The 144,179-nt window shown below is 46.3% G+C and overlaps 2 protein-coding genes and 1 long non-coding RNA gene across 6 annotated transcripts in view; all 3 read right to left on the bottom strand.

Annotated features, from left to right (window-relative positions):
- LOC131915886 (uncharacterized) overlaps window positions 1-7,389 on the bottom strand; it is a 9,624-nt gene extending 2,235 nt beyond the window's left edge. For 2 of the 3 annotated variants that reach the window (XR_009380459.1, XR_009380460.1), the window contains exons 1-2: window positions 7,228-7,389; window positions 3,650-3,867 (exon numbers count right to left, since the gene is read on the bottom strand). This is a non-coding gene — a long non-coding RNA (uncharacterized LOC131915886). Of the gene's footprint in view, window positions 1-1,628; window positions 1,690-3,649; window positions 3,868-7,227 lie in introns of those variants that run through there. The other variant, XR_009380461.1, reaches the window with a different exon arrangement.
- Window positions 7,390-40,056: 32,667 nt separating this feature from the next.
- On the bottom strand, window positions 40,057-83,658 carry LOC131916728 (meiosis-specific with OB domain-containing protein). Of its 2 annotated transcripts, none has more exons than XM_059270217.1 (14): window positions 83,427-83,658; window positions 71,390-71,467; window positions 68,253-68,310; window positions 66,510-66,641; window positions 64,828-64,900; window positions 60,981-61,176; window positions 59,173-59,273; window positions 58,175-58,227; window positions 57,991-58,086; window positions 55,611-55,709; window positions 53,536-53,689; window positions 44,387-44,570; window positions 43,009-43,095; window positions 40,057-40,402 (listed from the first exon to the last, which is right to left on the bottom strand). In XM_059270217.1, the coding sequence occupies exons 2-14, from the start codon at window positions 71,456-71,458 to the stop codon at window positions 40,292-40,294; spliced, it is 1,413 nt and encodes a 470-aa protein (XP_059126200.1). In that variant the 5' UTR covers window positions 71,459-71,467; window positions 83,427-83,658; the 3' UTR covers window positions 40,057-40,291. The 2 variants fall into 2 exon arrangements, with proteins under 2 accessions (XP_059126200.1, XP_059126199.1); XM_059270216.1 differs by lacking the exon at window positions 83,427-83,658 and adding an exon at window positions 83,224-83,348.
- Window positions 83,659-129,757: 46,099 nt separating this feature from the next.
- On the bottom strand, window positions 129,758-135,622 carry Hs3st6 (heparan sulfate-glucosamine 3-sulfotransferase 6). Its single transcript, XM_059269198.1, has 2 exons — window positions 135,210-135,622; window positions 129,758-130,508 (listed from the first exon to the last, which is right to left on the bottom strand). Exons 1-2 carry the CDS (start codon window positions 135,620-135,622, stop codon window positions 129,893-129,895), a joined length of 1,029 nt encoding a protein of 342 aa, XP_059125181.1. The 3' UTR covers window positions 129,758-129,892.
- Between the last annotated feature and the right edge of the window lie 8,557 nt (window positions 135,623-144,179).

Here is a 144,179-nt window from a genome sequence, read left to right as displayed (position 1 = left end):
TAAAGGTGTGCACCACCACCACCACCACCACCACCACCACCACCACCACCACCACCGCCTCCTGTCTCCACCCACCTTATATTCCTGTCTCCACCTCCCTAGTGCTGTGATTAAAGGTGTGCACCACCACCACCGCCTGGCTCTGTTTCTCTTTTAGACTGGTTCAATCTCATGTAGCCCAGGATGGCCTTGAACTCCTGATCTTCCTGCTTCCTCCTCCCAAGTGCTGGGATTAAAGGTGTGTGCCACCACTGCCTGGCCTCTATGGTTAACTAGAGGCTAGCTCCACCCTCTGATCTCTAGGCCAACTTTGTCAGAACACAAACAAAATATCACACAACAGTGGATAAAGGAGTCCTCAGGTCAGGTTTGGTGAGAAAGAAGTAAAATCATCTCTCTCTGATTTTCTTACTCTTTTGGGAAATCTCTCTTTCTTCAGAGCAGAGGTGGTGAACCATTGTTTTAAGCTGGGACATCTCCACTTAGATACATGGGCAGGAAAGTGTTGAGAAGGAGCACACAGCATCTTCATTCAGAATCACGAGTACAGACAAACCTAGACTGTATTTGGTTCATTTGTGGAAACACTTGGAGAGTTAAAATCCCTCCTTTTCTGTTAGCCTCCTTGCTTTTCCCTACCAAATGTGTGCTTCTGATTACAGAATCAGCCTTCTTGGAACTCAGAGTAGTTGCCCATTGAAATCCTGAATAGGTATCAATGGTGTGGTAAACCTATTTCAATTTTCAAAATTCTACAAAATGAAATGCATACATCTGCCAGATTTCATTCCTCTGAGTACCCTTTGGGTTACATCCTGCTGGTAGTGGAATTTGATTATATAAAGAACAAATAGGACATTTTGTTATGATTTCCTTGGCTTGTTTCCAGGTTATGGAAGAATCCCTTTTTAAACCCTTACTATTTATAAGATGTTTTTTATGAAACTCTGAGGCCTCCAGCATATTTCCTATCAATAGTTGGTCAGTCTCATCATTTCCTTGTGCTAAAGGGCCTGGCAGACCCATATGGGATCAGATGTGAGTTATATATAAGGGATGATTCCTATTCCTGATTATTTCTTGTAACTGAATAAATAACAAAGTTAATTCTGATTCATCAGGGATAAATTCAGTGGTTTCTATGTGTAAAACCACTCTTTTGGCATACTGAGAGTGAGTGACTATGTTGAGAGGTTCCGAAAGATCCATTAATACCATCAGAATGGCATATAATTCTGATTTTTGGATAGAATTATAAGGACTTTGAACCATTTTACTTAAATTTTCTGATTTGTAACCTAACTTTCCTTGTTTGTTTGCATCTGTATAAAATGTAGGGGCTCCAGATATTTGTGTTTCCCATACAATACAAGGCAGGATCCAATTAGCTCTCTTTATAAGTTTAATTCTATAGCTTTGGGGATAATCTCTCTCTTTGTTGTTAATCTTTCCAAAAAAAATTACTGCAAGCTCTTTGCCAAGATTCACTTTCTGCCTATAATTTGTCAATTTCATCCTTAGTTAAAGGATTACAATTTCTGCTGGGTCTATTACTGATAATTGATGAAGTCTCAAATTTCCTTTTAAAACCAAGTCAGACATCTTTTCTACATAGGTTTTATTTTTCACTCTGTTTATTTGATAGAAATATCCATTCCAATATAATATCTTCCCTCTGCATTAAAATTCCTGTAAGAGAATGGTTAGAGGGTAAAATAACCAAAATGCAATCAAGCTTTGGATCCACACAATCCACATGTGCATCCTGTATTTTCTTTTCCACCAAAGCCAATTATTTCTCAGCTTCAGCTGATAATTCTCTTGGACTATTTAAGTCCTTAAGGGAATTCCAGATTGTAGAGAGCCCACTGGCTGAATTACCTTGTCAATTGCTTTTAGATTGTTACCATCCTCTACTTACCAGATTTCTTTTTAATAACAAATACAGGAGAATTCCAAGGGCTGGTTGATTCTTCAATATGCTGAGCATTTAACTGTTCTTGTACCAGCTGTTCTAAGGCCTGTAGCTTCTCTTTTGTTACAGGACATTGCTGAACCCATACAGGCTTGTCTGTTAACCATTTTAAAGGTAGGCTATTGGTGTCTTTGAAAGATCAGCAGCTGTTGTGCCCTGTTCTTGTACAGTCTGGATGGTCAGTGACTGTTCTTTATAATGCCTTCTAATATTTTCTTTCCTACTTCTTCAATTCTGTCCCAAGCATTCAAGGCTGCCATTCGCATAAAATTAGGGTGTGGTCATCCTATAAAGATTGTCTTTGTATATCAGCATAATCACCCTCTCCAAGAAGTTGATCTTGGGAAATTTCCATACCTCTAGCCCTACATCAATGGTCTTAGGCTCTCCCTGGATCCCCCTCTGGGGCTGCTACCACACTAGGTAGCTGCCTTGAAACCCGCTTGGGCTTCTACTGTTCTATGTAGTTGGCAGAGTTGGTGAATCAATTAAGATTTCTTATAGGGAGAAATTAGTTAAAAGAATTTTTTCCCCTACATTAAAAAATGGGAAACATTTTGACAATGGAGGGTGTTTGGTCTCTGTTTGATAACACATTAGGTGATCTGAAAATGGAACAATTAAGTGAGAGGATAATTAATGTTGATGTAATGTCAATTACATTTTATATATCATTTGTTTGATCATTTCTGCTTTATCATTAAAAAAGTTGGTTAATGTGAGTGCCATGATAAAAATTTTATAAAAACTTGTTAAAACAGATTATAGAGAAATTCAGACCCAGACAGAGGAATTTAAATGTGAAACAATCTCAACATTGCATTATACAGTTATAGAGAAATAGCTTAAGGCTTTCAAACAGCCAACCTTAGTCTATCCAGTAACCATACAGGAATTGCCAAATGCTCAAAGCTGTGTATGAGCTGGTTGGACTCCTGTGCAAATGTTACATTTGAGGAGATTCAAAGAAGCTATAGTGTCATATGGTATGCATTTTCCATTTGTGAAGCAAATGTTAAACTTGTAGTCAACTTGTAATAGAATTATCCCTCAAGACTGGAAAGATTTGGTTACAGCAGTCTTAGAGTTCTGGTCCCCACTTACAATGGAGGACCTCATGGAAAGACGAGGCTAAGACCATTGAACAATGATGTAGGGCTAGAGGTATGGAAATTTCCCAAGATCAACTTCTTGGAGAGGGTGATTATGCTGATATACAAAGACAATCTTTATAGGATGACCACACCCTAATTTTATGCGAATGGCAGCCTTGAATGCTTGGGACAGAATTGAAGAATTAGGAAAGAAAAATATTAGAAGACATTATAAAGAAGTCACTGACCATCCAGACTGTACAAGAACAGGGCACAACAGCTGCTGATCTTTCAAAGACACCAACAGCCTACCTTTAAAATGGTTAACAGACAAGCCTGTATGGGTTCAGCAATGGCCTGTAACAAAAGAGAAGCTACAGGCCTTAGAACAGCTGGTACAAGAACAGAATCCTTCCTCTAACTCCTTCCAGATCAACCATCAGCTACCTACCTGCCAGCTTTGTTCCTGCTAAAATAAAATAAAACTGACAGATTGGAGCTGTACATGTAGTGCAGGCATGTGTCCACCCACTGGAGCACAGGAAACTTAACAGAATCCACACCCTTAGAGACAACTGACCCCTTCAGCAGAAACCATCAACTCTCCACCCCTCCTCAGCTGGTGATGAGGGCACATGAGCCCCTCGACCCTCTGTGCTGGAATGTGACGGGCTTGATCTTGTTCGGGTCTTATAGAGGCAGCCACAGATGCTGGGAGTTCGTCAGTGCAGCGGTCTGCTCTTGTCCAGAACACACTGTCTCACTCTGGTCCTCTCTGCTCTTCTTTCATGGTGTTCCCTGATCAAGGGGAAGAGGGTGATACAGATGTCCCATTAGTGACTGAGCACTCCATTGGCATTTGCTCTCTGCTTTTTGAACAACTGTGAGTTTCTCTGTTAACCACTCTACACTGCTCAAAGAAACTGACGAGGTCAGAGAGCTGCACTAATCTATGGGAGTAAACAGGAATATGGAGACATTTTCACACCCAGTTCATTTAGCATAATAATAGTAGGTACTCCCATGGGACCAGTGAGCTCCCCATCCATGTGGTTGGGCTCATGGACAGATTCACAGTACTTTTTAAAAGTTGAATGAATTTTCACTGGTAAATAATAACAAAAATTATGCACATGAATATCCTGATATTATGGAAAAATAAAAGGAGGCTATTCATGACACAGTGATTTGGCCACCATGAGATCCAGCAATCACCCTCCTGGGTAGAGATCCAGAGGACACAACCAGTGTGTCAGAGGTTTGCTCACAGGCTCAGAGCAGTGCCATTCACAATAGCCAAGAACTGGAAACCACCAAGTGCCTGTCAGCTGGTGAACAGGAAGGATGTGGAACAGACACAGTGGTAAACTCCTCAGCCATCTCCACCTCCAGTTACAAAGTTAGATGTACTGAACAGGAAAGACATGGGACAGACACAGTGGGAACTCCTCAGCCATCTCCACCTCCAGTTACAAAGTTAGACGTACTGCTTCTTTACAGCGAACACTGACCATGGTCTATGCATGAGTAGCAGCAACCTGTGGCTTACATTGTGCTTTCTAGTGATGTCACTCATTCTGTTCATCATTATGATGAACATGCTGCTTCGTGTGACAGTTTTAATGCAGATGTGCAGTGTGGGATCCGAGTTCTATATGAGCTGGGATAGGGCAGTGGAAGATCTGAATTCCCACCAGGAAACACTGGACAGCTAGGCTCCCCCTAATTCTACTGTCAGAGACTTGAAACTGCAGATCCTGGGAGAGACTAGGCTGGCTGAAAACTGACCCAAACTTCAGCTACTGAGAAGTAAATTTATAGGGGTCATTAAACCTGAACCACACACGTAAGTGTGAGTTTCAACATAGAATTAAGACACCAGTGTGCCCTTTGATGTTGGTGCAGGTGACTTGACAATTACTCCACTTTAAATTCTCATTCCAGGATTTTAACCAGGTTTGGCCAAAATTTGTCCTTGCATCCGTCACGAGAAGGTGATACTTTGAGGAGAGGGAACAACTTATCATAATAATGAATGATATGGGTCTCTCTGTGCCCAAATATATCCATACATAACCTGTGTTCCATGTCAGATGGCCAGCTACAGCCACAATGAGCCTGTGCAGGAGACAGCACATGGCCAGACTCGGGACACAACAATGGCGACTCCTTCACCTGCTGTAAAAGCCTGTCCTTCCCTCAGGCACTCTGACTTCCCACAATCTCCAAATGACACCCACAAGGTCCACATGCTCATGAGTCATGTTACATGGGAACCTATCTGAATGCAAAAACACAGTGCAACTCTCCTAAAACATCCTCATGCCAGAAGCTGGACACTTGGTCTCCAGAGGGAGAGCCAGGCTAATTCAGGCAAGGTTTAAAGCTTCTCACACTTATCCACTGAACTTTCCACATTCTGAATAACTACAGAGAATGCACAGTGGACCCATGGCCATGTGTGCTCAGTAATCCCCAGTGTTGGATGTCAGTCATGCTTTACACCCACCACCCCGTCATGAGAAACACTGGAAATCTGGTGGTTGAGACTGCAGCTCCTGCACAGGGGAAGCATGGACTTGACAGAGTCCCAGGAAAGAGCAGGTAACAGAACGAATTCCCCACACTGCATAAACTGCAAGTGCATGTGGACAGTGGCTTGAGACATATCTAGACAGGATGATTATTCACAAACACAGTTATTCAGGTGGAAGGTCCACTGAGGATAGGACAAGTGAAAGCATGTGCTCCCAGGATTCTCACACCTCATTCTGGGCTCTGCAATTCATTCTACTGTGGCTCGTGAATGCTGTGTATTTATTCACTGTTGATTGACATATTTTGTACTGTTCCCTCTAAAACTAAGGGCCAGTGCCTTGCAGGCTAACACTCAGCTAATAACCCACCACCCACCACAAAAGATTAGTGGTGCAGAGGGAAAATGGGAAACGAGGTATGGTCACGTTTGGAGCCAGATGCAAGGGACAGAAGATGGCACCCTGCAGCTGAGTGCCAGCGATAAACCGTGATGCCTATGGAGAATCTGAGATGCTGAGACACAGGGTGAGTTCAGACATTTGAGATGAGGAGGCAGCACTGTCAACTGTGTGCCTCCTCTCAAGGATGCAGTGACCTCAGAAGAGATGGAGGGCTGCCACAAGACGCATGGAAGTGATTCCCATGGAGGTGTCTCTGAAACACTTTCAGCTACTTCCCCAAATCTATGTGTTTCCAAGGATGCTTGACATAGTTTGGGAGAGAATAAGGATGGGCCAAGCTGGGAGGTAACTGAGGCCAGGATGCCCTTTGGGATTCTCAGAATGAAGTGAGGTGAGGCCTCTGTGACCTCACAGGTAAATCTCTGCTGCAGAAACATCAGTGTTCTTTGCCTGAGGGCAACACAGAGTCCACCAAGGAGGGCTGGGATTTGAAGCAGGTCCAACTGTCTGGGTAAGTTTGGGCTGTTTTCTGGGATGGATGCTACCTGAAATTCATCGTGTGAGTGACTCAGTGTGGGACACTTCTTCATTGAGGCCTTAAATGGGGAGAATGAAACATAGTGAGGTCATTGAAATGTTCCTGCCTGAGGACAGTTCATCCTAAGAACTAGAAAGATCAGGGGTCAGACATCTTATAGCAGTGGGACTGGTCCCTCAAGACCACAGGGAGAGAACCCCCTCGTCTCACCGGGGAGAGAGGCCTTAAGATGAAGCTGCACAGGTGTCTCTAGACCAGAACTCAGCACCCAGCATAGGTAACGAAGAAGGATCCATTCCTGTTTGAATGGCCACATTAGACCAGCATGCACAGCTTCTCCAGGGAAGGTAGGAAAAGCACGTGGGGAACGGCCATCTGCTCGTCCCTGAGGACTCCAGTCCCTGCAGTAGCAATGTTTTCATTTGTACTCAGTTATCACAATGGAAAGAAATATCTATGTCACTATCAGAGGAAACACCATGAAAGCACTCCACCCTCTAATTCTGTGATTATGGACATTTGCACTATGTATGTGTGCTCTGTCTGCAGGTCCATGTCATATGTGTGAAAGTACTTATAGAGGACACTGAATGCTATCATGTATCTTCCCTACCAATATACACATTGCTATCTGAGACAGGGTAACTTTATGTTCAGGCTTTGTTAATAAGATGAACTCACCACAGGGAAAGCCTTCCACAGTGCTGGGGCGGAGTGCTCAGCACAGTTTGGGAAAGCATGGCTGTTCCTCATGCTGCACTCAGGCACAGAGGAATAAGCTGGACAGAGGTGTGGTCAAGCCTCTGTTACCTCACATAATAGCTCATTGCCAAGGTAAAGGCTGTGGTGTTGATGTGAGGGAAGTCAGTGTCTGCTGGGGTGGGCCAAGATTCAGAAAGAGTTGCTTGCAGGTATGCAGTGAGGTTTGGGCTTTGTGGTGGGAAAAATACATACAGGATCCCTGGGATGAAGGCCTAATTAAACAGTGTGTTATACTGAAAAGTGGGAGGGTGTGATGTGTGAGGCACAATGTGGTCCTTGAGGCTACCTTTAACAGGACCTGTGCTATAGCAGTAGGAAAAAGTTACAGTATCAGTGGAATGTGTGCCAAGAAATTGTCCAAATAAGGACTCAGAGAGATGACACCCACAACTCATCTGACGATGAGACCCAGGGATGGCCACACCCGGCCTGTACTGCAGACTGGTACAGGGTGAAGTTCTGCTGTTGTGCTGTTCTCCAGTGAGTGACACTCTCAGAAGTCATCGACTACCATTGCCCAGTCAGGTATAGAAATTTCATGACATCCTCCTTTCTGGGCAATCCTACTTCAAGCTGGGTTTAATGGGTGAAGGAACAGGTTGCAGGACAAATTTATCAATCAGTTTGGTACCCAGGGCCCAGAAGATGGCACACTCCAAGTTTCATGATAAGAGAAGCTTGCTGATAACTAGAGCATCAGAAACGATAAACCAAGAATTACATTTTGCACATTGGGACTGAGTATGCATACCTCATCCCCAATGGACTTGCTCTTCCCAGGGGTAAAGTTTCCTAGAGAAAGAGGAGGCATGGGTCTGAGCTTCTTCCCATGAAATGGTCATAAAAGATGCCTTCAGATACTTCCCATAAGTAATAGCCCAAAATGTACCCATGTGCCTGGACAGCCTTTGAGATTTCCCTAACAGTGATGCCTGGCCTCTGTGACCTCACATGAGGGTCACTGTCATGGTTAAAGGTGTGCCCTATATCTAAGGGCAGCAGAGTCAGAGTAGGCAGGGATTTGAACCAAGGAGAATATGGGCAGGGATGCATTTCAGGTGAGTGACTGCAGAAAATTCTTTAGGTGAAAAAGTGATCTCACACCAGTGTATGTAGTAGGCAGGGGGATTTCTGGAAAGGGGTTTTGAAGGCACAATTCAGTGTCTGAGGGGTTTTGATGGAGAAGACACATGTGATCTTCAGAAGAATTGCAATTCAAGGACCAGAAAGAGATCCTCACAGAGCCTGGCCATGCATGACATACAGGGACAAGACACCACATCCAAATCAGGAAGAATCTGCACAGCCTCCAATAGCAAGGCACAGAGGACTACCCTCTATTGTAACTCCCTGTGATATTCCTTTGTGGGAGGGTACCATAGGAAGAAAATGCAGCATGATGTCTTGATGGGACTCTCTTGTGGGCCTGACAACTTAGAAGCACCAAACATTGCATTATGAGTTCATGGGCAGTCTTCACCACATGGCCAGTGAGCTGTGCAACAAAAAGGTCTTTTCTAACTTTCTTTCTTCCCTATATACTTCATCTTTCTATTTGTATAATGTAAATTTGTATCATCTGGATAATGGGTTATAGATGTCTGTGTCTGTGAATGTTTCCCTGAGGACAGGTCAATGACATGCCATAAAACAACACCAATATTATCCTCTATAATTTCCCACAAGTCTATTTATTGTTTTGTTTTTTCTCTTTCTTTTGAGAAAGATGACCATATACGAACACAAATGTAAAAGTGTGTTTTGACCTCCAAGAACTCAGAATGATCCACTACATCAGCTGTAAAGAAACTGGTATGTTTGACCCTGGAGATGGCCAGACTCTCAATGGTAAGATATGTAGGCATGTCACTGTGGATCAAATGAAACTAAAAAAAGAGTGTGAGTAGGCCTGAGCCTGACCCTGCAAGGCCGAGCAGAATTCAAAAAGCCATGTGGTGCTGAGATGATTCCTAACCATGAAGTATACTGCTCTATTTGGCCCGGGTACAAAATGAGGAGAGATGTCGGCCTGGACCTATCCTTAAACGAGAAGAGTCCAAAGCTGACCCGTCCCGCGGGCCACGTTATTTGATGAGACCCGAGGAGGCACCTCCTGTAAGATCAATGGGGGTGAGAGAGAAAGGAGACCAGGCGCGTAAAGGAAGACAAAGTCAGTCTGAGTTGCATCAAGGTCTCGTTTATTGCAAGGGGAATCAGGCTTATATATGCTAGGAGCTAGGAGAAGTCGATAGGGGTATGGAAAGTTACTAGGAGGAAGTTAGGGTAAGGTAGGGTTCAGGAAAAGGTCTCTTTGTTCCAAGGCCTGATCAACGGACCATACAGCAAACCATTATGTTTCAGGGAGTAGATCAAAAGGTACATACTGTGGTCTTGTTGAAAAATGGTTGCTATTGAAACTGTTAACGGAAGATTGGGTACACAGCTTTTTCCCATGAGAATCAGTTAGGCTACTTGGCTCCTGACAATTCCCCCTTCTTTCTATAAAATGGCCAAAGCAGGCTTTGGTCATAAATTGAGAGGGCCCCTGTCTTAGGCTATATGGGGTGCAGTCCTGTCTGGCAACGTGCCATGTTGAGCTGGTCTCTGGCGACCTCTGTACGTTGTGCTCCCAGCACAGGCCCCATACTATTCCCGTCATTGAGTACCCTCTAGCTTTTAGTTATAGGGGTTTTTAGGTTCGTAGGCCACTGAACCTGAGCCTTTCACCTGTTTCAATAGTTTCCTCTCAAGTTTCTGTCCGATGGTAGTGTACTGAAACAGTTTTTGATAGGGCTGAATCGATCTGATTTTTGATGAATTGTGTTAGTCGTTGAAAAGCCCAAGGACCAAAGGTGAGGAGGAGAAGGAAAATGATCAAGGGGGCCAAGAGGGTGGGGATCAGAGTAGAAAGCCAAGGGGACCCCTTTAGCCAGCCCTCAAACCAATTGTTTTGATTTTCAAAATCACGTTTTCTTTGTGCTAATCTTTCTCTTAGTTTCTCCATTGATTCTCTAACTACCCCAGTGTGATCGGCATAAAAGCAGCATTCTTCCTTCAAGGCTGCACATAATCCCCCCTCCTTTAAAAATAGTAAATCCAGACCTCTTCTGTTTTGTAACACAACCTCAGAGAGTGAGGTTAAAGACTTCTCTAGGGCAGAAATGGATCTTTCTATGGCCTCTAGGTCAGTAGTCATAGCCATTTGTAACTGCATAAGGTGGTTGCTCTGCACAAGGGCAGTAGTTCCTGTACCAATTCCTGCAGCAATGCCTCCAACACCTAACAATAGGGCAATAGTCATAGACACAGGTTCTCGAGTGTATCTGCCTCTCTGCTCAAAGAATTCCATCACTGAGCTTTCTTGATGATAAGTGACACGAGGCCATAATTGGACCATCACACAAAATTCATGGGAATCATCAAATATCTGAGCAGATATGCAAGGGGTCAATCCTGTGTTACAGGCCCAGTAGGACCCGTTGGGTGCTTCGAGATAATAGCTCCCTTTATAGGGTGTCAGAGTTTGTTTACAGAGGTGACTATGGGTTGATGGAATCTTACCCAAACAAGAACCTTGTCCGGAGACTTCAGGGAGTGTTAGTTTATGTGGCTTAGTCTGACACCTATTGCTCGGGGAAGTGAGGTTATTGGCAGTAGACTGAAAGGCAATTCCTTCATAATAAGGGGGACTGGAGGTAAGGCAGAGCCAGCAACCCAAGGTTCTGTTTGGATTTGTGGCATTTAGGGCCAGATAAGCTCCCTGGACCAAATTAAACAATCTATCTCCTGTTCCTCCAAAAGGAGTAAGGAGAGTGCCATTACTGGAGTCTAGGATGGTAGTCACGGTTCTTGTATGGTAGAGAAAGGGACGAGGATGAGGTGAGGGGGAAGGAGGTGATGGCACCTTTTCATGATTGGAGGGAACTTTTTGGTCAGAGAGAACTACATCGGGTCCTACCGACTTTGGGTACAGGTTTTCTATTGTTAGCAAGATCTTGAAAATGACTCCTTTATCTGTGCCATCAAGATACCAGCGGAGTCCCCATGTTTTTCCTGAGGGCCATTCTCGATTCGCCCTACCCTGAGGGGTGAAGGTTATGTTTAAAGGTAATGATAGCCCGGGATTATAGGCTGTCCCAGTATAGGGGCTAAAGCAAAAATGTCTATTCGTGCTAGGCTTACTGTATCCCCTTGTAACTGAAATAAGGTCCCAAGATGAAGTTGGTTCCCAGTAAGCTGCCCCTGAAGTTTCACAACCCCATCGAGCACAAAAGAAGGTCTCGAATCCCCCACATCTAGCAGCCGTGGCTCGGCTTCTACCATCCTTAGGGCAGACATAAAAGTCAGATTGTGCTAACCTACAATGAGCTGTAGGACTAACACAGCCTGGGGCAGTCATCACGGCAGGGTCATTATCATGGAATGTCCCACAAGGGCTTGTCCAAGTGGTTTTAGGACTGTGAGGAAATTGATTGCAGTTTGGAATCGTTTGAACCCCTGTACCATTTAACTGGTGTTGGCCAATAGTAGGTATATCCCAAGAATCCAATCCTGCAGCCAGCTGACAGAAGTCAGGAGTGAGTGATGGCCACCAGGAATAGGGAGCATGGTTTGCAGTAACCTTCCAGACCTCCTCCCCCGTTACTGTGAAAATTCGCCAGGTAAGCTTTTTAATAGCATGGGGGCTTTCCTTGGAGATGCAGGAGAGGGGAAGGGGGAAGAGTAGTAAGCAAACGATGAAGCAGGGGTTGGTTTTCCAAGGCTCGCGATGAACAGGTCCTGCTATTGAGATGTCCGTGGCTCCCTTTATTTTCCAAGCCGGAGGCATTTCTGAAAGAAAAAGAGAGAATTTTGTCTCAGGGTTGTGTCCTGGACATAACAGTTATTTTTTCCTTAGTCTAGGGAGGCAATCTGTGCAGAGTAAGGCTTAATCAGTCTTTCTGGTAGCCAATGAGCCCCATTTTCCTTGGAGTCATAAATACATGCAGACCCCTTTCCCCAGATTATAACTGGATCAGGACCGCCCCATTTTCCAGTTATTGGATCTTTCCAAAGGGCCTGCGCATATCCTTGTTTAGTTTCTGGGTGCCAGCGTTGCTCAGCCGCAGATTTTCCAAAAGCGTCCAATGTCAGAAAATTTAATACGAATAGGGCGTGAGAAAGCAGAGCTTTGTGGTTTCCCTTAAGGGGAAATAGTATCTCTTGTGAGCTGAGTTTATTAAGAGTATTTTTTAAAGTTTGGTGAGCTCTCTCCACGATACCTTGGCCTTGAGGGTTATAGGATATTCCAGTGATGTGTTTAATTCCTAATTGTAAACAAAATTGTCTGAATTTGCTACTAGTATATCCTGGACCATTATCAGTTTTTATACATTTCGGCTGACCCAGCACTGTGAAGACATGTAACATATGATTGATAACATCTTTGGTGGCTTCTCCACTATGAGCAGAGGCACAAATAAATCCACTGAAGGTATCTACAGTAACATGTATAAACTTTAATTTGCCAAAAGAAGGAACATGGGTGACATCCATCTGCCATATTTGTCCAGGTATAAGCCCTCTGGGGTTTACTCCATAATGAGGTTCAGGTAAGAGCATCAGGCAATTTTTGCAGCTTTTTACAATTTCCCTAGCCTGTTCTCTAGTAATTGAGAACCTTAGTCTCAAAGTTTGAGCATTGAGAGGATGAAGGCAGTGCGCCTCACGAGCAGCTGCTACCTGATCATGTTCCAAGTGAGAAATCAAGATAGAACGTGTAGCAGAATTGGCAAGTTCATTTCCCTGAGCTAGGGGTCCAGGTAGGCCTGTGTGGGCACGAATATGGCCAACATAAAAGGGTAGCGATCTTTGTCGGATTAATTTTTGTAATTCAGAAAACATTTGGAAGGTGGGAGTAATGGGTTGGATTATTGGGACCATTTTTAAAGCCTGTAAAGCCCCTACCACATATCTACTGTCTGAATACAAATTAAAGGAGCAATCTTCAAAATCTTTAAAGACAGCAAGGGCAGCATATAGCTCCACCAGCTGAGCGGACTTAAAAGGGGTTGTCATAACATTCTTTTGGCCATTGAGGACATACGCAGCTTTACCATTGCTTGACCCATCTATGAAAAGCACAGGGGAGTCCGGGATGGGCTCCATTCGGGTATTTTTAAGAAAAACAAAAGAAGTAAGGGAGAAGAATTGTAGGAGTTTGTTACTGGGCATCTGTGTGTCAAGTTTCCCTTCATAGGTGCAGACAAGGATGGCCCAGTCAGGACTACGGGTGCATAACCATTCAAGTTGCTCTTTATCATATGGCATAACAATAATATCAGGGTCATGCCCAAAGTATCAAGTGGAGGCTTTTATTCCTAACATTATCGATTGGCAAACCAGGGAAGGATAAGTAGGAAGGATTTTTCTTTTAGTAACAGGAAGATGTACCCACAGTAAAGGTACGGACTCTTGCCAAAGCAGGCCTGTAGGGGCAAAATCTGTAGAAAAAATGAACAAATACAATGGGAGAGTCGGGTCAAAATATCCTGTGTGTTGTTGAGTGATGGCCGTTTCAACCTTTTGTAATACCCTCTCTGCCTCCACTGTAAGGTATCTAGGGGATTGAGGGTTGGAGTCTCCTTTGAGGATATCTTCAAGGGGGCGTATTTCTCCCTTGGTTATTTTTAAATAGGGTCACAGCCAATTGATATCCCCTAAAAGCTTTTGAAAATCATTGAGACAACGAAGTTTATCTTTTTTAATCTGGATTTTTTGTGTATAGAGGAGGTCCGGGTGTAACTCGAACCCTAAAAACAGGAAGGGGTATTGGGTTTGTATCTTCTCTGGAGCTATATGAAATCCTCGGTCCTGAAGTGTGATAATTATCTTTTGAGCTACATTTTGTGTTTTTTCTACAGATTTCCCTGCTATTAACAAATCATCCATATAATGTATAATATATAGACTTCAGGGTATTGGACCCTCACTGGATCGATAGACTAAGCTACATACTTTTGACATAGCGTAGGGGAATTGGCCATTCCTTGGGAGTCATTGCTAGGAGGTAGGGAGCTTGGAGTCTCTGTTTGCTATAGTAAGCTTTTCATCAAATAATGTAAATGCCATATTCATCAGATCTTTGACAGGTTTGAGGACCATTATCTATTAAATGTATCTGAGCCAAACAAATCTAGGGCCAATCTTGAAAATATCTTTAAGTTTGGTAACAATAACCAGGCCAATTTGTTCTCTTATAGATATATTAGTCAAATATACCTCTCAGTTTTTTTGTTTAAATAGAACAGTTTATGCTTTAAACTAGTATCTGAATAGCCAGATGACTAGTATTAACTTGTATTCCTTAACACAAAGGACATGGAAACTCAGACATTCAAAACCAAACATACATGTGGCCACATTTTTCATTCATACCTGTAGACTAGACAGACATTTTTACAACTATGACCCTTTGGAGTCTCAATGTAACAGCAGAATAGCAAGACAAAGAAGTCTGAAACATGTTTCATTTTTTTTTTATATATCTCAAGTCATTTTTTTAAATCATTATATAAGCCTTTTTATCCTCAGACCTTTATACCTTGTTTTTACGTATTCTAATAACTTGCATTTTATATATTTTTTAAACATTTTTTTTTATCTTAACCAACAATAATTTGAAACCAATTTTCTTAAGTGATGGCAAGTATTTGTAACCCATTGAACTCAAATGACCAAAACCCATGTAAATTTTTATTTTTCCTGTGGAAACAAAAGCATAATTTTCCCAGTATCTTGAACTGGTAATTTAACATTACTTTTTAAGCAATACCAGGACAGAGAAGGGTTAACAAGAGAAGCTGCTGGCTGGCAGAAGAGACCTTAAAGTTATCATAGTAAAGGGAGGGAGGGGGAGCAGAGGGCATAGAGCGTGTCCTTGGCTGCCAGTGTTCCTGAAAAAAAGTTTTTGTTAACTCTTCTGACTAAAGTCAGATTCTCTGTTCAGTGTTCACACAGTTTTTGTCAATTGTAGGCAGTCCCCATTGTCCTGTCCAAAGTTCCCATCTTTGCCCGCCTGTACCGAGAGCACGCGCCCCCACCCTCGTGAGAGCAGCCAGCTGGCTGCAGTCCTGATAGCAAGAGAGCTAGGGAGGGATGGAGGTAGCCTTTGTTATGCCTCTCTCTCCTCCTCTTCCTCTAGAAAAATAAGGGAGGTTAGTAGACAAAAACAAATAACATTTACACAGACAATCCAAGAACCGGAACATCAGCACTGAGATGACGGCCTCATTCACAGCCAGCAAGCCCCTCTTGCAGTATGCAAGCCCCACCTGGCAGGGGCTACCTGTTTATCTCAGTTCAATCGGGGAGTGGGGGTGGGGAACTCAGTTCCCTCTATTGTGGCTCACACATCCTTCCAGTAGGCTAGGCAAAGGTCTATTGGAGAAGAAGGGAACTGTCCCATAGCATCCGTCACAGTCAAGTCAACAATGAGAACAATTAACACATTACACACAAGACCAAGGGCACACGAAAAAACTTTGTCCCAACGAGACAACCAACAAAGCTCCAAGAACAATGACAGCCTGATGTGCTCTGGGGGGGGGAGGTTTTGACCCTCCAGGCTCAATCACACCAAAAACAATCCAGACTGGAGGATCTCTGTCCTTAATTAAACAGACATCAGGGGCTTCCACATCCCTGTCAGTCAGACATGCACCTTTTTTCTTGGAAGAGAAGGAGAGAGTAAAGTAACAATGATCACAACAAAACATACAAAAAACCCACAAAATGGCTCTGACAAATTCCCGGGACAAAATACAAAGTGGCCCTTCCTCCCACCATGGGGGAAGATACCCAAAGATGCTCCTAAACCAAATGGTCACCTCTGAGGTGGCCTTAGGGCTCTGGGACGTCTCCCTTCACCGCCAGGTTCACTGTCCGGACACGTCTGCCCCAGTGAGAACCTTCAAAGTACAAGTCGAGCCTGCAAAGTACAAAACAAAAGTAACAAGACAGAGAGACACAGACAAGACAGAGAGCGCTCTTACCGGTAGATGTCAATAAACCTCTGGACACTTGGGTGTCAGGCAGGGGGAGTTTGAGAGAAAATCCTCTGCAAGGGCTAGTAAATGTGAAGCACGCCCATCTCCCTCTGCTTCCTTTAGAAAATCTCTAATCACACCATAAAAACTAAAAAAGGCATCGGGGACATTTTCCCCGTCTCTGATTAATTTGTTAATATCTTTTCCAACCTTGTTCCAAGTCAAAGGGTGAATTCCTGGTCCATTAATCACTAACCAGGGACATTTCTCCTCCACATATTGGAAGAATTTTATTAAATCCTTTTTCTTAACTCTTAGTCCTCTCTCCCGAAGATTACCTTTCATCTCCTTTAGAAAAACAGCCTCTTTAGATAAATTTTTACCCATTGATCGATAGGACGACACATTTACCTCAAGACTCTCCAGCGTTGCACGAGTGATGCGGTCCGGGCGTCTCTACCCTAATCCTCTCCGGGGCCCCTTCTGTTATCCGACGTCCGGTAGGTCACCGAACCTCGAGCCCCACGTTGGGCGCCACTTGACCCGTCGCGCGGGCCACGTTATTTGATGAGACCCGAGGAGGCACCTCCTGTAAGATCAATGGGGGTGAGAGAGAAAGGAGACCAGGCGCGTAAAGGAAGACAAAGTCAGTCTGAGTTGCGTCAAGGTCTCGTTTATTGCAAGGGGAATCAGGCTTATATATGCTAGGAGCTAGGAGAAGTCGATAGGGGTATGGAAAGTTACTAGGAGGAAGTTAGGGTAAGGTAGGGTTCAGGAAAAGGTCTCTTTGTTCCAAGGCCTGATCAACGGACCATACAGCAAACCATTATGTTTCAGGGAGTAGATCAAAAGGTACATACTGTGGTCTTGTTGAAAAATGGTTGCTATTGAAACTGTTAACGGAAGATTGGGTACACAGCTTTTTCCCATGAGAATCAGTTAGACTACTTGGCTCCTGACACAAAGCCAAAGAAGAAAAAACGTGGACCTTTCAAACTTAAAGAGGCCTGGGCCCTGAAAAAAGATATGGGCCTGGACTTATCCCAGAACCAGAAGAGGCCTGGGCCCTAACTAGAAGATGTGGGCCTGGGCCTATCCCTGTTCCTGAAGAGGCCTGGGCCAAACCAGAAGAGATGTGGGCCTGGGCCTGCCTACCCCTGAACCTGAAGAGGCCTGGGCCCAACAAGAAGAGATGTGGGCCTGGGCCTACCCCTGACCCTGAAGAGGCCTGGGCCGAAACAAAAGAAGATGTGGGCCTGGGCCTACCTCTGACCCTGAAGAGGCCTGGGCCCAACAAGAAGAGATGATGGCCTGGGCCTACCCCTGACCCTGAAGAGGCCTGGCCCCAACAAGAAGAGATGTGGGCCTGGGCCTATCCCTGTACCTGAAGAGACCTGGGCCCAAACCAGAAGAGATATGGGCCTTGGCCTACTCCTGACCCTGAAGAGGCCTGGGCCCTGAAAGGAGAGATGTGGGCCTGGGCCTATCCCTGACCCTGAAGAGGCCTGGGCCCTACACAAAGAGATGTGGGCCTGGGCCTATCCCTGACCCTGAAGAGGCCTGGGCCCAACAAGAAGAGATGTGGGCCTAAGCCAATCCATGACTCTGAAGAGTCCTGGGCCCAAACAACAGGAGATGTGGGTCTGGGCCTATCCCTGACCCTGAAGAGGCCTGGGCCCTACAAGAAGAGATGTGGGCCTGGGCCTATCCCTGACCTGAAGAGGCCTGGGCCCTACAAGAAGAGATGTGGGCCTGGGCCTATCCCTGACCTGAAGAGGCCTGGGCCCTACAAGAAGAGATGTGGGCCTGGGCCTATCCCTGACCTGAAGAGGCCTGGGCCCTACAAGAAGAGATGTGGGCCTGGGCCTACCCCACCCTGATGAGGCCTGGGCCCTGACAAGAAGAGATGTGGGCCTGGGCCTATCCCTGACCTGAAGAGGCCTGGGCCCTACAAGAAGAGATGTGGGCCTGGGCCTATCCCTGTTCCTGAAGAGGCCTGGGCCCAAACAACAGGAGATGTGGGCCTGGGCCCACCCCTGACCCTGAAGAGGCCTGGGCCAAAGAAGAAGAGACGATGGCCTGGGCCTACCCCTGTTCCTGAAGAGGCCTTGGCCAAACCAGAAGAGATGTGGGCCTGGGCCTATCCCTGACCCTGAAGAGGCCTGGGCCCTGACCAGAAGTGATGTGGGCCTGGGCCTATCCCTGTTCCTGAAAAGGCCTGGGCCCAAGCAACAGGAGATGTGGGCCTGGGCCTATCCCTGTTCCTGAAGAGGCCTGGGCCAAACCAGAAGAGATGTGGGTCTGGGCCTATCCCTGACCCTGAAGAGGCCTGGGCCCAACAAGAAGAGATGTGGGCCTGGGCCTATCCATGAGGCTGAAGAGGCCTGGGCCCTACAAGAAGGGATGTGGGCCTGGGCCTATCCCTGTTCCTGAAGAGACCTGGGCCCAACCAGAAGAGATGTGGGCCTGGGCCTATCCATGACCCTGAAGAGGCTTGGGCCCAACAAGAAAAATGTGGGCCTGGGCCTATCCCTGACCCTGAAGAGGCCTGGGCCAAAGAAGAAGAGACGATGGCCTGGGCCTACCCCTGACCCTGAAGAGGCCTGGGCCCTGACAAGAAGATGTGGGCCTGGGCCTATCCCTGACCCTGAAGTGGCTTGGCCCCAACAAGAAGAGATGTGGGCCTGGGCCTATCCCTGACCTGAAGTGGCCTGGGCCCAACAAGAAGAGATGTGGGCCTGGGCCTATCCCTGACCTGAAGAGGCCTGGGCCCTACAAGAAGAGATGTGGGCCTGGGCCTATCCCTGACCTGAAGAGGCCTGGGCCCTTCAAGAAAAGATGTGGGCCTGGGCCTACCCCTGACCCTGATGAGGCCTGGGCCCTGACAGAAAGAGATGTGGGCCTGGGCCTATCCCTGACCTGAAGAGGCCTAGGCCCTACAAGAAGAGATGTGGGCCTGGGCCTATCCCTGTTCCTGAAGAGGCCTGGGCCAAACGAGAAGAGATGTGGGCCTGGGCCTATCCCTGTTCCTGAAGAGGCCTGGGCCCAAACAACAGGAGATGTGGGCCTGGGCCTATCCCTGACCCTGAAGAGGCCTGGGCCAAAGAAGTAGAGACGATGGCCTGGGCCTACACCTGACCCTGAAGTGGCCTGGGCCCAACAACAGGAGATGTGGGCCTGGGCCTACTCATGACCCTGAAGTGGCCTGGCCCCTACAAGAAGAGATGTGGGCCTGGGCCTATCCATGACCTGAAGAGGCCTGGGCCCTAAGAAGAGATGTGGGCCTGGGCCTACACCTGACCCTGATGAGGCCTGGGCCCTGACAAGAAGAGATGTGGGCCTGGGCCTATCCCTGACCCTGAAGAGGCCTGGGCCCTAAAAGAAGAGATGTGGGCCTGGGCCTATCCCTGTTTCTGAAGAGGCCTGGGCCCAAACAACAGGAGATGTGGGCCTGGGCCTATCCCTGTTCCTGAAGAGGCCTGGGCCCAAACAACAGAAGATGTGGGCCTGGGCCTATCCCTGTTCCTGAAGAGGCCTGGGCCCAAACAACAGGAGATGTGGGCCTGGGCCTATCCCTGACCCTGAAGAGGCCTGGGCCAAAGAAGTAGAGACGATGGCCTGGGCCTACCCCTGACCTGAAGAGGCCTGGGCCCTACAAGAAGAGATGTGGGCCTGGGCCTATCCCTGACCTGAAGAGGCCTGGGCCCAACAAGAAGAGATGTGGGCCTGGGCCTATCCCTGACCCTGAAGTGGCCTGGGCCCTGACAAGAAGATGTGGGCCTGGGCCTATCCCTGACCTGAAGAGGCCTGGGCCCTACAAGAAGAGATGTGGCCTGGGCCTATCCCTGTTCCTGAAGAGGCCAGGGCCCAACCAGAAGAGAAGTGGGCCTGGGCCTATCCCTGACCCTGAAGAGGCCTGGGCCAAACCAGAAGAGATGTGGGCCTGGGCCTATCCCTGACCCTGAAGAGGCCTGGGTCCAACAGAAAAATGTGGGGCTGGGCCTATCCCTGACCCTGAAGAGGCCTGGCCCCAACAAGAAGAGATGTGGGCCTGGGCCTATCCCTGATTCTGAAGAGGCCTGGGCCAAATCAGAAGAGAGGTGGGCCTGGGCCTACCCCTGACCCTGAAGTGGCCTGGGCCCAACAACAGGAGATGTGGGCCTGGGCCTACTCATGACCCTGAAGTGGCCTGGCTCCTACAAGAAGAGATGTGGGCCTGGGCCTATCCCTGACCTGAAGAGGCCTGGGCCTTACAAGAAGAGATGTGGGCCTGGGCCTATCCCTGTTCCTGTAGAGGCCTGGGCCAAACCAGAAGAGATGTGGGCCTGGGCCTATCCCTGTTCCTGAAGAGGCCTGGGCCCAAACAACAGGAGATGTGGGCCTGGGCCTACCCCTGACCCTGAAGAGGCCTGGGATCAAGAAGAAGAGATGTGAAAAAAAAAAAAAATTTAAAAAAAAAAAAAAAAAAGAAGAAGAAGAGATGTGGGCCTGGGCCTATCCCTGTTCCTGAAGAGGCCTGGGCCAAAGAAGAAGAGACGATGGCCTGGGCCTACCCCTGACCCTGAAGAGGCCTGGGCCCTGACAAGAAGATGTGGGCCTGGGCCTATCCCTGACCTGAAGTAGCCTGGGCCCAACAAGAAGAGATGTGGGCCTGGGCCTACCCCTGACCTGAAGAGGCCTGGGCCCTACAAGAAGAGATGTGGGCCTGGGCCTATCCCTGACCCTGAAGTGGCCTGGGCCCTGACAAGAAGAGATGTGGGCCTGGGCCTATCCCTGACCCTGAAGAGGCCTGGGCCAAAGAAGAAGAGACGATGTCCTGGGCCTATCCCTGACCCTAAAGAGGCCTGGGCCCTGACAAGAAGATGTGGGCCTGGGCCTATCCCTGTCCTGAAGAGGCCTGGGCCCAAACAACAGGAGATGTGGGCCTGGGCCTACTCATGACCCTGAAGTGGCCTGGCCCCTACAAGAAGAGATGTGGGCCTGGGCCTATCCATGACCTGAAGTGGCCTGGGCCCAACAAGAAGAGATGTGGGCCTGGGCCTATCCCTGTTCCTGAAGAGGCCTGGGCCCTGACAAGAAGATGTGGGCCTGGGCCTATCCCTGACCCTGAAGAGGCCTGGGCCCAACAAGAAGAGATGTGGGCCTGGGCCTATCCCTGACCCTGAAGAGGCCTGGGCCCTGACAAAAAGAGATGTGGGCCTGGGCCTATCCCTGTTCCTGAAAAGGCCTGGGCCCAAGCAACAGGAGATGTGGGCCTGGGCCTATCCCTGACCCTGAAGAGGCCTGGCCCCTACAAGAAGAGATGTGGGCCTGGGCCTATCCCTGTTCCTGTAGAGGCCTGGGCCAAACCAGAAGAGATGTGGGCCTGGGCCTATCCCTGACCCTGAAGAGGCCTGGGCCCTGACCAGAAGTGATGTGGGCCTGGGCCTACCCCTGACCCTGAAGAGGCCTGGGCCAAAGAAGAAGAGAAGAAGGCCTGGGCCTACCCCTGACCCTGAAGAGGCCTGGGCCCTGACAAAAAGAGATGTGGGCCTGGGCCTATCCCTGTTCCTGAAGAGGCCTGGGCCCAAACAACAGGAGATGTGGGCCTGGGCCTATCCCTGTTCCTGAAGAGGCCTGGGCCAAACCAGAAGAGACGTGGGTCTGGGCCTATACATGACCCTGAAGAGGCCTGGGCCCAACAGAAAAATGTGGGGCTGGACCTATCCATGACCCTGAAGAGGCTTGGGCCCAACAAGAAAAATGTGGGCCTGGGCCTATCCCTGACCCTGAAGAGGCCTGGGCCAAAGAAGAAGAGACGATGGCCTGGGCCTACCACTGACCCTGAAGAGGCCTGGGCCCTGACAAGAAGATGTGGGCCTGGGCCTATCCCTGACCTGAAGTGGCCTGGGCCCAACAAGAAGAGATGTGGGCCTGGGCCTATCCCTGTTCCTGAAGAGGCCTGGGCCCTGACAAGAAGATGTGGGCCTGGGCCTATCCCTGACCCTGAAGAGGCCTGGGCCCAACAAGAAGAGATGTGGGCCTGGGCCTATCCCTGACCCTGAAGAGGCCTGGGCCCTGACAAAAAGAGATGTGGGCCTGGGCCTATCCCTGTTCCTGAAAAGGCCTGGGCCCAAGCAACAGGAGATGTGGGCCTGGGCCTATCCCTGTTCCTGAAGAGGCCTGGGCCAAACCAGAAGAGATGTGGGTCTGGGCCTATCCCTGACACTGAAGAGGCCTGGGCCCAACAAGAAGAGATGTGGGCCTGGGCCTATCCATGAGGCTGAAGAGGCCTGGGCCCTACAAGAAGGTATGTGGGCCTGGGCCTATCCCTGTTCCTGAAGAGACCTGGGCCCAACCAGAAGAGATGTGGGCCTGGGCCTATCCATGACCCTGAAGAGGCTTGGGCCCAACCAGAAAAATGTGGGCCTGGGCCTATCCCTGACCCTGAAGAGGCCTGGGCCAAAGAAGAAGAGACGATGGCCTGGGCCTACCCCTGACCCTGAAGAGGCCTGGGCCCTGACAAGAAGATGTGGGCCTGGGCCTATCCCTGACCCTGAAGAGGCCTGGGCCCAACAAGAGAGATGTGGGCCTGGGCCTATCCCTGACCCTGAAGAGGCCTGGGCCCTGACAAAAAGAGATGTGGGCCTGGGCCTATCCCTGACCTGAAGAGGCCTGGGCCCTACAAGAAGAGATGTGGGCCTGGGCCTATCCCTGACCTGAAGAGGCCTGGGCCCTTCAAGAAAAGATGTGGGCCTGGGCCTACCCCTGACCCTGATGAGGCCTGGGCCCTACAAGAAGAGATGTGGGCCTGGGCCTATCCCTGACCTGAAGAGGCCTGGGCCCTACAAGAAGAGATGTGGGCCTGGGCCTATCCCTGTTCCTGAAGAGGCCTGGGCCCAAACAACAGGAGATGTGGGCCTGGGCCTATCCCTGTTCCTGAAGAGGCCTGGGCCCAAACAACAGGAGATTTGGGCCTGGGCCTATCCCTGACCCTGAAGAGGCCTGGGCCAAAGAAGTAGAGACGATGGCCTGGGCCTACACCTGACCCTGAAGTGGCCTGGGCCCAACAACAGGAGATGTGGGCCTGGGCCTACTCATGACCCTGAAGTGGCCTGGCCCCTACAAGAAGAGATGTGGGCCTGGGCCTATCCATGACCTGAAGAGGCCTGGGCCCAAACAACAGAAGATGTGGGCCTGGGCCTACCCCTGACCCTGATGAGGCCTGGGCCCTGACAAGAAGAGATGTGGGCCTGGGCCTATCCCTGACCCTGAAGAGGCCTGGGCCCTAAAAGAAGAGATGTGGGCCTGGGCCTATCCCTGTTCCTGAAGAGGCCTGGGCCCAAACAACAGAAGATGTGGGCCTGGGCCTATCCCTGTTCCTGAAGAGGCCTGAGCCCAAACAACAGGAGATGTGGGCCTGGGCCTATCCCTGTTCCTGAAGAGGCCTGGGCCCAAACAACAGGAGATGTGGGCCTGGGCCTATCCCTGACCCTGAAGAGGCCTGGGCCAAAGAAGTAGAGACGATGGCCAGGGCCTACCCCTGACCTGAAGAGGCCTGGGCCCTACAAGAAGAGATGTGGGCCTGGGCCTATCCCTGACCTGAAGAGGCCTGGGCCCTACAAGAAGAGATGTGGGCCTGGGCCTATCCCTGTTCCTGAAGAGGCCTGGGCCCAACCAGAAGAGAAGTGGGCCTGGGCCTATCCCTGACCCTGAAGAGGCCTGGGCCAAACCAGAAGAGATGTGGGCCTGGGCCTATCCCTGACCCTGAAGAGGCCTGGGTCCAACAGAAAAATGTGGGGCTGGGCCTATCCCTGACCCTGAAGAGGCCTGGCCCCAACAAGAAGAGATGTGGGCCTGGGCCTACCCCTGACCCTGAAGAGGCCTGGGCCAAAGAAGTAGAGACGATGGCCTGGGCCTACACCTGACCCTGAAGTGGCCTGGGCCCAACAACAGGAGATGTGGGCCTGGGCCTACTCATGACCCTGAAGTGGCCTGGCCCCTACAAGAAGAGATGTGGGCCTGGGCCTATCCCTGTTCCTGTAGAGGCCTGGGCCAAACCAGAAGAGATGTGGGCCTGGGCCTATCCCTGTTCCTGAAGAGGCCTGGGCCCAAACAACAGGAGATGTGGGCCTGGGCCTACCCCTGACCCTGAAGAGGCCTGGGCCCTGACAAGAAGATGTGGGCCTGGGCCTATCCCTGACCTGAAGTAGCCTGGGCCCAACAAGAAGAGATGTGGGCCTGGGCCTACCCCTGACCTGAAGAGGCCTGGGCCCTACAAGAAGAGATGTGGGCCTGGCCCTATCCCTGACCTGAAGAGGCCTGGGCCCTACAAGAAGAGATGTGGGCCTGGGCCTATCCCTGACCCTGAAGTGGCCTGGGCCCTGACAAGAAGAGATGTGGGCCTGGGCCTATCCCTGACCCTGAAGAGGCCTGGGCCAAAGAAGAAGAGACGATGTCCTGGGCCTATCCTTGACCCTAAAGAGGCCTGGGCCCTGACAAGAAGATGTGGGCCTGGGCCTATCCCTGACCTGAAGAGGCCTGGGCCCAACAAGAAGAGATGTGGGCCTGGGCCTACCCATGACCCTGAAGAGGCCTGGCCCCAACAAGAAGAGATGTGGGCCTGGGCCTATCCCTGACCTGAAGAGGCCTGGGCCCTACAAGAAGAGATGTGGGCCTCAGCCTATCCCTGACCTGAAGAGGCCTGGGCCCTACAAGAAGAGATGTGGCCTGGGCCTATCCCTGTTCCTGAAGAGGCCTGGGCCCAACCAGAAGAGAAGTGGGCCTGGGCCTACCCCTGACCCTGAAGAGGCCTGGGCCCAACAAGAAGAGATGTGGGCCTGGGCCTATCCCTGACCCTGAAGAGGCCTGGGCCCAACCAGAAGAGATGTGGGCCTGGGCCTACCCCTGACCATGAAGAGGCTTGGGCCCAACAAGAAAAATGTGGGCCTGGGACTACCGCTGACCCTGAAGAGGCCTGGGCCAAAGAAGAAGAGACGATGGCCTGGGCCTACTCCTGACCCTGAAGTGGCCTGGCCCTAACAAGAAGAGATGTGTGCCTGGGCCTATCCCTGACCCTGAAGAGGCCTTGGTCCAACAGAAAAATGTGGGGCTGGGCCTATCCCTGATTCTGAAGAGCCCTGGGCCAAATCAGAAGAGAGGTGGGCCTGGGCCTACCCCTGACCCTGAAGAGGCCTGGGCCCAACAAGGAGAGATGTGTGCCTGGGCCTATCCCTGTTCCTGAAGAGGCCTGGGCCCAAACAACAGAAGATGTGGGCCTGGGCCTATCCCTGTTCCTGAAGAGGCCTGGGCCCTACAAGAAGAGATGTGGGCCTGGGCCTATCCCTGACCCTGAAGAGGCCTGGGCCCTACAAGAAGAGATGTGGGCCTGGGCCTATCCCTGACCCTGAAGAGGCCTTGGTCCAACAGAAAAATGTGGGGCTGGGCCTATCCCTGATTCTGAAGAGGCCTGGGCCAAATCAGAAGAGAGGTGGGCCTGGGCCTACCCCTGACCCTGAAGAGGCCTGGGCCAAAGAAGTAGAGACGATGGCCTGGGCCTACACCTGACCCTGAAGTGGCCTGGGCCCAACAACAGGAGATGTGGGCCTGGGCCTACTCATGACCCTGAAGTGGCCTGGCCCCTACAAGAAGAGATGTGGGCCTGGGCCTATCCCTGACCTGAAGAGGCCTGGGCCCTACAAGAAGAGATGTGGGCCTGGGCCTATCCCTGACCTGAAGAGGCCTGGGCCCAAACAACAGGAGATGTGGGCCTGGGCCTATCCCTGTTCCTGAAGAGGCCTGGGCCCAAATAACAGGAGATGTGGGCCTGGGCCTATCCCCGACCTGAAGAGGCCTGGGCCCAAACAACAGGAGATGTGGGCCTGGGCCTATCCCTGACCCTGAAGACGCCTGGGCCCAAACAACAGGAGATGTGGGCCTGGGCCTATCCCTGTTCCTGAAGTGGCCTGGGCCAAACCAGAAGAGATGTGGGCCTGGGCCTATCCATGACCCTGAAGAGGCCTGGGCCCAACAAGAAGAGATATCGGCCTGGGCCTATCCCTGATGCTGAAGAGGCCTGGGCCCTACAAGAAGAGATGTGGGCCTGGGCCTATCCCTGACTCTGAAGAGGCCTGGACCCTGACCAGAAGTGATGTGGGCCTGGGCCTACCCCTGACCCTGAAGAGGCCTGGGCCAAAGAAGAAGAGAAGAAGGCCTGGGCCTACCCCTGACCCTGAAGAGGCCTGGGCCCTGACAAAAAGAGATGTGGGCCTGGGCCTATCCCTGTTCCTGAAGAGGCCTGGGCCAAACCAGAAGAGATGTGGGTCTGGGCCTATCCATGACCCTGAAGAGGCCTGGGCCCAACAGAAAAATGTGGGGCTGGACCTATCCCTGACCCTGAAGAGGCCTGGCCCCAACAAGAAGAGATGTGGGCCTGGGCCTATCCATGACCCTGAAGAGGCTTGGGCCCAACAAGAAAAATGTGGGCCTGGGCCTATCCCTGACCTGAAGAGGCCTGGGCCCTACAAGAAGAGATGTGGGCCTGGGCCTATCCCTGACCCTGATGAGGCCTGGGCCCTACAAGAAGAGATGTGGGCCTGGGCCTATCCCTGTTCCTGAAGAGGCCTGGGCCCAAACAACAGAAGATGTGGGCCTGGGCCTATCCCTGTTCCTGAAGAGGCCTGGGCCCAAACAACAGGAGATGTGGGCCTGGGCCTATCCCTGTCCTGAAGAGGCCTGGGCCCAAACAACAGGAGATGTGGGCCTGGGCCTATCCCTGACCTGAAGAGGCCTGGGCCCAAACAACAGGAGATGTGGGGCTGGGCCTACCCCTGACCCTGAAGAGGCCTGGGCCAAAGAAGTAGAGACGATGGCCTGGGCCTACACCTGACCCTGAAGTGGCCTGGGCCCAACAAGAGGAGATGTGGGCCTGGGCCTACTCATGACCCTGAAGTGGCCTGGCCCCTACAAGAAGAGATGTGGGCCTGGGCCTATCCATGACCTGAAGAGGCCTGGGCCCAAACAACAGGAGATGTGGGCCTGGGCCTATCCCTGTCCCTGAAGAGGCCTGGGCCCAAACAACAGGAGATGTGGGCCTTGGCCTATCCCTGACCCTGAAGAGGCCTGGGCCCTACAAGAAGAGATGTGGGCCTGTGCCTATCCATGAGGCTGAAGAGGCCTGGGCCCAAACAACAGGAGATGTGGGCCTGGGCCTATCCCTGACCCTGAAGAGGCCTGGGATCAAGAAGAAGAGATGTGGGCCTGGGCCTACCCTGACCCTGAAGAGGCCTGGGATCAAGAAGAAGAGATGTGAAAAAAAAAAAAAAAAATTAAAAAAAAAAAAAAAAAAAAAAAGAAGAGATGTGGGCCTGGGCCTATCCCTGTTCCTGAAGAGGCCTGGGCCCTGACAAGAAGAGATGTGGGCCTGGGCCTATCCCTGTTCCTGAAGAGGCCTGGGCCCAAACAACAGGAGATGTGGGCCTGGGCCTATCCCTGACCTGAAGAGGCCTGGGCCCTAAGAGAAGAGATGTGGGCCTGGGCCTATCCCTGACCTGAAGAGACCTGGGCCCAAACAACAGGAGATGTGGTCCTGGGCCTATCCCTGACCTGAAGAGGCCTGGGCCCTACAAGAAGAGATGTGGGCCTGGGCCTATCCCTGTTCCTGAAGAGGCCTGGGCCCTACAAGAAGAGATATGGGCCTGGGCCTATCCCTGTTCCTGAAGAGCCTGGGCCCAAACAACAGGAGATGTGGGCCTGGGCCTATCCCTGTTCCTGAGGAGGCCTGGGCCCGACAAGAAGAGAAGTGGGCCTGGGCCTATCCATGACGCTGAAGAGGCCTCGGCCCAAAAAACAGGAGATGTGGGCCTTGACCTAACCCTGACCCTGAAGAGGCCTGGGCCCTACAAAAAAATATGTGGGCCTGGGCCTATCCCTGACCCTGAAGAGGCCTGGGCCATGACAAGAAGAGATGTGGGACTGGGCCTATCCCTGACCTGAAGAGGCCTGGGCCCAACAAGAAGAGAAGTGGGCCTGGGCCTATCCATGACCCTGAAGAGGCCTGGGCCCAAAAAACAGGAGATGTGGGCCTGGGCCGACCCCTGACCCTGAAGAGGCCTGGGACCTACAAGAAGATATGTGGGCCTGGGCCTATCCCTACCCTGAAGAGGCCTGGGCCCAAAAAGAAGAGAGGTGGGCCTGGGCCTACCCCTGACCCTGAGGAGGCTTGGGCCAAAGAAGAAGAGACGATGGCCTGGGCCTACTCCTGACCCTCAAGAGGTCTGGGCCCTACAAGAAGAGATGTGGGCCTGGGACGACCCCTGACCCTGAAGAGGCCTGGGCCCAACAAGAAGAGAAGTGGGCCTGGGCCTATCCATAACGCTGAAGAGGCCTGGGCCCAACAAGAAGAGATGTGGGCCTGGGCCTATCCATGACCCTCAAGAGGCCTGGGCCTACCCCTGACCCTGAAGTGGCCTGGGCCCAACAAGAAGAGATGTGGGCTTGGGCCTACCCCTGACCCTGAAGAGGCCTGGGCCCAACAAGATGAGAGGTGGGCCTGGGCCTATCCCTGTTCCTGAAGAGGCCTGGGCCCTGACAAGAAGAGATGTGGGCCTGGGCCTATCCCTGACGCTGAAGAGGCCTGGGCCTAAACAACAGGAGATGTGGGCCTGGGCCTATCCCTGTTCCTGAGGAGGCCTGGGCCCTACAAGAAGAGATGTGGGCCTGGGCCTATCCCTGACCTGAAGAGGCCTGGGCCCTACAAGAAGAGATGTGGGCCTGGGCCTATCCCTGACCTGAAGAGGCCTGGGCCCTACAAGAAGAGATGTGGGTCTGGGCCTATCCCTGACCTGAAGAGGCCTGGGCCCTACAAGAAGAGATGTGGGACTGGGCCTATCCCCGACCCTGAAGAAGCCTGGGCCCAAGCAACAGGAGATGTGGGCCTGGGTCTATCCCTGTTCCTGAAGAGGCCTGGGCACAAACAACAGGAGATGTGGGCCTGGGCCTATCCCTGTTCCTGAAGAGGCCTGGGCCAAACCAGAAGAGATGTGGGCCTGGGCCTATCCATGACCCTGAAGAGGCCTGGGCCCAACAAGAAGATATGTGGGCCTGGGCCTATCCATGACCCTGAAGAGGCCTGGGTCCAACAGAAAAATGTGGGGCTGGGCCTACCCCTGACCCTGAAGAGGCCTGGGCCCAACAAGAAGAAATGTGGGCCTGGGCCTATCCATGAGGCTGAAGAGGCCTGGGCCCAAACAACAGGAGATGTGGGCCTGGGCCTATCACTGACCTGAAGAGGCCTAGGCCCTACAAGAAGAGATGTGGGCCTGGGCCTATCCCTGTTCCTGAAGAGGCCTGGGCCCAAACAACAGGAGATGTGGGCCTGGGCCTATCCCTGTTCCTGAAGAGGCCTGGGCCCAACAGAAAAATGTGGGGCTGGGCCTATCCCTGACCCTGAAGAGGCCTGGCCCCAACAAGAAGAGATGTGGGCCTGGGCCTACCCATGACCCTGAAGAGGCCTAGCCCCAACAAGAAGAGATGTTGTCCTGGGCCTATCCTTGATGCTGAAGAGGCCTAGGCCCTACAAGATGAGATGTGGGCCTGGGCCTATCCCTGACCTGAAGAGGCCTGGGCCCAACAAGAAGAGATGTGGGCCTCGGCCTATCCCCGACCTGAAGAGGCTTGGGCCCAACAAGAAAAATGTGGGGCTGGGCCTATCCATGACCCTGAAGTGGCCTGGCCCCAACAAGAAGAGATGTGAGCCTGGGCCTATCCCTGTTCCTGAAGAGGCCTGGGCCCAAACAACAGGAGATGTGGGCCTGGGCCTATTCCTGACCCTGAAGAGGCCTGGTCCCTACAAGAAGAGATGTGGGCCTGGGCCTATCCCTGACCTGAAGAGGCCTGGGCCAAAGAAGTAGAGACGATGGCCTGGGCCTACACCTGACCCTGAAGTGGCCTGGGCCCAACAACAGGAGATGTGGGCCTGGGCCTACTCATGACCCTGAAGTGGCCTGGCCCCTACAAGAAGAAATGTGGCCTGGGCCTATCCCTGACCTGAAGAGGCCTGGGCCTTACAAGAAGAGATGTGGGCCTGGGCCTATCCCTGACCTGAAGAGGCCTGGGCCCAAACAACAGGAGATGTGGGCCTGGGCCTATCCCTGTCCTGAAGAGGCCTGGGCCCAAACAACAGGAGATGTGGGCCTGTGTCTATCCCTGACCTGAAGAGGCCTGGGCCCTAACAAGAAGAGATGTGGGCCTGGGCCTATCCCTGTTCCTGAAGAGACCTGGGCCCAACCAGAAGAGAGGTGGGCCTGGGCCTATCCATGAGGCTGAAGAGGCCTGGGCCCAAACAACAGGAGATGTGGGCCTGGGCCTACCCCTGACCCTGAAGAGGCCTGGCCCCAACAAGAAGAGATGTGGGCCTGGGCCTATCCCTGTTCCTGAAGAGGCCTGGGACCAAGCAACAGGAGATGTGGGCCTGGGCCTATCCCTGTTCCTGAAGAGGCCTGGTCCCTACAAGAAGAGATGTGGGCCTGGGCGTACCCCTGACTCTGAAGAGGCCTGGCCCCAACAAGAAGAGATGTGGGCCTGGGCCTATCCCTGACCTGAAGTAGCCTGGGCCAACAAGACGAGATGTGGGCCTGGGCCTAACCCTGACCCTGAAGAGGCCTGGGCCCAACAAGAAGAGATGTGGGCCTGGGCCTATCACTGTTCCTGAAGAGGCCTGGACCCAACCAGAAGAGAGGTGGGCCGGGGCCTATCCATGACCCTGAAGAGGCCTGGGCCCAACAAGAAAAATGTGGGGCTGGGCCTACCCCTGACCCTGAAGAGGCCTGGGCCAAAGAAGAAGAGACGATGGCCTGGGCCTACCCCTGACCCTGAAGAGGCCTGGGCCCTGACAAGAAGATGTGGGCCTGGGCCTATCCATGACCCTGAAGTGGCCTGGCCCCAACAAGAAGAGATGGGGGCCTGGGCCTATCCCTGACCTGAAGAGGCCTGGGCCCTACAAGAAGAGATGTGGGCCTGGGCCTATCCCTGACCTGAAGAGGCCTGGGCCCTACAAGAAGAGATGGGGGCCTGGGCCTATCCCTGACCTGAAGAGGCCTGGGCCCTACAAGAAGAGATGTGGACCTGGGCCTACCCCTGACCCTGAAGAGGCCTGGGCCCTACAAGAAGAGATGTGGGCCTGGGCCTATCCCTGACCTGAAGAGGCCTGGGTCCTACAAGAAGAAGAGATGTGGCCTGGGCCTATCCCTGTTCCTGAAGAGGCCTGGGCCCAAACAACAGGAGATGTGGGCCTGGGCCTATCCCTGTTCCTGAAGAAGCCTGGGCCCTGACAAGAAGAGATGTGGGCCTGGGCCTATTCCTGACCCTGAAGAGGCCTGGGCCCAACAAGAAGAGATGTGGGCCTGGGCCTATCTCTGACCCTGAAGTAGCCTGGGCCCAACAAGAAGAGATGTGAGCCTGGGCCTATCCATGACCCTGAAGAGGCCTGGGCCCTGACAAGTAGAGATGTGGGCCTGGGCCTACCCCTGACCCTGAAGAGGCCTGGGCCAAAGAAGAAGACATGATGGCCCGGGCCTATCCCTGACCCTGAAGAGGCCTGGGCCCTGACAAGAAGAGATGTGGGCCTGGGCCTATCCCTGACCCTGAAGCGGCCTGGGCCCAAACCAGAAGAGATGTGGGCCTGGGCCTACCCCTGACCCTGAAGAGGCCTGGGCCCAACAAGGAGAGATGTGGGACTGGGCCTATGCATGACCCTGAAGAGGCCTGGGCCCAAACAAAAGGAGATGTGGGCCTGGGCCTACTCTTGACCCTGAAGAGGCCTGGGCCCAACAAGAAGAGGTGTGGGCCTGGGCCTATCCCTGACCCTGAAGAGGCCTGGGCCCAACAAGAAGAGGTGTGGGCCTGGGCCTATCCCTGATTCTGAAGAGGCCTGGGCCCTAACAAGAAGAGATGTGGGCCTGGGCCTATCCATGACCTGAAGAGGCCTGGGCCCAAACAACAGGAGATGTGGGACTGGGCCTATCCCTGACCATGAAGAGGCCTGGGCCCAACAAGAAGAGATGTGGGCCTGGGCCTATCCCTGACCCTGAAGAGGCCTGGTCCAAACAAGAAGTGGTGTGGGCCTGGGCCTATCCATGATCCTGAACAGGCCTGGGCCCTAACAAGAATAGATGTGGGCCTGGGCCTCCCACTATTCCTCAAGAAGCCAGGGCCTTAACAAGGAGAAATATGGGCCTGGGCCTATCCCTGATCATGATGTGGCCTTCGCCCAAACAAGAAGAGATGTGGGCCTGGGCTTTACCCTGATTCTGAAGAGGCCTGGGCCCTAACAAGAAGAGATGTGGGCCTGGGCCTATCCCTGATCCTGAAGAGGCCTGGGCCCTACAAGAAGAGATGTGGGCCTGGGCCTATCCATGACCCTGAAGAGGCCTGGGCCCTGACAAGTAGAGATGTGGGCCTGGGCCTACCCCTGACCCTGAAGAGGCCTGGGCCAAAGAAGAAGACATGATGGCCCGGGCCTATCCCTGACCCTGAAGAGGCCTGGGCCCTGACAAGAAGAGATGTGGGCCTGGGCCTATCCCTGACCCTGAAGCGGCCTGGGCCCAAACCAGAAGAGATGTGGGCCTGGGCCTACCCCTGACCCTGAAGAGGCCTGGGCCCAACAAGGAGAGATGTGGGACTGGGCCTATGCATGACCCTGAAGAGGCCTGGGCCCAAACAAAAGGAGATGTGGGCCTGGGCCTACTCTTGACCCTGAAGAGGCCTGGGCCCAACAAGAAGAGGTGTGGGCCTGGGCCTATCCCTGACCCTGAAGAGGCCTGGGCCCAACAAGAAGAGGTGTGGGCCTGGGCCTATCCCTGATTCTGAAGAGGCCTGGGCCCTAACAAGAAGAGATGTGGGCCTGGGCCTATCCATGACCTGAAGAGGCCTGGGCCCAAACAACAGGAGATGTGGGACTGGGCCTATCCCTGACCATGAAGAGGCCTGGGCCCAACAAGAAGAGATGTGGGCCTGGGCCTATCCCTGACCCTGAAGAGGCCTGGTCCAAACAAGAAGTGGTGTGGGCCTGGGCCTATCCATGATCCTGAACAGGCCTGGGCCCTAACAAGAATAGATGTGGGCCTGGGCCTCCCACTATTCCTCAAGAAGCCAGGGCCTTAACAAGGAGAAATATGGGCCTGGGCCTATCCCTGATCATGATGTGGCCTTCGCCCAAACAAGAAGAGATGTGGGCCTGGGCTTTACCCTGATTCTGAAGAGGCCTGGGCCCTAACAAGAAGAGATGTGGGCCTGGGCCTATCCCTGATCCTGAAGAGGCCTGGGCCCTACAAGAAGAGATGTGGGCCTGGGCCTATCCCTGACCCTGAAGAGGCCTGGTCCAAACAAGAAGTGGTGTGGGCCTGGGCCTTCCCTGACCCTGAAGATTCCTGGGCCAAAACAAGAAGACATATGGGTCCGGGCCTATCCCTGATCTTGAAGAGGACTTAGTCCTAGCTAGAAGATATGTGGGCTTGGGCCTACCCCTGAATCGGCCTAGTCCCTAACAAGAGGAGATGTGGTCCTGGGCCTACCCCTGATCCTGAAGCGGCCTAGTCCCTAACAAGAAGAGATGTCAGCCTACTCTTGAACCTGAAGAGCAGCAGGAGCAATAATAACAGCACCAGCAATAACAACATCAACAGTAGCATCAGCAGCAGCACCAGCAGCAACAATAACAACAAACAGCAGCAGCAGCAACAACATAGATCTAAAGCCTTTGTTCATCAGCCTTATTGCACATGTGTTACCCTAACATTGTGTGTATACTTTTCAATAAATATAAGGTTATCTACAACAATGGCTGATCCGATACGTTTATTTTGACTCTTTCCCTATAGTAATAACATTGAGCTATGGAAGAGCAGGCTGTGATGGTTACTCACAAACAGGAAGTTAGGTAGCTCCCCGTACACAGCACATATGTGTGCTCAGCCCTCATCCTCAAGATCGGAGCACCTCTGTCCATGGTCTTGATCTTGGCCATTTGTAGGAGTCTCTTAAAAAAATTAAATAAAGGTTAGTGATCATTTAGGCAGGAGCCCTCACCTAGTTATAAATCACTGGGATAAAATTTGTAAATTAGAGGGACAGCTCCCAACCCCATCCAGTGAGGAAATCAGATTAGCACCCATTGCTACAGAGGTGCTGATGAAGGTCTGGGGGGCAGAGGAGTGAGAGAAGGCTCATTGTGGATCACAGGATACCAGGCATTGGAAATTGTCTTCCAGTGAGACTCCACAGGAAGATGAATGGACCCCCACTGATATCCTCTGCATGGTGCCACAGCACAGTCACGGACAGATTCACGTCCAAGGAACAGTAAAGTGTGCTCTGCTCCTTCACTTAGAGAACTAGAGGGTGGCGGGTTGCAACTCTGAGCTTGCTCCTGTTGATCCTGGGAGGTCTAGGTGGCAGATTTGTTGGTGTGTTCCATGTTGATACTCAGACACAGGGAGGGTGTCTCGTAGAAATGACGTGGAAACTGCACCCATGAAAACACAAAATATGGGAGCCAAAATGAGACAGAAACGAGGGGAATACCATTGGACGCGCTTTTACGGGTAGGAGGGGAAACTCATGGGGACTCTTCCCGAGACGAGGAGCTATAGGGAAGAAAGCATTGCCGATGGAGGGGAATCAGTTGTCCAGGGATGAATCCCCTACCTGGTTATCCAGTACCTGGTATTCAGACCTGTAACACACACGCGAGCATCACTGAACAGGCGCAGCCTACGGGAGGTTTAAATCTTAGCATTTTCTGTAAACATCTGCCAACGATGGAAACATGCCATCATCATTCTGAGGGAGAGAGAAGGAATATCTCACCCAGCCAGTCTTCCATTAAATAGTTACATTTATAATTTGAAAAATGAAATAAAACCACACCATTGCACTATCCTTCTTGCTCGAATTGTTGCCATTTTCCTTCTCTCACCACCACTGCCCAGCTTTTGTCTGTTTTTTTATTTTGTTTTGTTTTTTGAGACAGGGTTTCTCTGTAGCCCTGGCTGCCCTGGAACTCTGTAAACCAGGCTGGCCTCGAACTCAACAAAGATCCACCTGCCTCTGCCTCCCAAATGCCGAGATTAAAGGCATGCAACCGCTCAGTTCAACAAAATATTATATACCTATTTTTAAAAGTAATTATAAGTGTCAAATATTTTAGGAAAAAATCCATACAACAAAAATATTACCAAGTGATAAGGACTCAACAATAGTTGGTATTTTTTGTTCAAAGACTAAGCACATAAGGATATGTACTTTGCAAGAATTAACCTGAGTTTTCCCAATTGCCATGAGAATTTGTAATTAAGAACCAGAAAACAAGAAGCTTAGAACAGGAGGCCTGGGAACGGCAGGTGGAGCTTGAACCTACAGCCACAGAGCCTGCCCACTCAGCTACCTCTGTTTGAGCTTTTATGTCCCATCTGGGAAATGGGCAAAATAATTCCCCTCATACATATGAGATGATACCAGTAAAATGCTATTTAGAAGTTACATAAGAAAGATTCAGAACTAGGCAATGGTAGCTCATGCTTTTGATCCCAGACCTGGGGAGACAGAGGTAGGTGGTTCTCTGTGCATTTGAGGCCAGCCTGGTCTACAGAGCAAGTTCTAGGGTAGCCAGGACTACACAGAGAAACCCCATCTTGAAAGAAAAAAAAAGACTCAGTAATGTTAGGTAGCTGTTAATATTATAGCAATTTATGGGACTGGAGAGATGGCTCAGTGGTTAACAGCACTGGCTGCTCAGGCAGAAGACAAAGTTCGGTTCCCAGCATCCATATGTCAGCCCACAACTGTCTGTAACTCCAGTTCCAGGGGATCTAATACCCTCTTCTGCCCTCTGCAGGCACCAGGCATGTGGGACACAGACATACGTGCTGGTAAAACACTCATACACATAAACAATAAAATATTAAAAATCAAAAAATATAGCAATTTATGAACTGGGCATGGTGGTGCATGCCTATAGTCCTAGTATATGGGAATTGGAGGCAGGAGGATCAGGAGTTCAAGGCCAGCCTAAGATGCATAGTGAATTTGAAGCCAGCTTGATCTACAAAACAGCAACAAGAAAAAAGCACACACAGAGAGTAGCAATTTAATACCTAGAAATGTATCTAGGCAATGATTAAGTACATGTATAAATGTTTCACTGTTCTTTATAACATTAAGTAGAAAACAACTTCTCTTTTGTTGTTTTGTTTTGAGATAAGGTCTTTCTGTGCAGCTTTGGCTGTCCTAAACTCAATTATGAGAGCAGGCTGACCTCAAACGCACAGAAATCCTCTGGCCTCTGCCTCCCAAGTGCTGGGATTGAAGGTTTGCACTATCACACCCCACTAATAAGCACACACTTTACAAATAGGTCACACTATAATGTGCTTCACACTTAATTTATTTTAGGGATACTTAATTTATAATAAACATTTTCTTAAGTCACTAAATATTCACAAACATTTATTTTTGAAGACTGAACAATACATGTTTTATTAATTGATCAATTAATTCATTTTTCCCAGCCCAATCACAGTTTCCCCTCCCTCCTCTCCTCCCAGTCCCTCCCTTCAGCTCCCCCCACATCCACTCTCTCTCTCCCTTCCCTTCAGAAAAGTGCAGCCCTCCCATGTGTATCAGCCAGTCATGGCACGTCAAGTTGCAGTAAGACTGGATGAGGCAACCCATCAGGAGGAAAGGGTCCCAAGAGCAGGCAACAGAGTCAGAGACAGTCCCCGCTCTGTCTGCCGAGAGTCCACAAGAGGACCAAGCCTTATATTCTTAATGGTTATATTTCATTATATGAGTATAGGACAGTGAGTATAATCAATCTAATACCATTGCACACTTAAGATGATTTCTAATAGGGATGTGGGGTACATGCCTTCAGTCTAAGGACTGGGGAAAAAGAGACAGGCATATCTCCAAAAAATTGTATGTTTATAGTTATAATATTATAATTTATAAATGATATACTCTATTTAATATGGATGGAAAGATAGAAGACAGTATGCAGGAAAGACATACAAAAGTGTTATTTGTCAGCACAGGCATGTTCAGAGAAGCAAAGTTCCTAACAGCTCAAAGGTTAAAGAAACTCAAATGTCACCAGCAGATGAATAGACAAAGAAAGTCCAGCCAAAGGAATGTTTCTCAGCTCTACGGAAGAATGACACACGTTACAGCATGGGTGAACCTGAAATCGTTACACTAAGTGAGAGCAGCCAGTCACACTGACAAATCCTGTGGGACCCACGCAGGGGAGGTACCCAGACCAGCCTAATTCACAGGGATGAGATGTAAATCAGAGGTTACCTGAGCTATAGGGAGAGGATAAGGGTGGACTGTCTAATGGATGAAGTTGCAGTATGGAAGGAAGTAAACAATTCTGGAAGGGTAGTGAGCACACAACATTATAAACATACTAATGACACTAAATGGTATATGTAAAAATGGTTAAGATTATGAATTTTATGCTATATATGTTTTATCAGAATATAAAACAAAAATACATTTAAAAACATGATTCACAAGCTAAAAAGTGTGAGAGATTATAGCTAGCCTGTTCTGTTATCTATTACTTTCTATGAAAAATATAAAACTTGATTAAAAAATTAGTTGTGAAATAGCCCAGGGTTCCTCAGGATAAAAAATGCACACATACATAGATGGTATTTATGCCATGTATTGTGAATGCAACAAATAAACTCAACATAGCATAATCTACAAAGGAAAAGTTGTCTAATTACCTAGCATGAACCCTGTAGCTTGGAAAAACCTATTCCAGGAAAGCAGTTCCTGAGGAAGCATGGGGAGACCACAGGTGTTTGGTGTGAGGTGGGAGTACTTCTTCTTCTTTGCATGCCTGCATTTTGGCCAGTCTATAAATGAAATTTCAGATATTGGTTGATTTTGCTTTTGATCTTAGTTAAAAGGCAATTTCTGACTGTTTTTGTAAACTTAATCACATAAATGTGTAAGTTAAACTTAAGACATACCTTTGATTTGGTGTGGCTTGTCATTAGGCCCAGCAGATTTCCATACCACCAGCAAAGACCTGCACCTAGGTGACAGTTCAGAACCAAGACTGAGAGATAAGGTCACCTTGGTTGTGAGCAGGTAATTTAGAGCCCTCTGCTGGCCTCACTGGTACTCAACTGTCCCAGGGAACAGCATTGCCAGGGCACCCACCAGGAGACTGTCTCTATTATGTGGTGTAAACTAGTGGTGAGACAGCCAGGATAGCTGAGGACCATTGGCACAGGAACCAGAGCGGTGCTTACAGACCTGCCCTGGCCCAAAAGCCTCTGAGTGGGATCCAGGGAGGGGGCACCATTGTGTTTTGGGTCAAAAATGTTTGGTTGCCCCTATTGGCCTTCTGGGAAGTGACTGGATCAAGAGAGCTCTGACATCATCAGTGGATTACTCCATTCCAGGTCTGTTGGGAGGCATGTGAAACTGAGGCCACAGCAAGGCATGGTGATGCACCTTTCTAATCCTAGCACCTGGGAGGTAGAGACAGGAGCATCAAGGAACCTTCAGTACATAGTAAGTTCAACACCATTCCTATAATCTCAGTACTCAGGAGGCTGACACAAAAGGATTGTAAGTTCAAGGCCAGCCTGCCACATAGGAAAACCCTGTTGAAGAATACAGAGAAAGAGAGGAACTAGGAGATGGGACCCAGCAAAATGAAGGGATCCTTGGGGCATGTTCTTAGGACCCTTATCCTCTCTCTGCTTCCCAGTCTCTATAAGGAGAGCAGCTTTGCTCTGCCACATGCTGCCAATAACATTCAACCTCAAGTGAAAGCAATGGGCCAAGGGCTAATGTCTGGTTTATAAACCAAAGTAAATCTCTCCTCCTTTAAGTGTATTTTTTGGAATTTTATTATAGCAACAAAAGCTGACTAACAAGCCCATGCCCACTGGCAGCAATAGCAGATGTGAATCCTGCTAGGGCACCCTCACTTCTCTCCTCCCAGCCAGACTGCTCCAACTCTTCATCCTTCCTTCTTGTCACCCTGATGACTCCCCAACTTACATGATCCACATCTCCCTCCTCAAAGAGAACGGGAGAAAGCACTTGATCAGTTCCTCTTGCCTGTGTCGATCAAGTCCTTCACTACCTCATTTATTAGGACATCTGGCAACCCTCCACATGACTGCATATAGTAAAAACCACAGACAACATTAGATAAGGCACACGTACCTTCCAACACCAGCTTCACAAGAGAGTTCATGTACTCACTTTTCTGTCTGTGTTCAGTCCTGTGCAGGACAATGGGTCAGATTTGAAGTTTGCAGTTGGTGCCGAGCTAGGGTGGGTCTTACAGAGGGACCGGTTCCTGAAACAAGTAGCTCCAATCGTGTGGGGCTGAGCACTGTGCCCTGTGCTGCTTCAGAGAAGAGTAGGATGAAAAGCAGCTGCCACCCTTGTGTATTGAGAAAATTCCCTCTTCAAAGTTCCTAGTTCAAACATCACTCCTGCAGCTCCTGAAGCTGGTCTCCTCCCCAGTGACTCTAAGTGCCGAGCTTACATCAGCAAGCCTTTGCATGCACCAGGTAGCTCCAGAGCGTCATCACCAAAGCCAGGGCCAGCCCCTGCACAGTCACCCTCCTCTCCACCATCAGAGCCTTTCACTGTGCTTGTCATGTGTGCCACCACACCACAGGGAAGACAAAGAAACCATTCACACCCGGGAGGGAGATCAGCATGTTTATTACTGCACATAAGCAAATACTTTCCAGTGTGAGAGAAGACAGGCAAAGCTATTGGTCTCCCAAGTAGCTGAGCCAACTCCAGAAGTAAACAGTGACAACCTAGGAAATAATTTCACTACATTTAGGCCAAATGTAATTTTACACATAATTCTCAAACATGCCATTTTAAAGAGTTAAATTCCTATACTTTTCCAGATTTTGGAACAAAACATGGTTTTAAGTGTGTTCTTGTCCAGCCAGGTTCCTGCTTGCTTCAGTGGGATCCGCAAGCTTACAGGAGAGTATGCTAACTTTCAATCCACCCCTTGCTCTGTGTGATAAAATCAGCTGAGGAGGAAAAGAGACAGAGGGTTAGATTTAAACACTACCTTGTACACAAAGTTGAAAACCAATACCACAAAGGAAGAACTCCAAGGTTTATTGTTGTTGTTTGGTTTTGTGCTTTTCTGAAACAGGGGTTTTTTTTTGGTTTTGGTTTTGGTTTTTCGAGACAGGGTTTCTCTGTGTAGCTTTGCACCTTTCCTGGAACTCACTTGGTAGCCCAGGCTGGCCTCGAACTCACAGAGATCCGCCTGGCTCTGCCTCCCAAGTGCTGGGATTAAAGGCGTGTGCCACCACCGCCCGGCCTGAAACAGGGTTTTGCTGTGTAGCTCTGGTTGGCTTCAAACTCATGATCTTCCTACTTTGATGTCATGATTGCTAGAATTACAAGTGTACACTGCCAGCCCCAGCTTGGAATCACTTTAAGTGGCAACAATTTTTAACTGAAATATGAGAATCATAGAAAATATTTCATCTTTATAGGCAGAGTTTTATTTTGGATTTAAGACAGAGTTTCATATAGCCCAGGATGACATCAAACTCCCTATACAGTTGAGAATGAACTGGAACTTCTGGTATTTCTGCTAGGTAATACTCAGGTTACCTAGCTGGCATACTTGATCAAATTTGTCAAATAACAGTTCTTACATTTATATTTTTGCTTGTTTGAGATAGGGTTTTGTGATTTGCTATTACACGTGCTGGCCTCTAACTCCTGGCCTCAAACAATTTTCCTGCCTTACCTTCTGAAGTAGATAGAGGCTGACGCCATTGCTCCTGGCTCACAGGCTCTGGTCTCTATTGTATATTTTTGTGTACTATAATTATATCTGCCCAAGATCTTTCATGAGTCTAACTTAAATGTCTTTTAGGGTCTAGGTATATATATGGTTTGCCGGTAGAGTCTTGACTATGGGGTTCCATCACTAGTCCATATACACACAAAAGTTCATGTTTGTAATCCCAGTACTTGAAAGACTGAGGCAGGAGAATAGCCTTGAATTTGAAACCAGTCAATAGTGAGGTCCAAGCTCAGAGGGAAACCCTATCTCAAAAGAAACAAAACAAAAGTATACATTTTTTTACATGTATGGGTGTTTTGCCTGCACACATGTCTGTACATCACTTGCATGTCTGGTGCTCTCTGAGGCCGGAAGAAGATACTGGATCCCCTGCAACTGGAGGTAAAGACTGTTGTGAGCGCCATGTGGGTGCTGGGTGTCACCACTGCCCAGCTCCAAATACAATCTTTTAAACATATGTTTTGGAAGACCCAATATCATTTTATTTGAGGAAAATTTGGTGTACATGAATCAAATCTGGAAAACTTTATATGTGTTTCCATGAATCAAACAGGGCTAGAAGGATGGCTCAGTGGTTAAAAGCCCTTGATGCTCTTGCAGAAGACCCTGGTTCACTACCCAGCACCCATGTGGTGGCTAACAACCATCTGTAATTCCAGGTCCATGGGGTCAGATGCCATTTTCTGGTCTCCACAAGCGCTGTACACACATGCTACATACAGACATGTAGGCAGAACACCCATACACATAAAATAAATATAAACAAATGGTTTAAAGTGACCAAAGTCATTAGCAAGGTTATGTCTGCTCTTATGATGATAGAACAGAACATTTTGTGGGTTCATATGAATGTGGGGAGATGCAGCCTATGACTAACTTCTCTCCTGGGCCTGGGACCCATGGTTACTACAACCTGAAACCCAGGTTCTAGAAATATTGGTGAGGCTATTGCCGACTCCGTGTCTGCAATGTATTCAGATTAAGCTTGAGGCTACTAGAAAGAGACTATCTGGAAATAGTACAGCCCCTTTGCTGACATTTCTACCCCCATTCTCTGCCATTTGCAGAGGTTGTACAGATGAGAGGACATCATTGCTCTGACCACTAAGGGCATGTGTGCCCATGAACACGTTTGTCCATTTCCTCAATACTAAATTCTAATAGAATAGATATCAGCAAATACAAACTGGAGCTCAGCAACTTAGGATTACAGGAGAAAACACTGAAAAACATAGCAGGAAGGAAGGAGCCCTGGCTGTTGTCCTCTCTCTAGAGTGTCTCAGGAGTCAGTGCTGGCCTCTCACAGTTGTAGGATCACAGAACTACACAGGCTGAGTGGAGTGAACTCACATCCGGGGACTGCAGGGCTGAGGAGAGGCGACACTGGAGTTCACACCACGTCTCTGTCAGCCCAGATGCAGGACGCTGAACTGCTGTTTTACAAGCCTCACTCATCAAAGGGCAGTGCACACAGGCAGGCGCTGTGGTGTCTGTCGCCTTGTCTTGACGGTACCATTAAAGGGCATTTCTTCGCTGGCCTATTTAGTGTTATTGGTAACTCCCTTTAGTCTATGACTATTTCCACTGTTTCCATGACAGCCAAAACCTTCTGCACATCTAGAATTGAGAACTATTAATGGCAACACACTCCTGAGCTGGGGCACTACTTGATGGGGCACTTGCTTAGCATATGAAAGGCCCTTGGTTTTATCCTCAGCTCTGAAAAAAATCTTCATGAAGAAAAATCTCCCATGAAGATTGTTTTACTGCTTGAATTTATAAAATAACACTACTTTAAAATACACTCACTTTTACATAAATTTTGCTTCTTTCCAAAAGAAACTGCCACTTCAGTTTTGTTTTCTGTTCACTTGTCATTGCAAGAAACTCATTTACCTGGTGAAAAAGAAAGATCAAATAGGTGTTTCTGAAGCAGACATGGATAACTCATTTGACAACACTGTGAAGCACACTTGCCCACTAGAAATGGAATTTGACTCACAGCATTACAGCTCAGTTCCTTTGACAGGGAAGATAAAGCATGAAAAACTATCACCAGAATCACTGAAGCTGGTCAAGAGTTCAGCAGGGAAAATTCCTCCCAATAAATTGACTTAGAATTCTGAGTCAAAATTTAATGGTTAGTTTTATGATCTGTCTTTATTTTGTTTTCTTTTTCTTCTCTTATTTTTTTTTTGTTTGTTGGGATAGGATCTCATATAGCCCAGTCTGTCCTACAGACTCACTGTGTACCTAAGGATGGCCTTGAACTCATGATCCCCTTGCCTCCACCTCACAAGTGCTAGGATTACAGATATGTGCCACTATGCTCAGCTGTGACCTGGTTTTAACAAATGTGTGCCAGTCTCCATGTATCTGCTGCTGTTCTGTAGCTGCAGGACTGGGACAAAATGTGAACTGGCTATACAGATGGATAGGAGAGAGATGGCCAATACAGATTCCCAGAACAGCCAATGCATGCCTGAGCAATAACTCCAATATGTTTTACCCATTATAATTGACTACATAAAATGTCATATTTAAGCTGGGTGGTGGTGGCAGAAGCAGGCAGATCTCTGTGAGTTCGAGGCCAGCCAGGTCTACAGAATGAGTTCCAGAGCAGCCTGGGCAACACTGAGAAACTGTCTTGAAAAACCATTAAAAAAAAAAAAAAAAAAAAGCAGGACACTGTCCTAAAATGTCATATTTAGTCTCTGTTTTTCTGAATGCCTGTCATTACTCGTAATAGTCAAAATTAGTTGAAATTTTAATATATCATATATTCATTAAAATTATGTTTAGGGCTGGAGAGATGGGTCAGTGATTAAAAGCACTTGCTGCTCTTGCAGAGGACCCTAAGATCAGCTCCCAGTACCCACATGGCAGCTCACAACCATCTTTCATTCCAATTCCAGAAGGTCAGATGCCTTCTTCTGGCCTCTATGGGTACCAGGCAGGCATGTGACACACAAATATACATACAGGCAAAACCCAATACACATAAAATACAACATTTAAAAAGAAAAATTGAAAAATATGCATGCTTAAACCAAGATGGCTTTTCCTAAGATTTCTATTAATTAATTAGTTTCTATCAAATGTTCAACAAAATAATCTATAGTTTTAAGGAAGAATATTCAAGAATATTAGAAATATCTATATATATTTCTTCCTTTCTGCTATTTACCGTGCACCCCAAAGTTTCCTCCGCAATACTTCCTGTGAGACTGCAGGAATGGAGGGTCCCAGTGTGGTCAGTAAGATCAACCAGCACATCAAAACCGAGAAAAAACGACTTAAGTCTGGAAGAATCCTTGTCGCAAGTTGTACAAGTGTTGGAGGCTTCATTTACAGTATAGCCACAGCTGGAACTGAAAAGAAACAAAAGTTATTCAAAAGATAATGGTCCTCAGTGACAAATTCCATCTCTAGCAGCATGATATCTGTCTTAGTCTAATAACATTATAAAATGTTCTAAAATCCCAGAGGTTAGTATCTTTACTATGAAACTAGATACACAAAGCCATTCTGTGCCAAAACTACATAGAACATACATACACAATGACAACATGTAAATCTGGGGACTTAGATGAGATGATCATAGTGATGACTTCATTATCCTGATGGAAGAAAGGCATTATACCTTGCAAAATGTAACTTTAGAGTGCATTGGACAAAGGGTAAGAAAGATCTCTCTGTTCTTTTGTTTGTATTGGTTTGTATTGGTTGAGAGTTTTCTGTTTTGAAGACAGGGTCTCATGTAGCACAAGCCGGCTTTAAATTCATGATCTTCCTGCCTCCACTTCCCAACTGCTAGGATTACAGAGGGTACCATTACACCAGGTTCTATCTCTATATTTTATTTTATTTTTTATAGTATTTTTATTTTATAATTAACTTAATTTCACATATCAGCCACGGATTCCCCCGTCCTCCCTCCTCCCACCCCCAGCCCTTCCCCCCGCAATCCACCCCCCATTCCCACCTCCTCCAAGGCAAGGTCTCCCCTGGGGAGTCAGCCCAGCCTGGTAGACTCAGCTGAGGCAGGTTCAGTCCCCTCCTCCCTACACCAAGGCTGAGCAAAGTGTCCCAGCCTAGGCCCCTGGCTCCACTGCCTGGGGGCCTATATTTTTTTAAATAAATTTTTGTATTTATTTTACATCCCAGCCACAGTTTCCCCTCCCTCCTCTCCTCCCAGCCCCTCCCACTACCCTCCTCTGTCCCACTCCCCCTCTGTTTCTGTTCAGGAAGGGACAGGTCTCCCATGTGTATTAACAAAACATGGTATATCAAGCTGCAGTAAGACTAAACACTTCCCCATGTATTAAGGCTGGACAGGGAGACCCAGTATGAGGGATAGGTTCCCAAAAGCCAGTAAAAGAGAAAAGCCAGACAGTGGTGGCACACTTTAATCCCAACACTTGGGAGGCAGAGGCAGGTGGATCTCTGTGAGTTCAAGGCCAGCCTGGTCTACAGAGCGAGTTCCAGGACAAGCTCCAAAGCTACACAGAGAAACAACAACAAAAAAAAGAATCTGAGACAGCCACTGTTCCCATTGTTAGGAGTCCCACAAGAGGCCCAAGCTACACAACTGTAATATATATGCAGAGTACCTAGGCCAGCCCCTATAATAGCAAGATCTGAACAATCCAAACACAGCTAAAGCATAAGAAAATGACCTTAAAATGACTTTATGAAGATACAGAGGTCTTTAAAGAGGCTATGAAAAGAAAAAAAAAAAAAAAACCTTAAAGAGCTGATCTCCAGAATATATAAAGAACTCAAGAAACTAGACATCAAAATACCTAAGAGTCGAATTTAAAAAATGGGCTACAGGGGCTGGAGAGATGGCTCAGAAGTTAAGAGCACTGGCTGTTCTTCCAGAGGTCCTGAGTTCAATTCCCAGTAACCACATGGTGGCTCACAACCATCTGTAATGAGATCTGGTGCCCTCTTCTGGAGTGCAGGCAGAACACTATATACATAATAAATAAATAAATCTAAAAAAAAAAAAAATGGGCTACAGGGCTAAACAGAGAATTCTCAACAGAAGAATCTCAAATGGCCAAAAGACATTTAAGGAATTGCTCAACATCCTTAGTCATCAGGGAAATGCAAATCAAAACTCTGAGATACCATCTTACACCCATCAGAATGGCTAAGATCAAAAACATTGAAGACAGCTTATGTTGGAGAGGATGAGGATCAAGGGGAACACTCCACCACTGTTGGTGGGAATGCAAACTTGTACAGCCACTTTGGAAATCAGTATGGCTGTTTCTCAGAAAATTGGGAATTAGTCTTCCTCAAGACCCAGCTATACCACTCTTGGGCATATACCCAGGGAATGCTCAATCATACCACAAGGACACATGCTCAACTCTGTTCATAGCAGCATTATTTGTAATAGCCAGAATCTGGAAACAACCTAGATGCCCCTCAACTGAAGAATGGATAAAAAAAAAAAAATGTGGTACATATACATAATGGAGTACTACACAGCAGAGAAAAACAATGACATCATGAGGTTTGCAGGCAAATGGATGGAACTAGAAAATATCATCCTGAGTGAGGTAACCCAGACTCAGAAGGACAAACATGGTATGTACTTACTCATAAGTGGATACTACATGTAAAGCAAAGGATAACCAGACTGTAACCCACAGCTCCAGAGAGGCTAGCTAGTAAGGAGGACCCTAGGAAGGACACATGGATTGCCCAGCGATAGAGAACTGGATGAGATCTACATGAGCAAACTAGGGGTGGAGGGGTGGGGGTAATGGAGGGCAAGAGACAGGAGATGAGAGCTTAGGGGAGTGGGAGGTTCCAGCTGAAACAGGAACAGAGTGGGAGAGCAAGGAGAGAGATACCATGATAAATGAAGACACCTTGGGAATAGGGAAAAGCAGAGTGCTAGGGAGGTTCCCAGGAATCCACAAGAATGACTCCATCTTAGACCACTGGCAATAGTCGAGAGGATGCCTGAGCTGGCCTACTCTGGTGATCGGATGACTGAATACCCTAACTGTCATCATAGAACCCTCATCCAGTGACTGATGGAAGCAGATGCAGAAATCCACAGCCAGGTTCCAGGAGTCCAATCGATGAGAGAGAGGAGGGATTCTATGAGCAAGAGATATCGAGACTATGATTGGAAAAAGTACAGAGACAACTAGCCAAACTAGTGGAAACTGTGGACCAATAGCTGAGGAGCCCCCATGATACTGGACTAGGCCCTCTGGATAAGCAAGACAGTTGTTTAGCTTGAACTGTTTAGGGAAGCCCAGGCAGTGGGATCGGGACCTGCCCCTAGTGCATGAGCTGGCTTTTTGGAGCCTAGTGCCTATGGTGAGACACTTTGTGCAGCCTTGGTGCAGGGAGGAGGGGCTTCAACGTGCCTCAAGTGAATGTACCAGGCTCTGCTGATTCCCCATAGGAGACCTTGCCTTAGAGGAGGTGGGAATGGAGGGTGAATTGGGGGGGGGGGGAAGGCTGGTGGTGGGAGGAGGGAGGACAGGGGAGTCTGTGGTTGGTATGTAAAATGAATAGAAAATCTCTTAATTAAAAAAAAAAAAAAAGAAAAGCCAGGTGGCGGCGGCGCATGCCTTTAATCCCAGCACTCGGAGGCAGAGCCAGGCAGATCTCTGTGAGTTCGAGGCCAGCCTGGGCTACAGAGTGAGTTCCAGGAAAGGCACAAAGCTACACAGAGAAACCCTGTCTCGAAAAAAAAAAAAATTAATTAAAAATAAAGAAAGAAAAGAAAAGAAAAAGAAAAAAAGAAAAAAGAAAAAAATCCCTTAAAGAAATTGAAGAAAACACAAACAAAAAAAAAAAGGAAGAAATCAATAAATCCCTAGAAGAAAGCCAAGAAAACAAACAAACAGATGAAAGAAACTGTAGAAGACCTGAAAATGGAAATAGAAGCAATAAAGAAAACACAAACCAAAGGAATCCTGGGAATGGAAAATCTGGGTAAACAAACAGGAACTAGAAGAAATAGATTCATCAGTCAAAGAAAATGTTAAGTCTAAAAAATTCCTAACACAAAACATCCAGTAAATCTGGGACACTATGAAAAGACCAAACCTAAGAATAATAGAAATAAAAGAAGGAGTGTCTCTATATTTTTAACTTTGTGTGACTCTCAAGTTAATCTCAATAAAAAAAATCAGTCATAAAAATCTGTAAAGAGATTTTCACAATAACATTTTAGATATTTCTTGCCAACCATTGTTTGATGAAAATTAGTAAAGGTATTGGGCTTTAATTTTTGTTTTGTTTTGTTTTGTTTTGTTTTCATGTTCCTTATTTTCTTTTTTTTTTCTTCTTCCATTTTTTTTTCCTGTTTGACATAACTTTCTATTTTATTTTTAAAAGCCAAATAAAGTTGAATGTTATGGTCAATGAATAACTTTTTTTTTTTTTTAATGCCGAATGCCATTTATTGAAGGAGGAAGGAGGTCTTGAATACAGGCTTACAGCGCAATGGGAAAACCCTGGAGGGCAGAAGTTCACTACAGATGTTTTACAATCTTGCATCTAAGCTGTTAAGCCCATTATGCAGGATACAAAGACAAGGAACTTCCCTTAAGCATTCAGGAGGGTGAAACCCGGGAGGGAATTAGCATAGGGAGGATATCAAGGTCACGGTCAGCAAGCAAGGCAACAGTTACCTAAAATGGGCCAGTGCCTTACAGGTCCCCCTTTTACTAATAAATGATACTAATAAATGAGCTTCTGACTTAGGTTGCACGGGACGTCAGCAGGTCACCTTACCCGTCATGGAGATGCCTGCCCAGGCCACACAGGCGCTCTCTCTTAGGTTGGTGAGCGTTGGGCTTTAATTTTTATGTGAGGAAATGACTGAGGATAGAGGTCAGATATGTCATGCATTGAAATAAATTAAATACTGTCTCCATATTGCTATAAGATATGACAAGCAAAACTGTTTCTGTCAAATTATAAAACAAGTTTAGTCATCTCAATTAAAAGTTTCAAACTGAGCCAGGTGGTGGTGGCACACGCCTTTAATCCCAATACTTAGGAGGCAGAGGCAAGAGAATCTCTGAGTTCAAGGCCAGTCTGATCTACAAAGTAAGTTCCAGGACAGCGAGGACTAAACAGAGCAACCCTGTCTTGAAAAAAAAAAAAAAAGTTTCAAACTGCATGTCAGTGATAACACACACCTTTAATCCCAGTGCTATAGAGGCAGAAGCAGGTGGATCTCTGTGAGTTCAAGGCCAGCCTGATCTACAGAGGAAGTTCCAGGATAGTCAGGTCTACACAGAGAAACTCTGTCTAGAAAAAAAGTTTCAAATAATATTATCTTTTATGATGCAGATATATGATCTATTTTACTTTAAAAACCAGGGTGGTTTTTTCTATCTTTTTTGTGGTGCTGAAAATTGAACCCAGGGCCTTGCTTGTGATAGGCAACTAGGCCTAAAAGTCAGTTATCATCATTGAATCTGTCTTAGAGTTTCTATTACTGTGACAAAACACTATGAACAGAAGAAGTTGGGAAGGAAAAGGTTTTATTTAGCTTACACTTCTACATTGTAGCCTGCTGTGGAACAATCTTTTTGTACACTATGAATATGTATTACTCTTGGGCTAATAAAAAGCTGATTGGCCAATAGCTGGGCAGGAAGAGACTGAGCAAGAGAACCAGAGTAGGAGAATTCTGGGAAGAGGAAGGGCAGAGTCAGAGAGTTGACGGCAAATGCAGAGAAGCAAGATGAGAATACTGTACTAAGAAAAGGTACCAAGCTAGGTGACTAAGCATAAATAAGAATTATGGGTTAACTTAAGTGTAAGAGTTAGCTAGTAACAAGCCTGAGCTATCTTCTGAGCATTTTTATTCATATTCAGCCTCTGAGTTGGTTATTTGGGAACTGGTAGGCAGGAAAGAAACATCCAACTAATATGGCGCCCAACATGGGACCAAAATGTCAACATAAAACCTTACAAAGCTTAAAAACGGATTATAGACACACAAAAACAAAATCAAGCACAGCTTCTTGGTAGCTGCTTTTTCTTGGGTGGGCTCTGTTTGCTGGTGGTGAGCAGAGGTACAGCTCCTTTAAGAGATGGCTTCCTGGCTTGGTACTAATATAAAAACAGGCAGCTCTTTTGAGAGGCCCTGCTGCCAAACACTTAAATGGTGTTTGTGAGCAGTGGGCAGCACAATATGTGGTGGCAGTGTGGACCCAGAAACTTCTCAGAGTTGGGACAGTAAACATGGCTCCCAGAGCTGGCAGTAAACATGAGGCTAGACTCTCAGGGAACCAAGGGGGAGAAGACAGCACCAGAACACCATAATCTAAGGTACACAACAGGTTTTTGTTGTTGTTGTTTTTTGCTCATGCAGACAGAAAAGGTTACAGATACACAGTAAAGACAGATTCAGATGGAAAAAACCTCTAAATGGGTTATAGTGTTTTAAAAAAAAAAAGGCTTGGGAAAGAGAAGAGAAAGAGTATATACAGTCTTAGATTAAAAATATAGATATTGAAAATAATAAAATAAAGTCCTTAAAAGGGGGAGTAAAGTAATATAAAGGAAATAAGCCACATAAAGATGGAAAATACACAGAGTCTGAATTATGTATATTATTGTGTTGTCTTTAAAATTTTTGACTGCTGGGACCTTACATTATAGAAACTGCTAGATTAAACCAATGTATATATTTTTAACTTATCTTGATTTCAAAATTTAAGTCAAAAGATATGTCGCTTTGGGAGAGAGGTTATACTTTTGTTTCAACAGAAAACGTGAGGCTATGGATTCATTCCAGGTTAAGGAAAATAAGGTTTGATTGAGGAGGACCCCCTGAAATTCTGACTACAGACATAAAAAATAAACCTACAAAAACCACAAAATGTAGCATATCTTTTACCTGCTCAAACACATAACAAAAAAATCATCTTTAGCTGACTTGTGTACAATGCACAGTCTATACTTGTATTACTACAAATATGTATGTTACCTTTAAAAGTTTGTGTATTTTCAGAGCAAGAAAACCAGACACTAACAAAAACCAGATGGCCCAGATGATCCAACGTCCAGAACACCTTCAAGGCTGCTGACTGAGATGATCCAGTCTCAAAGAATACTACAGTCAGGACTTGACCATAATCCTGAATTTTCTCAGGGTCCCCCAAAGATTACCGGCACCCCCAATCAACAGGAAGTAGTCTAGAGAACTATGCCCACATTCCCATAAAATGGATTATAGATGTTTGTCTTTGTTTAGGGGGATTGGTTGCAAATTATTCTTGGTCATAGTAAAAAAAAAAAAAAAAAAAAAAAAAAAAAAAAAAAAACTAACCAAAGGAGTTAGATTCAAAGATCTCTTTCTAAAGGAAAAAAGGGGATAGGATATAGAAATGATAGGATAAAAGGGTAGATTATTGACTCTACTTTAATCCAAAAAACAACTATTAATCTTAAATATTTTACATTAGTATGGATTTTGTATTTTAGTTTATTGATATAAATTTATAATTAATTTTGTTATACCATATGTATATTTCTACTTTGGGGAGTATTGTGCTTATGTAGCTCATTTAAAAGTATAATATATAATTAAGAAATACAGATTATACTTAGTTATCTATAATAGTCAAAGTAATTAATAGTCAGGTATGTTTTCAAGGTCATACACAGATATATTTAGATAGATGGTCTTCAAACACTTCAAAGACCTACAGAATGTGGCATTTAATATTTTTAATAACCTAAGACTTTTCATGACAGTGAGACATGTCTGCTCCTGGAAGCACCAATCTACTTCAGAGAAGATGATAGGCATCAAAGAAACTCCATATGGAGCTTACTTTTCTTATGGCATAAGCTTGCCATTAAAGCAAGAAACTGCCCTTGCCTCAATTGCTGACAATATACTGTCCAAACTGAACTAGCAAGATGCAAGAAAGGTGATTGTCAAACTTTGCTAAGACAAGGTAGGACAGTCCTTCAGAATTCCCTGCTTCACAGGAAAGTCTGTCAGATATGCTAGGCCTGTAGCCCAGAGTTAGATGCCCCAACATTACAGAGGAACTTTGAGTGACTGTCCAGGCAGTGAGGTGTCCCTGTTGTTAGGTAACATTTCACCCTTCTGGGGTCTTTGATAGAATTGAAGACAAGAAGTTATAGTTTTCCTTAGTTACGATAAAAGGTAGATTAGGTACAAAACTTTGGACTTACAAATATAAGATAGATAATATTTTCTCAAATACAAATGGACTGGATATTTTAAATGTAATTCTTACTTAATAACTGTTCAGTTATATATATAGTTTTATTATGTTAAAAAAACCTTCCTTTTTTAATTAAACAAAAAAGGGGAAATGCCATGGAATAATCCTTCTGTACATTGTGAATATGTATTGCTCTCATTGGTTAATAAAAAGCTGACAGGCCAGTAGCTGTGCAGGAAATATAGGTGGGACAGCCAGACACAGAGGACCCTGGGAGGAGGAAGGGCAGAGTCAGGAGAGATGCCAGCCATCTGCCAAGCAAACAGGACATGTAGAAAATGAGGTAACAAGCCATAAGCCATGTGGCAAAGCATAGATAGAAATATGGGTTAATTTAAATGTAAGAGTTAGCTAGTACCAAGCCTGAGCTATTCGCTGAGCATTTATAAATAATACTAAGTCTCTGTGTGGTAATTTGGAAGAAGCTACTGAGACAGGGAGCAGGAGGTCAGGACAGAAAAATGTCTGACTACAGTAGTCCCTCACTGAAGAAAGCCAGAACAGGAACTCAGACAGGGTAAAACCTGAAGGCAGGAACTGATGCAGAAGCCATGAAGGAGTGCTGCTTACTGGCTTAATCCCCCATGGCTTACTCATCCTGCTTTCTTTTAGAACCTAGGACCGCCAGCCTAGGGATGGCACCATCCACAATGGGCTGACCCTCCCCACACTAATCACTAATTAAGAAAATGCCTGAGGTGGCTCTCTGTGAGTTTGAGGCCAGCCTGTCCACAGAGTGAGTTCCAGGACAGTCAGAGCTACATACTGAGACCCTGTCTGAGAGAGAGAGAGAGAGAGAGAGAGAGAGAGAGAATATCTGGTCTTATGGAGACATTTTCTCAATTGAGGTTCTCTCCTTTCAGATAATTCTAGTTGTGTCAAGCTGACATAAAACTATCCAACACAGAATATATTTTTGTTATGGAAACTTTTAATTATGGTTTATTTATATAAAAACTTCTTTCATAAATCATTGTTAAGGCAAAGAATAGCTTTAACTACTATAGAGTTTAACTTTGTTAACAATAGTTATTTTTTACAAACATGAATTTGTTAAAAAATAATGTCTACTTACCATCTATTTCTAACTACTTTGGTAGTTTCATCATCAATGTTCAATGTAGAAATGTAAGCATAGAGGATGCCATAGAAAGGATCAGCTTTTCCTTCATTTCTCAGAGCTTTTAATTTCAACTGTTCCACTGTATAGACATCAACTATTGTGTTTACTAAAAATAAAGATAAGTATTACATTTCTATATATGTTCTCAGATAGAGCAAAGGCTTATGTCCCAACAGAAAAGCAATGAAATACATGGAAGACATTTAAATAGCTAAGACAACAGAATAACACTCTATTAGCTATATTAAATGTGATTATATAGTGGATATGAACATCACAAAATAAGAAAAAGAATGAGAAATTAAGCCTTTATTGAATGAAGAATTTCTAATTATCAAGTGATAGCATTGATACGGTAAGAAGAGAGAAGCTATGCCAGACACTAGTAGTCTAGATCAGTACTCTAGCCCAATCATCATCAGAGAGACTTCTTCCAGCAGCTGATGGGAACAGATGCAGTACCCACACCCGAACCATAGGCAGAGCTCTGGGAACCCTGCAGAGGAGGAAACAAGGACTGTAGGAACCAGAGGGGTTGAGGAGAAGAGGAGAACATGGCCCACAGAATAAACTAAGCAGGGCTCATAGGAGCTCACAGAGACTAAAGCCTGCATGGGTCTGCACTAGGTCCTTTGCATACATGCTGGGGTTATTTAGCTTGAGGTGTTTGTGGGATTCCTAAGTCTGAGAGTGGAGGTGTGTGACTCCTTTGCCCTCTTTTGGGACCCTTTTCCTCCTACTGGATTACCTCATCCAGACTTGATATGAGTGTTTGTGCCTAGTCTTACTGCATCATGTTATGCCATTTTCAGTTGATATCACTGGGAAGCTTGCTCTTTTCTGAAAGGAAACATAGGAGCAGTCCATCTGGGGGTAAGGAAAGGTGGGGGGACAGGGAGGACTAGAGAGAGGGAGGCTGTGGTTGGGATGTATTGTGTGAGAGAAGAATAAATAAAAAGAAAAAAATTTAAAGCTAAGCCAGGCAGTGATGGTGCATACCTTTAATTCCAGCACTCACGAGGCAGAGGCAGGAGGATCTCTGTGAGTTCAAGGACAGCCTGACCTACAGAGTGAGTTCGAGGACAGCCAGGGCTGTTACACAGAGAAACGCTGTCTCAAAACAAAAAATAAAATAAAATAAAAGCTAAGAAGAGTAGGGCATGGAGACTCATCCAGAACATCTGGATTACATATATAAATATATACATATATGAGCTGAACTCAGGGTCTCATGAATACAATACTTTCTGCCAAACTCTGTGAGCAGTGCACTTGCCTGAGGAAAGAGTCATTAAGTCTCTCAAATTGGCTAATATTTTTTTTTATTTTATTTGCATTGGTGTTCTGCCTGCATGTATGTCTGTATGAGGGGTCAGATCTTGGAGTTACAGACAGTTGTTAGCTGCCATGTGGGTGCTGGGAACTGAGCCTGGGTCACCTGGAAGAACAATCAGTGCTCTCAACCACTGAGCCATCTTTTAAGCCCCAAGATTGGCCAATATTAATATAAGCTCCTCCATTAAAAAATTAAGGGCTAGAGAGACGACTCAGTGGCTAAGAGCACTACCTGCCTTTGCAGAAGACCTAGGTTCAATTCTTGATATCTACATGGTTGCTCACAACCATCTGTAACTCCAGTTCTAGGGCATTCAACAGCCTCTTATGGATTCCACAGCTACACATGATACACATACATACATGCAGATAAAACTCCTATGCATACAAAATAAATAAAAAAAATTTAAAGCCAGGTGTGGTGGCTCACACTTTTAATCCCAGCACTAGGGAGACAGAGGCAGACAGATATCAGCCTGGTATACATACATATTGAATTACAGGCCATCCAGGGTTACATAGAAAGCCCTGTCTCAGAAAAAAAAATTAAAGCAAAAGAAATCAAAAGAGGAGGTAGGAATATAACTCAATGAAACAACATTTGCTTAGAATGCATGAGTTCTGGTTTGACCCCCAACAGTGAAAAATAATCTCTCTCTCAATCTCTCTTTCTCATCTAGAAGGTCACTTACAGTTTATGGATTCTCTCAAGTAACTGTCAATTTCATCAGCCACATCTGTTTCTTTATTTTCTCTTACATAATTCAGCAGGATATTGGCTTCTGGTGTATCTTAAATTGAAAATGCATAATAAGGAAAAAGCCAAATAATTATCTTTTAAATTACTACAAAGCATCTAAAATTATCTTAAGTGTAAAACACAATACCACATAAGATCATAATCCAACAGACTTATCATTAAGCCATTAACACTGTGAGGCAAAGTGAATTAATATGGAAAGATGTTGCAGCTGTTGCTAGTGAAAATGTGGTATAAGACTCTTTTCTGTTTTGTTTTGTTTTTCAAGACAGGGTTTCTCTGTGAAGCCCTGGATATCCTGGAACTCACTCTGAAGACCAGGCTGCTTTGAACTCACAGAGATCTGCCTGCCTCTGCCTTTTGAGTACTGGGATTAAAGAAATACACCACCACCACCACCACCACTCAGACTCTTTTAAACTGAAAAATGTGAATATATTAAAGTATCTGGCGGAATAGACATGCAAAATTATTTCTAGGTGATATGATTATTGATTATTTGTATGTTCCTTTTTCATTTTCATTATTTTATTCATTTCCTGATTAAAAAAATAATTATAAGGTCCCAAAAGATGGCTCAGTGGTTAAGAGCACTTACTACTCTTGCAGAGACCCAGGTTTGGTTCCTGGAACCCATGTGGTGGCTCATCCCAGCTGTAACTCCAGTCCCAGGGGATCCAATGCCATTATCTGGCATCTGAGGACAACAACGCACATGTGGTACACATACATACACACAGGCAAAGCACTCACACATAAAATAATAATAAATCTAAAAAATAATTTTATTAATTTGTTGCTATCAGTGTGTGTGTGTGTGTGTGTGTGTGTGTGTGTGTGACATGATGGGGGACACAGCCTCCAACACAACTCTTTAGTTGCAGAATCCCACTTGAACATTCCACTATTGTGCTGATAGTGCCTAGACTCCTCTAACTCCCTCGGGCAGATGTAGGAGTTTTTTTCCTCCTGCCCCATTACATATGTCCTACCACTATTCTTTCTCAAACTGAGGGTATATTTCTCATGAACAAGGGTTGTGCTCTTTCATCATGTATACCAATGTCCAACACCACGACTATCCTTACATCCATCTGACCTTCCACTGCCTCCTGTCTTGTTCTAAAAAAGACTGAAGTTATATACATAGTTGGTGCATAAAAAGCATTCTATGAGTATTTGTGAATTAATGGGTAAATGAATGAATGTTTTAAAGTCCTACTAGAACTGCTAGACATTGAAGGGGAGCAATTGCCAAGAGAGCTGCAGCAGTCAAATCAATGGACACCTTAAAGAGCATGGCTCAGACTGTCCATAGGGAAGACAGAATTCCCTCCCACTCTAATGAATACTGTCAAGGCAGGGAAACCACAAGGAAAAAGGTAACATGTTATCTGTGATAAATACCTAAGCCATTTCTACAAGGTAAGTAGGTGTGGCCCAGGAAATTAAAATATGTCTGATTTAAAACAACCAGCCAAGTTTAAACACCTTTATAAATAGCCTGCTAAATTTACATCCTTGACAATGTAAATTCAAGAACTATGTTGTACAACATAGTGTCTATAGCTAATAATACCACATAATAGGATAGTGGGCTACATTCAATTCTTAAGAAAGATTTCTTTGTGCACACCTTCAATGCCAGCACTTGGGAGGCAGAGGCAGCAGACCTTTGTGAGTTCCAGGCCATTGAGTGCCACACAGTAAGACCTTGTCTCAAAAAAAATAAAAATTTTAATTATATGCACATATATGTGTCTGTGCAGGGTATAGCATATGTGTGTAGGTGCCCACAGAGGTCAGAAGAGAATATCACATCCCCTGGAAGTTGCAGGTGGTTGTGAGCTGCCTGATGTGGGTGCTGGGAACTAAACTCAGCAGCACATTCTCTTTACTGCTGAGCCTCAGGCTGCATTCCTAAAGAGCACTAAGAATGTATTTTGTATTTCACCACACAAAGGTGAATATTGCATCATGGTTTGGATATAAAATGGTCCCAAACCTCATTTGTTGTATGATTAATCCCAGGTTGGTGACATTATTGAGAGGTGATTAGTTCATAAGAGCCCTGACCTCATCAATGCATTCATTTATTGATGAACTCCTAGCTAAATGGCTATCAGGAGGCAGGGCCTGGTTAGAGGAAATCATTAGGGATGAGTTTCCCACTTACCTCAACCCTCCTCAGCTACCATTAAGTGAAAAGCTTTTTAAAATGTAACCTGCAGTTTGGTTCTTAAATACATTGTACAAATATTGGCTATGTTCATGACCACTTCCAAAAGAATGAAAAACAGAAAGCATCTTACCTGGATTAGTTGTGATAATGGTTTTTGAGATTACTGTTGCTGCCATGCAGTTCTGAAATTTGTTAAAATTTATTCTTACATCTGAGGCAAATATTACTGTTTGGGGGAGAAGCCATTTTTAAAGTTAATATATGAGGGATGATAAATGATAGATATTTTCAACACAATCATAAAATTATAAGACCTGTTTCTCTTGGCATCCAGCTCTGTGCAAGTAGAATGGATTCATTATCCCAACTGCATTTGTTTAAAAAGAAGTGAAACAAAGTGAATACATTAGAAAAATCTGGCTGTGACATATTTACACCTTCCCTCAAAAGAACCCCCAAAACAGAAAAAAAAAACCTGCCTTAGTGACTGGGGTTAACAATTTCCAGGTAACCAAAGAGGTTAAGACTTCATATTTTAAATTTTCTAATTTATTACTACTATGTGTATATGTGCTTACATATGTACACTCAAACCACAACATATTCGTGGAGGTCAGAGGACAACTTCATGGAGTCAGTTTTCTCCTTCTACCTTTATGTGGATTCTGGGGATCAAACTTGGGTTGCCAGGTTTGCTTGGAATGTGTCTTTACTGGCCAAGTCATCCCCGAGGCCCAAGACATCATACTTAACACTTATGCAAGAAGATGGTTTTCAGCATGTACTAATCTTTAACATCTACTCCACAAGTCCTTTATTTGCCCAGCACTTGGTTACTTAGAATTGAATAATTCAAGGCCTAAAATCTTCACAGTCAAGTCTTCTAACCATTACTGTTGTGTCTCCCAAATGGATACATAGCTCAGAGGACTTGATAGGTAATGGCACTTGCAGGTAGAGGCATCAGGAGTCATAATCTTCAAGACTTTAGAGTATAGCCTATTCTTCAGGGTACCAGTGAATCTCAAAAAGTTTGACTTGCTCCTCATCAGTAGACCCCAATAAAACAACACTATTTGTTATGAATCAGAATATTAAAACTTGTCACAGTGGAGTGCCTCTAAGTGAATCTATGCCATCTAAGGTTGCATACAGAAAAATCTCAGCCTTCAAGAAAGAAGTTCAATTTTTAAAGTGTTGCTCATCTCTTATTATTATACCTCTTGATACAACTTTTTTTTATAAAATGAAAGTTTTCTGTCTCAGTGATAAGAACAAGATGTCGCAGTTAGTGACAGATGTGGGAGATTACCATGTCATTGTGAAAGAAGGCTCTGTTTCATCGAAGAGTTTAACTTCACACCTCTGGCCTTTTCTTCGGTCTGAAGTTGTAAAGTATTTTGGCTCTCCAACCTTAGAAATTGAAGGAAATTATTGTTCCTCTCCTACAGATGTGGAGGTATTAAATATAATCAAATAGTTTCCTTTCGACCATGAAATTCTAAATATTAACAAAAAAAGAATCACTAATAAATATCTGATTATCTGAATGTACTTTCTTCCTAAACTAGGTGTACTTAGCTAACCTTGTAAATTTGGACACTTTGAAGAGAGAATACAGATAGATGTATGTGCTCAAGGGTAAATGAATAAAAATTATTGGTCAAGATACCAGGACAGCCAGGTGTGGTGGCAGACAACTATCATTCCAGCACTTGGAAAACTGAGGCAAGATTGTCATTGAGTTCAAGGCTAGCCTGAGCTACATATCAAGTTCCAAGACAGCCAGGGCTACACAGAGAGAATCTGTCTCAAAAAAAAGCCTAATTAACTAACTAAATGAATGAATAAATAAGAGAGAGGGAAGGAAAGAGAAGAGAGAAAAAGTAGAAAGAGAAGAGAGAAAGAGAAGAGAAAAACAGAAAAGAGAAAGAAAGAAGAAAGAGAAAGAGAAAGAAAGAGAGAGAGGAGTAAGCATCTCTGGTGGCCTCAAGGAAAGGCCCCAAGAATAGTCATTTGACCCATTTCTAAGCTAGACTGAGCACTGTGGGAAATATCTGAAGAAAAATGCAAAGGTTTCATGAAACAGGATCTTCAAAAGAAGGTCAGAAGAAACAAAAGGTCAGAGGATAAGATAGGTCAGCCATAACAAGGGAGTAAGTAAAATACTGACGTTGGGGTTTACAAGTCAAATGGGGAACTAACAGGCATAAAAGGGGTGATATGACATATAAAAGAGGGTGCCATGCTCATGGGGGTGAGGGGAGCTGTTTCAAGGTTTTACATGCAAATGATAACATTATTAAAGGACTTCGAGGAAACAACTAATGGTTGTCTGAAATGGCCCAGAGAGTGATTTTGCCTAAATTTCAAGATTGTCCTATAGAGTATCAGATTCTCTATCCTAAACAACAATTTTCTGCATGTGCTATATTTTTGTGAAGGTTTACTTTGGGGGGTGGGGATTGGGGGTACACGGAGCCATACTCCCAGCCCTTCAAAGTATACTTTTGAGGTCCACCTTTAAATTTTCTATAGTGCCTTTGTCTGTTCAACTCTAAACTCAGAGCTTGTCACAGTTACTGAGACAGATGCTGACGTGACAGAAGTTGTGATAACTCCTGACTTGTGTGGGCACTGTGCTCTGCTTCTCACCAGCACCTTACCACAGCAGCTCCCACTGCAGTCTACTAGGTCTTCTCCCACCCTCCTCCAGCTGAGCCACTCTGAGAACACACATACACAGGTGATTCCTTGACTTGTTTGAAGAACATTATGGCTGTTCATGTCAATAAGTTTATCCTTTTTATTTATTTATGTCTTTGTTTAACCCAGTATACAAAACTTTCATATACCTAATAGATCACTTATAAATATAATAGTGCATGCTGCAATTAGCAATCAAGTATGATTTTATTTTGTTAGTGATTCACAGATAAAATGCTGATTTCCTTATAATGAGAAATGTTATTTTCTTAATTCAACTTACTACCAAGGTAAAGAGAAAAAATTGTCCCATCTGGTGCTTACCGAATTCTAAACATAAATCAGGTGACAGAGTGCCCTGCCAAAATGCAGGGAGCTTTGCTAAGGTTTTAACTTACTGATTTTCTGACTTACCGATCTCACAGCTGCAAGCACATTAATAATCCTCCCATCAAGACTGTGTCCATTTGCAACAATGTCAGCCAAGGAGTAATAATCTCGAGATTCTTTAACAGGCAAGTGTATCAAAGAAAGTAACTTGGTATCCACTTCATAAGGGGAACAAACTTTCACCATTGAGTGATTCTCACTGAGCAAGAGTTTCCAGTTGCTAGATGAGGAAAACACAAAAAGCAGCACATTTATTGTTAATTAAAACAATACTTTGGTTCACATTAAATTATATAGCTAGGTGTGGTAGCCCACATTTGTAATCCCAGCATTTGGGAAGCAGGTCTAATTTCCAGAAGGACTAACACATGTTCAAGGCCACAAAGGTATAGGTAGGGAATTCCAGGCCAGCCTGAGTTATAAAAGCAGACCCTGTTTTAAAAAACAAAACAAAATTATATTCAGTTACTTTTTGTTGGAATTTAGAGTGCACTAAGAAAGTTATATTTCTACTATTAAATTTTTGTGAGGTTTTTATTTTATGTGTAAGAATGTTTTACCTAAATCTGTGTCTGTGAACTATGTGCATGCAGTGCCTGTAGAGTCCAGAAAAGAGTGTCAGATCCCTTGGGACTGGAGTTACAGATGGTATGAGTCACCATGTGGGTGCTGGGAATTGAACTCAAAGCCTCAGGAAGAGCTGAGCCATCTCTCCAGCCCCTATATTTTTACTCTTAAAAACATCAAATAATACTATAAAATAACAATATATTCTATATAATGTATTTTTATATCAGTCTTTAAATATTTCTTCAGTGAAATAATGTTCTTTTAATTAAGAACATATATTGAGAATTAATGTTTTTCTGTGAGTTCTAATCATACTAGTTGTAGGACCTTGCCCAAGACTTGAAGCTGCAGATTCCTTTTCTGTTAAACAGGATAAAAACTACTCTAAAGCTTAAGATTATAAAAGCCTGAGGTCTCATCTTTTTAAAGATTTATTTATTTTATGTGTGCATTTTTCCCTCTGCATGTGTGTCTGTGTATCACATGTGTGCCTTGTACCAGTAGAATTCAAAAGAGGGTATCAGATCCTCTGGAAGTGGAGTTATATAGCTGTGAGCCCCAGTGTGGGGTCTAGGAACTGAACTCGGGTCTTCTGAAAGAGCAACCAGTGCCCTTAACCACTGAGCCATCTCTCTAGCCCCATATCAAGCCGTCGACCTGGGCATAATTAACGCCATGCTCTAACCAATTGAGCTAACTGGTCAGCCATCATTATTTCTTTTATGACTCTGATTGCTTTACCTAAGTACCTGGGGTCAAGAATTCCGTTTTGCTTACTTCTGTAGTGCTATATGTGAAGTAGATTTAGAACTCTCACAGTGCAGTGGACCTAGGGTTCCCATTTCCCTGTATCAAGCTCCTTTCACAAGTCTTGACAAACCCTCCTCCACAGAACTCTGGTCCAGTCCCTCCTTCCTACTTTGCCTTAGTCATTCACACTATTACTTCTCCAAATCATTGCCCTTGTCTCCTGACTCATCTCCTCTGTGACTCACCCTCCACATTACAGTCAAATTGATCTTCCTAAACTACAGAACAGGACATTATTCCCCAGATAAAAGACTTTCTGCTCCTACTCATCCCTAAGAAGTGAATTTCATCTGAGAAGTATCTCTGCTTCTCCCTTTCCTCACCCACTCTGTATTCCACCTATGCCAGATTATTAGCTATGAAACTTCTATTATAGGTGAAAATGTGTTGAATGCCAGCAGTTTCCTATTGCCCAACCTAAAAGTTAATTATTCTGGATATTCTGGAAAATGCCAGGAGGTTTCACATTTGTTGGGTCTGCCAAGCATGTCCTTCCAACCTCCCATACATATTTAAAGAATCAATTATGTGCCTTTCTCTAATCTAGGACTGGGGAGAACAGTATACAAGATACACTCAATCATGAAGCTCATATATGTGAGCAGGGATCATAAGAACAACAAATCAAACCATCTCAGAGTGTGATCTGGACTACAGTGCTAAGAGTGGGGAGGAAAGTCTTGGCGAGTTACTGAAAGGGCTTCTATGCATGAGAGGGTCAAATGAGGTAACATTCCACGCCGGGCGGTGGTGACGCACGCCTTTAATCCCAGCACTGGGAGGCAGAGCCAGGAGGATCTCTGTGAGTTCGAGGCCAGCCTGGGCCACCAAGTGAGTTCCAGGAGAGGCACAAAGCTACACAGAGAAACCCTGTCTCGAAAAACCAAAAACCAAAACAAATGAGGTAACATTCCAGCTGAGACACTGGTAACCCAAAGAAGCAAATATTCAAGTAGATAGGAGAATGTTCTCTGCAGAGGGACAAGAAAGCTGAGCGGATCTTGGTGCAGTGAGTCCAAGTGTTCATGGAAAGGAAAATCCTCAGTGTCTGCAGAGACAAGCATGAGTGGAGGTCAGAAGAGCAGGTGTCTGTGCCATAGCCTGCCATACTCAGCCGGAATCATTTATAGAGCAGCATGGAGTTAGCTGGCACAGGATCACCTTGGAGTGAGGCCTCCTCCTGACTCCCTACCCCAGCATTATTTGGAAGGGCTGATGAGGGATGGACTGTAGGTAATGGATAATTCAGGGTACAAAATCTCTAACCCTCCCCATAGGGTCCTGCTCCGAGGGGACAGGCACACTCCTGAGCTTTCTCCTGAGTTCCAGCTGCAGCTCCCCACCCAGCCCCATTCTTGCAGGGTTCTCCCTCAATAGGCCACTTGTTTTGTTGTTGTTTTGGGATTTTTTTTTTGGTTTTTTTTTTTTAATGGTTAAATACTTTATGAATTTACTAACATTGCTGAATTACTGGTTTAAAAGTTGGGAGTTGGGGGCAAAGGCTGGAGTTGTGTGAGTCCCACTCACAGAAGCTGGACTTGAACTAAATTGCTACTCCCCTTTACCCCATCCCCACCCTCAGAACAGTCATTTGCACGTGATTCAATAGGCCACTTGTAAAGAATCTTCCTCTGAAGTTCTCCTTCCAGGAAACCTGGCCTAAGATAAAGGAGGGCATGTGAGTAGAATGAGAGCCTGATACGATATTATATATATTCCAGCATTTATCATCTCCTGTTTAGTGATTTTTTAAAGATTTATTTTTATTTGTATGTATGTGCTTTTGTCTGTGGGAGTATATTTATGTGTTTGTAGTGTCCACAGAGGCCAGAAGCGGGCATCAGCTTCCCCAGAGCTAGAAGTACAGGCTGCTGTGAGCTGCCTAATGTGACCGCAAGTCCTCTGCAAGAGCAGCAAGTGCTCTTAAGTGCTGAGCCATCTCTCCAGTCCCTCCAATTGTTTAGTTTAATTGTAACTGGAGTCTTGTTTTTACAAATCTAAGCACGATACTCCATATCTGAAAATTCTGCATTCACAAACACACACAATCATGTATCAAATATTTCAAAAAAAATAAAATACTATAACTAATATAAATAAAAATACAGTGTAACTACTCACATAGCCCTTAAAGGACATTAGGTGTTATAGGTAGAGATGATTTCAGCTATAGAGGAGGATATGTTTAAGCTGTGTGCAAGGGACTTGAGCACCCATGGATTTTGGTAGCCTCAGGAGACTTTTGATTTGGTCAAGATAAAATTAAATTTTGTGATTATAAAAATTATAAATTATGTCATTTATCTTAAGGATAAATATTCTAAGTGAGAATTCAACTCAATTTTCAAATTGAAATAGAGCAACTCCTAAAGTTTTCTGCTTTTCTACAAAATTATTAATATTAGGTAACTGAAAAAAACTTTTCTACAAAATTATTAATATTATCATTCTAGCATAAAGATTGTTGCTCTCTGGACTGGAAAGACATTACCTAGGAGTTGCAGGGCTGAACTTTTCTTCTCTTTCTGTCTCCTTTCTTTGGATCAGGGGATTTTCAATTATCACTAAAACAGAGGGCAAAGAAAGTATGGTACCATCACAAAATCATCAGAAGATTAATGAGCACTAAGTGTGCACAACAATGACACTCGCACTGTGGTTCCATCCTCCACAGGCATCTTCTCGTGTCACTATGAGAAAAGGGATCCTGGAATGTAGTCATCAATTTGGCCCCACATAACATTTCCAGGCCTTTGTGTTTTAAGTCCCAACAGAAGACCCATACTAATATTACTTTATTTTCTTGCATCCAACATTTGATTTGGTTACAACATGCCCTTCAAGAAAACAAATGTTTACTTGACCTTTACTCCACATCTAACGTCACAAACAATCCTTTATTTTATTTATCCTCACAACCGTCAACCTGTAACATTTAATAGGGAAATTCCTCTCTCTAGACATGGGTGTTATTCATTCAAGGACTTATAACTGAACTAGGCCCATGAAGTTTTCAAAGCTTTCTGTCTTCATAGTTCACACATTCGACAACATTATTCAACTCAGGAGAGACTGTCCATATCCCTGGAACACACATGGTTAAGTGCATAGAGTCCAGCACCCCTTAACTGATGTGTGTAATGTGTGTCTGGTCCTGCAGCACTGGAAAAGATGGTTTGATTACTGTGTCACTCTTCCCTCCTCTTTTCCTGACAAACAGGAGGACTGGAGCACAGGCTTTCTTATTTCTCGTCTGGGATGGAGTTGTCATCTATCAAGTGGTGAAGTTTATCCTCGTCCCCTTCCTTAACATTCCCAACAAACTAATGGGTGTTATTTCATGGGTGAGACCCAACAAAATCTTGTTCCCAAAGCTACAGTATAGATAACTATTGGCCCAGGATATGTCTATAGAAAGATATGTGACTATAATAATAATTACGGGGTTGAGGCAAGTTGGAACGTGAAATAATCAAAAGATGACAAAATATCATCTAGTAAAAGTATCACTTACCATGTACCAGGAAACATTCAGAAAGCATGCCTTCTAACACTGGCTTTTTCTGATAAGGATCAGAATAACTGAATTTTACTTTTCTGTGACTCCACTCAGCCACAAACTTACCATAAGAATAATACTGTAAGAGGAACACTTTTTAAAGTGCTGCTGGGCATGGTAGCAGAGGCCTCTGATCTCAGCACTGGGAGGCTGAGGCAAGAGAACTGCCTCTTGTTCAAAGTAAGTGACCGAGGGAGCTTCATTCTCTCTCTCTCTCCCCTCCTCTCCCCTCTCCCACCCCTGCTGGTTTTTTGAGAGAGGGTCTCATTGTGTAACAGCGGCTGGCTTGAATGTTGCTATGTAGACCAGGCTGGCCTCAAACTCATAGAGATCCACCTGCCTCTGTCTCCCAAATGCTGAGATTTAAGATGTGTACCACCATGCACAGAAAAAACTTTCTCTTAAAACCCAAACAAACGCCGGGCGGTGGTGGCGCACGCCTTTAATCCCAGCACTCGGGAGGCAGAGCCAGGCGGATCTCTGTGAGTTCAAGGCCAGCCTGGGCTACCAAGTGAGTTCCAGGAAAGGCGCAAAGCTACACAGAGAAACCCTGTCTCGAAAAACCAAAAAAAAAAAAAAAAAACCCAAACAAACAAAAACTAATGCCTACTTACCACACTCACCAACCTTAAAGCTCTCAGACAGTGGCCTGATATAATCTTCACTGCCCCAGGAGGATACATTCACAAAATGGTCTGGGGAGTCACGGATGGTGAAACTGAAAGTGTATCTTTCTGATCCAATATCTGAGGAAAAACCAATGCTTTACTATTTCAGGTAAATGTGACTTTGAACAAATGATTACCCAACAAAATAATGATGATGATGGTGATAAAATATTTAAAATGGTAGAAAATGTTATTTCCTAGATATAGTCCCTGCTTTATTTAGTTTAGTTTTTGTTTGTGAGACAGGGTAGAGCAGACTGGTCTTGGACTTTTGGTGATCTTCTTGATTACTTAATCATCCCCTAATGCAATTCTATACTACACTATGCTTTCATGCATTTCCAAGTACAGTGTAATAAACAGCCAGGGTAGCTAGATATCACTATGGCCCTTTTTCTTCCCATACCTGTGTATTCAAAAGAAAGTGACATGCAGACTTGAACAGTCCAGATGTTAGCTTAGATTTCCTGTTTTCCAACTATTATAGTCACAAAACCCTAATTGGTTATTATTTCATAGGGGAGGCCCAACAAGATTAGGAAAAGCTTTAACCAAAATCGTCATACCTAAACAGTTGTTTCAAAACAATCTGTGTGCAACTAAAGTACCACTAGAGGGCAGCAAATATATATATATATATATATATATATTTTTTTTTAACAGTGGGACTTTTTTCTGTTGCTTTTGGTAATTTAAAAAGTAATATAAGAGGGATTAGAGAGATGGCTCAGCAGTTAAGGGCTCAGTTCTCAACACCCACATCTATCAGCTCACAACCACCTGTAACTCAATTTTCAGGGGATCTGACACCTGGGTTCAGTTCCCAGGACCCACAAGGGGACTCATAATCATCTGTAACTACAATCCCAAGGCATTGGACACTCTCCTCTGGCCTCTGCAGGCACCAGGCACATGCAGACACAGCACTCAAACACATAAAACAAATTTAAAAATAAAACCTAAATCTGCTGCTGCCTTCCAAGTGCCGGGATTACAGACATTCGCCACCAAGACCAAGTTTTCTGTGCTACTGTTGTTATTCCATGTGACCATTGTCCTCTCAGCCTTGTCCCTCTGCCATCTCTACCCAATGTGGAGATGACCCACAGGTCCACTGTACACAGTGTCATTAGAAGCATCTAAATTGACCGTGCGTGGAGGCATACTTCTTTAATCCCAGCACTTGGAAGGCAGAGGCAGGAGGATCTCTATGAGTTTGAGACCAGCCTGGTCTACAGAGTGAGGTCCAGGACAGCCAGGGCTACCTATGTGGGACTGTGTCTCAGAATAAAAAAAGAATCATTTAACTTTTGTGTCTGTGGATTCCTTCTTCATGGGTGAATGTAGGAAAGATCTTAGATCACTTAGTGACTAAGACCAGTAAATCTAGTTCCAAGTTCATACTCTTAGACACCATTGTATCTGGTAATGTGAAACTACAAATTAATGAATTGATAAACTTAATTAACTATATTGCTAAAGCCTTTAAAATATAGTTGGAGAATAGCACATTAAATCATTGAAAATATTATCCGTCTTTATACATACACAGCCTTGAATTAAGTATGACCACACATGTAGAAGGCCTGGCCTTAAACACACTAGAAAATATAGCCAGTTAAACATACTTTGTAGCAGTCGTAAGCCGTACTTAATGAAAAATTAAGAAAGAGTTAAATAGAACTCAGCTTTTTCTGTCTGGAAAGCCTTTGACATCTGTTTTCCCAATAACTATACTGATTATTTTCTGAAAAACAAAAGAGTAGAGAAGACCAATATTAAACACAGATGTAGATGGTAAATTTAATTTCATGGACTTGTTATATTTTACCAGCTCTAACAAACATTTTTGACTAGGAAATATTTAAATGCATTTATTCCAGACAAACATCTAACAATCTTCATAAATATTCAATTCTCCAAGGAATAGTACAAAGTAATGAGAGAGTTAGCTGCTATTACAAATATAATCATTTACTTAATATGTTTCTACTTTATTTTCAATCACTAGAGGGAGCTATCAATCTTTACTAAATTCATCCAAACACATGTATAATGCAATTTAATTTGCCATAGTCTTCAAAGCTTTCCTTTGCATAGGGCTTCTTCTTCTTCTTCTTCTTCTTCTTCTTCTTCTTCTTCTTCTTCTTCTTCTTCTTCTTCTTCTTCATTTTCTTTTCAAGACAGAGTTTCTCTGTGTAGTCCCGGCTGTCCTGGAACTCACTATGTAGACCAGGCTGGCCTAGAACTCAGAGAGATCTGCCTGACTCTGCCTCCTGAGTGCTGGGATTAAAGGCATTGGCCACTACTGTCTGTCTGCTTAGCTTCTTATTCCTAATATGTTGGGCAATCATATAGACTGTAACAAACTTAGATATTGCCACTAACAAACTTAAATCTTAAAGTTCTAGACCTTAAATCTTGGAGATACTAGTATCTCCTCAAAAGTTTTAATGTTCTCTTCGGTGAATGCCAAAAAAAAAAAATTAAACATTATCAGGAGGTGGTGGTACATGCCTTTCATCCCAGCACTCAGGAGGCAGAGGCAGGCAAATCTGAGTTCGAGGCCAGCTTGGTCTAAAAAGTAAATGTAGGAAAGGCTAAAAAAAAAAGGCTACACAAAGAAACCCTGTCTCAGGGGAAAAGAAAGGAAGGAAGGAAAAATTAAATATTAAAAAACATGCTTTAAGAAATAAAAATAGTGTAGAAAAACAAACAAGAAATAAAAATATCTTTCTGAAAGGAAAAAAATTAAACTTTAATGAAGAATCCTAGCAACTGTTTTCAACCTTGCAATAATTTGTGGTATTTAAAATACAGTGCCCCCCCCCCCCGCACGCTGGAGAGAGAATCAGCCATGAAGTGCACATGCTGCTCTCAAAGAAGATATGAGTTCAGTTCCCACATGGTGGCTAACAACTGTCTGTGACTCCAGTTCCAGAGGATCTGATCCCCTCTTCTGACCTCCACAGGCACTGCATACATGTGGTACACAGGCATACATACAGGCAAAAACACCCATAGACTTAAAATAAAATAAAAATAAGTCAAATATACTCAAACTTTAAGATTATCACATTCCAGCTGAACAGTTGGCCATCTTATCATATTTATACACATTGGTATTATTTCTTAAATTCCATATACATGAACATCTTACTGAATTTTGTTGGAGAAACATACTAATAGAAAACTTGAATAAAACTTTCTAATTGGGGCTGGAGAGTTGGCTCAGTGGGTAAGAGCATTGGCTGGCTCAGTGGGTAAGAGCATTGGCTGTATTTCCAGAGGACCTGGGTTCAATTCCTGACACCCACATGGTATCTTACAACCATCTGTATGTAATTCCAGTTACAAAATATCCAATGTCCTCTTTTGGCATTTGTAGACACCAGGAACTCATGTGGTGCACAGACATACATGTAGGCAAAATATCCATATACATAAAAATAAATGAAAATTTAAAAAACTTTCTAACTGAAAAGATAATTAGCAAATTGTTTCAAGGAAAACTATAAAGTTTTTTACATCAATAAATTTTTCATTGCAAAGTGTTAATGTTACATATAAGTTTATCAATTTTAAGAAATCTGATTTGCAAAAGCCAGACAAACAGCATACTGCTTGGAAGTCAGACCTGATGGTTCACATCTGTAATCCCAGCATTCACAGAGGTTGAGGCAGGAAGAACAATGGAAAATTTTTTTAAGGTCAGCCTGGTGGTCGACAGAGAGAGAGAGAGAGAGAGAGAGAGAGAGAGAGAGAGAGAGAGAGGAGACAGAGAGACAGACAGACACAGACACACACAGAGAGAGAGGGGGGGGGGGAGACAGAGAGACAGACAGACACAGACACACACAGAGAGAGAGAGGGGGGGGGGGAGACAGAGAGACAGACAGACACAGAGACACACACACACACACACACACACACACACACACACACACAGCTGCTCAGGGACAAAGAATATGGTAATTTTGTAATTATTTTATAATAAATGCTTCATTTTATCAATCCAGATTTAAATATTTAAATAAGCCTCAGTATGCTAGGAATCTTTACTCCAAAATTCCACATCAAAAGTCATAAAAACAGCTAGGTGTGGTGGTGCATACCTTTAGTCCCAGCACTCTGGAAGCAGAGGCAAACAGATCTCTGTAAGTCTAGTCTGGTGTACATAGTGAGTTCCAGGCTAGCTAGGGGTACCTGGTGAGATCCTATCTCAGAAAAAAGTTCAAAGCAGCATGTTCGCAAGTACTTAAAATATAAATTTTGATAATTTTCTTAGAGAATTGCTACTGTTAAATGAAAACAGTTTAATTTTATAACGGTCAATTTGAGCATTTACTAATTTTGTTATTTTATTATTAAGATAATACAAACGACTTCATTACGTTTATTGTGTGTATGTGCATGTGTATGTGCACACACGCATGGTGAACACATGATGGGCAGAGAACAACCCGTAGGAGCCGGTTCTCTCCTTCCACCTTATGTGTTCTAGGGTCAAACTCAAGGGCCCAAGCTTAACAAAAGCATATTTGTCCACTGAGCCATCGTTTTGAGTAATTGCTAGTCATATCTATAATCCTATGTCCACTACTCTATAGACAAAAGGAAATTTAATTTACATTTAGCTGACATAAATACAGAGCTTAGGAGTATTTAATTTCTCACAATTATACCAATTCAGTGAGTATCTGTGTACTTGTCAACTATACAAACATCTGTCCAGTGAATCAGTAATGGTGGTATAATGTAAAGTTGCTACATAAAGTCTCATGAGCACATACTTGACTACCAGTATAATAGTCATGGAAACCTACCAGATTAGACATATTTGGATGCAGATCTGAAAGTGCAGTGAAGTTCTTCAATGCAAAGGAGCTTGCCATGCTTTAAATCTGTGTTTTAGAAAATATAATTTGTATGTATACATTAAATATTGAAAACAAATTGTTAAAAAGGCGGTGGTGGCACACCCCTTTATCCCAGCACTCAGGAGGCAGAGACAGGCAGATCTCTGAGAGTTGAGGCCAGCCTGGTCTACAGGACAGTCAGGGCTACACAGAGAAACCCTGTCTCATAAAACAAAAAAACAATAAACAAAACAAAAATTAAAAATCCAAAACTTAAAATTAGCTAAGGAAGCACTAGATATCCCCTGGCAAATTTTTATAAAGGTGAAATGTAACTAATTCAGATTTAACCTGTAGAAAATATGTCCAAGGCCTGGTGAGACGGTTCATTGGATAAAGCACCGCACAAGCTGACAACTGAGTTACATCTCTGGAACCCATGTAAAAAAGCCAGAAGTGGGGTTCCCATCTGCAGTCCCAACAGTCCTGTGGCCAGATGGGAGCCCAAGACAGGAAAACCACCTAAAAGCTTCCAGACTGCCCTTGAGTACTTAGCTAGGCAGAAACAAGAGAGATCCTACCTCAACGAGGTAGGAGAGACCTTCACATATGCACCCCATTCACACACACGCACACACACACACACACACACACACACACACACAGACACTGAATGGCTTGTCCGGTAGAGGGGCTTGCTCCCCAGCCTAAGAACCTGAGTTCTAGCCTCAGGACCCCATATGGTGGAAGGAGAAAGCCACTTACAGTGCAATGGGTTGTCCTCTGACCTCAGCACCTCTACTACGGAGACCACACCCCTACCTCACTACACACACAAAATTAAATGTCACCTTGAATTTATAAAAAGAAAAGGAAATACGTTCAAGCTCTGTATGGTGGCTCTTATCTTTAGCCCCACCCCTTGGAAGCCTAGAATAGGAGGATGACCATGAATTTCAGACCCACTGGGCTACACATGACGTCCAGGCCAGCCTGTGAAAGGCAGAGTGAGAACCTGTCTCAAAAACAAACAAAGCAACAACAAAAAGCCAGGCATGGACACTGGAGAGATGAGGAATCAGCAGTTCAGAGCACTTGCTGCTCAAGCAGAGGTCCTGGCTTACAAACTCCTATTACTCCAGGTCTAGAGGATATGACACCCTCTTCTGGCCTTGACAGACACCGCAAATGCACTGTGCATACACACACACACACACACACACACACACACACACACACACACACACACACAGCCAAACACTCATCCGTATAAAATAAAAAGAGATTTAAAAATCTGAGGTGGGGTGGGACTAGAGCGATGGCTCAGCAGTTGAGAACACTGACTGCTCTTCCAGAGGACCCAAGTTTGGTTCTATCACCCACATGACCACTAACAACCATCAAAAACTTCAGTTCCAGGGGTCAGATGCCTTCTTCTGGCCTCTACAAGCACTGCTCACAGGTGACGCACAGACCCACAAGTAGGCAAAACACTCATACACATAAAATAAAAATAAATCTTCAAAACAAAACAAAACAAAAAAGCTGGGCATGGTGGCACACACTTGTAAAGTAGAAGCAGGATGATCAGGAGCTCAGGCACATCCTCTATCTGATACATAGCAACTTCAAGGCCAGCCTGGGTGACATGAGATTCTGTCTCAAAAATAATAATAAGGCTGGTTGTAGAGGTGCATGCATTTAATCCCAGCACCTGGGAGGAAGAAGCAAGTGGATCTCTATGATTTTGAGGCTATCCTGGTCTGCATATTGAGCTCCAGGACAGCCAAGACTACATAGTGAGAGCCTGTCTCAAAAATAATAAGAGGACCCTGTTCAAGTTCAAAGTGTCCTTTTAGAATTTTGAATGACATAGCTAAAGCTGGGCAAGTTGGCACATTCCCATAGTTCCAGCTACTCTGGAGTCTAAGATAGGAGGCTCCCTTAAGCTCAAGAAACCAGGAGTTCAAGAACAGCCTGACAGAATCTTGGAGGCTATATATATAGAAGTGGGGACCCTAGGATGACTGTGGTTCATAATAAGTTTTGGTTTTACTCAATTACTGAGCAAGCCTCAATGAAACATTTCACTATTAAGATAAGAATTTATACTGTATCAAGCTGATAATAGAAAAATTAATTAATTAATTAATTAATTAAAAAATTTTTTAAGAAAAAAAGAACAGCCTGACAGACATACCAAAGACCTTGTCCAAGGTTTTTTAAGCTTAAGGGAGCCTCCTGACTCCAAAGTAGCTGGATGGCAGCTAAGAACACTTGTTGTTCAAAGAGCAACATGACAAACCCACATGGCAACTTACAACCATCTAGAACTCCAGTTGCAGGGGATCCAATGCCCTCTTCTGGATTCTACAAGCACCAGGCACATAATTAATGCACAGACATGCAAGCAGATAAAACACCCATACACATAAAAATATTTTAAGTATATTTTTTGTAAGTGTCCTAGTGTAGTAGTTTGAATGAAAATGGCTCTCATAGGCTCATATATTTGAATATTTGGTTCCCAGTTGGTGGACTGTTTAGGAAGGATTAGGAGGTGTGGCCTTGTTGGAGGAGGTGTGTCACTGGCAGAGGGCTTTGAGGTTTCAAAAGCTCACACTAGGCCCAATTTCAGTCTCTCTTTGACTCAACCCTCCCCTTCTCTCTCTCCTCCAACTTGTGGATCAGCTATTGTTCCAGGGCCATGCATGCCTGCCTGCTGCCATGATTCCTATCATAATGGAAATAGACTAACTCTGTAAGCAAACCCCCCATTTAAATACTTTCTTTTAGAAGTTTTCTTGGCCATGATGTCTCTCCACAGCAATAGAACAGTAATTAAGACATCTATCTAGGTTTCAATTTATCACTCACTAAAACTTTGCAAAATTTAGCAATTTTTAGTGCCATATAAACTTAGAATTTCAGGTGAATGATGAGTCAATAGCCCATCTGAAGATTTAAATATTTATTAACATCAGACCTTCCTTAAAAAGAAAACTACAAGCTAGAGAGTTGGCTCACAGTTAAGAGCATTTGCTGCCCTGCAGAGGACCTGGATTTGATTCCCAGCACGCACATGGTAGCTCACAACTATCTGTAACTCCATTTCCATGGGATTCAGTGCCCTCTTATTACTTCAGTAGTTATCAGGCACACACATATGGTGCACACACATACATCCAGTAAAATACTCCTATACATAAAAGAATAAACCTAATTTTTTTATTTAAAAAATACAGAGAAGGGGCTGGAGAGATGGCTCAGCGGTTAAGAGCACTGGCTGTTCTTCCAAGAGGTCCTGAGTTCAATTCCCATCAACCACATGGTGGCTCACAACCATCTGTAATGAGATCTGGTGCCCTCTTCTGGCCTGCAAGCATGCACGTAGGCAGAATATTGTATACATAACAAAAAATAAAATAAATAAATAAATAAATAAATAAATAAATAACAATTTAAAAAATACAGAAAAAACTTTAAACACCTCAACTCTGACATTTATTTACACTTTTGAGGAAAGTCATTTTAAACACCTTTCTAGATGCATCTAGATGCTAAGTTCCAGAGGACTGAGGTGGCATCACATATATTTTTATGTGTGTCTCTTTATCCATTTTTTTTTTTAGCCAGGGACTTCCTTCATTGCCCTGGCTAGTCTCAAACTCCTGAGTACAAGTGATCTTCCCATCTCAGCTTCCTATGTCCTGTGACTACAAATGTGCACCATCTCCCCTGACTGTACCTCAGTGCTACCCCTACACAGAAAGCACCAATAAAAAACAAATAAATGGCTGTTTGTACCTCCTATCATCATTACAAAAGGGTTTATGGGTGTTGTGTGTGTGTCTGTGTGTGTGTGTGTGTGTGTCTGTGTGTGTGTCTGTGTCTGTGTGTGTTTGTAGTGCATGCATGTGTGTGATGTGCTTACAGGTACACATGCCAGCACATGCCCTTGCAGAAGCCAGAGGCTGACTAGAGTGTCTTCCTCTATTACTCTCCACCTTTTTTGAGATGGGGTCTCTCACTCAATCTGGAGCTCACTGATGGCCAGACTACCTGGCTAGCAGCCCCTAAGATCCTCTTGTCTCCATTTACCAGTGCTGGAATGCTAGGCATGCGGCCTAGCCTCCCTTTTCACCTGCATGCTAGGATCTGAACTCAGGTCCTCAGGCTGGTACAGCAAGCACTTTACCCACAGAGCATCTCCCCAGCCCAAAGGTTTTTATTTTAGTAAAAATTGAAAAATTCAACCAAACTGATCAACTTGATTTCACTTTTTTGTTTTGATTTGAGATTATTCACGTTAAAAAACAGAGCCTCTGTGGTAGTTTAAATGAGAAATATCTCCCATAGGTTTATGTGTTCAACACTTGAACCCTAGTGTGGAGTCTTGCTGGAGGAAGTACATCACTAGGGTGGAATTTTATAGTCCCACCCTTCTTCCTATTCTCTCATTATCTACATACGTACCTACCTATCTATCTACCTACCTACCTACTTACCAATCCACCTACCTACCCTCCCATTCATCCATCCGTCTGTCTACCCATCCATCCATCGTCCATCCATCCACCCACCCACGCACCCATCCATCCATCCATCCACCCATCCATCCGTCTGTTCGTCCATATCTCTCCCTCCCTCTCTCCCTTCCCCTTCCCTACTTTTCCTTTCCCTCCCCCCTCTGCTTCCTGTGTGTGGATGTTGGAAATGTTCCTGCTCCTACTGCCTACCATGTCTTCCTCATCTTATTTATCTCTCTGTAACCATAAGCCAAAATAAACTTTCTTCAAGTCTCATTTTGGCATGATATTATACCACAGCAACAGAACAGTAACAATACATAATCCTTAACTCTATGAATGTCCTCATGCCCAGGCTTTGTTCAGTACCAGGAAGTATCCCTGACACCTGTAAGGATTTTGTATTTCAGGCACTTGTAGACTTAGGAAACCTGATTTTGCATCCCAGCACCACTATTCTGTGGTCATGTATTATGACACTACTTATGTCCTCACATTAAATGTGACTACTATCTACCTTGCAGTAAGAATTAGAAACTGTGCACAATGTGCCTGGATGTTCACAGGCTCTCAAGAAACAACATCTGTTCTTTTCAATAATATCCAATGTAGCAGGTTTTTGCAGCTCAGGCCTTCCAGTCCCAGAAGAAACAATTGGAGATTAAGAAGTGTTAAATTTCTTACATTTATGACTGGTCTTATCTAATTTATAATGCAATTTCACTTTCTGAAATTCTTGCCAAGCACATTCATTTATCCATTCATCCATTCAGCAGCTATTACATTTTTTTCTGGTTGAGTTGTACACATGCTGTGATGCACATGTGAAGCTCAGAGAACAACTTGTAGGAGCTGGTTTTCTCCTATCATGTAGGTCCCTAGAATTGAACATGGGTCATGAGGCTTGACTCAAACTATTTTTACCAGCTGGGACATCTCACTGGCCTCCTCAAAAAAGTTATTAGAGAACCCATCAAAAGCATGGTGGCACACACGTAATTCCAGCATTCAGGCTCAGGCAGAAGAATCAAGAGTTAGAGACCAACTAAGCTACATAATGAGACCCTGCACATACACACCCCACCAAAAAAATAAAAAGAGCTCTGGGACTAAAGAAATGGCTCAGTAGTCAGGAACATTTGCTGCTCTTTGCAAAGGACCTGAGTTCAGCTGCCAACTACTACAAGGCAGTTCATATGTAACTCTAGCTTTGGAAGATCTAATACTTTTCCTGACACTACAGGCACTGGGCACACACATGATGTGTAGGCAAACATACATACATATATATAAAAATAAATATTTTTATAAATGAATCCATAAAATGCCAGACACTTATGTCAGAGAAGACAAATTATTTAGTGGGTGATTGTGTGTTAAAGCACCCACTTACAAGCTGGGCCAAGGTGGCACATGCCTTTAATCCCAGCACTCAAGAGACAGAGGTAGGTGGAACTCTCAGGTCAAGTCCAGCCTGGTCTACAGAGCTAGTTCTACAACAGCCAAGGGTACACAAAGAAACCCTGTCTTGGAAACAAACAAACAAACAAACAAAACCCCCCTACATATACTAAATGGGTTCTCCCCCTTAGCAGCTGCAGGGTTTAATGGCTTATATGATATTATATCTTTGAAGCTCTTTCAGTTCCCACTATTATTATCTGAAGTATATTGATGACATACTTTAGTGTTTATCCACAAAAAAGTATCACTTACTTCACTACCTGAATGCTTTGAAAAATATAAATTTCACACAAAATAGTTAAATATGTAAGTTCAGATATTATATAATTCATTACCAACTTCTATTTATAACTATATTTCCTTTAGGTTTTTGAGAGACAGGGACTCAGGTAACTCAGGTTGGCCTTGAAATCACTATTTGAGGTCACAGTCCTGAACTCCTGATCCTCCTGCCCGAGATTAAAGGTATGTGTCACCACACTTGGCTATAATGCCTCCTCTTCTCCAACTCCAGTGCCATCTCCCCAGGACAAGGCACAATTAGTCCTCACATAAGATACCATCATAACCTGTTTTCTCTTCTTTCTTTCTTTCTTTTTCTTTCTTTCTTCCTTCCTTCCTTTCTTTCTTTCTTTTTTCTTTTTTGATTTTTTGAGACAGGGTTTCTCTGTGAAACAGTCCTGGCTGTCCTGGAACTCACTATGTAGACCAGGCTGGCCTGGAACTCACAGAGATCCACCTACCTCTGCCTCCCCAGTGCTGGGATATAAGGCATGTGCCACCACAGCCCAGCATATAACCTGTTTCCTTATTTGTTCATATGTGCATTTTGTGATAGAGATTCAGGTCAAGAATCAGATTAAGAGCTAGAGCTATAGGGTGGTCACCAGAACTACTCCCTGAACCTACTCAGGTGTCTCAGAGAGGAGCAATAAAAATATAGGGCCAGAAGTGACATCTTAAGAGCATAGCCTCAGGACCACTGATCTAGGTCCTTAGGATGGAAAGAAAGAAGTTATGGTAGTAGGACTCTGCCAGCTTAAGGTTCCAGTGGGGTAGTGCCACTGGTGACTGTTAGGAGGCTATGCCTCCACCAGAAACAGAACACTATGAGTGTCTCTGACAGAGCTTCCACCTAGGTCTCCCAAATGGCCTTTCTTGAGCTCTTGAGCCCACCTCCAGCTTTAAAGGGGTGACCGCCAGTCTGATGTGGGCCAGTTTCTCCAGGACCTTCCTGATCTTTTGTTTATGGTATGACCTGGCCCAAACCCTTCATGCCCCTCTTTCTTCCCTCCAGAGAATGTTGTATTACTTGGTCCTTTTACTCTGGTGTGAAAAGAGAGGATTCTGTTAACCCTGCTGAAAATGAAACACAGCAAGCTGCTTATTCTGAGGTGATGTCTAGCTAACAGATCATCTGAGGATGTCAGTCAGCTCTTAAGCTCAATGATTTTCTAATTTTTAGGCTATAGTCAAATTTTGAGAAATTTAGTCAGTTGGATTCAGATCTGGGCCTTAAATAAATGAACTGTGAGCAGAGGGGTTGAGTGAAAATGGGGAAGAACTTTGCTGAATTTATGAAGCTGGCGAGCCCAAATATGTTTGTGTGTGCATGCAAGTACATGTCTGTGTTTATGCCCACATGGGCTGATTGTTCTTTTCAGGGTCATAACTGTTCACCAGGCTGAAAGCTAGGTGTCACACTGATGCCCTGGAGCTACCATAGAATTTCCCACCAGAAAATCCATTCCTCTGAATTTTCTCTTTCCTAATATTTCTTTTCCTTTATCATAGTAATATGCACCTTTGATCTCAATATTTGGGAAGTAGAAGCTGGAAAACAAGGAGTTCAAGGCCAGTCTTGGATATATCAACTCCGCCAAAACACACACACACACACACACACACACACACACACACACACACACACCAAGTTCTGGCCATATATCCTAAGGTGGCATTGATTTTTTTCATTAATTAATTAATTAATTGAGAGATGGGCATGCATGTGGAGGTCAGAGGACAACTGGTGGGAGTCAGTTTTCTCCATCTACCACATGGGTCCAAGAGATTGAACTCAGTTCATCAGGCTTCACAGCAAGCATCTTTATCCACTGAGCCATCTCACTGCCCCATCTACCCAACCCCAACAACCTCAAATTTCTTATCCACTCGCTCAGCCTCTAGAATGCTGGAATCGCAGGTATGTGACACTATGTCCAACTTTTTTTTTCTTTTAACGTGCATGGGTGTTTTGCCTACATATATGTCTGTGTAACACTTGTGTGCCTAGTACCAAAGAAGACCAGAAGAGGGTGTCAGATCTCCTGGAACTAGAGTTATAGATAGTTGTGACCCACCATGTGGGTACTGGGAATTAAACCTAGGCAATCAGGAAGAGAAGCCAGTGCTCTTAACCACTGAGCCATCTCTCCAGCACATTCTGCCCAATATTCTGCTTCTATTCTTGATCCTCTCTATCTCTCTCTTCTCCACATGACAGAACAATCTTTCAAAACGTAGATCATGTCACTTCCAAGCTTTCTAAACCTTTCCAGAGCATTGAGAATAAAGTCCAAACTCCTTGCCATAGCCTCTAGTGTGCACAGCTGACAGCCTTTGCTGCCTCAACCTCTCCTCCTACCACCCTCCAGGTTCCTTGCAGTCCTCATTCCCCAGACCAGCGATGGGTGGGGTCTGGTAGAAGCAGCTCCCTCTTTCCTCCTCCCCAGTCACAACCTTCCAATCCCCCAGGACAGGCTCCTCTACATTAGCCTCAAGTAGAGGCCTTTCCTACTATCCCTCCTCTGCTCTGTCGCATTATAAGGCTGCCACATGAGATCAGAGCTGTGCCTTGGCTCTTCCTCTCTTGTAACCACAAGTGACTAGGTACTTCAGGATCTCACACATAGTTGCTACTAATTTGTAGACTAAATTAAATCAAGTCCTTAAAAAATCAGTTTGTAATTTGAAGATAATATTGTGACAGTTAACTTTTTGGGTAAATAAGAATTCTAGTTGATACTCAATACTATGTTTACAGCATTTAAGTTATAGAAACAAGTAAGGTTTATAGCCTGCTATTCCAGGCAAAGGAAGCTTCCAGGAAACTTGGAGATGACTTTTCTATGGTTTCCAATTTATTCTAAAGATTGATGCAAATATTTTGTAACAATATTTTATGACTAGGATTTATTTTTCCTGCAAGAAAATAGTTTCCTTTCTTCCAAACACTCTTAAGTTGTTTCCACCCCGGAAAACCCTCCAGTGTGGAGACAGAAGAAAGTGTTAGTAACCTTCTAAGGCAGTTTCAAAATTTCTAGTACTGATTCTTTAAAAAATTAAAATTTTGGGGGAGCTGGAGAGATGACTCAGCAGTGAAGAGCACTGACTGCTCTTCCAGAGGACCCAGGTTCAATTCCCAGCATCCACATGGCAGCTCACAACTGTCTTTAACTCCAGATCTAGGGGACCTCACACCCTCACACAGACATACATGCAGGCAAAACACCAATGCACATAAAATAAAAATAATTTTTAAACAAAAATGTAGGGGGCCAGTAATATGACTCAATGAGTAAGGGCTCTTGGTATCAAGACGGGCAACCTGAGATTAAGCACCAGAAATCACATGATGGAAGGAGAGAATCAGCTCCCAAAACTTGTTCCCTGACTTCCACACATCCACAGTGGCACCTCCATGTCTGCACACCTACATAATAAATTCTATATTATTATTATTATTATTATTATTATTATTATTATTATTGTGTGTGGTATGTGTGCACATATGTGTACAGGTATGTAACAAGAAGGCCAGAGGAAGAAGCTCACCTCTATTTTTCTTTGTCTTGTTTCTTTTTGTTTGTTTGTTTTGTTTGAAACAGGGTTTCCCTGTGTAGTCCTGGCTGTCCTGGAACTCACTTTGTAGACTAGGCTGGTCTAGAACTCACAGAAATCTGCCTGCCTCTGCCTCTCAAGTGCTGGGATTAAAGCCATGCACCACCACCACTTGCCAGCCTTATTTATTTAAAATAGAGTCTCTCATTGAAACTGAAGCCAGGGTAGCCGATGACTATTAAGCCCTGGTGATCTCTTATTTCCAACCCCCAGAAGTGTAGTCATGCCCCACTTTTATGTAGGTATTGGGATCCAAATTTATCTGCATCCTTTTGCAGTAAAGCACTCATCCATTGAACCTCTTTCCAGCCCCATTCAGTATTTTAACATGCATTTTGATTATTCCAACTGTATGTCATTCTGGAAGAGGCAAAATCCTGGATATAATAAAAAAGGCCAATGATAACCAGGGGGTGATACAGGTAGAAATAAAGGAAAATAAGTGGAACATGAGATTTCTAGGTCAGGGAAAGTAGTCTGTTTTACTCATAATACATACATACATATATAATATACATATACATGTATGTTTTACTCATAATAATACTCTATCCTAATATCCTGATGTATTCTCCAGGATCCTATGTGACATGCATACATAGGACTGTTCCATAGGTTTTTGCATGTATCCTGTCCCTATCCCCTGAGAACCTGACAGGCTCTCTTCCCCCTTAAAACCTCTCTCCTAGCAGTTATGGTGGCATATACCTGCAATCTCAGCATTTGAGAAGTGGAGGTAGGAGAATCAAAAGTTCAAGGCTAACCTGAGCTACACAGTGAATTTTGAAGCCAGCCTGGGTTCCTTGAGACCCTGTCTCAAGAAGGAATGGGGGAAAGATTTGGAAGGAAGGAAGGAAGGAAGGAAGGAAGGAAGGAAGGAAGGAAGGAAGGAAGGCAGGCAGGCAGACAATTCGGGGAGGATGAAAAAGCAGGAGAAAGAGAGAAAGATAAAGGGAAAGAGGGAAGAGAAGAAGAGAAGGAGAGAGAGAGAGAGAGAGAGAGAGAGAGAGAGAGAGAGAGAGAGAGAGAGAGAGAGAGAGAGAGAGAACATCTTCCTTCATTTTCCTCCATGGCTTGGAGTGATGTTGGTTTGTAATCCAAAACACAGGAGGTGGAGACAGGAGAATCACAAGTTCAAGGCCAGCCTGGGCTACATGTTGTCTCAAAAACAGACAACAACAAAAACTACAAAAGCTGTTTCCTCTCTTGCCTCTTGCTCCTCTCTTCTTCCTCTTGTTTCTTCCTCTTGTCTGTCTGTCTGTCTGTCTGTCTGTCTGCCTACCTCTCTCATGTCCTCACTCTGACACAGCCTTTCACCCTTCCCCAATAAACAAACCTCTTGCTCTACCTCTATTGCTCGTGGTGTATTTGCTTAATGGCAGATCTTGGCAGGACCCGCCAAAAGGTACCCACTCCGCCTTTCTTTTTTTATCCTTTCTAGTCCATTATCATCACTCCAGGAAAGATGGCAGGAGGCAAGCATGGAGCTGAGAGTTGACATCCTGATCTGCAGGCAGCAGGCAGCAAGGGAGAGCCCATTCCCAAAAACACACCTCCTCCAACTATGCCATATCCCCTAATGTTATCAGTCAGTTCCACTAATTGGGGAGCAAGCATTCAAATATATACCAAATATATATTTGGAGCAAAGGAAAGGAAGGAAGGGAGGGAGGAAGGAAGGAAGGAAGGAAGGAAGGAAAGGAGGGAAGGAAGGAAGGAAAGGAGGGAAGGAGGGAGTGAGGGAGGGAGGGAGGGAGGGAGGGAGGAAGAAAAAGAAAGAAAGAAAGAAAGAAAGAAAGAAAGAAAGAAAGAAAGAAAGAAAGAAAGAAAGAAAGACAGACTACAAAAGCCTGTCTCTGAGATTGTTGACCTGGGACCCGACAGGGTGAGGACCTGGGGAGAACGCACCTCCACATGTGAGGCACCTGACTGGACAGAACCTCACAGTATGGACCTGACCTCAAGGGACCGGGTGACCTGGGACACCGTCATCCTCAGACCCTGACAGGGAGACACCTGACAGGAAATGGACTGCCTGGAGGAGAACGGACAGGGAGGGAGCCACCGGCGGGAAGAAGAGGCACGGAGGAGGGAGTCCGACCGGCAGGCACCTGACAGGCCAGGGCCTGCGCGCTCCGCTGTGAACCTTCGGGGCCCAGGCGCTCGAGACACGCGCGGGTGTCCTCTCAGAACTGCCGCGAGGTCCCGCGCGGCCGGATGGACACCACAGCAGGCCGTCGGAGCCGCGGCTCACCGGACACTCCCGGAGGGCTGGCTGCCCCGCGGCTTCCGCCTGGCGCCGCTCACGCGCTGCGACTTCCACAGAGGGGGCCGCGCGACCCACCTGGAGTCCGTTAGAGCGAGGCCCCGCCCCCGCCGCGAGCCGGCCCCGCCCCCCGCCGCGAGCTGGTCCCGCCCCGTCACACTAGCCCCGCCCCCGCCGCGCGCTGACCCCGCCCCTGTGTTTACAGGTCTAGGCCCACCACCTCGAAGTTAAGCGTGTGTGGCTGTCACTTCCTGGGACTGGAGAGCTTCTTCCGGACTTGGGTGGCCAGGGCAATCGACCTTAGGCGCTGAGCAAGAAAAGCCAAGTTTGCGGTCACTCGGAGACAGGAGCAGTTCCCAGGGGAGTCGCTAAGGAAGCGAGCGAGGCGTTTGCCTCAGTTCTCTGGTTGGGATCTGGCCTGGAGTCCCAGGTTGTTCCGACTGAGCAGTCTTCCTAAATGTCTTATAATTGATTGCAGATGTCTCTGTGCAGGCACTAAATTACCTGAAGTGAAATTTAAAGCAGAGAGTGAACGGAAGGAAGACACAGATATAAAAACCGATAGGGTTGTGGAAGAGGAGATGGCCAGATGCTATTATTAAGGGAATTTCCTTGGTGATACTACATACCACGTACATTAAAAGGTGCACATATAATATCATGTAAAATACTCAATAGTATTTGAAAATATCACAGTATTATATAAAATAGATAGTACTATGGGGGTGGGGGACGAGAAGCATAGAGACACTGTCTCACCATGTAGCTCTGGCTGTCCAGGAATTCACTTTGTAGATCAGGCTGACCTGGAGCTCACAGAGACCCGCCTGCCTCTGCCTCCCAAGCACTAGGATTAAAGGCGTGTGTCACTACGCCTGGTTTGAAATAGATAATTCTCTTATGTTCATCTCACAGGCAGTATATCATTTCACCGGAACACCCTATGTATGTATATATACATATGTATAGAAATGTATATAAAAGCACTGTGTGTTCAGAAGTGAACTTAAGAGAACCTAATCAATGATTTGCTACCTCCTTGTGTCTTAGATGGACATAATATGGAGCCCAGAATGGTGGCCCATGCCTGCAATCCCAGCAATTCAGAGGCTGAGGTAGGTGGATCATCTGTCAAGTGTTTCAAGCCAGACTGGGCTACTCATGGAGACTTAAAAAAAAAAAAAAAAAAAAAAAAAAAAACCATGGTCTAGGCAGGCCAAATTGGACTCCCTAGACCCTGTCTCAAACAAACAAAATTACCACCATTTGAAAATTGTACTTTTAAACCAGGAGGTTGTGGCACATACCTTTAACCCCAGCACTTGGGAGGCAGAAGCAGGCAGGTCTCTCTGAATTCAAGGTCAGCCTGATCTACATAGTGAGTTCCAGGATGGCCAGAGCTACATAGTGAGACCCTGTATCAAAAAAAAAAACAAAAAAAAAAACTTACTCCTGTGATTCATTAAACGAACTTCTGTTAAGAGTACTTATTGGGTCCAGCAGTGGTGGCACACGCCTTTAATCCCAGCACTCAGGAGGCAGGGGCAGGCAGATCTCTGTGGGTTCGAGGCCAGCCTGGGCTACAGAGTGAGTTCCAGGACAGGTTCCAAAGCTACACAGAGAAACCCTGTCTCGAAAAAACTAAACAACAGAGAGAGAGAGAGAGAGAGAGAGAGAGAGAGAGAGAGAGAGAGAGAGAGAGTACTTATTGGGAAAAATAAGTTAAGATCCAATAACTAAGTCTATTAAACTTGTCATCATTCAGTATTACTTAAATTTTTGAGCTTCTCTTGTTAAAAAAAACTCTGTCAAATATTAAGCAGCCATATGTTACATATATTACAAAAAATCCATTTAAAGCTAGGCATGGTGGCATGTGCCTTCATTTGCAGTTCTAGGGAGGTAGATGTGAGTTCAAGGCCAATCTGGTCTACATAGAGAGTTCCAGGCCAGCCAGAAATACTCAGTGAGACCCTGTCTAAAATAAAATAAAATTCAGATTTAAAAACACCGTTAGGAGGTGGAGAGATGGCTCAGCAGCTAAGAGCACTTGTTGCCCTTGCAGAGGACCCAGATTTGATTCTGAGCACCCATATAGCGGCTCACAGCCATCCATAACTCTAGTTCCAGGGGATCCAAAGTTCTCTTCTGACTTCTGCAGACACATGGTGCACATACATACGGACGAAACATTTGTACACATAAAAAAATAAGTAATACAAAAACACCATTAGAGGCAGGTTTTTACAACATAATCAAAATATAGTTTGCATTTTTCTTCATTTAAACAAATTCCCAAATGATAACGGAAAGCAGAGTGAAGTACTTCTCACCACTTCAAATTTTAAGAGAGAGAAAAAACTTTAAGAGGTGTTAGTTTCCTGGGGTCAGCGAGGTGGCTCAGTGGATGAAGGCGTTTGCTGTACAAGCCTGGCAGCCTGAGTTCAACTGCAGAAGCCCACGTGGTAGAAGCCACAGCTGACTCTCACAAATTGTCCTCTGACTTCCACACACACCTGCTGTGTGTAGTTCTCTAATGTGTACACACAGATACGCAAAATACATAAATAAATGTAAAAGTTTGTTTCCCTCTTCCTTTCCAGTCTCTCTCCTTATTATTTATTTATTTATTGTTTTGTTTTGTTTTTGAAACAGGATCTCATGTAGCCCAGGCTGGCCTCAAACTCACTATGTAACTAGAATGACCTTGAACTTCTGATCCTACTGAGATGATCTACATATGCCAACTTCAATCTCTGTCTTTTCTTTACCATTTTATTTATTTATTTGTGTGGTGGGGGAAAGGGGCAGATCAGAAGACAACTTTCAGGAATCACTTATCTCCTTTTCTACCACGTAGGTCCCAGGGATGGAACTCAGGTCATCAGGCTTGGTGACAAGCATTTTGCAAGCCCAAGTCTTTGTCTTTTTGTTGTTGTTTGTTTGTTTGCTGTTTTTATTTTTTTTTTGAGACAGGGTTTCTCTGTGTAGCTCTGGCTGTCCTAGAACTCATTATGTAGACCAGGATGGCCTTGAACTCACAGAGATTCATCTGCCTCTGCCTCCCAAGTGCTGGATAAAGGGTGTGTGTCACCACTGCCCGGCTTCAAGTCTTTGTCTTTAAAAAGGACATAAAATCCTGATTTGTGTCGAAGAATGAACTAGCATTTTAAGACAATTTTAAAGAAAAAGATTTTAAAAAATGAAATTTTATACATTTTAAGGAATCTCTATGAGGGAATAATGTTTCAAATTTTTGCTTGTATTTTGGAGTATTTTAGCAAATTAACTTTTGCTGAAAGCTCTATGAGATTAAGCCCTCAGAATCAGTCTCACCAGAATACAACAGGCTTTTCATAAGATATGATATTTCAAAATACAAACCCGGAATCCTGGCATTGTTTACATTATTAATAAAATTAGGAATATCTTTTTCTTGTACCAAGAATTGGGTTTTTTAAATTTGGTTCTGAAATTCTGTTTAATTGGCTTGTTCCTAACAAAAGAATTGACCTGTCAATATATTTTGGATGTACATGAGCAAAAATAGAGACAAGGAAAGCCCAGGCCTTGCCACTCGATGTAGAAGTCAAGGGTGAGTGAGCAAAGGTCAGGGCTGAAATAGCTTCCATGTCGGGGTAAAGAAATGGTAGGCGGCTCTGTCATCACCTCCCTGGAGCATAAGGGCTGTCAGACCATCAAGGAGCATGTCACAGAAGGCAGACCGGAAAATACAGTACACATATGCATGTATACACGCATATAATAAACTTTACACATACGAACCGGTAGGAATAAGTGAACATGTATTTAATGAATTACCAAACAACCTCATAATTACAAAAATTTTATGTTGATCCCATATCTACACTATCCCTCCCAAGAGCTACAATTGCAATAGTTCAGTTATTGGCATAATTGTTCTCGTTCACCATTCCTCACTCCTTCTAGGGACCAGTCAACTTATAATTTGATTATAGGTGTGTTAGCACAGATATTTTTTATAAAGCTTTACAAATCTTTGTCTAGAGAAAGGCAACAATGTAACCTGTCAGGGGGTTGCAGTGAGATGTGGAGATCCAGTTTAGGGAGGATTGAAGCACTTTTAAGAGCTAAGGAGGAGGGAGAGAAAAGGACGCTGAGGGCAGTAGATGCTGCTGTCTCCAAAGCACTAGAAGGGAGGTCGTGAAAAACGAAGTAGCAACATAAGTCTGAGAATAAAGGGCCCAGGAACATTCTAGAAAATTTCATCCCCAGTATGGCGGTGTACACCTGTAATCACAGCAATTGGGAGTTCAAGGTAACCCTGTATACTGTCTTAGTTTTTTGTTTGTTTGTTTGTTTTTGTTTTTCAAGAGAGGGTTTCTCTGTGTAGTCCTGGCCATCCTGGTACTCACTTTGTACTCACAGGGGTCGGCCTGTCTCTGCCTCCCAAGAGCTGGGATTAAAGGTGTGCACCACCACCTGGCTTTTAGTTTGCTTTCTATTGCTGTGTAAACATTATGACCAAAAGCAACTTGGAGAGGAAAGGATTTTTTGGCTTACATTTTCTCATCACAGTCTGTGATCTGAGGAAGTCGGGGCAGGAACTTGAAGTCCTAGAACAAAAGCAGAGCATGGCTCGCTCCCCCTGGCTTGCTCAGTTTGCCTTCTTGTACACCCCAGGATCACCTGCTGAGGGATAGAACCACACACAGTGGGCTGGACCCTTCCACATCAATCATCAATCAAGAAAATACCCCACAGGCTGGCCTATGACCAATCTGATGGGAGCATTTTCTCAAATGAAGGAGGGTCCCTCTTCCCAGGTGACTCCAGCTGGTGTCAAGTTGACAGAAACAAACCGTGACGCACAAGTCTGTTACCTAGTTTGAGCTGTACAGTATCTGGGCAACATTCGATCCTGTCTCCACAAATAAGAAAAGTTCTACGAAGCCCTTCAGACTACCAACTCAGGATCCAGCAGAGTGTAGGAAGAAGAGGATCCCCACCACACCCCCAAGTCCGAATGGCTTGTGGTGATATATTGTGTACCCTAATAAAATTTACCTGAAGATCAGAGAACAGAACAAGCCACTAGATTAAACTTAGAGGCCAGACAGTGGTGGCACACCCTTTAATCCTAGCATCAGGAGGCAGAGATCTGTCTGGTTCTCTGTGAGTTCAAAGCCACCCTGAACTACTTGAGATTGACTCAGTCTAGGAGAGAAAACAGAGCCAGACAGTGGTGGCACACACCTTTGATCCCAGCACTTGAGATCTCTAGCCTTTGCTTGGGAAGTTACACGCCTTTAATCCCAGCACTAAGAAGGACGTGATATGGTGGGTGGAGAAAGGTGTATAAGGTGTGAGGAGACAGGAACTATAAAGCCTTTTTGGCTGAGGAAGCTTTTTTGGCTGGAGCTCTTTCAGGCTGAGGAGTTGGTGGGTGAGTGGTGGCTGTAGCTTGGCTGCTCTGCTTCTCTGATCTTTCAGCATTTACCCCAATATCTGGCTCTGGGTTTTTGTAATAAGACCATTTAGCAATTCGTGTGACAATAGCTCTAGCGAAAAAGGACTTGAGCCACCATCACCTGGCTTAATTTTGCTCTTTTGCCAGTAAGGAAGAATTCTTATCAAACCAGGAAGATAAACTGGAAAAACCCAAACCCCAATGGTATGTTGAGCTACAGAAAGATGAAGAGATGGCCCAGTGGTTAAGAGCACATTGAACTTGAAGAAGACCCGAGTTCCATTTCCAGGAGATCCAAGGCCTGACATCCAACAAACACATGGCATGCACTTGCGCACACACACACACACACACACACACACCACCACACACACACACACGGAAATAGAAATAAAAATAAGTATTTTAAATAAAATAAAGTAGCCCAGGCGGTGGTGGTTCACGACTTTAATCCCAACACTCAGAAGGCAGAGACAGGCAGATTTCTGTGAGCTCGAGGCCAGCCTGGTTTACAGAGTGAGTTCCAGGACAGTCAGGGCTACACAGAAAAACCCTGTCTTGAAATAAAAACAAATGAAATAAAATAAAGTAAGTAACCATTCAGGCTTGGAATATTTTAGTGACAGTATCCTGGGCTCTAGGACTGCAGTGGATTGTAGTAATCGGGTTTTGCCCCTAAATGCCTGATGCCTCTGTCTCTCAGAGTATGTTTCAGGTGGGGACAGGAGAGAGGAGAAAAGGTCCTTAAGTCAAGTGTGCTGGCGCAGGTGAGGATGTAGCTCTGTGGTAGACAGGTTGTCTAGCATTGGTGAGGACCTGGGTTTTGATCTGCAGCACTGCAAAGTAAATGAAATAGACCAAGTTAAATGTGCTTACTTTCCTAAGGAATGTGCATGCGTGTGTGTGTGTGTGTGTGTGTGTGTGTGTGTGTGTGTGTGTGTGTAAAATCGAACTTGGGTGGTAGGTGTGTGTATAAAAGTGAATATGGGGGCTGGAGAGATGGCTCAGCATTTAAGAGCACTTAACCTGGTACCCCACATGGCTACTCACTAGACTGCTAGTCCCAGGGTATCCAATGCCTTCTTCTGCCCTTATAGTATGTACATGATGGACAGAGAAACATGCAGGCAAAACACCTATACACATAAAAATAATAGAAGTTTTCAGGGGCTGGAGAGATGGCTCAGAGGTTAAGAGTACTGGCTGCTCTTCCAGAGGTCCTGAGTTCAATTCCCAGCAACCACATGGTGGCTCACAACCATCTATAATGAGATCTGGCACCCTCTTCTGACCTATAAGCATATGTGCAGACAGAGCACTGTAAATTTTAAAGAAAGTTTTGAAAAAGTGAACTCACTTAAAACATTTTTTACGTGTGTGTGTGCATGTCTGTATGTGTAATAATGTATTATGGCATGTGTGTGGACATCATGGGACAACTTGTAGGAGTTGGATTTTCTTCTTTTGCCATGTGAGTCCTGGGGATAGAACTCAGGTCACGAGGCTTGGCGGCAAGCTCCTTCACTCCCGGAACGTTTTTTACCAGCCCAAGAGGTTTTTGAAGAAGACCTGCCATAGCCACTTGAGTTTGAGAAATGGAAGGGCTTCCTCGAACCCAGAGTCCACTTTCAACAAGCTTCTAAACAGTGCGTGACAGTGTATCACTATAATGTATATCACATTGCTTGTGACTTACAAGAGCTCTCTTGAAGTCATTGTATCAGGATGAACGACATCAGTTTGGTGGTCGGGGAGTCCAAAGTTACTTCAAGTAAGAAACGAGCAGATTTGGATTCTGGAGTATAGCTCAGTGGTCGAGCACTTGTGTGCCATGCACAAAGCCACCTCCAGGAGCTTACTAAAGAAAACATGCTGGGGACTTCATGGGATCCTGAGAAACCACAGTCCTTCACATTCTTGGCAGATGCTGAAGGAAGTGAGGGAAGACTTCAACCACAAAAGGCTTCATCTTTACTGCTGAGAAAAGGACAATAGACCGTTTCTCAACATGCTTAATTCAGTGCGTGTTAATCAGGACTCGTGGCTTGACTGCTCTACCCGACAGTTTCTGAAACAAGAGAATAACTGGGGTTTCTCGGGAGCTATCATGTATGGGTGGAAAGTGCAAGTCAGCTGTATCTGTTCAAAGCTCGGGTTAGCCACTATTAGCAATGTCACTCAGGACTGAACTTCAACTTCCTCACCTGTGGAACCAAAGATTTGGGCAAACCCAGTGGGATGAAAATTAATCCAAAAGTGCACACCCCTGTGGGAATAACGGCAGTGTGCTTGCTTCTGTCTTCATCCCTTTCCTAGCCTGGAGCTTTCTGAATCATGCTCACCTCAGACCCCCCATTATTAACGTGGTACCTCGTGCCTAGCTGGAGTCTGCTGGGCACATCCGTTAACACTGTATTGTGGATGCTGACCTCTAGGCATGCTAATCTGAACAGCAGTGATAACCTGTACTCTGGAGCCTCTCACTGTAGAGTTCAGCCACCCTCTCACACCTCCTCCCAGCTGGCTGTGATTCCACCAAAGCTGCGCACGGTCTTGGGAAGTGCTGGAGTGTGTACCAGATGAAGATTAAAGGAAGTGAAGACTCAGGGCTGGAGAGATGGCTCAGAGGTCAAGAGCACTGTCCGCTCTTCCAGAGACCTGGGTTCAATTCCCAGCACCCACATGGCAGCTCACAACGGTCTATAACTCAGTTACAAAGAATCTGACACCCCTTACACAGACATATATGCAGGCAAAATAAAATGTGCATAAAATAAAAATAAATAACCAAATTTAAGAAACAAGAAACAACAAGTCAAAAAATAAAAACCAATACACATAAGATAAAAATGAATAAATCATAAAAAAATGAAGAAAGGAGGCCGGGCGATGGTGACACACGCCTTTAATCCCAGCACTCGGGAGGCAGAGCCAGGCGAATCTCTGTGAGTTCGAGGCCAGCCTGGGCTACCAAGTGAGTTCCAGGAAAGGCACAAAGCTACACAGAGAAACCCTGTCTCGAAAAACCAAAAAAAGGAAAAAAGGAAAAAAAGAAATGGAGATTCCATCTACACAGCTTTCAGGAAGTGATTACCCATCCTGGGGTGGGGCTTTTCCATGACACAACTGTTGTGAGGTCACCCACACTTCTGTAAGGAACCCCTCACCCATGCTCCTGTAAGTATCCCAACAAACTCTTTGCCTACAAAGATGGAATTAGACAGAGTCGTGACTTAGTTGCTGTTTTCCTGTCTGGGGTGAATGCTTGCTCGTGTCTCTCCAGGAAATTTAACATGACAAATTGCAGATAATTTTGGGCCATCTAGCACATGGCCAAGCTGTACAAAGAGGACAAGGACACTCCCTGCTGGAGTGTGTACGGGATGCTGTGTGCTGTGATGGCAGCCAGGCAGAAATGTGTTCTACAGCTTGGCTCCCAGGCCTTTCATTTGTTGTATGATCTTAGCAGGTCCATCGAACTTCTCTAGAGCCTTCTACTGACATAAAATACAAATAAGCAGAGTCATTTGTGTTCTGAGAAATAATGGTTGGAAAAATAGGAAAAACTACACTCCGTTGACAAGAGTACCTGAAATGGCATGTGACCCCAGACCAGTTGACATGGCTTCACCGTTCTCATCTTTCAGAGAACATTTTCCCTAATTAGAGATCCCGTTACACAAAAGAATCAGAGAACTGTCCCTGAGAACAGACAGGCTTCCCCCTGGAAGAGGGTGTCAATCTATGCTTCTGCCTCGGCTTCCCATGGAGATGATGCAGAGCCCCACAGCCTGAGCAATATTCTAACTTCTACGCCAACCAATTTTGGGAGGGTTTTTTTGCATTGATTTCCTGACTTTTTTTTTTTTTTTTGAGAAGTCTTGCTATTCAACCCAAGCTGGCCTCGACCTCGTGACCCCTCCTTCAGTCTCCTGGAGGCTGAGACTACAGATATGTCACCAGCCTTTTCCTGACACCCTAAATGTCACGTTTTTCTCTTCGCCTTCCTCCGTTATTTTGTTCATAGTTATCTACTAAAAAACAGAAAGTAGCCAGGCATGGTGGCACAGGACTTTAATCTCAGTACTCAGGAGGCAGAGGCAGGCAGACCTCTGAGTTTGAAGCCAGGCTGGTCTACACAGCGAGTTCCAGGACAGCCAGGGCTACACAGAGAAACCTTGTCTCAAAAAAAACACACAAAAAACAACAACAACAAAACCCCAGAAAGTTGGACCGGGGATGTATCTCAATTGGTAGAGCACTTGCTTAGCACGCTCAACACCTTGAGTTCAGTCCCCAGTACTGTGTAAAACTGGACATGGCAGCACATACCTGTAATCTCAGCACTCAGAAGCTAGAAGCAAGATCAGATGTTCAAGGTCATCCAAGGCCAGCCTAAGACATCAAGACCTTACCTAAAATAAATTAATTAAAAATGTAAAAACTCATCTAATTGTAGTGGTGCACGCCTTTAATCCTAGCACTTGGGAAGCAGAGCCAGGTGGATCTCTATGAGTTCGAGTTCAGCCTGGTCTACAGAGTGAGTTCCAGGACAGCCAGGGCTACACAGAGAAACCCTGTCTCAGAAAAAAAGAAAGAAAGAAAGAAAGAAAGAAAGAAAGAAAGAAAGAAAGAAAGAAAGAAAGAAGAAAGGGAGGGAGGGAGGGAGGAAGGAAGGAAGGAAGGAAGGAAGGAAGGAAGGAAGCCCCTCTATGGAGGACCTAGTAATTTGTGTTTTAGTCGATTCCATATGTATCCAGTTGACAAGTTAAGTCAGCCGTCACAGTGATTTTTCTTTCCTCTAGTACTCATGGCCCACATACAAAACCCCTGATGGCTCTCAATGCTCAATAGGCCAGGGCTGACGGGCAATCTTTTAAGATCTCACTCCACCACTCACTACTATTTAAATTTGTATTCGCTTACTTCCAGCATGACATGAGGTAGTATATGTGATAAACAGAATCATTAAAAATATTTTTAAGTACTGCTAAACCTCCCAAAACCCAAAGCAGGCCTCGTCATTAGAAAAACACAAATATAAGTTGGGTACAGTGGTACATGCTTATAATACCAGCACTTGGGAAGAGAAGGCTGAAAAGCCAGAAGTTCAAGGACATCCTTGGTTCCTTAATCTAATTTGAGGCCAATACAGGCTCCTTGAGACCCTATATCAAAAAGAAAAGGACACAGATAAATCCCACCAGAGAAGCATCTTACAAACTTCCTGGCCAGCCTTCCCCAAAAGTGTTTAGGCCGTCAAAAACAAAGGAAATCTGAATTGGTCACAACCAAGAGACGCAAGATGACTTAAGAAAAATGGGGTCCTGGGTGGGGCCCCAGCACAGGAACAGGACATTAAGGAAGTCTAAGTTAGCAATGGACTCTGTTTTGTGATAGCCAATACAAAGTTCCTCTTCTTTAAAGGTTTATTTTTATTTTTTGTGTATGTGTATGTGTGTGTGTATATGTGTGCAGATGCCACTAATGTGAGGTGCCAGAAGAGGGCACTGGATCCCCTGGAGCAGGAGTTACAGGCAGTTGTGAGCTGCCTGATTTGGGTGCTGGGAACAGAACTTTGGTCCTCTGTAAGAGTAGCAAGTGCTCTTAACCCCAGAGACATCTCTCCACCTCCTAAAACTATTAATTGGAATACATGTCAGGGTGCAAGACGTCAACAGCCAGGAGACGGGGAGTGAAGTACCCAGAAACTCTGAGACAGCTTCTCAATTTTTCTGTGACTCAAACCATTCTCTTTTTTTATGTTTTTAGGGTCTATGTTTATTACAGCAAGCTCTTCTGAACCTTTTAGTATGCGCTTGCTGTAATATAAAACTATTTCTTAAAATAGCTTCTAGTTTTAAAAATTCTATTAGGCAATTCTCATATGAACTGTATGCATAAGGCTAAAAAATTCTTATAACCTACATGTTTGCTTAAGAATGTGTAACATACAATATACTAGTGGTGATTTGTGTCTGTAATTCCAGCACATTCAAGACTGAGGCAGGAGGATTGTGGAAAATACCAAATACAGCACAATGAATTTTCACAAAGAGGACCATTTTCTGTCACTCAGCAAGGAATAGTTACCAGCACCCCAGAATCCCCTCGTGCCCCTTCCTTATCCCTTTCCCCCACCATGGTTAACCACAGTCCTGACGACTAATGCCAGGTCTTAATATTTCCTGTTTTTGAACTTGATATACATGAAACGTAGCCTACCTCGTATGACATTTTAGTAGACACTGCTATTCTTTTTTTTTTTTTTTTTTTTTTTTTTGGTTTTTCGAGACAGGGTTTCTCTGTGTAGCTTTGCGCCTTTCCTGGATCTTGCTCTGTAGACCAGGCTGGACTTGAACTCACAAAGATCCACCTGCCTCTGCCTCCCGAGTGCTGGGATTAAAGGCGTGTGCCACCACCGCCCGGCGACACTGCTATTCTTATCGCTAAGGTTTTCAATCCTTCCCAAATGCTTGCAGATGTGAGAAAATGTCATTCTTTTACACTTCACTGTGTTAGACATCCTCGGGAGAGTTTCCAAATCACTGATAGCCAGGAATCATCTACAGTTTGCTCTAACTTGGCGGGCATGCACAAGGTTGGTCATGTCTATTTAGTCTAACGAGAACTGAGAAGACAGAGGAGGGCCAGTGAGATGACCCAGCAGTGAAGGTGTTTGCCCTGTAAGCGAGTCGGGTTTCCTGGGTAACCCCCCTAACCAGTGGTGGAAAAGAGAAATGACTTCTGTGGCATGTGCGCCCACACTCGCTCACACACAATGATAATAACAGAAGAAAATAAAATTTGTTGTTGTCTCCAGGTTTCTTGAAAATATTAGAAAACAGCAGGAAAGAGTCAACTCTTTCCATGTGCTGTTTTGAAATTCATTCCAGCTGTAGGTCAGAGTGATGTGCAGGCTGAGGAGACCACCGACATCCAGAAGCTTCAAGCATTTCCTTGGTGTTAAGATTTACCTCGATCATCCAGGTAGATGATGGATCATCCAGTCCAGAGCTGAGACCTCAGGAACATAATTATCTCTCTTCTCTCCTCCTCCTGCAACTTGATGGAAATACCTCTCCCAGGTCCTCTCTGAATCCACTTCATCAGATGTGTGGCATAGCCTGCCATCTTGTCGGGGACTTTCTTGCTTGCTCTCCTTGCACAAGCACTTACTGGTGTGGAAATTGATGCAGGTGTGAATAGGACTTCTTAATGATGACCCAGGATACTTTCTTCACAGCTTTGGCGGGAAAATGGTCTATTTTAGCAGGTCCTGCTAAAAGAGCTAAATTACAATTTAAGAGATAGAAAACCAATCATGTATTTGCAAATAATTTTTCTTACATCCTTTGAGTAAGCTATTAGAATATATTCATTTTGTAGAAATAAAATTCACTATGAAAAGTACCTCACCAGTATTCTAAGTTTTGTATATATAGTATGGAAATGTGCTTCTCAATTCATGCTTCAAATCCAAGATTTAGGGGACGGAAGAGATGGCTCAAGGTTTGAGAGCACTTGCTGCTCCTGTAGACCCAAGTTCGGTTCCTAGAACCCTTGGCAGGTGCCTTGTGAAACTGTAACTCCAGACCCAGCAGAGCTGACACCATCTTCTGGACTTCACAGGCATCACATCCATGTACACATGTGGCACACACTCATACACACTCACACTCACACACACAATTTTGAAAATAGAATGTTATTTTGATGCTTGAATCTTGAGTCACGGGGTCAAAAAATGGTCTGTAGTGTGACTTCACTTATTGTTTTATAGAAAATCTCCGTTTACATCGGTTGACGCTGACTTCAAAAGGCCGTAGAGCAGCATTTCATGACTCTTCACCTTTTCAGTATCCTGGCTTATGATTTTACATGGTGCTCAGGTTGATTTGCTCGCAGTCACCCAACTCCGGAGCAGGCAGTGCTGAAGAACATAATGGGGAAGCCGTCCATTCCCTCTGTTGGCATCAGAGCGAAGAAGAAAATTAGCCGGTTCAGTCACTCACATCATAAACTTCTTTTCCTCTTCAATGGTCGTCTCAGGAGTCAAGGTCACAGCTATGACAACATTTTATTGTGGCTTGACAGATGGCTGAGTTTGCTCCGCATTACACAATCTTTCATTTCTTCAATTAAATAAGTGGAAATGGACACCACCTGGCATCCCATTTTTATGATGTCAATAAAGCTCATTATAATTGCACTGTGCTGTTGACAAATGGCCTGCTGGGGAGCCGACGGATATTTTTAGGTTACCCTCTCACAGAATGCCAGTGACAGATGACATGGTTTCAAAGGCTTTCGGCCACTGCTTAATAAAGACCTAGAATGTCATATTTTCATTCATGTTTTGCCAGCTCTCAAGTAAGTGAGATATATTTATATTTGCCTCATTCTCCTTGCATCTGTAAGGCAGTGGAGAAACTTGAAAATTAAAAACAAAACAAAACAATGTTCTAGAGGAAAAGTTGTGAACATAACATAGAAATTCACTCACAAGTTCCTTGTTTGGGCAGGGTCTCACAGAACCAATCAAACTCCCTATGTAGCCAGGATGACCTTGAACCCCTGACCCTCCTACCTCCACTTCTGGAGTGCTGGGATTACAAATGTGCATCACTAAAACTGATTTATTTGTCACTGGGGATTGAACTTGCAAAGTAGCAGAGGATGCCATTGAACTTCTGGTTATTCTGCCTCCACCTGCCGAGTGCTGAGATTACAGACATGAACAGCCACACCAGTATGGGTGATGCTGGCAATCAAACCAAGGCCTGTGTGTGCCAGGCAAACACTCTACCAACTGAACTGTGTCACCAGCCAAACTTTGCCCAGTTTTTTGAAGTAGCCGTGACCTGAATTTGCTTCAAACCCATGCTTGCTCACTAATTCATATAACTAAGAAAATCTCCACAGGGAAAAGAAGGAACAGATAAAAATGGCATAAAGAAACTGGCAAAGGGGCTGGAGAGATGGCTCAGCAGTTAAGAGTCCTGAGTTCAATTCCCAGCAACCATATGGTGGCTCACAACCATCTGTAACAAGATCTGGCGCCCTCTTCTGGTGTGCAGGTAAACATGCAGGCAGAACATTGTATACATAATAAATAAATCTTAAAAAAAAAATTTACAAACAAGCAAACAAAAGCCCAGAGAAAAGAAAACTAAAAAACTTTAAAAATGGGGTTGGGGATTTAGCTCAGTGGTAGAGCGCTTGCCTAGTAAGTGCAAGGCCCCGGGTTCGGTCCTCAGCTCTGAAAAAAAGAAAGAAAGAAAGAAAGAAAGAAAGAAAGAAAGAAAGGAAGGAAGGAAGGAAGGAAGGAAGGAAGGAAGGAAGGAAGGAAGGAAGAAAGAAAGAAAGAAAGAAAGAAAGAAAGAAAGAAACTGGCAAAGACTATAATTCCCAAGCCGGGCAGTGGTGGTGCATGCCTTTAATCCCAGCACTCAGGAGGCAGAGGCAGGAAGATCTCTGTGAGTTCAAGGCCAGCCTGGTCTACAGAGTGACTTCCAGGATGGCCAGGACTACACAGAGAAACCCTGTCTCAACCCCCCCCCCCACATGTCCCAAAGAGATTATATTAAGTGAAATGAGAAGGTCTGTAATTTAATATTATTGGGTGGCAGGAATACTAAATAATAAAAGCAGGAAATTGCAGAGTGTGAATTACAAAAAGAAAAGCCATCTAGAGAGATGGCTAAGTGGTTAAGAGCACTGGCTGCTCTTCCAGGTTACCTGGGTTGGAGTCCAAGCAACCACATGGTATCTCAAAACCGCCTGTATCCAGTACCAGGGGACCCGATACCCTCTTTTGGCCTCCTCTGGCACTGTACACATGAAGTTCACAGACACGCATGCAGGCAATACACTCATTCTCTTCATAAATAAGTTAGTAAATTTGGGGCCAGGCAAGGGGCCACAGGCCTTTGATTTCAGCACTTGAAGGCAGAGGCAAATGGATCTATGTGACTTTGAGGCCATCCTGGTCTACATGGTGAAGTCTAGGAGAGCCAGGCCTATGTAGAGAGACCCTGTCTAAAAGAGGGGGCAGAGGGGAGAGTAAATTCTCAAAAATAAATAAAAGGACAATTGAACATTTTGTTTAAAAACAAAAAGAAAATAAGCAAATTAATAAATTAAGGTATGAATTGTTTATTCCCTCATCCAACAGCTACACTTTCTAGAAATTTACCCTGAGTAATAATGACACTTTTTGTTTTTAAACAGAATCTCACTATGGAGCTCTGGCTAGCTGGGAACTCACTCTATAGACCAGGCTGGCCCAGAACTCACAGAGACCCCCCTGCTTCCACTTCCCTAGTACTGGGATTAAAGGTGTGTGCCACCATGCCTGGCAACAGGGACGTGAAAGGTAGATGAAATACGATAGCCATGCTCAGCCATGTTTAATTTTCATTCTGATGCTCTACAGTTACTGTTGGCTTCTTCACTGATTTCTGCTTTGGAATCACAGGTCTTGTGTGCCATTGAAGTGTACGAGGGCTACGAGACCTTGCAGGGGATCAAAGTTCAGTTCATGGTACCCATACAGAGGCACATAACCGGCTGTAGCTCCAGTTCCTGAGTGTCTGGTGCCCTCTTCTGGCCTCTGGGGGCATTGCATGCATGCATGTATACACAAGCAAGCAAACACAGACACACAAATAAAAACATTTTTTAAAAAAAAAAGCTATTGCCTAGGAGTACATGGCCTAGTCTCCAATAGTCATTGGCTCTGACTGACTGCTCATTAAAACTTTATTACAAGGGAGGAGCGAAAGCAAGGACCAACCAAAGGGAAGGACGGGCCAATGGTGATGGAGGAGGGCAGGCAGGCCCCCTGGTGGCCAGTGGGTCTGGGAAGTGGAGCTAATCCTGTGGGCACTGCTGACATGCTTATAAACCAACCTTTCTGATGCTAACTGCCAAGGCGCTGTTCACATTAAAGTGGTTAATGCTTAGCCGGGTGGTGGGGGCACTCACCTTCAATCCCAGCTGTGAGTTCGAGGTCAGCCTGGCCTACAGAGGGAGTTCCAGGACAGCCAGGGCTACACAGAAAAATCTTGTCACCACCCCCCAAAAGAGAGTTAATGCTAATGTTATGCAATGTGAATTTCACCTCAATTTTATTTATTTATTATTGTTTGTTTGTTTGTTTGTTTGTTTTGAGACAGGGTCTCTATACATAGTCCTAGCTGTCCTGGAATTCAATACGTAGACCAGGGTGGCCTTGAACTCACAGAGATCCACTTGCCTCTTCTCTTGAGTACTGGAATTAAGGTATGGGCCACCATGCCCAGCTCAATTTTATTTTTTAAATGGGTCAGCAAGATGTGTTGGAAGCTGGCTGAGTGGTGGCGGCACATGCCTTTAATCTCAGCACTCAAGAAGCAGAGGCAGGTGGATTTCTGCATTTGAAGCCAGCCTGGTCTATAAGAGAGTTCCAGGACAGCCAGGGCCACATAGTAAAACCCTGTCTCAAAAAAAAAAAATGATATCTCAGAGGATAAAAGCACTTGCCACCAAGCCTAATGACCTGAATTCAATCCCCGGGACCCACATAGTGGAAGGAGAGAACCAACTCTTGTAAACTGTCCTCTAACTTCTCATGCATGCTATGGCTTATGCATGAGCAGACTTGAGACACACTAGATGGATGGATGGAAGATAGATAGATAGATAGATAGATAGATAGATAGATAGATAGATACATAGGTGGGTAGATAGGTGGGTAGACAGACAGACAGACAGACGGACGGACGGACGGACAGACAGACAGACAGACAGATAGATAGATAGATAGATAGATAGATAGGTGGGTGGGTGGATAGGTGGGTGGATAGGTGGGTAGATAGACAGACAGACAGACAGATACATAGATAGATAGATAGATAGATAGATAGATAGATAGATAGATAGATAGATGGATGGATGGATGGATGGACGGACGGACGGACGGACGGACGGACGGACGGACGGACAGACAGACAGACAGACAGACAGACAGACAGACAGACAGATAGATAGATAGATAGATAGATAGATAGATAGATGTTTAAATTGCGTCAAAATAGAGGCTGGGAATAGTGCAACTTGCCTGATATCCCAGAATTTGGGAAGTAGAGACAGGAGGATCAAAAGTTCAAGGTAATCTTCAGCTACATAATGAGTTCAAGGCCAGCCTGGACCATGTGAGACTGTCTCAGAACCACAGAGGGATGGGGAGGTAAAGTCAGTAAACTGCAGTGGCCTGGGGCACTCATGGGGCAGCCACCACTCTCGGCCACGTGGGCTCTGAATAAAGTTTCCTGCTACTTTTGCAAATCTGTGTGAGTCTACTTAAGTCCTTTGAACAGGAGACCAAGAACCTGGAAACTCCCTGCCCAGACCTCTACTGGTAACAGGATGTCCAGTTGAATTTGAATTTCAGAAAAACAATGAGTCATTTTTAGCATATTTCTAGAAATTCAGGGAACATGCTTGCACTACCCCCTCCCTTTTCTTTCTTTTTTTTTTTTGAGACATGGTATCATACAGCCCAGACTGGCCTCAAAGTCCCTGTGCTGCAAAGAATGACACTGGACTCCCAATCCTCCTGCCTCCACCTCCTCAGTATTGGGATTACAGGTGTGTATTACCACACCTTAGCGACTTTTATGTGATGTTAGAGACTGAACCCAGGGCTTCACACATGCGGAACTAGCATTCTACCTAGTTACACCCCTAGTCACTGATGTTTTATTTCTTGCTCATCCGAAGTTTAACTGGGAATCTTACATTTTATCCATCGTGCAAGCTCAGGGTGTCCCCTACACAACTGGAGGCAGTCTGATCCCGTCTCTCCTCCCAGCCTCTCTTTTCACTGTCCTCTAAGGTCACCAAGCCCAGTATTCCAGGTTTCCTCTAGGAAATTAGGAACAATTCCAGTTCCTTCCTACCCCAGGGCCTTTGCACATCATATACCTCTATCTCTACATGCCTGACTCCCTCTTATCCACAAAGTCTCTGTTTATGAGTTTCCTTAGTAAATCCTTCCTAGGGGGCTGGAGAGATGGCTCAGCAGTTATGAGCACTTACTGTTCACACAGAGGACCCAGGTTCGGTTCCTTAGCCCCCAGAGGGAGGCTCACAACCATCTGTAACTCCCATCCTCTTCAGGGGCACCAGGTATGCGCATACATCCACACAGGACACTCATTCACATAAAAGAAAAATAAACAAATTTTTTTCAGGCTTTTTGAGACAGGGTTTCTCTGTGTAGCCCTGACTGTCCTGGAACTTGCTCTGTACACCAGGCTGGCCTTGAGCTCACAGAGATCCACCTGCCTCTGCCTTCCAAGTGCTGGGATTAAAGGCATGTGCCACCACTGCCTGGCAACAAATCTTTTTATAAAAAGCTCTCCCCTAGCCAATCTGTGCCTCTGAAGCAGCTTTTCACCTCCCATGATTTTGAATGCTAATCACTTTATCTCATGACATTGATCATACTCACAATCACTTGGGTTATTAATTTTTGAATTTATATATTTATCTGCTACCCTGTTTGAATAGCGACAATGGCTATTTATTTTGCTTTTCATATTCAATCTTTTTTTTTCATATTCAGTCATACAGGGCCTTGGTCTCATGTAGCCCAGGCTGGCCTTGAACTCACTATGTAGCCAAGGAGGACCTTCAACTTTTTAAGATTTATTTATTTTATTATTTTATGTGCATGAGTGTTTTGTCTGCATGTATGCCTGTGGTCCACATGCATGTCTGGAAAAGGTTATCAGATCCCCTGGGACTGGAGTTATGGGTGGTTGTGAGCCACCATGTGGGTGATAGGAATTGTTGTCTGCAAGAGTAACAAGCGCTCTTAACCACTGACCCGTCTCTCCAGGCCAATCTTTCACTAATTCAAAAACTAGGCAAGTTGAGTCTGGTGGGGGCAGTGCATTTCTGTGATCCCAGCACTTAGGAGGCTGAAGTTAGCATCATTTGTTAATTAATGGCACAGTATTGCTGTGTTACAGTGACCCTGTGGAAGATGCCACCCAAGGTCCAGGTCACAGCCTCTTCCACAGCCCTCTGGACAATGAGCTTCTGGAACCTACTCATTCATTTTCTATCCTCACTAGAGGGAAGCCTGGCTTTGCTCACAGGGTCCTGGACTGTGCTAGACATGTCTGAGATTTAGTTGTATGTGTGGTGTTTGTAAAATTAAATCATGCGTTTTTGCTGTAAGCCTTCCTATGTGACATGTTGGAAGTGTGATTAAACACCATGATAAATTACTAAAAATAAAAATTAAATCGTGTTCTAATGATATTTTTCTAGGCATCCAGAACTTTCCACAATGAATGCATGGTAAGGGAAACGCCTCAGTATCACTTCTGGCAATCCACTCCTTTGTAAAGACTGTGCTGCCAATCACACTGTTAGCTAAAAATAAGCACACCTTCCAAACTCCTCCTGGAAATTCTCTACACAGATTCTGAGTGAGAGGCTTCCCAGGCGAAGGGTTTCTCTTCACTAGGTTAAAATCAAGGCGTTGTGTACACACAGAGAAGAGAGAGGGGTTATCTGGTGAAATCAGAGCTGACAGAACGGGGACCTGACCTTCCCTGCAGTCCCTCTGGAGGGGACTGTAGCTAAAGTTTTCCTGCCTGGCCCACAGTCAGGACAAATCTCTCTCACCCACCAGTCCCACAGCCACTCAGACTCAACAAAGTAAACACAGAGACTTATATTGGTTACAAACTGTATGGCGTGGCAGGCTTCTTGCTAACTGTTCTTACATCTTAAATTAATCCATTTCTATAAATCTATACCTTGCCACATGGCTCGTGGCTTACCGACATCTTCACATGCTGGTTGTCATGGTGGCGGCTGGCAGTGTCTCTCTCACTCAGCCTTCCACTTTCCAGCTTTATTCTCCTCCTTGTCCCGCCTATACTTCCTGCCTAGCCACTGACCAATCAGTGATTTATTTATTGACCAATCAGCAACACACTTGACATACAGACCATCCCACAGCACTTCCCCCCTTTTTTTTTTTCAAAAAGGAAGGTTTTAACATTAACAAAGTAAAATTACATATAATTTGGGAATTTGGGCATAGCTTCTCTTACTACTTCCTGCTGGAGGGGGGCGCTGTATCTTATGGGGACACAAAGAAAATTTTAGGATTATGGAATAGTCCATGAGGGTGTATCGTCTGAGGCAGTTGCCTTCAAACCATTCTGGATGTTGGATCATCTGGGCCACGGTGTCATTGGAGACCTTTCAGGGGGTCTTGGCTGGTCAAACCTGATGTATCTTAATCTGGAACAAATCCATAGCCTTTGGCTTTCTGTGAAAACAAAAGAGATTCTTTTCCAAAGCAACATATCCTTATATCCAAATTTTGAAGTCAAGGTACCTTTAAAATATACATTTTGGTTTAACTCAACATCTTTTATGATCAAATGTTTTTCTGCAGTTAAAAATCCCAAAGACAACAAAATCCAGATTCTCTGTGTAATATTCATCTTCACGTGGCTTATTTTTATATTAATTTTACTGTCTCTTTAAAGACTTTATTGTTTAAAACTATGTATTTGTTTATATAACTGTATATATCACCTTTTTTGTCTCTTTCAAGCCTACGTATATTTTACACACATTGTAAACTATTACATCTGAATCTGTCTTATTGTGAACCTATTGCTTTAAACTGCAGCAGCTGTGGCTGCTGACTCCGCCCACCTCAGCCTCCCAACATGGCGGTGGTACAGTACGTTTCCCACCAGCTCTGGGAGCTATCGTGGGTCTATGCTTTTATCTAAGCAGCATATGGAGGTACACATATGCAACGTGGTCCCACCTGTTTGCATGAGATGCATATATTTTCATTTGTTTTAACTATTTAAGAAATAGTTATTGCCTGGCACAGTGGCACCTGCCTTTTAATCCCTAGGGAGGGGAGGGAAGGTGGATCTCTGTGAGTTTAAGGACATCCTGATCTACAAAGTGAGTTCCAGGACAGCCAGGGCTACACAGAGATACCCTGCTGTGAAAAAAATGTTTATTATTCCTTTAAATAGCTTAATCTTTGCCGGGTACGGTGGCACAGGCCTTTAATCCCAGACTTCAGGAAGCAAAGGTGGATCTCCATGAGTTCAAGGCAAGCCTGATCTACATAGCCAGTTCCAGGCTATCCCAAGCTATATAGTGATATCCTGTTCCAAATAAATAAATAATTTAGCCAGTTGTTGGTGGTTGGTGCATGCCTTTAATCCCAGTAGCCAAGAGACAGAGACAGACCGATCTGAATTTGAGGCCAGCCTGGTCTACAGAGCAATTTCCAGGACAGCCAGGGCTATACAGAGAAACCCTGTAACAAAACAAACAAAAAAAAAAAAAACTAAGCAATTTAAAAAGCTCAACCTTGGGGCTGAGGACACAGCCCGGTGACAGTGCTCCACTAGCTTGTGCAAAGCCCTGAGTTCGGTCTCCAGCATGACAGAAACAAAGCGCACGGACAGCTCAGGATTTGAGGTTTTGTTTGTTGTTGTTTTTTTTTTTTTTAACTTATAATTCTTCTTTTCTGGTTCTAGCACTTCCTCTTCCCAGAGATGTAGAGGTCTGGTGAGAAGCACAGAGGGAGGCTGGGAGTACACCCAGAGGAGATCACAGGTTGGCCAAATGCCCTGAGAATCACCGGTCAGAAGACATCTTTGACCTCCTCTGCAATGCATGGGATAGGCACCACAAGAAATCTGTAGTCTGTCCTTCAAAGTTATATCCCCCTTCATGATTCAGATATGCTAAAATATGTTGTACTGTTTGATTTTGTCTTGAGTCTTTTCCCAGAGATAATTTCACGTGTATTAGAGTTTGGCAAGTTCTAGGACAGCCAGGGCAACACAGAGAAACTGTGTCTTGGAAAATCTAAAAAAAAAAAAAAAGTTGTTTTTAAACACCTTTTGCACACTGCCAGGTGTAGTATAGGTGTAGTATGACCCACCTTTGAACCCTGCTTTTGGGAGGCATGGGCAAGCGAATCTTTTTGAGTTTGAGGCCAGCCTGGTCTACATAGTGAGTTCCAAGACAGCCAGAGCTACATAGTGAGTGCCACTTACTGTTTCCTTCCCCTGACCTGCTCAGCCCACCTTATAGAACCCAGGACCAGCAGCCCAGGTATGGCACCACCCACCATGGGCTGGGCCCTCCCCCATTGATCACTAAATGAGAAGATGCCTTACAGCTGGATCTCATGGAGGCATTTCCTCAACTGAGGATCCTGCCTCTGATGACTCTAGCTTGTGTCAAGTTGACACAAAACCAGCCAGTACATGAGCTTTTATTTAAAAAAAAAAAAAATCAACAGTCTACCTCCTGATGTAAAAGCCCCAATCAAAAATTACAGGAAACATGAGTCCCTCAGAAACTACTGATCCCAGGGGCTGAAGAGATGGGTTAAGCTCTGTGGTTAAGAACACAGACTGTAGCAAGTTCAAGGCTTTGGGTTCGGTCTTCAGCTCAAAAAAAAAAAAAAAAAGAACACAGACTGCTCTTGCACAGGAACTAGGCTTGATTCCCAGCACTCTAACAAGACAGTTCACAACCTTCTGTAACTCCAGTTTCAAAGGATCTGATGTTCTCTTCTGGTCTCCCCAGGAACTAGGCACAGGAATGGTCCAGACATACAGGCAGGTAAAACACTCATACACATAAAATAAAGAATTTTTCAAAACAAAAAGAAACTACTAATCCCAGAGTAATGACTCTCAATGAAAAGAAACTAGATGAAATTCTGAACCAAAAATTGAAAAGAATGCATATAAATATGTTTTTAAAAAAGGACTCAAAACTCGAATGAATTCCATAAAAACACAAACATCTGGATGAAATAAGGGAGTCAGGGAGGTGGCGGTGGTGCACACCTTTAATCCCAGCACTCAGGAGGCAGAGGCAGGCGGATCTTTGTGAGTTCAAGGCCAGCCTGGTCTACAGAGTGACTTCCAGGACAGCCAGAGCTACACACTGAGAAATCTTGTCGTGAAACCCACCCCCTACAAAAAAGCGGGGAGGGAGAGCCAACACAGGAGATGAAAATAAATTTGACAAAGAAAAAGAAATACTGAAAGAAAAACAGTGAAATGATGTAGGACATGAAAGTGTCACTAAGTCAAATAAAAAGCTCAATGGGCAGCCTCATCAATAGAATGAATGTTCAGAAGGACAGAACACAGGCTTGAAGGGGAAGGACAGGAAGAGGAACACTGGTTGAGGACAATAGTAAAGTTTTTTAAAAGTACAAAGGGAATATGCAAGATCCTTGAGAAACCACTCAAAGACCAAATCTTAGGTGTCAAAGACATAGAAAATATTTTCAATACAATCCAAGCAGAAATCCACCAAGTCTAGGGAAAGAGACACTTATCCAAATACAAGAAGCACATAAAACACTAAATAGGACCAGGAAAGAAACTTCCCATTTCATCTTATAGTTAGAACATTACATATACAGAACAAAGAAAATGTGCTAACAGCTGCAAGAGAGAAATGACAAGTCCATACAAGGACAGGCCACCAGAGCCCCAGAGCCACCAGAGGAACAGATGATTTCATAACAGATATGGAAAAAGCCAGAAGACATTCATGACGTATTTCAAGTTCCACAAGCCTCTAACTACCAACCCAGACTGTAATACTCAATTAACTGTCATAACTGATGGAGAAAGAAAAAAGCGTTTCATGATAAAATCAGACTAAAGCATTTATGACTACTAACACATTCCATAGAAGATACTGGAAGGAATTCTTTGGACTCAATAAAATAATAAACACACCTAAGAGGGCATAGGGGTAAAAAAAAAAAAAAAAGATGATAGAACAGTAGTCAAGCAAATACTACAAAATCAATCACATGATAACAGCTAATGGACACCTTTCAACATTCACTCTGAATATTAATGGTCTCAGTTCTGACATCAAAAGGCTCAGAACACCAGACTAGATTCAGACACAGGATCCATCTATTTGCAGCTTCTAGAAAGCAAACTTCAACATCACCCCATCTTAGGATGAAAGGGTGAACAAGAGGTTAAAAGAAAATGGAACCAGTGAACAAGATAAGACGGACTTCAAACCAAACCAGGTCAAAAGAGACACAGAATGCCGCTTTATGCTTATTAGGGGAGCAACATCAAGAGGACATTACAATTCTCTACATACACTCACCAAACCTGTTCCCAATTCCATAAAACAAATACTACATTAATAGACACATATTAATCCCAATGCAGTAATAGTAGGTGACTTAAATATTCTGCTTTAACCAACATACAGGTCATCCCAACAAAAAAATAAACAGAAAAACCTTAATGTTAAATAACATCACGGGTCAAACAGACTGGACAGACCTCTACAGAACATTCCATCCAAACAATGCAGAATTATACATGTTCTTCTCACAGCCCATAGGACTTTCTCTAAAACATGTCACACATTAAGACACAAAGGAAGTCTCAACGAACATAAGAAAGTTGAAATGCCTTATTGTATTCTGTCAGACCACAAAGAAATAAAACCATAAATCAACAACAAGAAAACTCACAAACCCATGGAGAATAAATAACACACTGCTGAATGAGGAATATCACTAAAGAAATCAAACCATTCCTAAAGACGAACTGTAGAACAGAAGTAAGTGATAGCCACCATGCTGTTACATGGCGGACGGGAGCCAATTCACACCAACAGGCCCTTACACTAATGTCACCGGTCCTCCGGGATGATGAGAACATGAACATCTTCTCAAATGTTTACCCCTCAGAGGGACTGCCCTGAAGATCTAATGATAACACATGTCTAACTGTGGGGACATGGAGGCCAGAGATTACACACCGAAACACACACATGGATCTCTAAGATACTTCAAAAACATGAAAGTTTACACTGGCCTCCTGCCTCCTACCTTTACTGGATCAGTTGTTCCTGAAAGGGACAGAAGCACACTGACAGTCACCCCCCAGCCACTTGCTGTGGGGGCTCAGACCCTGGTGATTTCTGCTTAGAGAGCTGCTAGGGTGGTGCTTCCCATCAGTACTCTTTCCCTGGAGTTCACCAGGTGTCTCCAGAATCCTCATCCCCGGGAACTATCTGAACACACGTGGGCTGCTAAAACAAGATGACCCAAGCCAGTGGCTTCGCATGAACAGAAATTGCTTTCTCTCAGATCTGAAGGCTATTAGTCCAAATTCAAGATCCTCTGTTTCCTGTCTGCTGGGGGCTACTTTCTGGCTCATGAAGAGAAGAGGTGTTATTTTATCACATCATTTACCTTGCTCATGAGGTTGACGCCCTCAGATTGTAAATACTCCTAAAGAACCCAGTTCATCTGGAGTTATGAGATGACAGCATATGACTTTGGGTCATTCAAGCAGCACAGGCCCATTCTTCATTCAGCAAACCTCCACTTGACAGTAACAGAATATTTTGTACCTTTCTAGATGGAGGACAAAGACTGGCCTTCTCAAACCACAGATCTGAAGGGAGCTACAGCTGCCACCACCTCCCACACTGTAGGGTCAAAAAGAGGAGCTACATACAACACACCCCAAGCCTCCTCTAACTTGCCTGGCTTCTGTCTCATATCAATGCAGGAAAACATGAAGAAGCCAGGGCTGGTTTTAGATCCTCCCACAGAAATGCTCTCTGGGAAACACTTGTATGTATAGACACCAAGATTGACCATCAGCACACAGAGGTTTCAATAGACTAGACAGATCCCCAGTATATATCTTTTAGAGTTCAATTAGATCTTTCTATAACTGCTTGCCCTGTATGAATGTGGTTGTGGTATACCTGTAATACACTTTTATGTTGTAATATGAAAAAAAACCTCTTTCATTTTCCCTTGTTCATCTGCATTCATTAGTCCAATGTCAGCCTTTGCCACACCTTCTACATACTTTAGAAGGCTGGGACCTTCTTTTTTAATTATCTCTAGAAAAAAAAACATTGTTTCTAGGAACACCTTGCCTACAATCCCTATTGAAATGACCTTGCTTGCCACAGCCAAGACATTTGACAGTTTGTCTTTTCTTAAAACCTTTCAATAGGAGGTTACTTCTCCTATTGAAGTTCATCAGAAGTATGAGATCCAGTATCAGCCATCTTTCTAATCCTCTATTGGTGCCAATCTTGCCTTTAGAGGCCTGATCACCTTTTTGCATTCAGAAATAGCATTTTTCAAAAGCCAAAGATTTGATTAGTATTTGTATGACTTCTGGATCTGATCTATTCTATTTACAGCTGGGGTTAATCTTTGTAAAAAAATCAGTGAAGGCTTCTTTGGGGCCTTGTATAATTTTAGTAAATGACTCAGAAATCTTTTCTGGTTCCTTGTCCCAAGCATTTAAGGCGCTAACTGACATAGCACCAAGGTGTGGTCATAAAATTCATATTGCCTTTGCAATTCAGCATGCTGGCCTTCACCTAGCAATTGATCTTGGGAAATATTAATACCTCTAGCCCTTTTTTATTCTTCTATGGTGGCTGTTGAGACAACTATCTAGTGTGGCAGCAGCCCGAGGAGGGGGTCCAGGAAAAGACTTGAGGAACAGGCTCTGAGCCAGGGTTGCAGTGGGAATCACCCAAGAGCTTGAGAGGGCCAAGCCATACTCTGTACCAATCAAACCAGAATTTCTGGGGTGGGAGAGGGAACCTGCTGTCTGAAAAAAAAAAACACACACACAGGGGATCTTGCGGAAGAAGCACGTGTAGCAGAAGCTGCCTGAAGGCAGAGCTGGCCAGCGGTAAGGGGCTAACTCTGGTGGCATTTGGAGCCCAAGTGCCTGTGGAGATTACTGTAGAGAGGCTGGAAGAGAAAAATTCCAGACTCGATCAGAGGGCTTGGGGAAGGAAAGGAAAACCTAGCTGGTGGGGTGGTGACTCCAGCGGGTGCAGCTCTGGCATGTATCAGTGGCTACAAAGCCACTGGCAAGCGGCTATTTCATGAATTCGTGCCCCAAAAGTTGGACACAAAATGAAGTGTTAATCTAATTAATCTTTATTAATAAAAAAATCAGGAGTCAATGCAAACTTGTACAACCACTTTGGAAATCAATATGGCGCTTTCTTAGAAAATTGGGAATCAATCTCCCCCAAGACCCAACTATTCCACTCTTGGGCATATACCCAAGGCATGCTCAATTATACTATAAGGGCACTTGCTCAGATATGTTCATATCAGCATTGTTTGTAATAGCCAGAACCTGGAAACAATCTAGATGCCCTTCAACTGAAGAATGGATAAAGAAAATGTGGTACGTATACACAATGGAATACTACTCAGCAGAGAAAAACAATGACATCATGAGGTTTGCAGACAAATGGATGGATCTAGAAAAAATCATCCTGAGTGAGGTAACCCAGACTCAGAAAGACAAACATGGTGTGTAATCACTCATAGGAGGATAGTAGATGTAAAACAAAGATGACTAGACTCCAACTCACAACTCCAGGGAGGCTACCTAGAAAATAGGACTCCAAGAAAGACACAGGGATTGCCCAATGACAGAGAAATGGATGAGATCTACATGAACAACCTGGACGTGAATGGGGGAAATGAAGGGCAAGGGTTGGGGGAAAGAGAGCTTAGGGGAGCGGGAGATCCCAGCTGGATCAAGAACAGAGAGGGAGAACAAGGAATAAGAGACCATGATAAATGAAGACCACATGAGAATAGGAAGAAGCAAAGTGCTAAGAGAGGTCCACAGAAATCCACAAAGATACCTCCACAATAGACTACTGGCAATGGTCGAGAGACAGCCTGAACTGACCTACTCTGGTGATGGCCAAACACCCTAATTGTCGTGCTAGAAACCTCATCCAATGACTGAGGGAACAGGATGCAGAGATCCATGGCCAGGCCCCAAGTAGAGCTCCAGGAGTCCAATTGGCGAGAAAGAGGAGGGTTTGTATGAGCAAGAATTGTTGAAACCAAGATTAGAAAAAGCACAGGGACAAATAGCCAAACGAATGGAAACGCATGAACTATGAACCAATAGCTGAGGAGCCCCCAACTAGATCAGGCCCTCTGGATAAATGAGACAGTTGATTAGCTTGATCTGTTAGGGAGGCATCCAGGCAATGGGACCGGGACCTGTCCTCAGTGCATGAGCTGGCTGTTTGGAACCTGGGGCTTATACAGGGACACTTGGCTCAGCCTGGGAGGAGGGGACTGGACCTGCCTGGACTGAATCTACCAGGTTAAACTCAATCCCCAGGGGAGTCTTTGCCCTGGAGGAGATGGAAATGGGGGGTGGGCTGGGGGGAAAGGGGGGCGCTGCGGGAGGGGGAAGAACAAGGGAATCCGTGGCTGATATGTAAAATTAAATTAAATTATAAAGTAAAAAAGGAAGTTAAAAAAAGTCAGGAGTCAAATATTGGGGTTAAGAACCTGAAAGATCAGAGAGCTGGGAGCAGCTGCCAGTAGCTTCCTACCTCTCTGTTTCTCTGTCCAAAAGCGCCTAAATCCTCTCTCCACCCCACCTTATCACCTCCTGTCTCCTCTCTGTACAAAACTCCAGACCTCTATGGTTAACTAGTGGCTAGCTCTGCCCTCTGACTCCAAACAAACTTTATTTGGTTTTTGTTTGTTTGTTTGTTTGTTTGGTTTTGGTTTTTTGAGACAGGGTTTCTCTGTGTAACAGTCCTGGCTGTCCTGGAGCTCATTTTGTAGATCAGGCTGGCCTCAAACTCACTGAGATCCACCTGCCTTTGCCTCCCAAGTGCTGGGATTAAAGGCGTGCACAACCACCGCCTGGCCAAACTTTATTTGTAAGAACACAAACAAAGTATCACACAACAAGTGAGACACTAGCTCAGAGTAAAAACAACAAAGATAGATAGATAGATAGATAGATAGATAGATAGATAGATAGATAGATAGATAGATAGAAATCCTCTTTTACACAAGAACCAGCTTATCCTTTGATCAGTTGATGAAAATGTTATGAGAAGCCTCAAACCTGAAAATTAGCTAAAAATGTCCCTGAACTCCTGATCTTCCTGCCTCTACCCCAAAGTGCCGGTATTGCACGGCCAGGGATGCTGCACATCTTCCAGTGTGTAGAGGACACCTAGTAGCCTTGTTAGAAGGCTGATTCTGATCCTGCAACCTCGGAGAAGCCTGAGGGCCTGAGTGCAACACACTTCCAGTTGGGGGAGACGCCATCAGCAGAGAGCTCTTGTTGCACGTAGGCAGGCCTCCCGGGACCGTTTTCTCCAAGTTACACCAAAAGGATTCCAGTTGTGGGGTGCAGGAACACGGAGCTTGCCCCTCCCTGCCTCTTCTCCTCCTGGGCTCAGCCTCCTCCTCACTCCTCCAGTGAGCCCTCCTTGACCCCAGCCTTCTGCCCTCCTACGACTCTCAGTAAAAGGCTCAGAGCAAGGGCTGCAGTGGGAATCACTCAAGAGCTTGAGAGGGCCAAGCCACACCCTATACCAATCAAACCAGAATTTCTGGGGTGGGATCCAATACAGGCTTCTTAAAAAACAGGTCACAGGTGTGCATTATACAAAATGTCTGTAGCGTCTTGCCAGCCTCAAATGGCTCCTCAGCCCTGTTGGTAAATGCTACACCATGTTGAATGCTTCCCAGTGTTACTTAGAAAGCACCCAGAAAACCGTAACTTGTTCCTATAATCCCAACACTCAGGGGGCTAAGGCAGGAGGATGGAGAGTTCAAGGCCAGCCTGGCTTATATATTATGATCCTATCTCAGCCCCTCCCCCTAAAAAAGAGCAAAGTCAATCCAGGTATGATGGCTCACTACACTCCTACAATTCTAGCACTTGGGAGACCAAGGCAAGAGAATTGTCATGACTTGAAGCCAGTCTGGGCTAAATAGCAAGACTTTGTCTAAAAATCATTTTTTTTAACATTTATGTAGTGTGTGTGTGTGTGTGTGTGTGTGTGTGTGTGTGTGTGTGTGTGTAGAGGTCAGAGGAGTTTTTGTGGGAGTTGGTTCTCTTATTTACTACATAGGTCCTGGGGAATCAAACCTCAGGTCAGACTTGGCAGCAAATGTCCTTGCCTTCTACGCCATCTCAATGGCCCCAACAACAACAAAGTATTTCTTAAACAAGGAGCCAGAGGGATGGCTTAGCAGTTAAGAGCATCTCTGAGTTTGAGGCCAGCCTGGTCTATAGAGTGAGATCCAGGACAGCCAGGGCTACACAGAGAAACCCTGTCTTGAAAACAAACAAACAAACAAATGAACAAAAAAAGAAAAAAAAAAACATCTTTTATTAAAAAGGGAGAAAGGACTAAAAATATGGGCTCTTTTGACCAAGTGGTATTTCCAAGAGTCTATTTGGTTTATATTGCCTTAGATAAATAGGGCCAGGTAGAACTTGTGTTTATATTTCTCTCCTCTCTCTCCTTTTTTTGTTTTTTTGTTTTGTTTTGTTTTGTTTTTTTGTTTTTCAAGACAAGGTTTCTCTGTATAGCCCTGGCTGTCCTAGAACTCGCTTTTGTAGACCAGGCTGGCCTTGAACTCAGAGATTCACCTGCATCTGCCTCCCAAGTGCTGGGATTAAAGGAGTGTGCCACTACACCCAGCTTCTATTTAATTTCTTACCCTATTTGGTGTTTCTTTTGAGTTTTAAAAAAATAGATGTCTCATGTTTGTTTTCTTTAAAATAAAAAGGGAGAAGGTAAAAACAGGGGTTGATGAGGTGGCTCTCCACATAAAGGTCTCTGAACCCAAGCCTTACTAGACATGAGCTCAATGCTTCGGGCCCACATGATAGAAAGGGACACCTAACTCCTACAAGTTATCCTCTGTCTTCCACAAGTTGAGGCACGCTCTCACCGCCCTCCTTGCCCAATGAACTCACATACACACATGAACACAGGCACAAACACACAGACACATACACGTAAACATGCAAATACGTATATACATGCACACACATTCATGTGTACACATACACACACAATTCAACTCTCAGTCAGGCCCTGCCATAGGCTCTGGAGATAAATGGCACAGACTAATGATCTCTGTCCCGTTGCCTCATGTTGCTCCCCTCAGGCAGTGAGGCAGAGGAACAAACTTCACCCTGCAAGATCCAACACCCCCTGAACCTGACTGTTAGAACAACTTGGGAATTGGGCTCAGTTGCCCACTTAGTCACAGACTAAGAGATGGAAAGATGCCATGGATGGGCAAAACAAGCCTCACAGCAGTGGGTCCTGCCTCCCCCCACACATGGAACCCAGCCGTGGGAGAACAGTATTGCTTCATCGCTGGGCTGTGCCTCTGGGGTTGTATTTCTGTTTGCACTGTTTTCTTAAGTCATTTTATGTGCCAGCGGAGCATCAGAACAAAGCAGTACTAGCAGCAAAAGGTCTGCCCTGGGTTCCCTTCGCATAAGACCCAGGTGTGTATGGCAGAGCAAAGGCCACAGGAGGGGGGGCTGCAAAGGCCCGGAGACTGACATTTCATAAAGGTCCCCAAAGGTGTAGAAAACAGGACCTGAGGGGCACAGATAGCAGAAATGATTGTCACCAATCAATGGGACATATGTTTCTGCTGGGCGACGGCTGTCTGCAGTGTTCGTTATAATTGGTTCCCAGCCAGCCCTGCCTCCTCTCTTAATTGCATACATTCCTTTTGACAGAAGTGACATTGGTGGCAGCCATGTGGGCTTGGAGACCAGGGTACCTTCTAAAGTCACACTTGTGACCAGAGCCCAAGGGTCATTTCTCTCTCTTATCCAGGGCCACGTGGATGGGGGAGGGGCTTGTGGACCTGCATACACCACCGTGTCACCTGAACACGGCCATTTAGACTTCTTGGGTCTCCCATACCACGGTCTCTTTAGAAAGACTTGGCCTGAGCCAGGCATGTGAGACGGGTCTATAATCCCAGCACAGGGCAGGCTAAAGCAGAAAGAATACCAATGTAAGGGCAACCAGGGCTGCAGAGTATGTTCAGGATGGCCTGGGACAACTAAGCAAGACCCTGTCTCAAGATAAAAACTAACCGGATGACGGGGGAATGTGGCTCAGGGGTAGAGTGCTTGCCTAGGTTAAATCTCTGGTCCTGCAGAGGAAGGGAAGGAGGGAGGGAGGGAGGACTTTGAAGGTTCTCTGTGATGCAAGTTCGATCATGCAGCTGAGGCCACTCCAAGAACTTACAGAATTCACACCAAACCCTCAGCCCACTGGTGAACACTGAGCTCATGAATGAAGGTTTAAAAAGAAACAGAGCACGTGCGTTGCAGTGAAGCACAGCCCCACCTCGACCAGCTGTCAATTACAAAGCTTGAGAAATGGTGCCCTTTAGCAGTGACCATGCTCCAGCGGACACACAGGGACACCAGCTGTGGGAGCAGCAGCTGGTGAGGGATCAAGAGAAAGAGAATCCTGTGCAGAGACTCGAACCTGTGCTCTGAGCACTGGGGAGGCTGAGGCAGAAGAATCCCTGCCAGCCTAGGCTTCAGAGTGCAAGCCTGTCTCAAGAAAGAGAAAGAAGACAGAAGACGTCTGGAGAAGGAAGCAGGGAGTGCAGGACCAATCTACAGCAGCAATTGGACTTAGAACAATCTGTCCAGCGCTTCCCCAAATCTAACATTCCTCTGAATCACTGCTGGTCTCTTGACTAAGACTGACTACAAGATTCCTTCTTAAGAAAAAGTTGTATTGTGTTTTGTTTTGTTCTTGAGAGAATCTTACCATGTAACTCTGGTTGGCCTGGAATTGGCTGTGAAGACCAGACTGGCCACATTCACAGAGATTCCACCTGCCTCTGCCGGCTGGAATTAAATTACCACCGCACTTGGCCATGTATGTATATATGTATATATACATATACGTGTGTGTATATTTACATATATATGTAAAGAGGGGAGCTGGAGAGATGCTCAGCTGTTAAGAGTACATAGTGCCTTTGTAAAGGACCCAAGGACAGTTCCCAGTATTCACATTCAGCTGCTCACAGATGCTTGTGACTCCAGCTCCACGGTATTCAACGCCCTCTGCTGGTCTCTGTAGACACCTGCATGCATGTGGCATATACTCACACAGACACATACTTATAAATAAAACAATGTTTTAAATCATAAAGTGTAACAAAAAAGAGAAGAGCTCAGCTTTCCCCCTCCTCACAGCTGGCTGCTAGGCTCCAGGCAGCTGCTCTGGAGACCCTGGCTGTCGCTTGTCTTTCCCACATTTCATCCCTGTAACTGTTCAATCAATAGCTACATCTTCATAGTGAATAATTGTGTCTGTGGCATTTTAATGGTCTCCTGTTTTGGAGTTGTCAGGAGCGTTTTTGTCAGCAGAACAAACCCATTGATTTCCTGCCCATCCACTCAGGGCACAAAAGGACAGCTCCCCTGCAAGCCTGGACTCAGGGATCAGAATCGGAAAAACCACTCCTGGGCCCCAGGCTCTCCCCTTGGCATTGCTGTCCCCAGCAAGGCTGTTTAAATGTTCCCTCTTTATCACACATTTCCATTGGAGCTTAGCTACTAAGAGAAAAGGGAAAACCCCTTTCAGTCCAAAAGATCTTGGGGGCTGGGAGAACGGCTCCACGGCTGAAGTGCTTGTTTGCCACACAGACCTGTGTCGGACCACAGCACCCACATAAAAGCAGGGTGCAGTAGTGCACAGCCGGAATCCCACCACTGGAGGGGGGACACAAGAGGATCCCTAGAACAGTCTTGCTGAACTGGTCAGTTCAATACATATGGTGAGTTCGTATCTCAAAATATAAGGTGGGTGGGGCAGGGAGCTGCCTCCATGAATAAAGGTGCTGTTACCAAGCCTGATGACCTGAGTTCCATCCCCAGAACCCACAGGGATGAAGGACAGAACCAACTCCTGAAGCTTGCCCTCTGACCTCCACAAGCATGCTGTGGCATTTGAGAACACACACACACACACACACACACACACACACACACACACATTAACCTGTGGCCTCAGTGTGCACATATGTGCATGCTCACCTGCTCACTCTCAAAGGATCCTCCTCCTAGGAACTAGAGATCAAACCCAGGGCCTCGCACATGTTTCTGAACAGTAACTTAGAGAGTCACAACAGCTTTCTTTGCTGCAGCTATTGCAACCTGAGTAGGAGCAGCAGAGGGGCATTGTCACAGACAGAGCAAGACTATGCGGCAGGCTACAAGCTGGCAAGAAAACTCAGCCAATGCTTTCTCCTGTGCCCCAGAGCCCTGGGACGATTAATGCAGGGCTTCCCCTGACCATCCATGAACTGTACATACCTTCCAACTGTGTATTTCCATCTTTGCACAGAACATTGCATGTCCTTAATTACTCTTCAAATAGAGCCTGTGTGTGTGTGTGTGTGTGTGTGTGTGTGTGTGTGTGTGTGCATGCTGTGTAGGGGAGCATAAACAGTGCCTGCGCCCAGGGGAGGGGGGAACAAACAGAACAAGCAAAGTGGGCAAAACACACTCTTCCAAAAGTCAGCTTTCCATCAACAGCAGCCCTGAGCCCCAAGGGCCCTGGCAGCAGCTGGCTGGGCCAACCACAAATATTTGCACAGGTGAACTCCATGTAGAAAAGACAGCCAGCTGCAGCACTGGGGAAAGAAAGGAACAGCCCTGCTCAGCTCCAGGCTCTGGCAGCTGAGGTAGACAGACACAGCTCCATGCTCATCCACGGATGCCGCGCCCATCCCGGGGTGCCCTGCAAACCAGCTAGGGAAAGTGTGGTCCTACTGTACAGCTCTTAGGAGATTATCGTGGCTCCGTAGGACTCACCATCATGTGCTCCAGGGATATCCAAAACCAGAGAGGCCCAGAATGGCCTCCTTACCAGCACCCCTCCCTAATCTGCATCTGAGATAGGGTCAGCAGCCGGGCAACCGTGTAAATCCAACGGGGCATGGATCCTTCTTGTTTCTGAGCAAGGCTTCCAAAGCATTTGTATCCTGAAGGATACAGGAGCACCTCCAGGAGCACCTCAGGAGCACCTCCAGGAGCATCTACAGGAACACCTCCAGGATCATCTACAGGAGCACCTCCAGGAGCATCTACAGGAGCACCTATAGGAGCACCTACAGGAGCAACTCAGGATCATCTACAGGAGCACTCCAGGAGCACCTCAGGAGCACCTCAGGATCATCTACAGGAGCACTCCAGGAGCACCTCAGGAGCACCTACAGGAGCATCTACAGGAGCACCTACAGGAGCATCTACAGGAGCACCTATAGGAGCATCTACAGGAGCACCTCCAGGAGCACCTATAGGAGCACCTCAGGATCATCTACAGGAGCACCTCCAGGAGTACCTCAGGAGCACCTACAGGAGCATCTACAGGAGCACCTACAGGAGCATCTACAGGAGCACCTACAGGAGCATCTACAGGAGCACCTACAGGAGCACCTACAGGAGCATCTACAGGAGCACCTACAGGCCTGCTGGTGCCCTCTGTTCCCCAGAGCCATGCCCCTAGACTCTGCTGCCCTGCAGTGCCCTCTCTGGACCAGGAGTCATGCAACTAGTACCTGCTGTATATCTCATCTGTCCAGAACAGGGAGTCCACCCTCACCCGTAAGTGAATGAGAGGTGACTAGGACAGGGCTCCATGCCACTAAATCCATCTGACAGCCCGTGGGGATCTTGCTGTTGCCCCTCCCGCCATGGGACATCTGGAGGCACCATTAGTTGTCATTTTGGAGAGTGCTGCTGGTCTCCATCAGGTAGCAGCTGAGGAAACCGTTAAACATCCTTCACTGTGCAGGTCAGCCCCAAACACTCACTGTGCCTAAGGTGAGATGCCCGCACTGGACCCATGGGCTAACCCCAGTGTTACCCACCTTCTCCAAGGACCTTTCCCTTAGAGCCCAGGGCAACACTCTCCCAACCACCCTCCTGTGTCAGTTCGCAGCTGGCTGCCCCACCGAAGTATCTGACTCTCAACGGGGCGGGGGTGTCCAGGGACGTTGTATCTTCCTTTCTAGAAACCTCTGCTGTGTGCCTTCTCTCCTCGGATTAGTGACGATAGTTTCATGGACCGATCCTTGCCACTTGGTGATGCTCCCAAGAAAAAACCTCCAGAAAGACTGCCTTTCCTCAGTGTCCAAGTGATGTGGCTCCACTTCTGACTGGACACCTTATCTGGTCGTCTGAATGGCCTCAGCTGAACACAGCAGAAGCAGAGCCAGTCCCTTCTGCCACTGTGCCCCCGTCCCCAGTCTAAGCCTTCCACAGCTTCCCTGGTGTGGGAAACAGTCCTCACCTCCTAACAAGAGCCCTGGAGACTTAAACCAGTAAAAGTAGGTCTTTTGTTTTATTTACTTTGCAAAATTTATCTGGTTAGTTTTATGTCAACTTGACACAAGCTAGAGTCATTTGAAAGACTGGAACTGGAAAAAAAAATGCCCCCATAAGATCTGCCTGTAGGCAAGTCTGTGGTGCATTTTATTGATTAATGATGGATTGGGGGAGAGGGTTCAACCTACTATAGGCAGTGCCATCTCTGGGCAGGTGATCCTGGGTTGCTGCCCAGCCTTAGCACAAGGGAGGTGCTTGGTCTTACTGCAACTTGATATGGTTGATATCCATGGGAGGCGCGCCCCTTCCTGAATAGAAATGATTGGGGGGCGCAGATGGGAGGTAGAGGGGAGGTAGAGGGGAGAGACTGGGAGGAGGAAACTGAAGTTGGGGTGTAAAACAAATAAAGGAAAACGAAAAGAAAGCAGGCTGAGTAAGCTACGGAGAGCAAGCCACAGGCGGCACCCTCCATGGCCTCTCTTTGGTTCCTGACTCCAGATTCCCACTGAGTTCCCGCCCTGACTTCCCTCAATAAAGGACTGTGACCTGTAAGGGGAAATAAACCCTTTCCTCTCCAAGTTGCTTTTGGTCAGAATGTTTTATCACAGGAATAGAAAGCAAACTAAGCCAGGCGGTGGTGGTGCACCCCTTTAATCCCAGCACTCAGGAGGCAGAGGCTGGCAGATCTCTGAATTTGAGGCCAGCCTGGTCTACAAAGTTCCAGAACAGCCAGAACTATTACACAGCAAAGAAACTCTGTCTCAAAAAAACCAAAAAAAAAAAAAAAAAAAAAAAAGGAAGAAAAAGAGAAAGGAAGAAAGGAAGGAAAAGAGAAAAAAGCAAGCCCACTAGGACACCTGCCTAGCATGTACAAGGCCCTCGGTTCCATCACTAGCGACACAAACGGGAAAAGGCATGAGGTCATACCAGGTATGTCACAGGAGTAGAACTATCCCCAGAAATATTGCTGTGGCAATATATACTTTATGCCACCCTCCAAGGATGCAGCCACCCTCTGCCAGCCCATGGGGACATCACACCAGAGTAAGGGCACTGTCTGTGGGTTGGTTTGTTCTGTTATTTGTTGAGGTAACTCAGACTGGCCTTGAACTTTCTTTTCTGTGCTAGGATTGAACTCAGGGCCTTGCACATGCTAGTCAAGCAGCTCTACTAGGGAGCTACATCCCTTACCCTGACTTTGAACTCTTCATCTTCTGCCTCAGTTTCTAAGAGCTGACTTTACAGGCATACACCTCCACACCCAGCTGAGGCATGGTTTTTCTTATCTCTAGCATTGTTTCACTTTGCCCCCCTACCTTCCAGCCAGGAAGGGTGTTTCAGAGGCCTCCTCCATACATGCCCACACAGACACCCTTCAGGTCTCCTCCTGGTCAATCGACCCTCATCTTAAATAATTTATGTTCACAATAGGTCAGAGAAGAGACATTGGCTTCCAACAGGAAGTCATACTGAACCTATGATGTTTAATAAAAACAGTATTGCACCTCCATCTGGGGTCTTGCCCAGTGGAGCACCAGCTTTCCCAGTCAGTGTTGGAGGAAGTATACAGGGCAGGTGACCTGGAAGCCTTGTCCACTATATAAGACCATGGGCAAAAGCTACTGGTATAAAAGGATTCACCACCCAAGACTTTCCAGATTCCTCTCCACATCTCATCACTGAAGAATTGCTCCTTTTTCCAGAACATTCTTCCTGGCTGGCTTATCCTACTGTTTTAGTTTTCTATGCTGCTTAACAAATGACCAGAAATTCAGCAGTTTTTTGTTTGTTTGTTTGTTTGTTTGTTTAAAAAAAAAAAGCACCCATTTATTCTGGTTTGCTGAGAGTCATGAGTTGTTTTCTGCCTCAGGTTTCACAAGGCCAGGAGTTGATCAAGGTTATGGTGACTATGAGGCTGTGGGTCTCTTCAAATTCACTCAGTTGAGGGAAGAATTTAATTCCTTGCGTTATAGGCCCAGAGTCCCTTTGTACTTGATAGCTGGTAGTCCTGAGCCTCTTCCGGCTCTTAGAAGCTGCTGGTGACCCCCACAGTCCTCACTCAGCTGATTGCTTCCTGCCGGGCCAGCAGATCTGTCTCTACCACCATCAGCCCCTTTTCATTTATTTTTATACAGGCAATAGTCACATTACATAAAATGAACCACTCAAGATGGAACAACTCAGTGGCATTTAGTATGATCCCACTAGTACTCAAGCATTACTCCTGTACGTCCCAGAACATTTTCATCACCCCAAAACGGAGACTCCCTTGGAAGAACACACCTTGTCAGTTAGGCCTGCCTGGGAGCCGCTCCCTTATGAGGAATTCAAAATCTGTAGATCAACAGTCAAATCACACGAGTGGCAGCCACCAAGTGAGAGCAGTCACCCACATTCAGGGGCAGAGTATTTTACAGAGGCCATCTTACCTCCTACATCTATGCCCTTGAGAGCTTGACCCAAGGGATGCTCCCTCCCTCTGCTCCACAAGGGCCCATATGTGTGCGTGCTGCGGGCAGATAACCCTAAGTATAACAGTTTCTGGTGACTGCATCCCTTCTCACCCTCAGGTTACTCCTCTGTAATTAAAGGTACTAGCACAGCTACTTGACATAAAGAACACTGAGTGAGCATTTGTGTAGCACCAACATTTTCAAAGCATTCAAGTGTAAAACCGTCACCACTACCATTACCACCATCACCATTATGACCACATCACCATGATCACTGTCTTCATCAATAAACATCATCACCTCCTCCCTGGATTTGTTCCTTCCTCTCCTTTCTGACCCCTGGGGTTGATTTCTGCAGATACCATGAGGATCTTATAAACTCAAGTTTGGTCCCGTGTCTTGCCTACCACACCCCTATCTCCCTGTCTCTCTTCTCTGTCACCCCCATGCAAGACTTAGCTATCAAAGAAACATGAGGGCCTCCTGTCACTCCTGCTGAAGTCCCCTCCCCCTTTCCAATTCAAGTCCAGACAGTGAGACCAAGGGGCCAGACAGTCTCCCGGATGCTACTCCCCCCACCAGAACCGTTGTGGTTGGCAGAATCCCCCCCTGCTGTGCAGCCACGGAGCTCCTCTGTGAGGGACAGGCTTTCCCTGCTGCAGTCAGAGCCTTTGTCTCAGGATCAGCTTCCCATCAGATATCCTGTCCTCCCTCATAGAAGACGGAAGAGGGATGATAGGATCTGACCGTGGGAGGCTGTCAAGTCAGGCCAGCTCTCTCTTCCAGTGAGGGGCCCGGTGCAGAGCTCTGGGAGCAGAGAGACAGCGAGAACAAGATCTCTGATTGTTCTCAATTGCCTGACTGGAGATCTCGTTTTCCCCTTAATCAGAAGGCTCGTGTATGAAATGCTTCTGGCAACAGTTTTGCATTAACTGTTTTGGTTGACTGACTGTTTTTGTGCGGCTCTTCCAGCCAAAAGCACGCACAATGTGGCTCAGATTAGGCAGTATGAAAGGAATTCTTGGCCTCAAAGCCAGGAGTTTGGCTTTAAACTGGAGATGGGTCCTTGCCTTATGTCCCAGAAGCCTCAGCAAAAGATTGTTACTGGGCATCACATTCAGATAGGTCCATCAGTTCTGAAAAGCCAGTGCCAAATGTCCCCTGGCAGCAGGCTCTGGAGCAGGGCCTGATGGCCTACAGGTGATACATGTACCTGAGGGTCTTCACAGCCTCATTGGGCTGTGGCTCATCAAATCTCCCTGCTGGCAGAAACAGCCCAAATCCCCAAAGCCAGGCCTTCAGCTGCGTTCCTGGGTAGGCCCTGCCCACAGCCCATCTGGAGATTCAGCATGTGGCCAAACTCTGCCCAGGGTGTGGTCCTGCCTCTGAACCCCAGCAGACTGGCCAGCCTCCAGAGCCATCAAGAGCCCTGTCTAGCCTTACCATCCTCAGTCCACTAGGACTCTGAGCAAATCTTTCACCCAAACTGGCTTGTTCTGGTTCTCTCATGGGTCTGCTGCTGAAGGAGGAGGTAAGACAGTTTTAGAGGTAAGGTGTGTCCAGATAAACCACTGTTCTTGGAGGTGCTATAGCACCCGCCCGTGGGTCTAGCACCATGCCAACACAGAGCAACAGCAGGCTGGGACCCAGGATGAACCAGAACACAATTTGCATCTGAGGCAAGTCCCAAGACAGGACTGTGGTTACACGGTTTGTAAAGGGGCTGGTCTTCAGTGGGAAGGGAGGGCCCTTGCCTGAAGCCTGAAAAGAAAAGCCCATGCTCTGGTTCTCTTAGGTTCTGCTCTGGTCTTGTTTAGGGTTTGTTTGTTCACCTCTTGAGACTGTGTCTCAAGTATCCTAGGCTAGCCTCAAACTATTTATGTAGCTGAGAATTCCTCTTTTTTTGTTTGTTTGGGGTTTTTTTTTGTTTTTGTTTTTGTTTTTTTGAGACAGGTTTCTCTGTGTATCCCTGGCTATCCTGGAACTCATTCTGTAGACCAGGCTGGCCTTGAACTCAGAGATCTGCCTGACTCTGCCTCTCAAGCCCTGGAATTAAAGGCATGTGCCACCACCAGCTGGCAACCTTGAACTCTTGATCCTGCTGCATCCATCTCCCAAGTGCTGGGACTGTAGGTGAGTGCCACCATGACACACTGGAAAGAAGGGTAGGGGTGGAGAGAGGGGAGGTGACTTGGTCTGCCATCCAGCATTCAGGATCACCAGGAACCAAGAGGACCGGCATGTCCGGATCTCGGGTCTTCAGGGCTCCCATCTCAGCCCCGCCCCAGGGGCAGGTCATAGGTAGGCATGGCGGTTACCAGAAGCCTCACTAGGGGTAGTACTTCCAGATCAAAGCTGGAACAGCTACCCACTACACCATGTCTCTCCCTTCTTCACACAGAGGCACGCGCCATGTGTAGCCATTTACCTCTCACACACCTGAAGCTCTCTCCTCTTCCACTTCTGGACAAGACGGAATGACAAGGACTGGATTGACCTTTCTGCTTAAAGCAAGCAAAAAGCAAAGTGAGTGAAAAGGTGAAAGAACCTTCCTCCTGCCACGCCCTTCTGAAAATCTGAGCTGTGCCCTGGTGGTGCATGCCTTTAATCCCGGCACTCAGGAGGCAGAGGCCAGGGGTCTCGGTCAGTTTGAGGCCAGCCTGGTCTACAGAGTGAGTTCCAGGACATCAAGGGCTATATAGAGACCCTGTCTCATAAAATAAAACAAACTAACAAAAAATTCTGAGCTGCTATCAGAAAATGCTGCCCACATTCAGGGTGGGTCTTCTCGAATCAGCTAACACTGTGACCCTTTAATATTGTGATGCTCCCCCACCATAAAATTATTTTCATTGCTACTTCATAACTGTAATTTTGCTACTGTGATGAATCATAATGTAAATATCTTAGGGGACCCCTGTGAAAGGATCATCAGAGTCGAGACCCACAGGCTGAGAGCCAGTGAAATCAGGCGATCAGAACAATTCTCCAGGTGGGGCTCCCGACTCTGGTGGTTCTAATCTATGGCAAGCTGACATCAAAACCATCACACTGCTCAAAGCTGCAGCAGGACTGTGCTTTTATCTCACCTCCTAGTGCCCACTTGGTGTCATCCAATTTGTGAAGAACCTTCCAGAAGTGGGGAGTCCTGCAGGTTCATTGTGATGACTAAGGAGAATTCCATTTTGTACTGGGCACCCACTCTAAATTCCTAAAAGATAAGCTCTGGGCAACCCGGACTCCTTACCCCTTCCTCAGAATTGTAAAACTGCTTGCTCCAGCTTTTATAAACCTGCTTATTGCTATGTAACAGGGAGTGAGAGAGACAGCGCCCCATTAGCCGAGGGGAGCGAAGCGGTTTCTCACTCTGCTGCATATTCCAGAAAAACAAGATAGTTGTGCCTCCACCTTTAAAAAATCCTTCCTCAAGCTCCTCCCGAGTGGCACATCTCCGATTTGGTTTTAAGGCTGTCGTCCTGCTAGCAGCAATAATAAACTCAGGTAATTGTAATTTGGATGAGTCTTCTCCCCGTGGATTCAAGATGGCAGCCTAGTCCCAGTCCCTCCCCACACAGCTTCAGGACTTGCACTGAAAACTGCAAGGGCAGCTGCGTAAACTAAAGCATCAGAGGCCTTCACACTGACCCTGGCCTAGCTTCAGCTGCACTGAAGTGCTGTAGAGACTCCTTGGAAACCACAGTCTGGCAGCTCCCTAGCAGAAGCAAACACCCAGGGCAGGCTGACTCAGGCATAGGGATCCTGGACAGCCTGGGAGGTTGAACTTACTCAGGTCCTCTGAGGATGGCCTCTAGACCCAGACTTGTCCATCATAGGCCACTAGGAGATCAGCTGTGAGGACCAGCAGAATAAGACCTGTCCCCAAAGCAGCCCTCAACCTGGGATGCAGGGACTCATATGTGTCCCCTGAGTGGTGGAAGGGTATGGAATCCAGTCCTCCTTCCTTCTCCTAGCCCTGACTGCCGAGCACACCCTTGGGAGGAAGGAGGGGGGGGGGGGCTGCCTCCCTCTGATCCTCTAACCATGCCCTGACCACAGAGGTTGACCCAGCCTTCGAAGAGAGCCCACCCACAACTAGAGACCTCAGCCTCCTCACCTCACTGGCAGGAGAGAGGGGCCAGCAAGCACAGCCTTGCAGTGCTAGGAGAACTAGCAGATCCTGTCTTGACCTTACTGCCAAAGCCTGGCAGACCTCTGGAATGGGGGAGAAGGTAGTGGCCTTTTCAGGAGACTGAGAAATGAGAAGGGTGGGCAAGGTGCCAGCACTTTGTAGGTATCCTAGGATGAGTCTTCATGTAGGGAAAGTATATCCAGGCAACAGAGAGGTAGGCCTAGGTGCTGCCTCCCCCTCCCCCCACACACACACACCTTGGCCTTGGGCACTCAGGCTAGAGTCTGTGCAAGATCTCAGTGCCTGCTGTATACAAAGCCAGGAGCAAGAACACTGGCCTCGCCTTGCAACCCCTGCCCAGGCCAGGCATGACCAGGAGACTGGGGCAGGATGATCCTACAGAAAAAAGCAGCCTCTTCCCAAGGTGTCTCCAAGCCCGTTCTTGGACCCAGGGCAGTAAGGAGCCTGCCCCCTCCTACAACATGGAGGAAGGATCCCAGGCCACTTCTCTACTGGTCAAGACAGGAAGAAGGTAATTGAATCAGCACTTCTCACTCCATCGGGAACATTCCAACATGGAAAACCCACAGAGCAGCTGGGGAAGCAATTTAGGGACTTTAATTAAAGGCTGATGACTCCCCCCAAGGGGCTCCACCTCCACACAGCCTGTAAGACCCACCACATCTGCCCACAATGTGTTCTGAGGCCCAGCTGGGCATCTCGCACTGGGCGTTGGCCCTCAGGCTAAGTTTCCGTTGGGCGGTGCGAGCAGAACACACCAGCCCAGCTTTCTCCTTGCTGCATCTAGAAACTGCCCTTCAAGCGGGGCCAAGGCCAGTTGGTGCCCTCATGGCACTGCACCCAATAAAGCTCCGTGGAGGGAAAAGCCCCAACCTCAGTGGCCTCAGACAAAGAGCTTAAACACCGGGAGAGAAGCAGGAAAACCAGAGTGGAGGTACAGCTGCCCGGGTTGTCCCTGCCTCTCGTGTCCTTCTGCTCCCATCTGATTCATCTGCAGAGAAGGGGATCTGGACTGAGAAAACACTATAGTCAAAGCTTGTGAAGGCAGAAAAAAAGTGTGACAGAAAGATGGAGCTGGCAGGGGCCAGGGGAGCAGGAACTTAGAGCTGTGAGGAGCAGGCGCGCGAAACAGGAGGGGTGAGCTTTAAAGGGTTAACAGTGGTGGCGCACACCTTTGATCCCAGCACTCAGGAGGCAGAGGCAGGCTGATCTCTGGGAGTTCAAGGGCAGCCTGGGCTACAGAGTGAGTTCCAGAACAGCCAGGGAGACCCTGTCTTGAAAGCCAAAACAAAAGGTGGGGGTGGGGTTTAACAGCTGCAGGTGAGCATCCAGTCTTCATCCTAGAATCCTAAAGCAATGGGGGTGGGGCTGGGAACGAGAACAGTTTAAAATAGTGGGACCTGCCCAAGACGCCGTTCCAACAGAAGACTGTAGTGGGTCAGGGTGACAGTGAGGCCCTGGGACTGTCCCGGGAGAAAACAGATGTGTATGCAATGGGCTGACCCGACCCAGGAGCTAAGGGTTTTCCTGCCCTCCTTCCTACCTCCAGCCCAGGGAATGAAGACAGTCACCAATCTCATTAGGTACCATCCACCAGGGCCAGGTGTGGAATATGTCTCCCTTCACCCACATCAGCCTGAGTCTGAAGGAGACTATACACTCCTCTCATCTGCCTCTGGACCGACATCTGCCCAGCATATTGCCATGGTAGTTGCTCTGTGGGTGCTGGAAGGAAAGTCCAGTACCAGTTCCCAACCCCACTAGCCTGGCCCAGGGCAACACAGCCTGGAGAAAGCATCAGCCCCTCAGGGCAGCCCCAGACAGGAGTGTGAGCTCAGAAGCACCCAAGCGAAGGCCAGGCCCTGCAGCCTGCCCTAGGTCCCTCTGCCTCCTCTCCATGAGCCTCTTCCTGGCAGAGACTCCATGTCCACATTGCTGATAGGGGTTATGGTGACCTATAGGACCTTTGACTCGAAACGAACCGTGACACCCAGGTGAGGTGGGTGCTGACAAACTGCCCACATCCCCAGTAAATCTTCTCTTACTCTCTGGACAAGGAGTAGCCCTAAGCATCTCAGAGGGAGAAAAGCCAAATCACAGCCAAGGACAGGCCATGAGTCCCAAGGAGTCTCAGATGCAAAGGCCACAGCCAGGCCCTTAGGCAGGCCTGGGACAGTGCAGCTATGGCATGGCTTACGTGGACTCAGAGGTCATTATCAGGACAGCTAGGGGGCATCTGGAACGGGGGAGCATACCTAGCCTGCACAAATCTGGCCTCTTTGGGCTAGGAATGGGCAGTGGCTGCTGATGGGCATGGGTTCCTGCTCTGCCCTGCTGGGGGTGTACAGGGTAGAGACAGGAGATCTGGAGAGTAGGCACAGCGCTGTGGGAGTGATGCCTGGTGGGCAGGGCCAGAGCATGGGTAGGGCTCCACTGGAACCACATGGTGGCTGTTAGAAGTACGTTCACTGACTTCTCACTACCCAGGCTTCCAGGTCGGACTAAGGATGGAGTGAGGTGGTGGATACAGCACACCCAGTTGGCCAAACTAGCTTTGTCTTGCTCCACCACTCAGGAGCCTGGTGCCTGTTTTCAACCTAGACACAGGACGCTCAGCTTCCTAGGGCTGAAAGGAGTAGCTGTGGACAACCTCCAAAGCCACCTGTGTGTCACTGGGCAGGTGCTCAACCTCTCTAAGCCTCACATGTTCATCTGTGACGCGTGACCAAGGACACTGACTACCTCCCAGGGCACGCCACCATACAATCAGTGTCTAACAGAGTCAGGTCTTAGAATACCACTCCCACCCACAACGTCAAACCCAAGTGGAAGAAAACAGATCCCGGGATTTATTTCTTAAATACTCTCTCTACACAGCACGTGTAGCGCCTGCTATGGCCAGGCAGACAGACATAAATTAAAGTTACTGGGCATCCAGGGAAAGGCTGAGCTGGGCCTTGATCAGTCCCAGCCGAAGTCCTGGCCGGTCATCTGGTAGAACTTGCGGTTGAAGGGCCGGTAGAAAGCCTGCAGGCGCTGAACCACAGCCTCCGGCACTCGGGGGTGAGGCCGGCCCTTGGATTTACCCAGGCAGCGGGGGCGGCCACTGCCCTGGGCCTTTTTGAGGCAGGGGAAGCCCTTGGTAGCATTGAAGTAGAAGTGTTTGTCCGTGACGACCCGTTTGAGGCCCAAGAAGTCCTGTACCCGGCCTACTTCACCGGCCGGATCGGTGACCAGGCGCTCTCCGCTGACAAACAGGAAGTGGGACAGAGGGAAGTATCGCAGCCAGTTGTCCAAGTGTTGGGCATAGAGGCCAATCCGCACAGCACTCCAGGCTGTGTCCACAGGACCCAGGCCGTGGCGGAAGGCCAGGGCACGGAAGCTAGGCAGGCCTGGGGTCTTGGAGAGTGTCTGGGCATAATCAGAGATGGCCCGGGTCACAGGGTTCCGCACCACCACGATCAGCTTGGTGTCTGGGGACATGCCATGGATTCGGCCGGGAGCCTCCTGAGTTACAAAGTAGCTGGGGGTCTTCTCCATGGTGATCTGCCCATCCAGGGTACGTGGCATCAGACCGCTGTGGAATGGCAGGAAGAGTAACTGAGTGATCACAGCATATGTTTCTTCCAAAATTATTTATTTCTCTTCCCAGCTAGCTCAGCCCTCGCGACCAGGAACCAACCTCTCCTCCTCTGAGGAAGGCCCAGGCCAAGGTAGGCTATCCTCCCCTCTTAGGCTCACGCTCCTAAAGTGCTGGGGTGCCTAGCCCAGCGTGGGCCTGGGTGGAGCCCAAAGCCAGGACTGCCCTAGCCAGGACAGCTCTAGGGTAAACAGAGTGGCAGCCTCAGAGGGCAGTGGCCACCAAGACATTCTTCAAGTTTTATGACCCTTCTCCCTGAAGTGCCACCTCCACAGAGTCCTAGCAAGCCCCACACCAGAGACCCACCCCTTCCAAAGCTGCTACACCCAACCTTGACCCAGGCACCCCTGAGGCTGGCCAGCACAGACCCCGCAGGCCTCTTTACTGTAATCACTGACTATGAATTAGGTCATCAATTATTACTGACAAATGTAGCCACCAAAGACTGGCCTCTCCCTCCCTCCCCTAAATTTAATTACATCCCCTCTTGACCTTCAGCTGTCTCTCTAGCCCAGCTAAGAACACCAGACAGTCATCAGCAGAGCTTAGCACCCTTAAGAAAGTTGGTGATAGAGCTCTGATCTACCTGGGGCCTGTCCTAAAGTCCTATAGTGAGTGGCCCCTAGGGTACCAAGAGCCAGCATTTCTGAAATTTCCTTCATTCTGGAGAAGGGGAGTGTTGGCCTAATCCAAATGTTCAGAGAAAGTCAGCTGACTACAGCCAAGCCCGAAACTATGGGGAGCCCACACAGAGCCCAGGCAGGCCCAGGCACCCTGAGAAGTGTCCTCAGGCTGCACCTGCCAGCCAGTTAGTACACAGTGAGGTAGGGCAGGGTGGGGCAGATAAGCTGAGCAAACAGCTCCAAAGAAAAGCCAGGAACTAGGTCAACAGAGGCAGAGGTAGTGAGGCCTAGAGAGACACCCGTCCAGCCATGACTCCCATCCTCTTAGAGATACTGTTCACCCCTTACTGACAACCCCCACGACCCACTCTGGCCAAGTTGACACACTGGACTACGCCTAGCTTTACTGACCCACAGATCTTCATTCTCTTCGATCTCCCAAGAAAATACAGGCAAAAATGCACAGGTGCCATGCTGGGGTGCTTGGTTTGGGGAGTGCTGATAATGGACAGGGGATATGTGCCTCTGTCCCATTAGACCAGGCAAGAATGAGATCAGGACCAGATGTGGTGCTACCTGTCTATAATCGCAGGACTCTGGGGACTGAGGCAGATATGATGCAGAATTTGAAAACAGGCTAAATTACACAAGATCATGTTGGAGAGAGAGACCCCCAGCAGTACCAGGTTCCTGACATCACCCACGACCAAAGCAGAGAGAGGTGAGTAACATGTAGGAAACCCTGCAGAACAAGGATCCAGGCAAAGCTGGTCTGGAGAAGTTATAAAGGGATGTGTCTCCATCCTCGGCCTGGATGACAAGGTGAACCAGTAAACCCCCTCCCCCATTTGCTGGTCAGGCATCTTAAGGCTGAGAAGGAACAGGAAGGACTGAGGGGAAATGATAGGTCTCAGGCCTCCTCCTGGCCCACCTGAAAGGGGGCGTTCCATGGGGCTTCTGTTCCCAGAGCCCCTGCCCCCAATACTCTATCTTGTATAGTCAAGATCCACATACTGCCAGGGGAAATTCAAGGAGACTTTAGGGTACAACTCCAAGGTCTGAGAACCGGCCCCCAGCCCTTCTGCAAGCCAACATCTTTGGCATCAATTATCCTCCATGAGCCTCGGAAGCTGGTGAGCATGGAGAGATCAGTGTGTTTGGAAGGTGGGAACAAGCGAGAGCAGAGCACTGTCAAGTTCCTCCATAACCCTCCCCTCCTGCTGCACCACCCCATCTGGTCTGCATTGCTCGGTGGCTCCCAGCCAGCCTGAGACCACGCCCCCTGCTTGCCCAGCCCCTCCTGCAGCACCACCACTGTATCCCACACCTCATTTGGGCCATGTCCAAGGAGCCCAGGGGAAACTGGTTATGGATCTTATCCCAGTGTCAGAGAGTGCTAGAGAACCAAGTCCCCAGCCACAGGAGGGAAGAAGGCTCAGCCCCTCCCCCTGCATACCCAGGCACACACAGCACAGCCTGATCTTATACCCCAGGAGCTACAGGGGTTCCCCTACCTGCACCCCTCCTTACCCTTTCTTGCTTTTTCAGAAAATACAGCCTGACAGATACCCCCCCAAACCTTAAGACTATTCAATAAGTAATGGTGAATGGGCTTGTAAATGCTGCATGATTTTGAGAGTAGTCAGGGGCCATGGCCTCTAAGATGGAAGACCCTTAAAAGTCTAAGAAGCTGGAGATGTAATTCATTTGACATAGCATTTGCTTAATGTGCACACGCCCTGAGTTCAACTCCTAGAACTGCCTAAAAAACCAGCCATAGGCTAGATGTGGAGGCCTGTGCCTGGATCTCCTCGAGTTTGAGGCTGGCCTGGTCTATACAGCAAGTTCCAGACCAGTCAGAACTGCATAAATGGGACCCTGCCTCAAAAATAAAAACAAAAGGAAACAAAGTAAGTCCCCTGGGGTTGGTGACATGGCCCAGCAAGTAAAAGCACCTGCTGTGCAAATCTATTGACTAAATCCAATCTCTAGATTCCACAGTGGGAGGAGAGAAGACTCCTGAGAGTTAGCCTCTGACCTACATGCTCATATCAGCACATTCTCTCCCTCTCCCTCTCTCTCTCTCTCTCTCTCTCTCTCTCTCTCTCTCTCTCTCTCACACACACACACACACACACACACACACACACACACACACACACACTATAGTGGTGCCTATAATAGAAATACTTGTAATCCCCTGCACTCATGAGGTATAGGCAAAGGGATCAGAAGTTCAACATCATCCTTGGCCACATAGGGAATTTGAGGCCAACCTGAGCTACAAGAGACCACAAAAGCAACAACAAAGCCAAAGAAATGATCTAACGGAGAACCAGGAAGGAGAATGATTGGGAGAAAGGCCTCCCCAGGACCCCTCTGTTGAATCCAGTGGATGATCGGGTCACTGCCTGAGTGAGGCAGATCACAGCCCAATTACGAGCAGTATTCCCAGAACCTCCCCTGTGACTGCCCCTTTCCCTCAGCCCATTCCTGGACAGAGTTCTGCAGGTTCTGGGGCCTCAGCCCAGGTCCTGTGACTGGAGATGTTGAGTCATAAGTGGTAATTCTCAGAGGCCCGGTGTATACATGAGAACATAACCTGAGGAGCGGTTACTAGAGAGCACAGCAACCCTGGTGGCTGAAGCCAGGTGAAGACATAGGCTACGCAGTCCAGAAGCCCAGCCAGGCTACTCAGCTCGTCACCACACTTCAGAGCACAGAGGATAACCCTGATTAATGGGATGGAGGCCATGGGTTTCACTCCTCCCAGCATCCTAGGTACTGCTTCCAGAGGTATTCCACAGATACCGGTATTCTGTCCTGGAAACATGCTGGGAACATCAGTGCTTCCAAGGGTCTCTCCTCAGGTAGTACAGCCCTTCAGAGCTCGGGAGCTTTGTTATCTCCCAAATCTACCAGTCTTAATGCAGAAGGCACGTTAGCTGGTGGGAGAAAGGAGGCACCCAGGAAACAGAAGCTGGTGTGCCCGGGGTCCTGCCACTCCCACGGATCCTTCAGGTGATCTTGGCTCAGCACAGACTTGCAGATGAGGCAAGCCAGTCTATGAAGCCCCATTTCCCCACAGGAAGGGACAGGGTACCCTCAATGCCTGCCTAGCTACAGGAGGCAATGGGCAGGGCCTGCCTCCAGCCTCTAATACCAGACTAGGGGAAGAGCTGACCATCCTCCAGGACACACTGTTACAGCTGGCGTGGTGCTCCCCATATTCCACTGCTGCACCCCAAGTCTATCCTGGGTGGAGAGGACAGCTGCAGGAGGCTGTATGCCAGTATGCCAATCCCCACCCTTGGGCTGTACTAAGGGGCAGTGTCTCCCTCTCCAAAGCCCAGACCTAACTTTCTCCAGACTCCAGCAGCCAAGAAGGGCTCGCCTGATGGAGAGTGGGAAGGCACTTTCTTGAAAGCTTCTGGAAACCTGGAGACCCATCCTAATATACTTGACTAGTAATCAGATAATTACCCATACTTACCCAGACTTATAATTGGGAGCACAAAGGGATGATAAGGTGACTGAGTTCCAAGTATCTAAGGCTCCCAAACAATCCCACTGGAATTATATTAATATACTCCCCCGTAATAATATATGGGTATATATTAATGGCTTAGTAGTGGAATACTTGTTTAGTACATATGAGGCTCCAGGTTCAATCCCCACTACCCGACTCTCTAAAAAGTAAAGTCTACCTAACCAGTTATCTCACTGGCTTGAAAATACTTTCTGGATCGCACCTTGCTGAGTCCCCCAGTCCACCCAACAGGAGAATGGTGTTTTCCCTGAGGTTTTCTAATCCCTGGGACCCTTGGCTACAGATGCCCTTTCCTTTGGGGGCCGCATCCATGATGTCACGTCTGTTTTTCTAACAGGCTTATTTCAGACCTGATGCCCAGGATTCTACCCTATTCGTCCTGGGTTCTGAGATAGCATGACGCCCTCGAGCTGAAAGCACAGTCCCAGGCGCACACTGGCGCCGAAGACCGGCAGGGATGCTCACCGGTACCAAGAGAGCCCACGGTCGTAGCACCTGTCGAAGAAGTGGGGTTCAGAGCCAAGCGCACGAACGTCAGGGTGCAGCCGCAGGAACTCCAGCAACGCGCGCGTGCCGCCTTTCTTCACACCCACGATGAGCGCCTGCGGGAAGCGCCGGCGCCCCGGGCCACTGGCCACCGGCAGACCTGGCGCTCCCGGACGGCGAGAGGCGTGGGGCGGCTCGGCGGGCGCGGGAACCGGTGCAGGGGTGCGGGCGACAGGTGGACAGCGGCCCGGGAGGGCAAAAAGGCAGTAGGCGCCTAGCAACAGAGCTATGAGCGCCAGCGGAGCACGGGGAGCGCGCAGTGCAGTCCCCTGCCCCGGCCCCGCGCCCTGGAGGTCCCCGGCTCCCCCGCCCAGGCCGCCGCTACCTGCCATGGGGTCGCGCAGCGCCCAGGCCTGGGAGCGAGGATCGCAGACAGGCGCGCATCCCGGCTGTTGCACGCTGAGCCCGAGGGCGCCGGGCTTCTGGGCTGAGCTCAGCAGCCTCGCCGCCCGGGAGCGGGAGAAGGACGGGGGCGGGGCGGGGCCGAGGTGTCCCTCCCCGTCCCGAGCCTAGGCCACGCCTGGGACTGGCAGACTTGGGAGCGACTGGGAGCCATTCAGGCTACCCCCAACACCCCTGAGCTGGACTCCAGCTCACTTGGTTCCAAACTCTTTGCTCTTACACTACGGGAATGCGGTGGCGGGGAGGGACATAAAATCAGCAGCAAGGCTTCGCGAGTGAGAAACTCTGACCTGTCCTTCGGGTTCAGGGAGACAAGTGTGTGGGCTTATCCCTGGTTTCCTAAAGCGGGAGCCTCATCGCTGCTAGGTGAGTCGGCAGACACAGGGGGTCCAGGAGTCCGCCTGCGCAGGGAAGGATGAAGCTGGGCAGGCATCCAGCGCAGAGGGGGTCCCCAATCCTGAACCTGTGGCAGGAATGCTCACTCCTTGCCAACAGTCCACCTAGCCATCCATTAGGATGAGAGCTTGTCACCATGGAGAGAGCTTGTCAAACGGTCCGGTGAACATTTTAATTTTAGAGTCCAGATAACAGGTACAGCTGGCCTTCCCAAGAGGTCAGTGACTCCTTCGGGAAGTTGCAAAATGGCTCCCCTGTAAGATTGGAGAGACCTATACTAGGAGGCAGAGGAGGCCCCTGGGTTCTGTCGGTGACGCTTCCTCCAAGTATGGAAAGATTCCTGGGCCCTCACATGTGTGGAACCTGCCAGTCCAGGACACGGCAGGAAGTTCTCCCTATCTCCTGTTTCAGGCTCATCAGGTCCACAGAGCTGCTTGCTAGGAAGGCAGAGGAGGAAAGACTCCAGGAGGGTGAATAAGCTGTCCGGACCCAAGGAAAAGGTAACTATGTCCAAGTCTTCTTTCTGCCTCTGGCCAACTTTCCTGGGTCTAGTCCCTGACCCCACCACAGACACTCAGCCTCGTTCTGCAGCCTAGGTTCTGTTTATTAATCACCTGCCCCTGGGCCTCACCGCATCTGAAAGTTTCTCATCACTGTGGGCTGCCTCTGGGGAACAGAGAACTTCAAAGACGCACAGACATTTAGTTCCCACCTCAAGGGCAGCTGGGTCCTAGGAGGCCATACAGCAGCACCCAAACGCAGTCCCAGACACCAGGCTACATATGCTTGTCAGGGCAAGCTGGTGCCAGCAGCCCTGTGGGCGGGTTTTTAGCACAGCACTGTCTGGGAAGCATGTCAGTACACGAAAGATCCCAGGAAGTTCTTCTTCAGGTCTAGCTGTAAATGGGATTTGTTGCAGACGTGCTGGTTCTCCTCAGAGCACTCCCAGGGAGGTCCCACACTGCGGTATTGCACCTATAATACAGTCGGAGCTGTCGCCACATGGGACTCTAAGTTACCGCACTGGTTCCCAAGTGTATTCTCCATCTCCCCAGCACTGGCTAAGTTCCCACCTCCCGCCCTTGGTTGCCTCTGTAGGGTGCCTTTGCCACAGAGCTGAAGGCTTTCCAGGAGACGCTGGCCCAGAACAGTGAAATGAGTTGAGAGTTTGGAAACTGACCCCTTTCTGTACCTTCTGTCTGGCTCTCTTGGTGGAAATGGGTACAAATCTGGGAACATCCAGGGTGACATGAATCCCCAAGGTCTCCCAAGCACCTAACGTGGATCCTCGCATGTAATGAGTACCTTAATAAACGCTGATTAGTGGGGAGTTAGGGAAGGCTTTCTGGGGGTGATGGCCAGGCAAGGAGGTAATGCATGCCAGGCTGAAGAGAGTGAGGTAAGGGTCTAAAGGCTCCACAGCAGAACACAGCTGAAGAGGGCCAGGGATGTCGGGAGTGGGGATGCAAGCTCATCCTTCAGGGAAGTAGGAGAGGGCCTTGCAGCCACAGGCTCTGGCTACCTCTAAGTTTCATTCCTTCTATGTAGAGAGGAAACCTAGATCCTGACTGCAGGGTCTTTGGGTTAACAGCTTTATTAAAGTACAATTCACATACTATCCAAAGCCAGAGGACACTGGCTTCCAGAATATTCATCATGCTGTGCAATTATGACTAGCCTCAACTTTAAATTTTATGTTAGATTTTATGAGTGTTTTGCCTGCATATATATGTGTGTGTACCACATGTGCCTGGTGTGTGAAGAGGTCAGAAGAGGGTGTCTGGTCCCCTGGGACTGTAGTTACTAACAGCTGTGAAATGCCATGTGGGTGCTGAAAATTGAACCCAAGTCCTCTGGAAAAGCAGCCATTATTTTTTGTTTGTTTGTTTGTTTGTTTGTTTGTTTGTTTCTCAAGACAGGGTTTCTTTGTGTAGCCTTATAGACCAAGCTGGCCTCTAACCCAGAGGCCTGCCTGCCTTTGCCTCCAGAGTGCTGGGATTAAAGGTGTGCACTACTACCACCTGGCTGCAGTCAGTACTCTTAATGACTGGTTCAATTCACCTATCAATTTTTGAACATTTTTATCATCCTCAAAAGGAATCCTAGAGGGCTGGAGAGACGGCTTAGCGGCTGGCTAAGAGCACTGACTGCTCTTCCAGAGGACCTGGGTTCAATTCCCAACACCCACATGGCAGCTCACAACTGTCTGTAACTCCAGTTCCAGGGGACCCAACACCCATGGCAAGACACCAATGCACATTAAATTAAAAATAAATAAAATAAAAAAATTTTAAACAAGACTCCTAGACCCGTTAGCGGTCACTCCATGTTCTCTCCCCGGATATGCCTGGTGACAAGCTACCAAGGCATTTTTTGCCTCTCTGGATTTGTGGGTCTATCTCCTAGAAATGACTCATTTGGTGTCTGTCAGTTTGCCCCTGGCTTCTCAGGCTCTTCCATGGTGCTGCACATCGAGGCTCCATTCCTTTTAGTTCCTTCATGTGGAAAGACCACGTTTCCTATATTCCTTCAACCCCTGGAGGACCTGTGGCTAATGTCCACTTTCTGGCTATGATTATTAGTGCGGCTAGGAACATCCATCTACAAGGTTTTGTGTGACTGTGTTTTATTGTTCTTGGGATTTTGCTTCGGAGGGGAATTCTAGGTCTTGAGGCAATTCCATTTAGTACTTTGGGAACAGCCTTCTACTTATTTTTTTTCTTTATTTGTAAAGATTTATCATTTTAATTATGTGTATGTGTGTGGACCTGTATGTGCATATGTGTGTGTAACTGTCGGTGCCCAGGGAGGCCAGAGGCATTGCATCCTCTGAGGCTGAAGTGAAAGGCAGTTTCGACTAGCTGCCTGACGCGGTACTAGGACCTGGATGAAGGTCCCCTGCAAAGGCAATTATACACTCTCAGCTAATGAGCCATTTCTCCAGCTCCAAAGAACCTCTTTTTGAAAAACTTTATTTATGCCAGGCAGTGGTGGTACAAGCCTTTAATCCCAGCACTTGGGATGCAGAGGCAGGAGGATCTCTGTGAGTTCAAGGCCAGCCTGATCTACAGAGTGCATTCCAGGACAGCCAAGGGTACACAGATAAATCGAGAAATCCACGGGAGTCTTAGGGAATTAGGAGTATTAGGGAATTCATTAGGATATAACTTGAGGAAATACACTCACAAACACAGAATGGAGTAGACCGCTGAAGTCGTCCTCTGATCTGACCTGGAGTGAATCCACCTGACAGTTCCATTACACCAGGAAGCAGGAAGCTGGGAGCAGGGACCTCGTGACCCCTCTCCTTTTCCTTTTAAGAGGTCACTACAACACCTCCTTTGGGCCTTATAGCCCAAGGTCATGGGCAGAACAAGTACCACTACACACAGAGAAACAAAACAAAAAGAAGAAAGAGGAGGGGGGGAGCTTTATTTACTATTATTTTGTGTGCATGACTTCTTGTTATTGTCATGGTGTACATATGGATGTCAAAGAAGAAAGGCATCATTTCTCTCCGTCAGCCTTCACAGAGTCCCAGGGATTGAACTCAGATCACTAGACTTGCACACAAAGCACCTTTACCCACTGAGCCGTCTTGCCAGCCCAGAAATGCCTCTTTGAAGGTAAAATTTGATTTCAGAAATATCCCCTGTGTTTCTCAAAAATTGGGTTACCCACCTCCCTCCCTCAGAATGTCAAGGCTGGTCCTCTGCCCGGCTCCTGGCCTGCTCTGCTGGCAGGACCCAGCCCCAGAACCTTGCTAGCTTCCTCCTGTGTGACCTGTGTGTGATGGGACAGTGAATCCCCATCTCTGAGCCTTGGAATCCTGGGAAAGTCACTTGCTTCCTACTCTCTGGCTCTACCTCTTTTGCTCAGAAATAAACATGAAGTTCCTGAGGGGTCTTCATTTTAAGGGTCTCACACATAATTTCAGCATTTAGGAGGCAGATATAGCAGGATCATCAAAAGTCCCAGGCCAGCCGGGCAGTGGTGGTGAACACCTTTAATCTCAGCACTCAGGAGGCAGAGGCAGGCGGATCTCTGTGAGTTCAAGTCCAGCCTGGGCTACAGAGTGAGTTCCAGGACAGGCTCCAAAGCTACAAGGAGAAACCCTGTCTCAAAACAAAACAAAACAAAAAGAGCCCCAGGCCTGCGTCAAAAAACAAGAAGGGACTGGGTATGTGGCCAAGTTGGTGTGCCATGCTTGCCTAGCATGCTCAAAGCCCTGGGTTCTATTTCCAAGTGGAAATAGAGTGGTGCATGCCTGTAGAAATAAAAGAAAATAAAGCAGGTAATCAGGAGTCCAAGGTCATCCTCAGCTATAGTGAATTTGAAGCTATCCTGGGTTACATGAGACCCTGTCTCAAAAAGAAAAGAAAAGGTTCAGGGGTGGGGCGGGCAGAGATCCTACCCACCTCAAGCTAGAGGAAACTTAAGTTTCACTGAATTTGTCAAGGCAAGACAGCCGCCAGACAGATGGTAGGTAGTCTGAGACGGGGCCAGCCAGCATGTGGATGGTTAGGCTTAGTGTTGTGGACAGAAGGGACAGACCTAGGGTGCAGGCCCCTGGGGAAGAAAGCTGACCAGAGCAGCCATGGACGGATGGAATGCCAGGCACCTAGCTCTCCCTATGCCCCCATCAGAGACTAATCAGTTCTTCGTGTGTGATTTGTTTTTCAGTGCTAGGGATGAGCTTTGCCCATGTTAGCCAAGTGTTCTACCACTGAGCTACTGAGCTACACCCCCATTGAGGTTTTGTAGGTAATTTTGACCCCCCATTTATCTTGACCTCACCATCAGTTCCAAAAAGGCCAAAAAGAGCATAGTCTGGACCCCTTTGGGGACTCCACACCCAAGCATGGCGGGCACTAGTCAGTGATTTTAGTGTGACTGTGTGAATATGTCTGTCTGACTTCTCTGCCTCTTTGCAGTCTATCCCCTCTTCACAGTGGGCTCCCCCTAGTCTAGGCCTCCACAGCAGCAGGGCAGGCATGCACAGGCTGCCCCTCTCTGGAAGATGATTAATAACATTGTTCAGTTCCTCCCTCTACGGGGGACTGCTGGGGGCCCTAAACACATGCGAGAGCCCTAAGACCTCCTCCCTTCAAACCACACCCTTCACCCCCAGACCCACTTCAGCAGCCTGCAGAGCCCAAGCCTGGGAGGGGAAGGATGGGGAGGGGCTGTGACCAAAGGGTGGGCCCAGATGTCCCTGATTTGTGTGGGGTTTTTCCACTTTGGAGGCCGGATATGGCTCCGTCCTGGGGAGGGGCCGTAAGAGAGACCTACTCCATCCACCCAGGCCCGCAGAGTTCCGTTTAGTTCACCCTGGTGGGAAAGGAGGCCAGGCAGACCCACGCTGAGGGCAGAGAGGGACAATGCTGACAATATCAAGGGATTCAGGGGCTTTCTCTGCCCCTTCCCCATAGGTGACCTTGACAGATCCAGCCGCCTGATCCTCCCTCTCCTACCTTATTAGGGAAAACCGGTCATAAAGAAACAAACAAAAGATCCCAGCCTCCACTTTCAGTAACAAGAGGACAGAGACGGTAGTGGTGCCAAGTGCCTGCTTCTACCATGGAGCTAAGTAACTCGTATTCTTTATTTTTCGAGACAGGGTTTCTCTGTGTAACAGCCCTGGCTGTCCTGGAACTCACTCTGTAGACCAGGCTGGCCTTGAACTCACAGAGATCTGCCTGCCTCTGCCTCCCAGGTGCTAGGATCAAAGGTGTGCGCCACCACTGCCTGGATCACCTCATATTCTATCTTCCCTAGACCAAAGGTGAATGGTTTCCCTGTCCCTGCTAGCCATAGGCTGGGATCTCACGCCTGGGGCCTGGGGGACACTACAAGGAGATGAGCAGAGGTTCGCTTGGGTGGTATTCAGGAGCATGGTCCCAGGTCAGGATGGAGCCTGCCTGCAGCTGCAGGGCTTGCCAGATGTGTCCAGACCCTGTCCTGAAGCGCTGGTACCTTCCAGGCACCCTCATGCTTTCCCCATGCACCCTCTTGGAGGAACTAGCGCAGAAGGCCATTGACTATGTCCCTGCTGGTTCCAAGGATCTATAACTAGGAACTGTAATTACTTCTTGCAACGTGGTCCAGATCATCCTATTTTTGTTGCTGTTGTTTATTTGTTTGTTTTTTGATACAAGGTCTCACTGTGCAGCCCTGGCTCATCTGGAATGTCCTTTTGTAGAACAGGCTGGCTTTGAACTCAGAGATCTGCCTGCCTCTGCTTCCTGAGTACTGGGATTAAAGGCGGGCACTACCACATCCAGCCCAGTTCAACTTGTAACAGTGTAGTACTTCTGCCAAGCTTGCAGTACCAACTCCGAGAAGTGAGACTAGTGATCTTTAGATAATTAGGTTAGGGGTGGGGTGGGCGGATGAGAAGGTCCCACAGGAAAGGATTCTCCCTGCCTACTCCACTCTCCATGTCTGTAGGCATGGATACTCTTCAGCACCATGGGGAGGGCTGAGCCTATATAAAGGACCGAACAGCTGACCACTCTGGGGCCCTGTCTATCCACCTATCCCCCAATGATGTCTCCAAGGACTAGAAGGTGGCTGTCACCAGCAGGATCAAGAGACCTGGATTCAGGCTCAGGAGTCTAAGCTTTGAGGACGGCACACTGTTACCAACTCACTGACTTGGGTCCTTTTGCTCTAAGGGTAGAAATGGACAGAAATTGAGAGAAATCAAGAAGCTGCCTCTTCAAGGGCTGAGCTGTTGGATCATTCCACATTTGACAGCAGGGAGCTGTGTGAACTGTGGCGCCCTCTAGTGTTTGCTGTTGGTTAGGCCTCGGGAAGCTGCGATTCCTTTGTCTTGCAGCTTCTGGGTAGGCCTACCAGTCCAGGACTCCTCCACCTTTGACAGCAGCCCGTGTTACAGCTCCTCAGCCTGGGGTGTCTGAAATCCTTGGCCTAAGGCCTGTGGGCTTTCTGGAACTCCTCCTTCAGGCTCTCATCTAGCTCCTTCCAGTCTCCTATCCTTCAGCCTTTGCTTTCTGCCCTCTCTTGCCTCTACTTCACTGATCTTCCAGTTTGCTCACACTGCCTCACGCTGTCTGTCACCCATGCTGCCCTTTGAGAGACAGCTACTGCTAGACCCGCTCCTCCTGCTTCGATGTTTTAGCTGCAGGTCTGGCCACACCCCCTTTGGACAGCTGGAGAGTTGTCGGCCCCTCTGCTTCTGCAGCTCAGGCCGCCACTCAACACTAGGGCAAACACAGGACTCTATCCTTCCGCCAATTCAGTGACAATTTAACACCCTGCTTACGTAGCGCAAGAAAGTGTTGTTTGTACCAATCACAGCACACCTCCCATGCAAATTTTCTCTTTTCTTTTATAATTGTGTTTATTTTTATTACGTGTACATGAGTGTTCTGCCTACGTGTATGTGCACCATGTGCTTGTCTGGTGCCCATGGAGGTGAGAAGAGAGCGCTGGATGCCCTGGACTTGTGGATGGTTGTAAGCCACCATGTGGATGATGGAAACCAAAACCAGGCCCCGACAGACTGTTTCACCGCAGCCCCTCTGCCAGGCTGCCAAAAGGAGAGCTCTGTCTCTAGCCTGGGTAGAAATGGTTGCAGGATCATCCGGAATTCACAGAGGTTGTGATAGCGAAGAGTCTGGTATAAACTGTTTCAAACACCTTCAGCTGAAGCTGAGCCTTCAGGAGCCGGAGCAATCAACTTTGATCGTCCTGTAGCTTGCTCTTGACAGCCACAGAATGTTCAAGACAGCCAGTGCTGGGGTAAGGGTAGTCTGGCCGGCTATCCGTCTGGCTGTCCCTTTGCTCAAGGCAGCCAGGGTAGCAAGGGCGAGTCCCACAGCTGCCAATTAGGGAGCCAATTAGGAAAATTATGGGAACATGAACATCGGATGATGAACTTAGAATAAGGACTCATGGAGACACTAATAGTAGTTAACAGATTTTAACAGTGTTTAACACCTGCCCAGTGCCCAGGAGAGGAGCTCGTGTGCGTGTAGTCAGCCTGCTGGAGGCTAACGAGGGAGCCAGAGGTCCTGCACCAAGGTCTACTTACCTCTTCCTCAATAGAGAAATCCTAGAGCATGA

The sequence above is a fragment of the Peromyscus eremicus genome, chromosome 8a (assembly GCF_949786415.1).
Source record: "Peromyscus eremicus chromosome 8a, PerEre_H2_v1, whole genome shotgun sequence".
Classification (NCBI taxonomy): Eukaryota; Metazoa; Chordata; class Mammalia; order Rodentia; family Cricetidae; genus Peromyscus; species Peromyscus eremicus.
The sequence above is the reverse complement of the archived record's forward strand: the minus strand, read 5'-3'. Positions and strand labels throughout refer to the sequence as shown.

Excerpts from the sequence above, each read along its gene's own strand:
- Hs3st6 (XM_059269198.1), bottom strand. The coding sequence starts at position 135,622 with ATGGCAGGTAGCGGCGGCCTGGGCGGGGGAGCCGGGGACCTCCAGGGC. Across the intron at positions 130,509-135,209 it reads CGTGGGCTCTCTTGGTACCG|CGGTCTGATGCCACGTACCC; the intron begins GTGAGCATCCCT and ends GCCATTCCACAG.
- LOC131916728 (XM_059270217.1), bottom strand. The coding sequence starts at position 71,458 with ATGGCAAGCTCCTTTGCATTGAAGAACTTCACTGCACTTTCAGATCTG. Across the intron at positions 58,228-59,172 it reads CCTTCTTTCACAATGACATG|TTGGGATAATGAATCCATTC; the intron begins GTAATCTCCCAC and ends AAACAAATGCAG. Across the intron at positions 43,096-44,386 it reads AGGAAACTTTGGGGTGCACG|GTAAATGAGTTTCTTGCAAT; the intron begins GTAAATAGCAGA and ends CTTTTTCACCAG.